The sequence below is a fragment of the Dasypus novemcinctus genome, chromosome 21, assembly GCF_030445035.2.
Source record: "Dasypus novemcinctus isolate mDasNov1 chromosome 21, mDasNov1.1.hap2, whole genome shotgun sequence".
In the NCBI taxonomy this organism is placed as follows: domain Eukaryota; kingdom Metazoa; phylum Chordata; class Mammalia; order Cingulata; family Dasypodidae; genus Dasypus; species Dasypus novemcinctus.
The window spans coordinates 62,519,755-62,661,721 of NC_080693.1; the positions used below are offsets into that span (position 1 = coordinate 62,519,755).

Sequence of the window (141,967 nt, forward strand, 5' to 3'; positions counted from 1 at the left end):
TATGATATAGCCCTGGTCAAGGAGTATAAGTAGAAGGTTGGGGGTGGATTTCAGTAAGTAAATGGGTGAGGAGAAGCTGCCTTTTATGACTTTAGACAACAGTATTTGAGGATATTATGCCTGAAGCTGCAACATCAACCTCGTGAGCCTGAGGAGAAGTTGAGCAGAATCAACTCAGTGATGCTGATCTGGACCTTCCATGTAACCAATGAATGAATCAATCCTGGACCGGCCCTGCCATTCTCATTTTTAAATGGGCACAATGGGAGCTATTAACCCTCTCCCATTACTTCAGTTACCGCCTCTCTGCTGATGCCTCACAAGTCTGTATGTTTCATGTAGACCTCTTCCCCACAGCATCACAGACAGCTTCACCTGGAAATCTTTCAAACTCAACATCTAAAACAAAACCCCATCTGCATATCCTCTTTTTCTCGGACAAAGTCAGTTTGCCTTCTGTCATCCTGCTGTACTTTGTTCATTCCTCTGCTACAGTACTCGCCCTTTGTGTTTGTTTAACTGTCTTTTCCTCTAGAATTTAAACTCCTGGAGGGCTGGGACCATATCCACCTTTAAATCCTTTGTGTCAAATAGGAACTCATTAACTATCATGATTGTATGAATGCTCAGAATTTCCAGATGTGTTCAGCTGCAAGTAATACAATACCTAAAGAAAAGTCACTTAAATTGTAAAAGCATTTAATTATCTCACAAAACAAGAATTCTGGTGGTAGGTGGGTACTGGATTGCTGAAGCAGTTTAGCAAGATCAGGGCAGTGAGTCAGAATCTCTGACATTCTCTTGGCCTTGTCCTCATGGCTGCAAGGTAACTGCCACAGCTCCAACATCACATGCTCACACAAAGACCTTCCAAACAGGATACAAGGGGGTGGAGTCTTGGTGGCAGCAAAATGGCTTCTGCTTCATGCACTTCTCATTTTTGAGCAAGGCACATTCTGCCAGAAACACCTGTCAGCTTTGTTAGCTAGAACTATGTTATGTGCCCCCTTGGACCAATCTCTGGCAAAGGAAATGGCAATAACCAAGATAGGCTTAGACCAATCCTGTTATCCCTGACACTGAATCAGAGCAGGGTTTTGAATCAAGGCAAAAAAGGGATCATCTATAGAATATACATATAATCAGTGATGCCTGACATTGATGTGCTCTGTCCTAGGTCCCAGTTCTTTCAGAATTCTTGTTGCTCTCTTGGACTTCCAGATATATGTAGCTCTGTGATACGCTTTGACCCTTGCCTCATGCATGGGTCATAGTGACATGCCCCTGTTCAGGAACAATCTCTAAATGCTCCACATTTAGTGATCCTTCATTAGAACTGATTATGTGCAGTCCCCAAACTTGGGTACTTATTGCTAACTTGCCCTCCAGCAGGTCTGCTGTGCACAGTGTAAAGGTTGTTGACTGCACCTGGGAGCCAGTCAACGGGAGCAAAATGGGGCTGAAATCCAGCTTCTACTCTGCTTGCCAAGCCATGCACTGTGGCATGGGGCTGTGTCCACTTAGAGGAAGGAACAGCTCGTTCTACTTTGTACAAAGACACCCTAAGGGCTGGGCCTGGCCTGCCTTCCTGAAGGGCGGGACCAATTTATTCACTCACCAGCAGAACATGAGAATGTCGTTCTCTTTCCTCTTACTCGGGTTATTCTCATTTTAGGAAATCTTGAATAATCTCTCATCTGGCTCACTGGCTCTAGCCTTTCTCCATGTACTTACTATTATCTCCCAGATTTAATCTTCCCCCAAATGTTAAATCAGCCACTTGCTCAAAATCTTCCATGACTCACCATTAGTGTGAATTAGACCCCTTACTTGGCATTCTGGGCCCCTCAAGACCTGGCCACCCTCTCTGTTCCCAGCCTTATTTCTCGTTATGAATCTGTTCTCTAAGCCAAATGTTTGCTTCTGTTGTTCTCTACCCTCAAATGCTTTTCTCCTTGTCTGGTCGTTCTTGAAGACATGGCTCAGATCCCATCTCCTGCAGAAATATATTCCTTGGCTGCTCTTGCCTACCCTCCACTCACCTCCAGATTCCTTCAGGTCAGTGATTCTCAGCTTTGGCTGCATGTGGGAATCGCCCAGGGAGCTTTAGAAAATACCAATGCCTGGGTCCACCCACAGATGTGCTGATTTCATCCGTCTGGGTGCCAGATCGGCACTGGGATTTTAAAAGGCTCTCCAGGTGGTTCTCATGTGCAGCCAAAACTTATTTTATATTTTCTTAAAGGGAGGAAGAACTGGGGATTGAACTCAGGACCTGGTACATGCGAAACAGGCACTCAATCACTGATTTATTTAACTTATTTGAACTTATTGCCTTGTCCGTTAGCCATCTTTGTAAATGATGGGGCTTTCTCTTTAATGATTGCATATTTCTTGCAGTACCACATGGGAGATTTTCAACTGGGAGAATCACCTGGGGAGCTTTAAAAGTATGGATTCCAGGGCTGCACTCTAGAAGGTTTTGACATCTCTATATTTTCAAACCTCGCTCGGTGATTCTGACCTGCATCTTGACTGAGGGACATCTATGCTTTTTTTTCCTTTCTACACTTTCCATAGTGCCATGCACAGAGTAGGTGCTTAATAATGTCTAATTTTTAAAAACATATTGACTAAGAAATGGAACAACATAAGTGTGTAAAAGAGATTGACAACTGTGAGAGTATGAGATTATTATTATTTTAATTTTCCAAGCTTGTCCTTGCCATTTTTGAGGCCCCAGGAAGCAGAAGCTGGGTCGAGGGCACCTCAGCACATCCAGAGGGTAGAGTTGTGGTCAGTGGCAGGGAGCGCTTGGGAACAGTTTGTTGAATGGGTGCAGGAACGGGGTCCTTTACACTACTGCCTGCTGGGTGGTACTTAGGTTCTCAAACTTGGCACAGGGGACTTGTTCACCTGTGTCCTAGACTGTGGCAACAGAATTCTTGGTCTGGGGAACAGGCTAGTGCTTACCTTCGTTAGTATCATCTTTTTTAGGCAAAATCAGTAAAGATGCTTCCTCTACCCCCTACCAGGTACAAATGCTGATGTGGCCCCTGCCCAAAATAAAAGCGCTCTTCCTTTTCCTCTTTAGAGCAGGGATTTTGAAAAGGGAGGGCAAGGTTGGGACTAGGGCCAAGCTGGGAGGGCTGAGATTGGGGGGAAGGAGGGGAAGGTGGAAAACAGCAGGAGGCCTGCACTGAAGCCAGACCCATGCATAATACTGCTCCCAACTTCTCTTTGATTTTATCTCCCCCCTTGCCAGTTATAGAAGCAATACATGGTCAGAGCAGACAACAGAGGAAAAGAAGTCTGTCAGAAACATACATGTGCACCTGGCCATCCATAATTCCACCACCCAGAGAAAACCACTGTTATTTGAATTTCTGTCAGTCTTATTTCCATGCATAACAAAAAGGGTATTATGCAGTGGCCTGTTTTTTCTTTTTTCTTACGGCATAAATATTTGCCTTTGTCAGTAAATATTCTTCTATAGCAGGGGTCAGCAGCTTTTTCTATAAAGGGCCAGATAGTTTTTAGGCTTGGCAGCACCCAGGGTTGTTTGCAACTACTCAGCTCTGCCATCGTAGCATGAAAAGAGCCAAAGACAAGACACAAACACTGAGCATGGCCACGTTCCGATAAAACTTGATGTACAAAAATAGGTGGAGGGAAGCGGACGTAACTCAAGTGATAGAGCGTCCATCTACCATATGGAGGGTCCAGGGTTCGATCCTCAGGGCCTCCTGACCTGTGTGGTGAGCTGGTCCACGTGCAGTGTTGCTGCACTCAAGGAGTACCATGCCATGCAGGGGTGCCCCCGTGTAGGGGTGCCCCACATGCAAAGAGTGTGCCCTGCAAGGAGGGCCACCCCACATGAAAAAAAAAGTGCAGCCCGCCCAGGAGTGGCGCCACACACACGGAGAGCTGACGCAGCAAGATGACGGAACAAAAAAGAGACACAGTTTCCCAGTGCCGCCGGATAATGCCAGCGGATGCTGAAGAACACACAGCGAATGGACACAGAGAGCAGACAATGGCGGGGGGGAGGGGAAAGGGGAGAGAAATAAATAAAATAAATCTTTAATAAAATAAAGTTATATAAAAAAAAATAGGTGGAGGGGCAATTGGGCCTGGGTCGTGGTTGGCCGACCCATACTCTGTAGTATTACTTTTAATAGTTCATTAGGATCCCATTGTGGGTCTAGTCTACATTATTTACTCTCCTTTTGATCATTTCGATTTTTTCCATTTAAAAATATATATAATAAACTTTATTTTCAAAAAGGTTTTAGATTACAGAAAAGTTACATTGAAAGTATAAGTGATTCCCACATACCCCCCTCCTTCTCCCACGTCTTCCTCTATTAATAACATCTTACAATTGTGTGGTACATTTGCTATGTTTCCATATTAAAAATATCATGAGTGCATCTCATCCTATAGCATGCCTGCACCCATGTCTGGGGGTGTGTACTTTTTTCTTTTCTTGTTTCTTAATAAACTCTTTACTTCTTTGCCTGAAAAAAAGAATATTACAAATATTACTGCAAGTAATATCCTTATCTGATGCACCTTTGATCACCCCCATTCCCTTGGATAAATTCCTAGAAGTGGAATTGCTGGATCCAGGGGTTTTCATAATTTTTAGGACTTTTGACACATATTGCTCAATTGTCCTCCAGGAAACACAGCAGAAGAAAGGGCTGCCCAGTTCTTATATCTTTGTCAATACTAGGCATTATAATTCCTTTCATTTAATAGATTTTTTAAAAAAGATTTATTTATTTATTTATTTCTCTCCCATTCCCTGCCCCACCCCGGTTGTCTGTTCTCTGTGTCTATTTGTTCCGTCTTCTTTGTCCACTTCTGTTGTCGTCAGCGGCACAGGAATCTGTGTTTCTTTTTGTTGCGTCATCTTGTGTCAGCTCTCCGTGCGTGCAGCGCCATTCCTGGGCAGGCTGAACTTTCTTTTGCGCTGGGCGGCTCTCCTTATGGGGCCCACTCCTTGCGCGGGGCTCCCCTACATGGGGACACCCCTGCATGGCAGGGCACTCCTTGTGTTCATCAGCACTGCGCATGGCCAGCTGTACACGGGTCAAGGAGGCCCGGGGTTTGACCCGCCGATCTCCCATGTGGTAGATGGACGCCCTAACCATTGGGCCAAGTCCGCCTCCTCATTTAATAGATTTTTTTAAAAAAGATCTCTTACTATGATTTTAATCCCATGGTGGCTTTATTGAATGTTTTTGGAATGTCAAAACCAGTGTTTTGAGGTCATGACATAGAGATTATTGAGATTTTACTGAGTCCTTTGTCCCCAAGGCTGTCGACTTTTCATGTGCTGTGAACCTGCAGTAAGGACAGCTAGAAAAATAAACGACTTGGTTCAGTGCAAACCTTGTCTTCTCGGGCCCAGTCACCCAAGTAATCAGATCTGGCCGGAGACCCCAGTGTGCTGCTCACAGTTAGGTGTGCGGTAAGGTCAGAGAACTGTTGTAAGGCAGAAGTTAAATGCTCTCTTCTCCACCACCAACAAAGGGGGAAATGTTTTGGAACTTACATAAACACATCTTTGTGATTGTGACCTAGCAAACAAACCTGACTCCTCCTTTTTCAAGCCAGGGGTGGAGGTACACCCCCCGTGGCACATGTCCTGTCACACAGGAAGTGCTGCCTTTGAGTGGGTCCCAGGCTTGGCTGGCTCTTTGAGTTTGATTTGGGAAGGGGGTGAAAAAAAAGCGGCTTAAGTTGCTGCCATCAATTCTGGGGATGAATGGCTAAGTGATGATGCTGATGAACAATTTGCATCTAAGAGGCGGTTTGGGGGTTTGTGAATAGCCCATGATTGCAGATAAACACCACCTGCCATGTGGCTGTCCACCGCAGCCCCCCTTCTGCTTGGGAGGGAGAGTTTTCTCCAGAGCAGAAAAGCTGTTCGTTTTTTCCTTCACTCTCCAATGCTTTTATGCTAATGAAGTGGAGCTGGATGAGAAAACTGGATTTACAGGAAGTCTAGCTGGTTCCTTTGGGAAGAAGGAAGAGCCATTTTCAGTTGAGGCTTGTCTACAGTTTGATTAAATTGGAAAAGTGGTACTAGACCTATGGTAGGCCAGGAATCTGCTTTTTTGACAAGTATCACTAGGTGATCTTATAAACCTAGCTGAGCTCCTAATTACCTGGAGGGTGTTGAAAGCTATAGTTCCTCAGGCCCAGCGCCTGGAGATTCTGATTCAGGAGGCCAGGATCTGTGTGTGGGAAGGGTTCTCCCTAAGGATTTGGGGAAGAAGCCAGGTCTGGGAACCAATCACTCCCCTAAGGAAATACTGGAGGGGACATACTCGGGGACTCTGTTCTACAGATCTGGAGCAGAAGAGGTGGGGAAGGAGAGGACGGGCAGTGCCAGGATCCCCTCTGGGGCTTGTGTTCCTCTTTGGGCCTGGGCCGAGCGCACGGAGCCAGGCGCAGTGGTTCTAACTGCACAACTCAGAACCACTTTGAACCAGCCCTTCATTCGCTCCTGGGTGGGAACTGCATCCTGGAAGCTGATTTCAGAGCTGAGCAGGTCTGAGCTTGGGGAGCCCACAGGGTGGGGTGGAAAAAGTCCTGGACTAAGCAGATTGAAATTTAGATGTGGTCAGCTCTGTGAACTTGGGCTACTTTGGAGCAGCAGGGTTTTAATGTGTAAAACAAAGATAAACATTATATATAATTGCATAAAATCACAAAGATGGAAATTTAAGCCAACTTGAAATACCATTTCATATATATGAAGGGATTCTTTTTTGCAATGAGAGCACTCAATGCTGGTGAAGTTGTGGTGAAATCAGTATATTCACAGACTGTCAGGAAACATTTTCAATTGGCACATACCTCTTCGTTGGTGATATGCTACTACGTGCTTGGATCCAGAAAGAGGTCCACACCCATTGACTAATAATTCCATTTCCGGGAATTATCTGAATAATTAAAACAGAAGCAGAGTTATATGCATTAAAGTATGTATTGCAGCATTACTTATAGAATGAAAAACCAATCCAAAATCAAAAGAAAAAACAAAAAACAACTGGAAATAAACTAAACATGAGTAGATCTGTGATGGAACTCTATGCAGACATTACAATGATCATTCATTGTGAAGATGATGTAGCAACATGGAAAACATTTATAAGTGTTAAGTGAAAATGGCAGAACCCCAGATGGTATGCTCTTTGGCCATAGCTCTGCACACTTTGAGTGCAAGTGTAGACAGAATGAAAGCCTATATGCAAGAGTGAAAGAATTCGTGCAGGGGATAAGATTATAGGTATTTTTCTCTTTTCCAAAAATTTCTTTAATTTTACTGTTGCACCCTTCTTTCATAATGAAAATCACTATTTCCTGCCCTTTTTACCACACCAGCTTGTTAGCAGGAATGAGAACCTGAAAATTGCTGCATATTTTGTGAAGGATTGTTGGAAGTGCATCCACTGTGCACGACTCCTATTTTCAACCCCATTATCTCAGGTGGATAAGACTAGACGCCCCCTTCAGCCAAGGCCCAGCCACGTCCTGGGGAAAGGAACACCTGAGTGGGAACTCTGGGCACCTTCAGGCTCTAGGGACAGTGCGCTCGCAGCCTTGCGGGGTGAGTTCACAGTTCCCTGAGCCAACCGCTCTGGGAGGAGGAAAAGAGGGCATGTGGATATTATCTTTCAAGGGGCTAAAAAATAGAGATGTAGACTCCTTTTGGGGGTATCTATTTTGGTTCTCAGTTGAAAATGGTACTCTTTCCCAGGGGCACTTCAATTGTCACAATGAGTGGGATTTAGTAGATGGGGGTTGGGATAGTGCTGCACAACATACTATCTGGTCCAAAATGCCCTTTGTGCCCCTGTTGAGAAAAACTGATCTAGTCAACCTTCCACGTCAGGGCCGCCATTATGGATGTGCAGGTTGCTTACTGTATAACTCTTGGGGGCACAATTCACATTATGGTTAAGAGTGTGGACTCTGAAATAGGACTTCCTGAGTTCAAATGCCAATGGGGAGATCTTGGGCATGTTGCTTATCTTCTGTGTATCTCAATTTCCTCCTTTGTGCAATGGAAATGGTAATAAAAAGATACCTCATATTAGTAACATAGGAACAACTTCATATTATTATTCTAAGGATTAAAGAATTAATATCTGTAGAGTTTAGAACAGCCCCTGGCTCATAGTAAGTGTTCAATTAACTTTAGATGTTTATCGTTCTCTGAGCTCTGACCCTTCCACCCACTGATTGATGCTCAATTTCTATTCCATGATTCTCACCATAATGCCCAGACTCCTGCTCTCCCTGGGATTTAACTTGTCCTGGGCCCACCTGTTATCTTCCCTTTTTGCTTATGCTTGCTTGAGTCTGTTTTTATAAACCGCAACCAAAAGTCTTAACTAAGGCAGGGAAAAAAGACTCACCTGCATGAAACAACAGTGGATGACACAAAAGGGGTTTCAATTAAGAGTGAGATTGCTATTGCTTGGCATAAAAAGACCATAAATGCCCCAGACAATACCTAATCATAACGGAATGAACTTTCAGTTCAAACAACAGTTGTTAAGTAAATGGAATGCTGCTAGCTAGGTTCTCTGTTCTCTGTTCTAAGAAAACAGTCAAATAACCAGAGCCAGTCCAGGCATGTGCTGGGAAGCCAAGGGAAGGAGACCCTCTCCCTGAAAATCTTTCAGACTAGCCCCTGAAATTCTGTCATTAGCGACTCAGGCTTTTGAATAGTAGGCAGTCCTCACTGAAAATATGAACGTTCCTGAAAAGGGACACACGGAAGTGTTGCTGCACTCTACTGGGATTTGCAAAAGGGTATTTTGGTCCAGATGATATGTTTATAAAGTGGCTTCCTCACTTCTTCCCCATTTCCCTAACTCCAGCTGCAAATGGTGGCAGTGCAAGAGCCCGGGCGAGGATGGAGGAGGCAGAAGGTTGCAGAGTGGATCTTCCTTCAAAATTGCTCATGGTCTCATCAACCATATGTTTAAGGAGAGAGCAGCAGCCCTTAAGAACTGGAGGGGCTCTGATTTGTTTCCATCTGGCATGGCCAACAGTTGGAATGACTGTAGTTTTTTTCTTTGCCAAAAACTAATCTAATCTGATTGCTCTGAGGTGAAAGTGAGGGGATGGGGTGGCGTTTATCTCCCAGGAATGGTTGTTCATGGACAATTTGCTAAGCCAATGGTTCCTAAATTTTGCTGCACATTAAAAAAACCCAGTACCTAGATTGGACCCCAGGCCATCACATTGTCAGTCTGGTTTCCAGGCATCAGAATTTTTTAAGATCCCCAGGTGGTTTCAATGTGTAGCCTACTTTGGGAACCACTACCCTAAGCATTTAGTGCATCAAGCACCTTATATGATTTATAACAGGTGAGGACCTGGTTCCTGCCCTCCAGACACCATATATTTTTAAAGTTTTTATTTTTAAAATTATCTACAATAAAATGGATTTTTTCTTTTGATGTACAGCTCTATGAATGTATTATATTGATGAGGCAGGTTAAAATAGGAAAAGAGGGAAGACGGAGCCACAACTAGGACCTGGTGGAGAATCTGGCTGTGAGACGCTGCCCAGAAACCCCCTGAGGGAAGGCTGCTACTAAGAACAAAGCCAGGGAAACGGACTTGGCCCAGTGGTTAGGGCGTCTGTCTACTACATGGGAGACCCACGGTTCAAACCCCAGGCCTCCTTGACCCGTGTGGAGCTGGCCCACGCGCAGTGCTGATGCGCTCAAGGAGTGCCATGACACGCAGGGGTGTCCCCGCGTAGGGGAGCCCCACGTGCAAGAAGTGCGCCCCGTAAGGAGAGCTGCCCAGCGTGAAAGGAAGTGCAGCCTGCCCAGGAATGGTGCTGCACACACAGAGAGATGACACAGCAAGATGATGCAACAAAAAGAAACACAGATTCCAGGACCGCTGACAACAACAGAAGCAGACAAAGAAGACACAGCAAATAGACACAGAGCAGACAACGGGGGGCGGGGAGGGGGGCGATAAATAAAAATAAAATAAATCTTAAAAAAAAAAAGAAGAAAGCCAGGGAGGCGGACTTGGCCCAATGGATAGGGCGTCCGTCTACCACATGGAAGGTCCATGGTTCAAACCCCGGGCCTCTTTGACCCGTGTGGAGCTGGCCCATGCGCAGTGCTGATGCGTGCCACGCAGGGGTGTCCCCCGCATAGGGGAGCCCCACACGCAAGGAGTGCGCCCCGTAAGGAGAGCCGCCCAGCGCGAAAGAAAGTGCAGCCTGCCCAGGAATGGTGCTGCACACACGGAGAGCTGACACAAGATGACGCAACAAAAAGAAACACAGATTCCTGGTGCCGCTGATAAGGATAGAAGCGTTCACAGAAGAACACACAGCGAATGGACACAGAGAGCAGACAACTGCAGTGGGGCGGGGAGGTAGAAATAAATAAAAAATAAATCTTTAAATAAAAAAAGAACAAAGCCAGAAAGACCCATGGAGACTCTGGGCTCAAGAGGAGGCCCTGGATAACTCCAGCAGGCCTTCCTATTGGTCCTGGATAACTCCAAACTAAAGACTTCCTCATTGGTCCCCTGAGAGCTAACAGGTGGGGAGTGTAAGGCAACCAATCAGAATAGGCAACAGCTGGGGCCCTTCCCCAAAATTAGGAAAGGGGAGGAGGAAAGGTCTTAAAAAGGCCTAACCCAGGGCTCCATGCCTGCATCTCACCCTGTAGCAACATCTGTACCCGTGTCTGGGGTTGTGTACTATCTCTCTTTTTTTTTAAAAGATTTGTTTATTTATTTATTTCTCTCCCCTTTCCCCCCCGCCCCCCGGTTGTCTGTTCTCTGTGTCTATTTGCTGCGTCTTCTTTGTCCACTTCTGTTCCTGTCAGCGGCAGGGGAATCTGTGTCTCTTCTAGTTGCGTCATCTTGCGCGTCAGTTCTCCGTGTGTGTGGTGCCATTCCTGGGCAGGCTGTAACTTCTTTCACGCTGGGCAGCTCTCCTTATGGGGTGCACTCCTTGCACATGGGGCTTCCCTACATGGGGGACACCCCTGTATGGCTGGGCACTCCTTGCGCACATCAGCACTGCGCATGGGCCAGCTCCACACGGGTCAAGGAGGCCCGGGGTTTGAACCGTGGATCTCCCATGTGGTAGACGGACACCCTAACCACTGGGCCAAGTCCACTACCTGTACTATCTCTTTTCTTGTTGTTTATTAGTAAACTCTTTACTCCCTTGCCTACCCTATGGCGTGTCCTTAAGTTCCTTTATGTGACATACCCAAGAACCTAGATGCCCAGAACCCAGAGCATCCTGTTAACAGTGAGATATAAATCATGTACCATAAAATTCACCCTTTTAAAGTGTATGATTCTGTGGGTTTTAGTATATTTACCGAGTTGTGTAACCATCACCACTAATTCCAGAACATTGTCAGCACTCCAAAAAGAAATCCCACACACATTAGCAGTTACTCCCCATTGTCCCCTTCCCTTCTCTCTGCCACAATGGGTGGCCACTAATTTACTTTCTGTCTTTCTGGATTTGTCTATTCTGGACATTTCATATAAAATGGAATAATCATACAATATGTGGCCTTTTGTGTCTGGCTTCTTTCACTTAGCATAATGTTTTCAAGGTTCATCCAAGATATAGCATTTATCAGTCCTTCATTCCTATTTTTTTTTAAGATTTATTTTTTATTTATTTCTCTCCCCTTCACACACCCCCTCCTGTTGTCTGCTCTCTGTGTTCATTTGCTGTGTGTTCTTCTGTGTCTGCTTGCATTTTTGTCAGCAGCACCGGGAATCTGTGTCTTTTTTTTTGTTGCATCATCTTGCTGCGTCAGCTTTCCATGTGTGTGGTGCCATTCCTGGGCAGGCCGCACTTTTTTCACACGGGGCAGCTTTCCTTACGGGGCACACTCCTTGCGTGTGGGGCTCCCCTACGCGGGGGACACACCTGCGTGGCAGGGCACTCCTTGCATTCATCAGCACTGCACGTAGGCCAGCTCACCACATGGGTCAGGAGGCCCTAGGTTTGAACCCTGGACCTCCCATGTGGTAGATAGATGCTCTATTGATTGAGCCAAATCTGCTTCCCCTGCAATCCTTTTTGTGACTGAATAATACTCTGTTATATGGATATACCACATTTTGTTACATTCATCGGTTGATAGACATTTGAGTTGTTTACATTTTTTGGCTGTTGTGAATAATGCTGCTATGAACATCCATGTACAAGTTTTTGTGAAGACATATTTTTTCCTTTCTCTTGGGTCCATATCTGAGAGTGGAATTACTGGGGATTGGGTAACTCTATGCTTAACTTTTTGAGGAACTGCCAAGCTATTTTCCAGAGTGGTATATCATTTTGCATTCTCATCCACAATGTATGAGAGTTCCAGTTGCTCCACATCGTTGCCAGACTTGGTTTTGTCAGTATTTTTAAATTTAGTATTCTAATAATTTGCATTTCCCTAATTACTAAGGATGTTGAACATCTTTCCATGCTCTTATTTGCCATCCTCATATCTTCTTTGGTGAAGTACTTATTCATGTCATTTGCTCATTAAAAAATTTGTTTTTTATTATCAAGTTTTGAGAGTCATTATATAGTCTGGATACAAATCCTTTGTTGGGTTGATGACTTGCAAATATTTTCTCCCAATCTGTATAGCTTAGGCTCAATACTCTTGGTATATGTGTGATGAGAAAGGAATGGAATTAATACTTAGTGAGCACCTACTATGTGCTGGACATCGTGATGGATTGCTTGGGAACAAGGGATATGAGTAAGACAGAGTCCCTGTCCTGAAGGGAACTTGTCTGGGGATGGGGTGGGAGGTGGAACTTGGACACCACTCTCCATACAACAAGCAGAAATGTCGGAGACACTTGGGGGTACAGAGTGAGGCAGAAGAGGGAAATGATAGAGCTGAGTGGTTAAAAATGAGGGCTCTGGAGTCAGACTACTGGATCCCAGCTGTACCATTTTCCCCCTGTGTGACCTTGGGTAGGTTATAAACGTCTCTGTACTTCTGTTTCTTTGTTCACAAAATTGGGGCAATAATAATGCCTACCTCAAAGGGTGGGGGGTATTAAATGAGATGATGCAGGTGGCCTTTGAGCTGAGCCTTGAGGCTGGGCAGAACTTCCAGAAGCTGAGTTGGGGTGGTAAAGAGGTTGGAGTAGCTCTTTGAACCATATACTTCACCTCATGCTTGTGATTCTGCTCTCTTACTTGTTCCTTCTCCTTCCTTCTTCATCCTGCATTCTCTTCTCACCCAGACTCTTTCTTTCCTTTTCCTGCCTCTCCCCTTTTTCCTTCCAATCTACCAGAGGCCTCTGTGGGCTCCTCTGTTGCCCTTGGCCTAATGGGGTCGGTGACCGCTGGGTTATGGGCCGCTGCTCTGAGGCTGTGGGGCTGCCTTTGGCTCCTGGCTGGGGACTTTGCACCTTGCTCGAAAGGAAGCAGGACGTCCTCTCAGGGATTCTTCCCCTGAAGCCTGGTGCAACTGCTCAGCAAGAGATCAATTTAGCTCCGGGTCACATCCAGTCCAAATTATCGAGGAGTTTTATGTGTGGACGTCAAGCCGATGTTGTGACACCAGTTCTACCAGCTGGAGCCTGTTCGGTTAATAATTTACTGACAGGGAAATGGGAGTTAAATGAGCCAGGAGACATATTTTGAGTGAACTTTGGGGTACCTCTGATAACAGTTTGTGTAATTTGTCCAGGCGGGCACTAAAGCTGTCTGAGTTCTAATGTCCTGCCTGCCATACTGACCTTTTAGATTCATTTTATTAACATGGCTGACTTTGATTTACGTTCATTTTATTGCTTTAGTTTTTCCTCTGAGCTCACAACCAGAACAGTGGAAATTGGCTCTGTGAGGGATTACGTAGCTCTGCTGCTACTCTTTTGAAATTCTTAATAATTTATGAACAAGGGGACAGACATTTTGTACCAAGCCCTGAAAATTCACTGTTATGTCCACAGTTCTTAGTGTTGACCTCAGGTGAATTTTCAAGGTCATTCTGTTCTTTCCCCTGCCTCTGGGACCATCCTGCCATCCTGACTGTTGAAGACCCTCAGGGAGGCTGATTGCCCACCCTCTATGGCAGTCCTGTCCAAAAGTCTTGCAGTCATGCCAGCGAGGATATCTTAAAGAGCAAACATAATTTATTTAAAAATAAGTAATATATGGATATGGTAAAAAATTCAAAAGTACAGAGGGGTGTACAGTAGGGTACCCTTGTTATCCCTCAATCCTCTTGTTCCCCTTCTGCAGAGACAACTATCATTACCCATCTCCATGCTACTTCCAGATTAAGTCTATGCTTCAGTGAACATATATATATATATACATCTCCATAACTGAATTTCTTTACAAGATGGAGGTATAGTCTGTACGCTGTTTTGAACCTTTCTCTTTTCACCTAACTATATATTTTGGACATAATTCCAGATCATCATATAGATTTACCTCATTATTTTTTTGGAAATGATTTTCCATTGTTTCAATGTACCACAGTTTACTTAATAAATTCCACATTGATGGACACTTAGGTTGTTTCCAAACTCTTGCTCCTAAAAGCAATGCTTTTAGGAAAATGTATTTGACAAAATATCAAGAAACATCCTTTCTTGATAAAAACACTCCAAAAGATAGGAATAGAAGGAAACTTTCTCAATATGATAAAGTACATATATGAAAAACCCACAGCTAACATTGTACTCAATAGTGAAAGATTGAAAGCTTTCCTGTTGAGATCAGGTACAAGACAAGGATTCCCACTGTCTCCATTGTTATTCAATGTTGTGCTAGAAGTTCTAGCTAGTGCAATTAGGCAAGAAAAAGAAATAAAAGGCACCCAAATAGGAAAGGAAGAAGTAAAACTTTTGCTATTTGCTGATGATATGATCCTATACTTTAAAAACCCTGGAAAATCCACAACACACTACTAGAACTAATGGATAAGTTCAGCAAAGTGGTGGGATAGAAGATTAATATGCAAAAATCAATGGCGTTTCTATACATTACTGATGAACAAACTGAGGAGATAGTAAAAAAAAAATTCCATTGGGAAGCAGATTTGGCTCAACTGATAGAGCGTCCACCTACCATATGGGAAGTCCAGGGTTCAAACCCAGGGCCTCCTGACTCGTGAGGTGAGTTGGCCCACACACAGTGCGCAAGGAGCACCGTGCCATGCAGGGGTGTCCCCCGTGTAGGGGAGTCCCACACGCAAGGAGTGCACCCTGTAAGGAGAGCCACCCAGCATGAAAAAAGTGCAGCCTGCCCAGGAGTAGCGCCACACACATGGAGAGCTGATGCAGCAAGATGATGCAACAAAAAGAGACACAGATTCCTGGTGTCACTGACAAGAATGCAAGAAGACACAGAAGAACACACAGCAAAGGTACACAGAGAGCAGACAACTGGAGGGGGGAGCAGGGAAGGGGAGAGAAATAAATAAAAAATAAATCTTAAAAAAAATTCCATTTATAATAGCAACTAAAAGAATCAAATATTTAGGAATAAACTTAACCTAGGATATAAAGGACTTATATTCAGAAAACTACTAAACATTGCTAAAAGAAACCAAAGAAGACCTACATAAATGGAAAGACATTCTCTGTTCATGGGTTGGAAGACTAAATATTAAGATGTCAATTCTACCCTAACCGATCTACAGATTTTAACACAATCCCAATAAAAATTCTAACAGCCTTCTTCGTAGAATTGGAAAAGTCAATTATCAAATTTTATCTGGAAGGCGCCTGAGTAGCCAAAACTATTTTTTAAAAGAAGAATGAAGTTGGTGGAACTCTCGTTTCCTGACTTTAAAGCATATTATTTAGCTACAGTGGTAAAAACAACATGGTGCCTCTCATGCTGGGGGTGGAGTAAAAATGGTAGCTATCAGCCTCTTTCTGACTTGGGCAAGTTCAAACTTTGGCTGTTTTTAGGATTATGCTTTGGCCAGCTGAGTTTACTAATCAGGTGGCTGAAATTGGTACCCAACCATCTCCTCCTCCCCTGTTTTTGGGAAGTGGAGCTTCCAGTTCCAGCCATGGAGTGGCGCCATTGGTGGAGGATGGGCACCAGCCTCTGTGGTATGGAGTCCTCTGCTCACGAATCTTGTCTGCAGATGGGCAGTCTCCTCCCATTCTTTCAAGGATGTCGCAGGATGCTATTCTGATCTCCTGGAGCCCCCAAACAGGTGCTTTAGATAGCTCTGGGTGATTACTGACTGCCCTGTAGCATGAGTTAACTCTAGAAGCTCCTTGCTCTGCTGCCATCTTGCTGATTGTCACACACTATAATTTTTAAAATTTCTTCCAGGTGAACATATCTCTTTGGTTCTGGTTACCGGACTTTTCCAACAGCATGACCCCCAAGCACCAGTCTTCACTCCTGCCTCAAAGGAAGAAAGCAAAGCTGCTTCCTGCCCATAGCCCAGAGGAGACATCAGTCACTCTGGCCTTGCCAAAAAGAGAAAAAGAACAGCAGGAAGCAAATGAACATATTGATGAAGTATAAAATGAAATGGACAGAGTTAATGAACCAGGCAGTGAGGAAGTTTTGAAAGTAGAACAGAAAAATCATAAACTTCACCAATCATCCTTTCAGAAGAGGTCAGAATTGATTATCAAAATCCCAAATTTGGGGGTAAAAACAGTTGTCAACCATTCACAAATGTCTTCACCACTTGGGGAGGAGGATGAAGAGGTGCTGCATTATTGGACCAGAGTTGACATGATGGAATTTGAGGATATAAAGTCAGGTTACAGAATAGATTTTCCTTTTGATGAAAATCCTTACTTTGAAAATAAAGTTCTCTCCAAAGAATTTAATCCAAAAGAGATTGACTGAAATCAGATGGAAATCTGGAAAGGACTTGACAAAACATTCAAGTCAAACACAATGAAACCAGCAGGAAGAGTCAGCATGAAGAGCCAGAGGGCTTCTCTACTTGGTGTACTGACCACTCCAGGGCAGATGCAGATGAGTTAGGAGAGGTAATTAAAGATGATATTTGGCCAAATCCACTGCAGTACTATTTGGTTCCTGATAAGGATGATGAGCGGACTTGGCCCAGCAGTTAGGGCGTCCGTCTACAACATGGGAGGTCCGTGGTTCAAACCCCGGGCCTCCTTGACCCTTGTGGAGCTGGCCCATGCACAGTGCTGATGCACACAAGGAGTCCCCTGCCACGCAGGGGTGTCCCCCGTGTAGGGGAGCCCCACGTGCAAGAAGTGCACCCTGTAAGGAGAGCCGCCAGCGCCAAAGAAAGTGTAGCCTGCCTAAGAATGGTGCCGCCCACACGGAGAAATGACACAAGATGACGCAGCAAAAAGAAACACAGATTCCCATGCTCCTGACAACAATAGAAGCAGACAAAGAAGGCTCAGCAAATAGAGAGAACAGACAACTGGGGGGGGGGGGGGAAGGGGAGAGAAATAAATAAATAAATAAATCTTAAAAAAAAAAAAGAAGAAGGAAGAGAATTGGAAGAGACTGATGAAGAAGGGACAAGAATGAAGGAGAAGAAGATAAAGATGGTGATGATGAGAGAGAGAAAGGAGAGAAGGATGAAGGAGAAGATGACTAATAGAACACTGATGGATTCCAACCTCCCCTTTTAAATTTTCTCCAGTCCCTGAAAGCAAGTTGCAGTATTTTTTTCCCCTATTGTGCTCAGTCACCCTGTTCTTGAGGTCTCTTTTCTCTTCTTTACACCATGGTTCTCAACTTATTTTGGGGAAAATACCTGGAGCAGAATACATTGGGGAAAAAACTATACCCTTTTCTGTTCCAAATTAATTTTTATCCCTTCCTGTCTCAACAAAAAATTTTATGGAATCAACACAAAACCATGTTCTGGAGGAAAAAAGTAAAACTTTCTGCTTCCTTCACTTTGGGGGAAGTTGGAAAGTGCTAGGCCCCTGTGCAGTAGTGCATAGAATTCTAGCTTCTTTCTTCCTTTGTCTGTACTTGGGTTTAGCGATTACACTGTGGCTCTATGTGAACATGGACAGTTAGCATTTACCAATATGTATCTGTCTACTTTCTTTTGTTTAAAAAAAGAAAATTATTTAAAAATGGGGTAATGGAAGGTCAGCAAAGGGTGGGTTTGAGAGGTTAAGTGGGCATTTTGACAACATGCCTTCTCCTTTGGCATGTTTAATTGTGATGTTTAATGGACATCCTTCCAGTTTAAGATGATACTTTAAAAATAAAATGATGCCTTAAGACCTTCCACTTGGCAGGAGAATCAGCAGAACCTGTAGGATCTTATTTGGAATTGACATTCTCTATTGTAATTTTGTTCCTGTTTATTTTTAAATTTTCTTTTTAGTTTACTGGAAAGGAAAGGTGATGCTCAGTTTTAAAACTTGAAAGTATACAAGTTGCTTTTTTTTTACAATAAAACTAAATGTGTATGTATAAAAACACAGAGGGACATGGATTTGGCTCAATGGATAGTGCGTCTGCCTACCACATGGGAGGTCCAGGGATCAAACCCAGGGCCTCCTGACCTGCGACGAGCTGGCCCACGTGCAGTGCTGATGTGCGCAAAGAGTGCTGTGCCACGCAGGGGTGTCCCCCACGTAGGGGAGCCCCACGTGCAAGGAGTACGCCCCATAAGGAGAGCTGCCCTGTGTGGAAAAAAGCGCGGCCTGCCCAGGAGTGGCGCCACACACACACAGAGCTGATGCAGCAAAATGACACAGCAAAAAGAGACACAGATTCCCGGTACCACTGACAAGAATGCAAGTGGACACAGAAGAACACACAGCTAATGGACACAGAGAGCAGACAACTGAGGGGAGGGCAGGGAAGGGGAGAGAAATAAATTAAAAAATAAAAAAAATAAAAAAAAATAAAAACAAACAAGCAACAACAACAACAACAAAAACATGGAACTGGCATAAAGATAGATTGACCAATGGAATTGAAATGAGAGTTTGGAAATAGACCCTCAAGCGGTTTTTGAGGAGGCTGTCAAACCCACCCAGCTGGGTCAGAATAACCTATTCAACAAATGGTGCTGGGAAAACTGGATATCCATATTTAAAAGAAAGAAAGAGGACCCTTTTCTCATGCCTTATACAAAAATTAACTCAAAATGGATCAAGGACTTAAACATAAAATCTTATCCACAAGATTCTTAAAAGAAAATGGAAAGAAGGTCTTGTGGTAGATGGTGATTTGTTGGACTTTATATGCAAAGCAAAAACAATGAAAGAAAAAATAGATAAATGGGACTTCCTCAAAATTAAACACTGTTGTGTTTCAAAAGATTTTGTAAAGGTGAAAAAGCAGTCTACTCAATGGGAGAAAATCTTTGGAAACCACATATCTGACAAGGGTTTGATTTCCATGTCACATAAAGAGATCACACAACTCAACAACAAAAGGACAAGGAACCTTATTAAAAATTGGTCAAAGACTTCAGAAGATATTTTTCCAAAGAGGAAATACAAATGGCCAAAAAGCACATGGAAGATGCTCAACATCACTGGCTATTAGGGAAATGGTGTAGCCTCTGTGAAGATGGTTTGGTGGTTCCTCAGAAAGTTAAATATAGAACTGCTGTATGATTCAGCAATCCTTCTATTAGGAATATATTCAGAAGAACTGAAAGCGAGGGTGTGAACAGATATTTGTACACCAATGTTCATAGCGTCATTCACAATTGCTAAAAGATGGAAACAACCTAAGTGCCCGTCATCCAATAGATGGATAAACAAAATGTGGCATATACATACGATAGACTACTATTCAGCTGTAAGAACTGGGGAAGCGCATGAAAACATGGATGAACCTTGAGGATATTATGTTGAGTGAAATAAGCCAGACACAAAAGGATGTATATTGTTAAACCATAGAGTATGTTTGTAAGAGACAGAATGTGGGTAGAGGAGGGGAAGTTGATACTGAATGTATATAGAATGTTTAATAAGGTCAATTGTAAATATGTGGTAATGATGTAGAGTTGATGGTAGCACATTATAATGAATATAACAAATACTACTGACTTATAAATGTGATCGTGGCTGAAAGGGGTAGTCTAAGGAGGTTAATGCTGATTGAAAGACAACTAGAGAATAATCTAGGGACTGTTATAAAAGTAATTTTCGTGGTAGATGAGGATTGTGGTTAATAATATAGATACAAGAATGTTCTACAACAAGGTGTTAAGAATACGGTGATATATGGGAAAAATACAGCTAATGTAACTTATAGACTATAGTTAACAGGAATATTGTAATATTTTCATAGCAAAGGCAAAGAAGGCACTAGAGAAATGCTAAAGGTTAAAAAAAGAATTTGGAGCTTAGTTTATGAGATATGAATATGATTAAGCATTTCTTCTTTTCTCCATTAACAAGGAGACTTTGGTCATGTCATTTAACCAATCTGTGCTCTTTTATGTATTTTTCTGAACACCAGAGAAACAACTGAGTTTGTTTTCAGGATTAAATAAGATAAATGTGGGAAGTGGACTTGGCCCAATGGATAGGGCTTCTGCCTACTACATGGGAGGTCCGTGGTTCAAACCCTGGGTCTCCTTGACCCGTATGGAGCTGGCCCATGCACAGTGCTGATGCACACAAGGAGTGCCATGCCACGCAGGGGTGTCCCCCGCATAGGAGAGTCCCACACACAAGGAGTGTGCCCCATAAGGAGAGCCGCCCAGCGCGAAAGAAAATGCAGCCTGCCCAAGAATGGCACCGCACACACAGAGAGCTGACGCAACAAGATGACGCAACAAAAAGAAAAACAGATTCTTGGTGCTGCTGAAAAGGATAGAAGTGATCACAGAGGAACACACAATGAATGGACACAGAGAGCAGAACCTGGGGAGGGGAAGGGGAGAGAATAAATAAAAAATAAATCTTAAAAAAAAAAAGATAAATGTGCCTGGACAGAATTTTTTTAGAGTAATGCTTCCATAATTTGTTAAGCTGCCTTTTGTCAGTTATTTTATTTTTTGAAGTTGAAATAAAGTTTACTTAAAAAATAAATACATAAAATCAATGCTCTTAGAATAAGTTTGCCAGCTTTAGCAAATTAAAATACAATAGTTTTTAGTATAAGCATGTCTAAAATGTCCTGCTCTCCCTCCCTTGAGACATAAGAATGGGACATATATGAAAAAATTATCCCTTGTTTATCTAAAATTCAAACTTAATTGGGCCTCCTGTATTTTATCTGGCAATCTTATCTTAGAGCAATGCCTGGCACATAGTAGGAGCTGAGTAAAGATGTATTGAAAATGTTCCTTTTCTAGAATAAAAGCTCACGAGGTACTTTGTCACATCCCCTGCTTGATCTTCAGTGCCCCAAACTATCTGGCACATAGTAAATGCTTAATAGATATTTGTTCAACATGGACAAATGCCTCAGTGAATGTCTTTGTGAATGCTTCATTTGGCTCATGAGAGAATATATTTGTAGGATAAATTCATTTGTTTAAAAGTCTAATAGATTCTGCCAAATTGTTGTCTAATTGTATTTCTGCTCATCACCTAAAGTCATTTCACCTCTGGGAAGCTTCCCCTAGAGACTTCCCTAAATGGCAATCAGGAAGGAATTGAAAGTTGCCAACCCCATTAGGGCACTCCTTTATGCCATGTCCATTAATCCATGCCAGGAGATGAGGAATTTTAGATGCAAATGGAGGTAGATACCATCTGGCTCATCAAGACCTTGACTGAATTGTCCCAGGAGGCCCTGGAGGATTCCAGGAGGAGACCAGTGGCCCTGCCAGGTTCCCCATGATGGATGGCTCATGTTGGCTGAACTGTCCCAGAGGCACTCTTGAGTTCATCGTCCACCTGCCTTCCAATCTTCCGATCTGTCACCAGCACAGGATGATTTAATCATCATAATGAGGCTGTCACAGAAAGCATGCTCTGCCACCGCTGGTGGGAAAACCAGTTCCCAGTCTTCCCCTGGTGAGCCTAAGCACATGCAGGCACTGTTGGTCAACCACGGAAATCTGGATGGAGGACGGATGGCAGGAGCAGTTACACGAAGCAGAGGGGACACAAGGTTAAGCTTTTTAGCCTCAGATATGAGTCCCTATTTCACCTTTTCCAGTACTAACTGGGTGACTTTGAACAAATGAAACTCTCTTTGCATCAGTTTCCTCTGTAGTAAAGTGAGACTAATAACCCTGAACTATTAACTCACAGGTTTATCAAGAAATTAAAATAACATATGGGAAAGGGTTGGGTAAATTTGTGAAGAGTTCTATAAATGTGTTTATTTTAAAGCTGAGAGTGTGAATGGCAGAGGGCCTCAATTTTTTTTAAGGCTTATTTTTATTTATTCCCCCTCACCTTGTTTGTACTTACTGTGTCCATTTGCCGTGTGCTCATCTTCTTTTTAGGAGGCACTGGGAACTGAATCTGGGACCTCCATTTGGGAGAGAGGCAGTCAATCGCTTGAGCCACCTCCACTCCCTGCTTTGTGGCATCTCTCATTGTGTTTCCTCTTTGTGTCTACTTGCTGCGTCATCTTATTGCATCAGCTTGCCATGCCAGCCCGTCTCACCAGCTGTCTTGCTTATCTTCTCCAGGAGGACCTGGGAACTGAACCCAGGACCTTCCATGTGGTAGGTGAGAGTTCAATTGCTTGAGCCACATCTGCTTCCCTCAAATGTTTTTTAAGCTTTTTGTTTTGTTTTGTTTTGTACCAGCATGGCCTCAAAATTTCTACCCAGGAGGGCTTAAAGGGCAACAACATGGACATACCCTTTTAAGGAGGTTGAAAAGCTGTCAATATTAATCATTAGTCCCCATCGAAGCCTGGGGCAGGACTGGATGAGTACAGGTGTGGGCTGAATCCCTTAAGCCACGACTGGTGCCCCCACCGTCTCATCCCAAGACTGGGAACTGGGGTCCCTGATCTTCCATTTCTCCACGTAGAAGCCTCTCACCACGCTGCCCATGAGGACAGACAGTGCTGACTCTACTGGCTCCTAGAAACCCGCCATGTCCACGGAGCTGGCTGTGAGTCTAATTTAAAATCAGGCTTCTCTTAAGTTCTCACCTTGGCATCTGGTGATCTCTGGCGGATGGGAGCTCTTGCAATATAAGAAATAAAGCCAACATTCTCTGCTGTCTTTGGGAAGGAGAGCCTTCCCAGAAGTGTCCCAGAAGTAGAGGAAGTGCTCAGCCCTGGGGCCAGAGAGGCTGGCTCAGTCTTACACCATGGTGAGTGTCAAAGGGAAGGTCCCACCCACCCTGCTCCTGCCGGCCAGCTCTGGGTGTGTGGCTCTGAACAGCTCTTTCTCCCTCAGGCGTAAAGGAAAAGTGGCAAATCACTGTGTGTGTGTGTGTGTTTGTGTGTGTGTGAGAGAGAGGAGGTACATTCCAGGCCTGGCCCAGAAGGCTCCATTCTGTGAGGACCTGTGAGTTTTGTCTTTGTGTGAAGTGAAACGCCAATGAACTGCAAATTAAGAATAACCCTCAACCTCTCCTTCCAGGGTAAACTACCTGGGAGTTTGGGATTAGAAAACTGGGGTGTCCTTTTCAGGATTCTGTCCCAGGTATAGGAAATGGGGAGTAGAAGGAGGGGGTGATCACTTTGCCCACCTCCACCCCCTTCCCAACTACAGTTCAGAAGTCTGGGAGCCTGTGGATTTTTCCATCAAGAATCTATGTCAATTCTCTGAGAACAGGGTCCTTCCTGCTCTGCTTCAGCTACCCTGACCTCTTTTCTGATCTGGCAAGCTGCCTTCCAGCCTCAGGACCTTTGCTTCTGCTCTTCTCCCTGCCAGGCTCAGCTCAAAAGTTCCTTTCTCAAAGAACATCTCCTGATCACTACCTCTAAAACAGAGGCCCCAGCCCCGCACCCTCTATCACCTCTGGGTGCTGCAATGAAAGGTCCAGTGGGCAGAGAGCTGATGTTTTGTTCACTGATGTAAACCCAGACCTCGCACAGGGTCCAGCTCGTCATAGGTGTCCACTACACCTGGTCTGAGTGAACATTGAATGCGTGACCCACCTGCTTTTTATTCCTGTGGGCCTTATCTCTATCAAGCATCATTCTGCTTACAAGTTTATCCATTTGCTTGTTTATTGTGTGTCTCCCCAAACAAACGAAAGTTCCACAAGGGCAGAGGCATTTCTTTCTGGTTCTCCAATGTCTATCACCAATGTCTCAAGAGTGCCTGACACATAAGATTCCCAAAAGGCTTTGTTGAATGTATAGGAGACTGTGTTCTTCACAGACAGAGCTCCAAAGAGGACAATTCTGATGTACAGATAGATTGGGGTTGTGTGTGACTTTTCCCACTAATTCAGAATCAATTCCTGGATGGAAGAATGGATTACAGGATTTCTTTGAAACATTTTTTTTTTTTAAACTTAGCTTAAATATCCATCGGCACCTCTTGTGCACCAAACACTGCATTAGGAACAGAAATTTTCACATATGTTGTGCCTCATTAGGGAAGTTCTATCCAACAGATAAATAGCACTTAAAATTTTGCTTCTTTCTTTAAAAAAAGGAAAGTGCAGAAACAAACAAAAATATTAAGCCTCCATTTTATTGAGGGCTCAGGGTAGTTGGGTTCTGGTTTACTGGTACGTTGCTTGGCATTCAGTGCCCTGGAGCATCTCCTCCCGACTTACCTTTCCAAGCATCTGACCCATCACTTCCCCTCGGGGACACCATGCCCCAGCAAATTCAAACTGCTCACCGTCCTCACATTTTCCATCCTGTCTCATGCACCTGCCTGCTCTGTTCCAGCTCCTGGATTGTCCTTTCCCTCTTCTCCACAGGTCTTACTTATCATTTAAGGTTCTCCTTCTCCAGGAAGCCTTTCCTGATACTGTCTTGGGATTTATGGTAGGACATGACTTATCTTTCCTCCTGGGGGAGGCAGCTCCATATTTGGCTCCTCTTGGTGAGCCCCCACCCGTTCCTTCTCTTCCCCTTGAAGTGCTCAGTGCATGCGAGTCTGCACATTATAGGTAGGCACTAAAAGCCTTTATTCACTCTCTCTTACCTTTGTGGTGTGGATCCACTAGGACTGGATTCTCCAGTATAGTAACACCTTGATAAACTGAAGTATTTGGGATTAGAGGGTGTTTTGAATAATGGAGTTTTTGATTAAAGAAAGGTAAATAAGAAACCTCTTTAGTTGAATGCTTTTTGAAACTCTTTCTATATTGCTCCAGTTTGTGATTCTAGAATAATATGGTGCAGGTGATGGGATGTTTCTTGTTCTAGGAACAAGGTGCTTGCTTGGGAGGTTATGGGTGGTGCCAGCAATGTGTACATGAGAGCGTAGGTGATTTGAGCTAAAACCATGGCAATCACCCTAGGACTAAACCCAAACTTGACATTTGGGGGAAACAAAATATTGACTGGTTCTCCGGCTTTTTATCCCTTTCAGTTAAAAGGGAAGAACTGAAACAAACAAAATTCAGTGAAAGATAAAAGTTAGATGAGTGTTTGGTCAACAACTTTGGCAAAAATCCGAATCAGTAATAGTTTATGATATATATCATGTATCTACGATGTTCCAGGCACTCTCCTGGGCCATTTCTACTTATTCACTCATTTAATCCCAAAACATAGGGCCTTTTATCAACTCCATCTTACAGATGGGAGTAAGAGAGGTTGGGGCTTGCCCAAGGTTGCACAGGAAGTCAGAATTTGACTCCAGGCCCAGGGTGACCAACTTGTCCGGTTTGCTCAGGACGCTCCTGGTTTAGCACTCAATGTACCATGTCCTGGGAACCCCCTCAGTTCAGGCAAACCCAGATGAATGGTCACTTTACTTCTGCCTCTTATAAACAGTTTTTCAAGGCCGGTTATTTTGTAAATAAAGCCATACTTGCCTCTGGTCTACGTGATATCCAGTTTGCTGATCACTAGCAAGAGCTGGGGTGCTGTGAAAAGGCCCTTGCCAGGCAATTGCTATTGAAGTAAACTAGATTATACCTGGAGAAAATCTGTGGAGAGAACAAAAACAGGAGCCAAGGAAAATATTTCCAAATCAACATGAAGTAATGCCAGAGAGAGAATGGGATTGGCAATGAGCTGGCTCTGACAGAGGCAGGGACACAGTTGGGAAATACCTGAACTAATGAGGGTGATGGTGGTGGTGGGGTCACCAATGCTGGGTGAGGGCCATGTGGCAGACTCTGGTCTAAGCAGTTTACTGCATTAACTCATACAATCCTCATGATAACCATGTGAGGCGGGCACTGCTATTAGCCCCCCTTCACAGGTGAGGACTCTGAGGCTCAGAGAAGTTAAGTTAGGAGAATCCTTGTGGCAGCAAAGGAAACAACCTGCCTCAGGAGAGAATTACTTGAACAAGTCCTGGAAAAGTGATGTGACTGTATTAGTCAGGGTTCTCCAGGGAAACTGAACACATTTATTGAGATTATTATAGGAACTGGCTCACCCCACTGTGGGAACCGGCAAATCCGAACTCTGCAGGGCATGCTGCAAGCTGGGAACTCTGATGGTTTCAATGAATCCCCAGGAGAACTGGCTGGCTGAAGTAGAGATGGAAATTCTTCCTTCTGACTGCTGGACTCATCAGTTCTTCCTTTAAAGCCTGCAACTGATCAACTGATCCGATGAGACTTCTCTCATTGCTGAAGGCGATCTTCCTTGTTGATTGCAGAAGTAATCAGCTGCAGATGCAATCAACTTCCTAATGATTTAAATCCACAAAGTAGCCTCACAGTAACAATCAGGCTAGTGCTTGCTTGACCAAACAACTGGACACGATAACCTAGCCAAGTTGACACATGAACTTCATTCACCAGCACACGGACCTAGGTCTATTCTTAACTCAAAAGATTTTTCAAAATGTTTACTTCTGGCCATTTTTCCAGAGTCACTGAGAACAGAAGCATTTTTTCTAGGTCTGAAATCCTCCCAGATTTGAAGTGTCAATCTGTCTCCTTCAGGCACCAGACATTATTTCCCTGCATTCAGTGACTTTCATGTATGTGCAGAACTCACCACAGTTTCCAGGTTTTTCAGGCATCATCTGTGACTGGCCAGACAATTAGATGTTAATGTGTAACTGGTGAGAAAACATGGAAACCATTGGTCCAGGTAGCTGTCCTGGTGCTGCAGGAAGAGTCACCTGAATATCTGGGCGGGGCCCTCCAGGGCTGCTATTTCATGTTATGTATCTTGGTGCATTACCCATCTGTCACCTCCAAAGGCTTGCGACTAATTTTCATTTCTCCTGGTCCTTTACAAGAGGATTACCAATGGCTCCCTTTCTGGTGTGTAAAAATCTTTCCTTTTGGAAAGTGGACTTGGCCCAACGGATAGGGTGTCCGCCTACCACATGGGAGGTCCAACATTCAAACCCTGGGCCTCTTTGACCCTTGTGGAGCTGGCCCATGCGCAGTGCTGATGCACATGAGTGCCGTGCCACGCAGGGGTGTTCCTGCATGAAGGGAGCCCCACACTCAAGGAGTGCGCCCTGTAAGGAGGGCCGCCCAGCACAAAAAAGTGCAGCAAAGTTCAGCCTGCCTAAGAGTGGCGTTGCACACATGGAGAGCTGACACAACAAGATGACGCAAGAAAAAGGGACGCAGATTCCCAGTGCCCCTGATAGGGATAGAAGTGGTCACAGAGGAACGAACGACGAATGGACGCAGAGAGCAGACAACTGGGGTGGGGGGGGAGGTGCGGGGGAAGGGGAGAGAAATAAAAAAATAATCTTTAAAACAAACAAAAAAAAACCCTTTCCTTTTAAAATAATGTTCTGCAATAGGTAGAAAAGAGAACTGAGAAAATTTATGAAGCTATGAAGGATTTTTGTTCTGTTCTGAGGAGGGAGTCAGCCTGATCTGCCAAAATCCCAAAGGCTGTCCTTAATTCTGCTTTCAGATAGAACGCTTTAAAAAGAAGAGGGGTGGTTTAGCCAAATGTTCGTAGCAGCACTATTCACAACTGCCAGAAGGTGAAAACAACCCCAAATGTCCATCAATGGAGGGATGGATAAACAAATTGTGGTAAATACATACAATGGAATATTCATTCATAAAAAAGGAATGAAGCGCTGATACATGCTAAAAGGTGGTGAATCTTTACAAAAGTATGCTAAGTAAAAGGAGTAAGACACAAAATGTCACATATTTGTATGATTTCATTTACATGAAATAGCTACAGTAGGTAAATCCATAGAGACAGACCACAGATTGGTGGTTGCTAGGGGCTGTGGGGGAGGATGGAATGAGGAACAACTGCTTTATGGGTAGGGAGTTTTATTTCGGGGTGAGGAAAATGTTTTGGAACTAGATAGAGCAGGTGGTTGCACAACATTGTGAACGTACTAAATGCCATAAATTATTCACTTTAAAATGATTAACTTGATGTTATGTGAATTTCACCTCAATTTTAAAAAAGAGGAATATATATATTTTTAGATTTTTAAAAAAAATTTCTCTCCCCTTCCCCGCCCCACCAGTTGTCTGCTGTGTCCACTTGCTGTGTGTTCTTCTGTGACCACTTCTATCCTTATCAGCAGCGCTGGGAATCTGTGTTTCTTTTCGTTTCGTCATCTTGTTTTATCAGCTCTCTGTGTGTGTGGCGCCGTTCCTGGGCAGGCTGCACTTTCTTTTGTGTTGGGCAGCTCTCCTTATGGGGTGCACTCCTTGTGCGTGGGGCTTCCCTACGCGGGGACACCATTGCATGGCACGGCACTCCTTGCGCGCATCAGCACTGCGCATGGGCCAGCTGCACACGGGTCAAGGCGGCCTGGGGTTTGAACTGCAGACCTCCCATGTGGTAGGCAGATGCCCTAACCACTGGGCCAAGTCCACTTCCTGGAATATTTTTATTTATTTTTATTTTTTATTTATTTAAAGATTTATTTTTTATTTATTTCTTTCCCCTTCCCTGCACTGCAACCCCACCCCCCCAAGGTGTCTGCTCTCTGTGTCCATTCACTGTGTGTTCTTTTGTGCCCGCTTGTATTTTTGTCAGTGGCACCCGGAATCTCTGTGTCGTTGCATCATCTTGCTGTGTCAGCTCTCCATGTGTGCTGTGACATCCTGGGCAGGCTGCACTTTTTTTGCGCTGGGCGGCTCTCCTTACGGGGCACACTCCTTGCGCGTGGGGCTCCCCTACGTGGGGGACACCCCTGCATGGCACGGTACTTCTTGTGCGCATCAGCGCTGTGGGTGGGCCAGCACATCACATGGGTCAGGAGGCTCTGGGTTGAACCTTAGACCTCTCATGTAGTAGGCGGACACCCTATCTGTTGGGCCAAATCCGCTTCCCTATTTTGTTTTATTTTGTTGTTACCCTTTGCTTTTTTTTTTTTTCATAGTATGTTTCAGGATGGTCAGAAAGAGCATTAAAAATGCGGATGGCTCCTTCAATGACCCAGCTTTCTGCTCATCACTGTTTCTAGGAAGAATGATTTCACACTCACATGAATCATCTGTCTAAAACAGTCAAATGATTGACCCTTCTCCTTTTACAACTGTGAGCAGAAAAGTAGTCTTGGGCGCTCAATTCTCTGAGGGCTCTCAAGTTCCCCAGCAAGACCACTGGGTAATTAATGGTCCAGAGAATAGTCAGGTGGGACAGATACAGGGCTGGTATCAATCTGAAGAAAGCCTGGAGGGCAGAATTTTTCAAAAATCATTTTAAAAATATTTTAAGATAATAGATGCTCCATTATAAAAATTTAAAGCTTCATATAGGGGGGTAGAAAAAGTAAGATCCCTCCTTCACCCCCTCTCACCAGTTGCTCGTGCTCCCTTTCAGATGTATATGTAGAAAAGCATCTGTTTCTAAGTAGGTTTATATCCATTAGTATCCATCTAGCCTTTAAAATGCAGTAACAATAAAATCTTACCATCCATATCACTCTGTCCCTTCCTGGCTACTTATCTTCAGTATACGATTGTACCATGATTCATTTAAAACATTTCCTTGGTGATAGATGTTTGGGTTATTTCTAGTTTTTCCCTATTACAAGCAACGCAGCAATGAACATCTTTGTGCATGTGTGCATTTAGTTTTGCACACTTGTGTGCCTATATCTATAGGATAAAGTCCTAAAAATAATTCTGGGCCCTGGAACCACACATACACACACACACACAAGCCTATAAGCTGAAGAGATCCCCACCCAAGAAAGTCAGTTAGGGCCACCCAATTGAGGAAAACACTGTGTGTTCCTGGCACCTGGGTCATTTCAGACTGGAATACAAACTGGAGGGAAGGTTTGCCCTCATTTTAAATGGTCACCTTGGCCTTCTGATTTCTAAGTCAGCCTATTAATGAATTTGGCAAGCTTCAGTACATTTTCCAGAGACGTATCACCAATTTAGGTGGGAATGATAAAATTTACAGTCTAATTTCTTCACTTGAGGTTTGAGGTACTCCACCAAAGATTAGCATCCTAAGAGGCCCTGCTTGAAAGAACTTCCCGTAACTTTCCCCTCTTTCCCTGTACCTGTGCTTGTTGGGTGTTTTAAAAATATCTGTTGATGAAAGCAGATTTTGCCCAACGGATAGGGTGTCCGCCTACCACTTGGGAGATCCGCCGTTCAAACCCCAGGCCTCCTTGACCCGTGTGGAGCTGGCCCACGTGCAGTGCTGATGCGCGCAAGGAGTGCTGTGCCATGCAGGGGTGTCCCCCACGTAGGGGAGCCCCATGCGCAAGGAGTGCGCCGCGTAAGGAGAGCTGCCCAGCGCGAAAGAAGCTCAGCCTGCCCAAGAATGGCACCGCACACATGGAGAGCTGACGCAGCAAGATGACGCAACAAAATGAGACACAGATTCCTGGTGCTGCTGACAAGAATAGAAGCAGACACAGGAGAACACACAGCGAATGAACACAGAGAGCAGAAAACTGGGGGTGGGGGGTGGGGAAGGGAATAAATTTTTAAAAAATCTTTTAAAAATATATCTGTTAAATGAATTAATAACTGTAATATGATTTACCTCCCCTATGGAGTTTAGCCACTCCCTCCCGCCCCCACGGTGCTTAGCACATACTGGGTGCTTGATTGCTTGCTTGAATGACCAGATGCCTGGAGCCCCCGAGATCCAGCGTAAAATTGAGTTTTCATTTTTCCCAAAGCCCAGAGGGTTCCCAGGTTGGTCTTGGCTGAGCTGGAGGGGTCTGCCAAAGAAGCAAATTATCTTGCCATGGGGGTTTTCCTATTTATTTCCTCAGGATTGGGTCTGGTTGGAATCTAGCTAGAAACTTAGATTGTCCAAGACAGTTTCAAGCTAGAGATCCGTATCCGGCTTATTCTGCCTGCCCAGGGAACCGAAGCATCTGTCAGGTGCTGGGGAATCAGTGACAGATGCCTCCCAGAGGGTCTGGGAAGAGTGTTTGCAATTTTAGCTGGGGGAGATTCCCCAAGTGACAGCAACGCCTCTGCTTCCATTTTCATTTTGATCTAATTTCTGCATGTGATTTCTTAAATAATATTCTTCTGGTGACAAGGGGATAAAGCAGTGACAGGCCTGAATCATCTTCACGTGCTCAGCAGGAGAAATCACGTTTCCTTCTCCTGCACTGCCTACTAATAGAAAGGCAGAGTTCTCACCTCCCTGAGATTCAGGCAATGGAATGTTCTGTTGTCTCCTCGAATTAGCTTTAGATGCCATTTAGGGTAGCAAGAGGAGACTGCAGCTGTGGGTCTGGTTCATAAATCATTTGTTAGCTCCTGGAGTACTCATTCTTTTTCTCTTGAGCACTTTTGTACTTGGGTCATAGGTTTCTCAAACAGCTTGCTTTGGAAGCAAGACCTTTCAATGCTGGAAGATATAATGATTTCTGGGGCCAGCAAGCATTTATTTGGAGAACTTTCTGAAGGGCTGGCAGGCAGGAGAAGTGCCTCTGTCAGGCATCTAGCAATTTGAACTCAGAATACATGAATCCATGAAGGAGCCACAAACGTTCAGTTTGGGATGGAGCAAGGTGTAGTGTAGTGTAGAGTGAGAGTGAGTGCCTTTTTTTTGCTTCTTATTAGCTGTGTCACATGGGACAAGTTATTTCAATCCTCTGAATCACATTTATTCATTCATCAAATGGCTACTGTTTGATAGCAAATGCAATGAATTTGGTAGCGAATGCAATGAATGATTGAGTTTATTGAACAACTACTATGTCCCTGGCACCGTGGTGGGTGTCTTTTCATCATTTTTCTCACTATAAAATGTTGGTAATACTGTACTTGCTCTCTCTCCTTCCAGGGTTGCTTTGGGACTTAAAATAAGATAATAAATGGGAAAGTACTTTGGAAACGGCAAAGCATAGAACCATGTAGAGGCCTGTTGCCCCTTCCTTTTATTCAGATTTCCCACATCCCCTGCTTTCTCCTCCCACCCTTCTAAGTCTGTGCAAGTTCGCCTGGGTGTGGCTTCTTGGGACTGATTATTCACCATGCCACCCAAGTCCGCTGTAGACACATAGCTGAGAGTGTAGCATTTCTTTCTGAACCTATGCCCCTAGGTGCACGTGTCATCTTGACATGTACAACATCTCTGGGAACTCCAGCTTCCCACATGATATAGGAGAGTGAGGCTGAATGTGTATATGACTCACGTGAAGTTTGAAGGTCTGGGTTGGTAACTTTGTGCTGTTCATTCCCACATTGCCAGAGACAAGATCTTAGTGACCAGATGAGCTCTGTCTCCTGCAGTGAAAATAGCAGGGGCTCAGGAGTCAGATTCTCCAATCCAGGGATCTCTGCTTTGCCAGTTACTAGTTACGTAGAGATGACTTTACCCAGCTGAGGCAAAAAGAGGGATCAGCAGACTATCCCTGTCTACATGTAATAACATGACTTTAAAATGCTGTTTGACCTAATGTAAGGGGGAAATGGAAAGGACAAATGAGTTTATATGGCTATGAGTCTCTAAAAAAGAGTCTGGAGGTTGTCAGAAGGATTGCCCTTATACACACCTGAGCAGAGTCTCAGAGACAGATAAAGTAGATACAACCCCAGGTATTGGTTCTTTTAAGGGATAAAGAGACCCACGGGTTCTATGGTCATGGCAGATGGGGTTCGCTGCCATGTCAGATGGCCCTTCTTTGGAGCTGGTGTTTCTGCGTGATGGACCTGGACTCCGATGGGATTTCTTTTCACAAGACTTTCATGCTACTTTACTGGAATTGTAGTTGGTGTTGGGGTTTAAGATATATTTAGGGGATTTGAATCTCTGGACTGACAATATGATAGCCAGGCCCTGAGCCTCAACAGACTTCAGCTCCTACACTCTGATTTATTGGACTTACCCCACTCAGCTAACATGGAGTTGAAGAAGGTCAACCACCACACCATGGAGCCTAGAGTGCCTACAACTGAAAGCAGGAGGATTGCATCCAGTATCCATGTGGAATCTAAGCCCCCACTTGACATAGATGTGCAATGGACACAACCAATCCAATGTCCACAGAGAAGATGTGGCATTGGTGTGGGAAGGGTGGCCATGGTGGCTGCTGGGTGCGGGGAATGGGAGGAAGAGATGAGATGTGGAGGCGTTTTCGGGACTTGGAGTTGTCCTGGGTGGTGCTTCACGGACAGCTACGGGACATTGTAGATCCCCCCAGGGCCCACTGGATGGAACGTGGGAGAGTGTGGGCTATGATGTGGACCATTGACTATGGGGTGCAGCGATGCCCAGAGATGTACTTACCAGGTGCAATGGATGTGTCATGATGATGGGAGAGAGTGTTGCTGTGGGGGGAGAGGGGGGTGGGGGTGGTGGGGTTGAATGGGACTTCATATTTTTTTAATGTAATATTTTTTAAAAAAATGAATAAAAATAAAATAAAAAATTAAAAAATTAAAAAAAAATAGATCTTACAGTGATGAAAGGCACAATGTAAAAAAAAAAAGAGGGATCTAGTGGAAGGATACTTAGGCATCTAGAATTGGGGATAACTGGAATCAGGGACTTAAATGACACTAAGACATACTCTCCTCTCTGTTCCTCCTTCCACCCACCCCCCATGTGTTGGCTTTATTCTTTCAGTTCAATCTTTCTCCCCAGAGAGGAGAGTGTGGCTTCTGGTAACTCCTGTATCTCATGGATCATAGCTTTACCATCAGAGAAGGCCTGGGTCTCTTCCCTTAATTCCAATTTCAAAAATCCTGGAGAAGAACTCTGATTGGCTTGGCTTGGATCAGGTGCCTAGTCCTAGACCAATGAACTGTGGCAAGGTGGGGGTATAGTTATGTGGTGGAGATGGAACTGTGGGGTACCATTCCTGAGAGGGGGAAAAATAACCATAAGCCTGACTGGCAGTTAACCCACATACACAATTACTTCTCTCTGAGCCTCTGTTTTCTCATATGTAAAATGGGTCTAATAATACCATCCAGTGCCACAATGAGGTACCCAGCTCTCACATTCTGACATCTTCAACTTGGGTTTGTTATTACTGGGGAGTGAAATTTAATGAGGTAAATCAGGAAAACTTTCATTTATTAATAAAAAGAGGGGAGCTGGGGAGCAGTGTAGCTCAAGTCACTGAGCCCCCGCTTCCCATGTTTGAGGTCCTGGGTTCAATCCCTGGTACTGCCTTAAAAAAAAAAAAAAAAGGGAAGGGGGTATAGCTCAGTTGTTGAGCGCCTGCTTACTATATACAACATACGGGGTTCAATCCCCGGTACCGCCTTAAAAAGAAAAGAAAAAAAATTTGATTTGGTAACCTGCAACATTTACTTTCACTTTCATACCAGAAGTGTGCCAGGCAGTTACTTGTAAACCTAAATTATTTCCTAGGCAAGACCTAAATTCTGGAATTCAGTGTCTAATTTTATTAGTTTCCTGCCTGCTAAAACAAATACCATATAATGGGTTAGTTTAAGTAAGGGACATTTATTAGCTCACGATTTCAGAGTCTAGAAGGCTTGCTTTCTCCCAGGGTATCTCCTGGCTGGCCAGTAATCTTTCAGTTCCTGGCTTTTCTGTCACGTGACTGTGTCTTCTCCTTTCACTTTGGGGTTCCACTGACTGTCAGTTTCTGGCTGCTCCCAGTGACTTCTTCCATGTCCAATTTTCTTTGTTTATAAGGACTTCAGCCATAATGGATTTAGATCACCCTCATTCCATTTTGGAACAATTTAACTAATAACATCTTCAAAGGTCCTATTTACAAACAGATTCATACCCAAAGGACAGAGTTTGGGATCTGAACATGGCTTTTGCAGTGGAGATGATTCAATCCTCAACACCAATTAAATAATATGTCTAAACCTGGCAAATGAAATAGGGTAAATATTAAAAAATGCAAACTGATCTAAAAAGTATTATTACAGACCTGACATAAAGACAAAAGATATAAAGGAACATAACTGAGCATGAAATCTTTCTGTTTTATGTAAACTTGTTCTGAAACTAATAAAGGGAAAAGTAAAATGTAGAAAACGTAAAGGGATAGTTTTTTATTTTTATTTTTTTGTTTATTTTATTTTATTTTATTTTAAAGATTTATTTATTTATTTCTCTCCCCTTCCCGCCCCTCCACCCTGGTTGTCTGTTCTGTGTGTCTATTTGCTGCGTCTTCTTTGTCTGCTTCTGTTGTTGTCAACGGCACCGCAATCTGTGTTTCTTTTTGTTGCGTCACCTTGTTGTGTCAGCTCTCCGTGTGTGCGGCACCATTCCTGGGCAGGCTGCACTTTCTTTCATTCTGGGCGGCTCTCCTTACGGGGCGCAATCCTTGTGCGTGGGGCTCCCCTATGCAGGGACACCCCTGCGTGGCACAGCACTCCTTGCGCGCATCAGCACTGCGCATGGGCCAGCTCCACACGGGTCAAGGAGGCCCGGGGCTTGAACCGCGGACCTCCCATGTGGTAGACGATGCCCTAACTACTAGGCCAAGTCCGCCACCCCAAGTTTTTTTTAAATAAACTACAAATGAAGAAATCTAAAGCTATAATAAAAATACATTTACAATAGCATGTACAATTAATCTTTCTTTTACATTTACAGAAATAGCTGGATGACACTCAAAGTGCATGTTTCCCTGCACTCTGGGAGAAGAAAGGTCTCTTTGGTATCAGGAGTGGTAAGAACCTGAGCACAGTCTCCTATGTGGCCAAGAGTAAATTTCTTGATCACAAACACAGTTCACATTCATAGGTAGCTGTGAATGACCAGCTCAGGACTTGACAATGGGTGGCAATCTGGCTTTTAGAAAGAGTTGGAAGTTATAGCTCAAGGTTAAAACAACCCTGCTCAAATTTGCCTCTGTAAAGCAGTCAAAATCAGAGGCCCCATCATTTGAAGTCTGGCCCAATGGCCCTGCTGCCTGTCTCCCCACCTTCCTGTATCTTCTTGTTGTTCCTACCTACCTCTTAGGATTGCAGTGATAATGGCTAAAGTACCTAGGCATGTGCCTAAGTAGGTGCTCAAAAACCAATAATGCTCTTTCTTTTTCCTGTGATTCAAAATCTCAAAAAATATTATGGACACACACAAAGTTGGCTATAGACATTCACTTGTAAAAGCATACCACATGGCTCAAAAATTGCCCATGATGCCCTCCGATTTGTTTAAAATTGGCCCCAAGGATCCCACAGTGATTCTCAATTTGGCCTGAGCAAGCTCTATTTGAAAAATTTCTCAGTGTTCTAAATGCTTTCCTGGCCCATAAGGAATCAGGAAGGCTAGAGCATGTTTGGATGAAGATTAACATCTAGCCCATGAAAATATATAAAAGGCTTATTTTAGTTATCTTATATTACACAGACACACAAATATAATTATAGTATATGGCATGTCAAAGGTTCAAAATAGCAGAATAGCTATTTAGATTATAGTTTAGAATTTCTCAAATCACTACCTTTTCCTAAGAAGTCCATACCCTCATGAAATTGTTAGCTTAAAAAAAAACCAGGAAATCTAGATTGTCCTCTGAATGTACAGTCTTCACCATATAGCAGAACATCTGTAATAGCCATGTGAGTTTGGACAAACCACTGAATCTCTTCAGTTTACATTGTGTGCCTACAACGTACAAGGCTTAGGGATGAATTTCTGTGGGATGACTAAGACATGCCTTTAAGGAGAATGGCATGTTGGGTAGGGACTTTCAGTAGAAGTACAGAATCTGCAATAGTTCTGGAAACATACAGCATATAGAGAAGTGGGAACTAGTAAATGGTCTGATTTGGTTAAAGTGTACAGAACATGTAGAGGAGATGGGGGAGTTCAGGTTTTGGGGTTGCTAGTTACTGGATGTAAAGGTCATAAAGGAGGGACAGACACATCATAGAATTGGCACCTGGGTGCCTTTTAAGCAACATTAAGGAAGATATCAGGAAGAGCTGGTATGGATAAAAGGATGATGGTTTTGGTTTTAAATATGCTGTTTGAGATCCTAGTTGGACACCTAGCTGGAGCTTCCAACAGGTAGCTGGAAATGTGGGACTGGAGCTTGGGAGGGTTGCTGAAACTGGAGATAAAGATCTGAGAGTTGCCAGAAACGATAGTTAAGATTGACTGGGTCTGAACTGAGGATATAGTTTCAACTGATATAATAGTGATACCCAAATAATGGTAGCTTAACCCAGACAGAAGTGTATTTCTTTCTTTCTCACACAATAATTCAAGAGGAAGTAGTTAGGGTTGGTTGGTATGGTGGTATTGGGAGTTCAGAGACTCAGACTCCACCTATTCTTTGCTCTACCAACCCTAAGGTCATGCTTTTATTCACATGACTTAATACTACCACATCTGTACTTCTAGCCACAGGAAAGGGGAAAGTGGGAAAAGGGTATGACCTGGAAGTACAATAGAATTAGAACCCTGATCTTTAGCTAGACACATGACCGCCCATAATAAAGATTACATTTCTAGTCTGTATTGTGGCAAAGGACGTGAGCAATTTCCAGATCCATTCTACTAATATGTTTTATTTTTTTAAAGATTTATTTATTTATTTATTTCTCCCCCCTCCTCCCCCACCCTGGTTGTCAGTTCTCTGTGTCTATTTGCTGCGTCTTGTTTCTTTGTCCGCTTCTGTTGTCAGCGGATGGGAATCTGTGTCTCTTTTTGTTGCGTCAGCTCTCCGTGTGTGCGGTGCCGTTCTTGGGCAGGCTGCACTTTCTTTCCTGCTGGGCAACTCTCCTTACGGCGCTCACTCCTTGCGCATGGGTCTCCCCAATGCAGGGGACACCCCTGTGTGGCAGGGCACTCCTTGCGCGCATCAGCACTGCGCATGGGCCAGCTCTACACGGGTCAAGGAGGCCCAGGGTTTGAATCGCAGACCTCCCATGTGGTAGACAGACGCCCTAACCACTGGGCCAAGTCTGTTTCCCCTAATATGTTTTAAATATCTATATGTCCTACATATTGAGTCAGGGAGTGTAGTGTTGTGAAAGCCAAATAAAAGGAGAGCCTTCAGAAAGAGGCATTCCAAATGCTACAGGCAAGTCAAGGAAGATGAGACTTGAAGACATTAGGGCAATGATTCTCAACTGGAAGCCGTTCTGCCCTTTCCTCAGACATTTGGAAATGTCCAGAGACATTTTTAAATGGTTTCCATAACTGGGGCTGGGAGAGGGGCTGGGCTTCTGGCATCTAGTGGGTACAGTCCAAGGATGCTGCTAAACATCCTGCAATGCACAAAACAGCCCCACATAACAAAAATTATCCAGCACAAAATGTCAATAGTGACGAGGTTGAGAAACTGCATTAGGGCATTAGGACAGTGGTTCCAAAGCTTTGCTGCACATTAGAATCATCTGGAGTGCTTTTAAAAATCCAGATGCCCAGGTCCCACCCAGACCAATTAGCTCAGACCATCTCAGTGTGGGACCCAGGCATTAATAATTTTTTAAAGATCCCAGGTGATTCCAATGTGCAGTGAAGTTTGAGAACCACTGGATTAGTAGGTAACTGGTAAACTCTGAGAGGGGAGCTTCAACAATTACTGGCACCTAGTGGGTTCTCAGTAAATATCTGTTGAATGAATGAATTAAAAAATGAATAACATCCTGAGGGTGCAAGCTAATGGTCAGGGGTTGAGGGGATAAGTATGAAATGGGGAAGGGGCACTGAGTATAGACTATACTTCTAGAACTCTGTTGTATCAGGCAATAGAGAATGGGTAGTAAGTTGAAGGAGAAGCAGCTAGAGAAAATATTTCCTATTTTTAGATTAGGGAGACTTGAGTATGTCTGTAGGAATAGGGAAAGGAGTAAGGAGAGAGAAAAAGGGTAAGTGTATTAGTGAAAGGGGTGATGATGCAAAACCAGAAATCTGTTGGCTTTTATAAAGGGTGTTTATTTGGGGTAGAAGCTTATAATTACCAGGCCATAAAGCATAAGTTTCCCTCACCAAAGTTTGTTACCATATGTTGGAGCAAGATGGCTGCAGATGTGTGCAAGGGTTTAGGCTTCCTTCCTCTTAGGGCTCCGTGGTCCCAGCTTTTTCTAGTATCAGCTGTAGGCTGGGATAAGTCTCATCTCTCTCCCAGGGCTTGTTTCTCTTTGGGCTCAGCTGCTCTGCTCTCTCCACAAGGCCAGGTGTTAACTATCAGGTGAACAGCTCATCTCTCTTCCCTGGGCATCTGCCATGTCTAATGGAGCCTTCTCTGTTGGAAACTGAGGCACAGTGGCCTCACAAGAAAAGACATGCTGTCTCCATGCCAGTGCTGTATCCATGGCTATGCTTGCAACCTAAGGAATGCGGTAATTAAGAGTTCCCGACAAATGGGATGAAACTGTTAAAGACTGAAAGAAAAGATGAGCACATACCTTTTGTAGTGAATAGAACACTTAGACTTTGTACCTTGAGATAAGATTTTTAAAAAATTCCTTAGACTATGGGTAATGCTGCTTGATGTCACATAGGCTACGTGTTCCTGCTTATTGTCATGTAGGCTACGTGTTCCCGCTTGTTGTCACGGACACTGGGGTATATAGAGATTCCCTTGTAAACAATAAAGTTGTCTGAGGAGTTATTACTCACAGACCCCCTGATCCCAGCTCTCTCACTCGTTCCTTCCCCCTTTTCACTTTCTTTCATTCCCGATACCCTTCGGGTCCAAATCTCCAACACTTCTCTTTCCTCACATATCTGCTTCTCTGTGTATTTATTTCCTGGGGCTCCAGCATTAAAACTCTATTACTGGGAAGTGGATTTTGCCCAATAGATAGGGCGTCCACCTACCACATTGGAGGTCCAAGGGTCAAATCCAGGGCCTCCTGACCCGTGAGATGAGCTGGCCCATGCGCGGTGCTGATGTGCTCAACGACTGCGGTACCATGCAGGGGTGTCCCCCACGTAGGGGAACCCCGTGCACAAGAAGTGCGCCCCATAAGGAGAGCTGCCCAGTGTGAAAAAAGTGCAGCCTGCCCAGGAATGGCGCCACACACAAGGAGAGCTGATGCAGCAAGATGCTGCTGCAAGATGACACAACAAAACGAGACACAGATTCCGAGTGCCATTGACAAGAATACAAAGCAGACACAGAAGAATACACAGTGAATGGACATAAAGAGTAGACAGTGAGGTGGGAGGGGGAGAAATAAATAAAAAATAAATCTTAAAAAAAACACAAAACACAAAAACAAACAAAAAATTCTATTACTGTCTCCTCTGCCATGTCATTTTCTCAGTGAGTCCCTTCCCCCTTGGGGCTACTGATGTGGCCCAATCAAAGCCCTAATCATATCTTAATCAAGTAAAAGTGAAACCTCTGAATCCAATACAATCAATATGCCCAGAGAAACAGACTAGTTCACAAACATAATCCAATATCTTTTTTGGGAATTCATAAACAATATCAAATTGCTACAGTAAGGATGCAAGAGATAAGACGAGTCATCAATAGAGCAGATGAGATGAAAAGCAATGGTGAGGCATGGACTCTGAGGAGGAGAACGGATAGGTTCCTAGAAACAGAAGGGGAAATCAGGCGATGATGTGCACTAATTCTGAGATGGAGGTGAGGGTAGAGGGGTGACATCTTTGATGACCTCCATCTCTGCTAGATGTAGGAAATGTCATCTTCTAAGAAAGAGTGTGGCAGGGTGGGTTTTGGATTTGAGGAGAGTTGAGAAACCTTGGGTAAGACTGTAGGAAAAGGAACTGTTAAGAAAAATTAAGTAAAAAGATCTTGGAGCCCAAGTAGGGTTTGGATGAAGTTTGGCATTGTGAATGAGTAGTGAATTGAACCACCATGACCCTGGGAATTTCTCCAGCAATACCCAGCAGTGTGGAAGAGCTGAAGATCTATTTGGGGCTGGCACGGAAAGGGCAGTGGAAGACCAATGGAGGGAGGGATTCCTTAGCATTGGTGAGCAAATTTCAAAATGGCTAAACATGAGGACTAGGCCAGGAGGGAATGCTGGTCAAATTAAAAGAGGGCTGATTAGAAGAGAGGAAGGGAGATGAAAGAATTGATGATACCATGAAAATTAAGAGGCAGTTCAGTGGGAGGGAGATAGAAGAAACAATTGGTAAGAATCTAATGCATGGGTCTGATTATATTTTTAAAAAATCTTTTAATTTTAGAATAATTTCAAAGGTATAGGAAAGTTGCAAAAATAATACAAAATAATACATATAACTCCAATGTACCCCCATCCACATATTATCTTATAAATCCCTTCAACTCTAAAATTTTATGAGAAATACAATTGATCAAATACTGAGTTTAAATTAAAAATTCCAAGTAACTGATAGTGTGATCCCAATTAATCCCTGTGATGTGTGAAGTCCCGTGAGGCCCAAGTCCGTGGGGATAGAAGGGAACGGGGATTTCTGCATGTGCTCAATGGTGAGGACAATTAATCAATAGTGGACTGCAAGTCTTTAAAGAAATGTACAAATTAGGGAGTTAGGGAAGATCAAAGTCTCTCCAGGTTGTGTAAAAGTAAATATATGACTAAGAAGAAAAATATTTTTGCCTCACATATATTCATGTGATATGAGTTTATCTTCATTTCCCCCTCTCCCTGCCTCAGCCAATTTGCAATAAAAGTGGTGTTGTTGTGGAACAAATTGTTTTGTTGGAAAAGCTAAACTACAGGTTGGTGTTTACAGGAGGGCTCAGACTCTGCACCCTACTGTGAAGCAAAAGGAATGCTTGTTTGGGACTCACAATAATTACTGGACAGGCAGAGGACCCGAGCCCCTGAACGCTGCCTGTGTCAGCTGTGCTCTGAAAGCAGGAGTCGTGCTCCCTAATTGCCCCATATGCTGGTATTATTTGGTGGCTCAGCTGGGTGGAGTGAACTCTGGGAAGAGATGCATTCAGTTTTAGTTACCTCACCAGATTGCTAATTTTCACTCTGGGGGCATAAATCACCATAATTACTGTAATCCCAAGACCAAGAGAGGCAGCTCTTCTGGCACAAGGGCAGAAGCCATTGCTCGCACCAAAGCTTTTCTTCCTGAGGTTCAGGACATGAAGCGCTGGGGAAGGAGTCCCACGAGGCTCACTCCGCCGGGATTTGGGGTGCCGGGAACTCATTCTCCTTTACTCAGGGAAGGAATGCAGTCCCTGGAGAAGCAGTTATATCTGTGTCAGTGGCAAAGGCCTGCGGTTTAAGGCAGACCTTTGGTCCCTGGCTATCTGGATAGCGGTTTACATCCTTGGCTTGCACGTAGGACGCCGGCCCCTCTTTTTTCTTACTTCTTTCCATCAACATGCTGCTTGGCTTTTGCATCTCTCCTGAAGAAGGTCCCAGATGCACATAAAGAATTACCTAAACAAAAACCAGAGTCTACAAAAATACACAGTCCCCAGAAGTAGGGGCTAAAGGACACTAAAGAGAGGGGGAAAAAGCCCCAACTTGTCACTTTATAATATTAATTTTTTTTTCCTTAAGAAAAGCAACCTAAACTAAGTCTAAGAAATATCAACTAGATCCTGAAACAGGACCACTTAAAGGATAAGTAACTCATAATTACATGAAAATCCCTTACCATTAGCACAGAAGGCGAGGAGTGAGACGGGGGAATATTTTCTTAACAAGTCATGTCATAAGAGTGTCTAGGTGCCTGAAATTTCTGAGACATTTTAAGACAGCCCTGAAATGAGATAAAATGAAGAAACTCGATTGTGGCAGAAAAAGAAAAAGCATGTTGCAGAGGGATGGTTTTTTTTCTATTAATATAAAGCCCGGGAGGATTTAGGCCCAGAGTGTTCATTATTACTGATGGCAGGTTGATGGCCCAGGAAGATAGAGAATTTTAGGTCAGGGGCATTTTGTGCAAAATCAAGGCTGTGCTTGGGCATTAGATGATAAGGCAGACAAATAATGGATTGCTGTAGGGTGGACGAACTGCCCCCTGAGATAGGCCCTGGCCTGGGTCTGGCTCCTCCCCTCCCCCCAGCTACCCTCAGATGACAGGGAGCAGATCTGCTTTGTTTTTTGTCTTCCAATCACCTGCCCTTATGTTTAGGCAGCAGAGAGACCAGAGTTATAAACACAGCACCGCCGCGAGCTCCCTCAGCCGCGTGTGGTATTTAGAGTATTCTAGTTCTTCCTTGATGTTTTTCACTACCTTTCAGACCCTTAATAATGATCCTTTCCAGAACCTACTGCAATACCTGGGCACAAAACGGACATTCAATACATGTTTGCTGACTTGATTCAAACTGGGAGAAGAATTTATGGAAAAGTCAGAGTGAAAAATGAGGGGCCTTTCACTGCTTCCCTTTCTCTGGGGCCCTGCCCCTAGCAGCCTGCAGATGAAAGGGATCAGGCCATTCCACCAGCATCTGGTTGGGTCAGGGCTGTAGTGGAGCTGTGAGGAGGGGTCTGTTGTTTCTGAAGTCTCCCTGTGTTAGTAATTAGGACAGTTGGGTGGCAATCACACCCCTAGAACCAAATCATTCTGATCTTGCCTTCTCAAGCATAGGTGTTTTCCCTAAGATCATAACTTTACCTCAACAGAAAAGCGGAAGATGTCTTGATTGCAGTAACATCATTTTGTTTTGGTGACAGCAAGTCCTGGGATTTTTCTCACCAACTTCCTGGAAAATGCCTCCTTTCAGCTACAAACATTTAGATTATTTCTACCCTACAGGCTCGGCCTAGGTTCAACACTTTCTTCTGCACCCGCAAGTTCTTATTCAAATGTCAGCAGCTGGGACCAGTCTTTTGGGCAGAGCCAGGATAATGTGGGGATTAGGGGTAGAGTTGAGCACATAGGTCAGTCTAGGAACAAACATAAAAGCAATGACTTTGTTCCTACAAGGGTGATGGTGGGAAATCATTCTTATTCATAACGGGTGGTGGTGTGGAGGCAGTGGTGAGCAAAGCACATTTGTTTTAAAATTTTTTTTCATGGAGGTAAATTATTTACTGGGAACTACCAAAGGCTGTGTTAAAAATGGACACGGGGAGGCTGTCCAAGAAAAGCTATGCAATAATATATATAATATATATAATAATATAGTTTCTATCCAAAGAACAGTACCAAAGCATTCACTTTTTTTTTTTTGAAGCAATTACTCCCCTTCCCTCCCAGCGCCTTTTGCTTGCTGTCTGCTCTCTGTGTCCATTTGCTGCTCGCTCTTATGCATTTTTGCTTGTCTCCCTTTTTGTTGCATCACCTTGCTGAGTCAGGGCTGGCGGCTCTCCACAGCGTGCAGGCAAGCCTGCCTTCACAAGGAAGCCCTGGGACACAAACCCAGGGCCTCCCTTCTGGTAGATGGGAGCCTAACTGATTGAGCCACAGCTGCTTCCCCCAAAGCATTCACTTTTGAACTGCATTTGGTTCAGCATCTCTTATAAAGAGAGACTGTAGAAGGAGTCTATGTGCAAATGTTTGGACTGTCAATTTATCTGTATTTACATATCTGTTGTGGTTTTTTAGTGGCTTAAAAAAATTCCTTGGGTGTTACAGGAAATGTGTATTGCATTAAAAAAAACACTTACTTCTGAAAATATGCTGTTAATGGCATATGTAAATAAAATTTCATAAGTTTTGCTGTTAATATATACTATTGAGATGTAAGCTCAAAAATTCCCAACCAGGGAAGCAGATGTGGCTCAACTGATAAGAGTGTCTGCTTATCATATAGGAGGTCCAGGGTTTGATATCCAGGGCCTCCTAGCCGATGTGGTGAGCTGGCCCAGGTGCGGTGCTGCCACATGCAAGGAGTGCTGTGCCATGCAGGGGTGTCCCCCGTGTAGGGGTGCCCCATGCACAAGGAGTGTGCCCCACAAGGAAAGCAGCCCCACGCAAAGAAAGCACAGCCCACCCAGGAGTGGTACCACACACACAGAGAGCTGACACAGCAAGATGATGCAAGAAAAAAGAGACACAGATTCCCCATGCCACCTGACAAGTATACAAGCAGACACAGCAGAACACACAGCAAATGGACACAGAGAGCAAGAGAGCAGACAAGGGGCAGGGGGCGCGGGATGGGAAGAAAAATAAAAAATAAATCTTAGAAAAAAAATTCCCAACTAGTTAAAAAAGCTGTTACAGTATTTATTACCACAATATTATATTATGATTCTATGGCCTCTTTTCTCACAGAATGTTTAAAACAAAACAAACCCCATGGCTCTTCCCCTTTCCAGTTAAATATTGGAGAGAAGCAGTATATAAATAGGAGTTTTTAAAAGGCAAAAAAAGCACAGAGAAAGTCAAGAGGACGAAGCCCCTAAAATCCTAACTTCGGATCTTAAGCCGGCAAATTGAGGACGTTAAGTGCAGGATTTTCCGTTTCATTCTTGGGGAGAAGGAGGAAGACAAAGGAGAGAAATGAGAGGAGCTCAGAAGGCACTACACTGATTCCTTAGGTACCTGGAAACATGGAGCCTCGGGAGGTGAAGAAATGCTCAGGTTTTTATCTGACATCCATTTTTAGTGCATGGTGAGATATTGCAGGAAAAGAGTCCAAATGTGCACCAGGGGAAAGCAGCTCCCTTTTGACTGACTGGGGCGCCACTCACTTTGCTGTCTTGTCTGCGCCTCTGTTTTTTATGGGTCACAGAGTAGCTGGTAAGGGGAAAATCTCCACTTCATCATAGGATGTCACGAGGAAAAGGGGAACCCCTGAAGTAGAAGTTGGGAGACCTGAACTCCGTTGCTATCTCTTATGACCTTGGGTTCTGATTAGAGCTGAGACGGGGGGAACAAGTTCTGAAAGGACCGAGGGTATTGGCATGGGGAAAATTGGGATTTGAGAAGTGGTTTTCACAAAGGAGGAGATGGACGGTCCTCTAGGATGGTGGGAAATAGTAATGTGCCCACTATGTGTCAGGCTCCTTGAATAGCACTAAATAGTCCAGTTACAGCAACATCATCCCAGTTTACAGATGAGGAAACGACCCAGAAATGAACTAAATTGTCCAAGGTTGGTAGTGGAAGTGACGCTTTCCTCATTTGTAAAATGACAGGAGTTAACGCTAGAATTAGAATCCATCGCCTGCTCGTTTGTTGTAGAATCGCTTGAGAGCGTACATAATGAACCTGAAGGGACACGGTCTCAGATACATATGGAGCTACTTGCAAACTAATTTTACCTTTTCCCAATTCTGGCGAACGGGTTCTTTGCCTAGGCTTCTAAAGCAGAGGCGCGGGCGGCTCTCGGCTTTTTTCCGCGCTCCCTCCGCACCGCCCCCGCCACGCCCTCCGGGGTGCCTTGCGCAGGCCACGGTCGCCCTCTGCTGACGCAGGGCGGGAATGAACGTTTCCGGACGTGAGCGCGGGCGAAGAAGTTCGTTCACCAATAGAGGGCGCGCGCCTGCAGGAGCGTAACCAACTCCTGCCGGCCCTTCCTTAAGCACTTCCCATCTGATTTCTATGATCCATCCGGTTGCATCATTAGACGTTCCAAAAGTTTTCGCTACACAGTAAACAAAAGGGATGTGCGCCGACCCGGAAGTGAAGGCCGAACCTCTTCAGGAGTAGCTCCCAGGACCAGCAGTGTGGAGGCAAAGAGGGCGTTGTAATCATGGCTCTGGCCTTGGCGATGATGGGGGCCGTAACCGGGGCGGAAATAGGCCCCGCGGAAGAACTCGCTAAACTCGAGTATCTGTCTTTGGTGTCGAAAGTTTGCACTGAACTGGACAATCATTTAGGGATCAACGACAAGGATCTGGGTAAGCCCGGAGAGAGTTCTGCGGCCGGTGGGCGGAGGGAAGCGGAAGGAGAAAGGTGGTTGATGGGCCAAATGTGTGTGTCGTTGTGTCTGTCCCTTTTTATGTGAGAGAGAGAAATCTGGGCCAGGCAATCTGCATCCGGGCCTCTTCTTGAGAACCAGCTAGACCTTAGCTGTTAGAAACTCATTTCCCAGAGCTGTCACTGAAACCCTGGGCAGCCATCACTGATTTGCTTTTTGTTCAGCCCCAAATAGTTAAAACAGTGATAACAACAATAGCAGCGATATTCACGATGAAGTTAATGGTGATGATGATAATGGCTGACATTTATTGGGTGCTCATTATGTGCCAGACATTATTATGCTCAGTGTTTTATTTGCATTATCTTACTTTATCTTCAGGCCACCCTGTGAGGTAGACAGTATTATCTCTGTTTGTAGATTAAGTAAGCAAGGATCTGAGTAGTTAAGGCTCGAAGGAGCCTCATTTGGAATCCATGTCTTTTTCAAGCCAGTGTTTGTGCTTTAAACGTGCTTTTGACTATTTGTGCTATACTGCCTCCCAAATACCAGTCATTAGAGGTCTGGGGGAAAACTGTACACCCGGGAACCAAAACTGAGGAATCAGAAAAGGCCAGGGTCCTAGAGCAAAGCCATGGGACAGGTGAAGTCCTTATGAAGGTGAGAGATGATGGACAGGATTTACTTTGATTGGTACAGGGATGCTTCATCCATTGTAACGGGATAAAGGACAGAGAATATATGGTTCCAGATGCAGATGGGTTTAGAGATTGGTGATGGGAAGAAAGGAGTTCCATCTGACTTGTTTTCTAAATGTGACAAGGTGAAGTCATCAGTCGGAGGGAAGGGAAGGAAAGGAAAGGGCCTGTGACAAGAGGGGTCAGGGGGGTTAGATGTGTGACCTTAGTTTTTCTGAGGCTGTTTCTTTCATCTGTAAAATGGAGACAATATCATCTTTACTGGTTTGATATGTAGCACCTAGGAAAATGCCTTGCAGCTATTAAATTTTAATTCACTTTTCTCTTCCTTGTCAAGATGTGCCTTTCTTGTGTCATTTTCTCTCAGTCTCCTCTTCTTCAAGATGCCACAGAGATGATAATTTTGTCACTTTGCTCTCTGGGTAATGTTCCAAATATTTATTGCTTAGGGGTCTTAGAATATAGCAGAGAACAAGACAGATTTCTCCTGTCTTTTCTTTTTGTTTTGCCTACTAATTCCTTGGTCCCTTTTAAATGAAACAAAAGGTTACTGAGACCTTCCAGTGTTAATTTGAATTGTGTTGATATTAACCTAATTATGCATGAAAATAAAGCTAGGTATAAACTCCACGTTCTTTTATTTTATTTTATTTATTCATTTTTTAAAAAATACTACATTCAAAAAATATGAGGTCCCCATTCACCCCCACCGCCCCCACCCCACCACTCCCCCCACATCATGACACATCCATTGCATCTGGTGAGTACATCTCTGGGCATCACTGCACCCCACTCCACACCATAGCCCACACTCTCCCACGTTCCATCCAGTGGGCCATGGGAGGACATACAATGTTTGGCAGTTGTCCCTGCAGCACCACCCCGGACAACTCCAAGTCCCGAAAATGCCTTGACATCTCATCTCTTCCTCCCATTCCCTGCACCCAGCAGCCACCATGGCCACTTTTTCCACACCAATGCCACATTTTCTCGATTATTAACCACAATAGTTCATGAATAGAATATCATTAAGTCCACTCTAATTCTTACTGTATTCCTCCTTCCTGTGGACCTTGGCTTGGTTGTGTCCATTCCACATCTATGTCAAGTGGGGGCTTAGATTCCACATGGATACTGGATGCAATCCTCCCGCTTTCAGTTGTAGGCGCTCTAGGCTCCATGGTGTGGTGGTTGACCTTCTTCAACTCCATGTTAGCTGAGTGGGGTAAGTCCAATAAATCAGAGTGTAGGAGCTGAAGTCTGTTGAGGCTCAGGGCCTGGCTATCATATTGTCAGTCTAGAGACTCAAATCCCCTAGATCTATCTTAAACCCCAGCACCAACTACAATTCCAGTAAAGTAGCATGAAAGTCTAGTGAAAAGAGATCACATCTGAGTCCAGCTCCATCACGCAGAAACACCAGCTCTAAAGAAGGGCCAACTGACATGGACAACTCCATCTGCCATGACCATAGAACCTGTGGATCTCTTTAGCCCTCATAAGAACCAATACCTGGGGTTGTATCTACTTTATCTGTCTCTGAGACTCTGCTCAGGTGTGCATAAGGGCAATCCTTCTGACAACCTCCAGACTCTTTTTTAGAGACTTGTAGCCATATAAACTCATTTGTCCTTTCCATTTCCCCCTTATTTTAGGTCCAACAGCATTTTAAAGTCATGTTATTATATGTAGACAGGGATATTCTGCTGGTCCACGTTGAACCTTTAATTCAAGGTCATTTTCTAGTTACGTCATCAGCTGGTACTTGGTAGTGATCCCTCGGTGCCAGGGAGGCTCATCCCCAGGTGCCATGTCCCACGCTGGGGGGAAGGCATTGCATTTACATGTTGAGTTTGGCTTTGAGACTGGCCACATTTGAGTAACACGGAGGCTGTCAGGAGGGAACTCTTAGGCACAGTGCTGCTCTAGGTCTTGTTCTTATTTCAGGTGTATAGGCTCACAAGCATAGTCATTAGTATCAGGGGGTCACTGTTGGACCCTCATTCCTTCCTGGTCCTTGCCGTTGCACCTGGGGACTGCCGCTGCTCCCCTAGGGACCACGACAGAGCCCCCCCCCCCCCGGCCATGAACCCAGTACCCCCCCAGCTGTTGTTTTTAATTGTTTCCACTATGAGTATATCCAAACATTTCCATGCACCCTGGACACATGCCCTGTATAACTCTCTGTCAACCATATGTCCCCTGTCAATGACATCCCATACCAGTATTCCTCTGCTGCCATTGTTGAACCACTCTGTGATCCAAAACTTCCTGAAAAGTGAAGCCCAGTATAATGTCAGGTTCCCTTAATAGTAAAATGGAATATAGCGATGAGTTTAAAGGTTAGATATAGAATACATATTGATTTGGAAAAATTCTACATCCTATCTTTTTCTTTTCTTTTTTCCCTAATTATTGAGCTTCTCCTCACAAGAGCCTTAGATCACAGTAATTCATATATACAATATACAGTACTCCCACATATCCATTATAAAACCTTTTCCCTTCCACAGCGATAATCTTTTAACTTATTCATATCATATTTACCGAAACTGATGTACAGATATTGAGACAATAGCTTTCAAACAAGGTAACATTTGTATTTACATTGTGGCTTATACTTTAGGCTGTACAATTTTCTAAATTTTTTAGTTATCCTATGTTTTACATTATGGCTTACATTATTAGTCTGTCGTCCCCTATATTTTTTGGTGTAATATTACATGTTTTATATTCCACGTTCTTATAGTTTTTATATAACTAAAAAGCCCAAACCAATTTGCAGGGAAACTACAAATATGCCTTTTTATTGTTTAATGTGACAGTGTTGTTTCGTTAAAAGTAAATTGTCAGGCAAGCAGATTTGGCTCAACGATAGAGCATCTGTCTACCACATAGAAGGTCCAGGGTTCACACCCAGGGCCTCCTGGCCTGTGTGGTGAGCTGGCCCATGCATAGTGCTGATGCACACAAAGAGTGCCGTGCCATGCAGGGGTGTTCCCTGTGTAGGGGAGCCCCACGTGCAAAGAGTGTGCCCCTCAAGGAGAGCTGCCCTGCCCAAAAAATGTGCAGCCTGCCCAGGAGTGGTGCTGCACACATGGAAAGCTGACGCAGCAAGATGACGCAACAAAAAGAGACACAGATTCCTGGTGCTGCTGACAAGAATGCAGGTGGGGCAGTGGACTTGGCCCAGTGGTTAGGGCGTACGTCTACCACGTGGGAGGTCCGCGGTTCAAACCCCGGGCCTCCTTTACCCGTGTGGAGCTGGCCCATGCGCAGTGCTGATGTGCGCAAGAAGTGCCATGCCACGCAGGGCTGTCTCCTGCGTAGGGGAGCCCCACGTGCAAGGAGAGCCGCCCAGCACGAAAGAAAATGCAGCCTGCCCAGGAATGATGTCACACACACAGAGAGCTGACACAACAAGATGATGCAACAAAAAGAAACATAGATTCCCGTGCCACTTCCAACAGAAGTGGACAAAGAAGACGCAGCAAATAAACACAGAGAACAGACAACCGGGGTGGGGGGGGAAGGGGAGAGAAATAATTAAATCTTAAAAAAAAAAAAAAAGGAATGCAGGTGGGCACAGAAGAACTTGCATGAATGGACACAGAGCAGACAACAGGGGAAGGGGAGAGAAATAAATAAATAATAAAGCTTTTTAAAAAAGAGAAAAGTAAATTGTCAAGTTGGATTAAATAAAATGATATATATTTTCTTCTTTTATATTTTGTTGACTAGATTATTTTGATTTTGACCATTGAAAACAGGGAAAATAATGGATTGCCATTTAAATTCATGTCTTTATTTTCCCTGTTTTCAATCATGAACTTATTTTTCCCTACTAATCCTATTTCAGTAGCACAATTTATTTAATGTTGCCTTCATATAGTTCAGAAACTTTAAAAATTAATACTGATCAGTGACTACTGGCTCTGTGAATATGCCGTTGACTGCTTTGAGCTTAACACTTTTAAGCATGGCATGCCAAGTACCATGTGACTCATTTTCCCTCCTCTTTTCTTGGAAGTCAGATTGCCTGGGTTGCATTCCTGGCTTCACAATTATTACTGGGTAAGTCAGCTTCTCAAACTCTTGGCCTCCTTGTCTATAAAACAGGGACTGCAATGGTACCTATCTATGGGGGTTATGAGGACCATGGGAATAATCCACGTAAAGCATTTAGCTTTAAAGATTACCATCCAGGGAAGCAGATGTGCCTCAAGCAGTTGAGCACCTGCTTCACACATGGGAGGTCCTGGGTTCGGTTCCCAGTGCCTCCTCAAAAAACAAAACAACAAGCAAAACAAACGAAAACCCAACTCAGGGAAGCCATTGTGGCTCAGTGGTTGAATGCTGGCTTCCCACTTATGAGGTCCCAGATTCAATCCCCGGCCCCCACTACCTAAAAAAAAAGATTACAATCCAAATGAAATCATGAAATTAAGAAAAATTCTTGTGAAACTCACAGTGTGAAGATTATTGTCTCAGAAACTGTCTTCTGAAATAACTCTAATGGGTTTAGACATTTCAAGAATGAGACAGGTTTGTGGAGGAGAACTTGGGGGGCAGATGAGTCTTTCTTCACCTTGCAGGTTGTACTACTTAGCAGCTGCCTTGCTTCATATATAGATTGGGTGTGATCATTCTACTGTGTGTGTCTTTGTGTGTGTGTGTGTGTGTGTATGCTTGTGCTCGTGCTTTTGGACACTGTTAACTCTAATAGTTTTGTGACAAGAGGGTAAGGTGATCTGGGGCAAATAGCAGATCCTACCAGTTTAAATGCACCCAAAGACTTGGCAAGCAATTTTGTAGTAATATCTTCTATATTAGTCAGCCAAAGGGGTGCTGATGCAAAATACCAGAGATGGTTGGTTTTTATAAAGGGTATTTCTTTGGGGTAGGAGCTTACAGATATCAGGCCATAAAGCATAAGTTACTTCCCTCACCAAAGTCTATTTCCACGTGTTGGAGCAAGATGGCTGCCAACGTCTATGAGGATTCAGGCTTCCAGGATTCTTTCCTTCCTCAGGTTTCTTTTTCCTGGGCTCAGGGTTTCTTTCTTCCTGGGGCTTGCTTCTGTTTCCTCTGTGAGCTTACTTCCTGGGGCTCCAGCTTAAGGCTTCAGCATCAAACTCCAACATCAAAACCCCTCCAACTCTGTCCTTTGCCATGCCTTTTACCTGTGAGTCCCCACCCACTGAGGGTGGGGGCTCAATATCCTACTGGCACAAGAGGTTTATGTAATTACTTAATCAACTAAACCTCTGAATCCAATATAATCTAATGTGCCCAGAGGAAAAGATCAGTTTACAAACATAATCCAATATTTCTTTTTGGAATTCATCAGTGATATCAAACTGCTACATCTTCTGTTCATTTATAAAAACTTACTAGAGGGAAGCAGATGTGGCTCAAGTAATTGGGTTTCCATCTACCATATGGGAGGACCCAGGTTTGATCCAAGGGGGCCTCCTGGTAAAGGTGTGCGCGTGTGGCAAAGCCAGTGCCCATTCAGTGAGTCACATGGCAAGATGATGAAGCAACAAAAAGAGAGATGAAGGGGAGAGTCGATGTGAGATGCAACAGAAACCAGGAACTAAGGTGGTGCAAGTGTCAGGGAACCTCTCTCCACATTGGAAGTCCCCAGGATTGAATCCCCATGAATCCTAGAGGAGAAAATGAGAAGAGAAGACAAAAAGAGAAATAGACACAGAAGATCACACAGCAAATGGACAGAGATAGCAAAAACCAGCAGGGTGTGGTGGAGGGGGGAGAAAAAAAAACTTACTAGAACATACATGGAAAAATCTCGGCAGTCTATAATCTCTTTTTCCTTATTGGATGGTGCTCTTTGGTTTTTATGGCTGTTGGGATTAGCCTAATTAGTTGCTTTTTACCATGCTTGAACCCAGTTTCTTGCTTGAGTCACTATTTCTTTCTTGTTTTTTTGTTTGCAGCCGAATTTGTGATCAGTCTTGCTGAGAAAAATACCACCTTTGATACTTTTAAGGCTTCTCTAGTGAAAAATGGTGCAGAATTCACAGTATGTATATCTGGAGACTCCTGTTTTGTTTTATTGTCACTACTGAGTTTAAATATAGGGTTTTGTTGTAGGAAGGAGTTAAGAATTTGTACATAGCAGTCAAATAAGCCAGTAAGTATGTAAAGTTTTTATGCCATTAAGCAGTGGGGAATGTAACTGGATTTCCTGTACACCATTCTAATGGGGCAGGATTTTTGTTGTTAAGTCATTGTGGATATTTACATCCTTGTACTGTGAATGCAGGAAGTCAGAAACAAGAGTCCAGGTTTTGGATGTTGTTCTAAATCATAGAAAATAAAATGGTTATATTAAAGACAAAAGGGATTTGCCTAATGTAAATGCCTAATTTTCCCCTAAAGAGTTCTAAATATCAGCTTTCTCTGAAGTACTGTTAGTTATGTCCATGCTACATCAGGTTGACACTCTATACTTCATTTGTTCCAGTTAGTTAAGTCAAGGTGCATAGCCAATGTTTTCCAAAGGATATTCTTTGCCTTTTCCTTTTTCTAAGCATATGTAAGCACCGATCCAGGGGCTGACAATTTTTGTTCTTTGTTTCTTTCCAAAGGATTCTCTTATTAGTAACCTGCTGCGTCTCATACAAACCATGCGGCCTCCAGCAAAGCCTTCTACTAGCAAAGGTAAGCAGAGCTTCCAGCTAAACTTAGCTTCCAGAATGGTTTAGATAGTGAACGTCTGTAAATTGTATTTGTCTTCCCCTCAGCAGCTGCTGCGCAAACAAATGTTCTAGCAAAAGTTTTCAGTTACTTGCAACACAATTGAAATGATAAGATATAACCAAATGAGCACTGCTGTGCCTTACTTCTCACTATGTGCCTAGTACTCAGTCTGTCGAGGGCGTTGGGGTCAATGTCTTTAGAAGATTGAGTTATGTTTATAGAATGTGTATGTTTAATGTGTAGGAAAATACCATATTCTGCTTTAGTTTGATGCCAGTCTAATGTTTAGGTTGTTTGTTAACCATTAAGAAAACTGAATATATCTTTTTTTTTTTTTTAACCCCATCATGTTCTTTTATGAAAAAAGATCCAGTTGTTAAACCCAAAACAGAAAAAGAAAAGCTGAAGGAACTTTTTCCAGTCCTTTGCCAACCAGACAACCCTTCTGTTCGGGTACTGATAACCATTTTCAGAACATTACTATAACTGCGTGTTTCTTGCCCCTGCTCTTCTGTCTTGTTATTTATTAGTTTAAAATTTGTCTGTCATTATATTTTGCCTTTCAAAGTAGAATCATTTGGTATCCAGATCACTCCCAGAGTACCTACAATGTACAGGAAGTTAATGGTTCCAAAAATGTGATTTTCAGGGGAAGTGAGATTGGAAACTATGGGAAATGGTGATTAGGGATATGGATTGGTATCAAATAGGCTCTGGAATAGATGCCTAATGTGTGAAATTAGGTTTTTTACTCCGTTACATGGTAGAATGCCTAATTTTTGAAGTGTTTTTATTTTTAAATTTCATTTTAGCAATTATTGAGTGCCTGCTATATTGCAAGCCCTGGTCTGAGAGCCAGGAATGCAGGAATGAACAAAACAGACAAGAGTTTCTGCCATTTTGGAGAATATATCCTACCATTAGGGTGGAGTCAGGTAGGGAGGGCAGAAAATAAACATATAAAGAGTTTAGTGAGGAGCAGACAGGCAATAAACAAGTAAATAAGCAAGTATATGACATAGCTGACAATGATAAGGACCGTGAAACAAAATAAAGTAGGGTAAAGAGAGAAATGGAATGCAAAGGGAGGGTTGTTTTTAAAAAATTTTAACATTTGTGTCCTTTATGTAGTCATCACTTGCATGCTTTTTTGGGAGGGGTGGTAGATATCTAATTGCCTTCTGTAGGGTTATATTAAAGACAAAGGGGATTTGCCTAATGTAAAGTGACTTCTAAGAGCCTTTGCTCATTCCTTCTGCCTCTTTCTTAAATTGTGTTGGAAGTATCTCCACCTCTCTTCGGTTTTCTTCATGTAAGTGCTCTGTGATTTGGGCGCTGTCAATTCGTAGCTGCACTTGAAGTACAGATTATTGAATGATTTTTTTCCCCCTCTCCTGTTAACTTTGCTGACCTCTGCCCCTGTAGACCATGCTGGACGAGGATGATGTGAAAGTTGCTGTGGATGTCTTGAAGGAACTGGAAGCCTTAATGCCTAGCGCAGCAGGCCAAGAAAAGCAGAGAGATGCTGAGCACCGGTTTGTCCTTAAGATACTTTGGAAATTTAAGATACTGTGATTGTTGAATTTTGTAGACCAGCCAAGCAAAATTTGGGGCAAATTTATAGAATCTGGGTATGTACCATATTCTTGGATCTATTTTCATCGCTCCCTGCTAAGACTGTGTGCAGCATATGCTAAGATGTACAGAAGATAGAAATCTGAATATATTTGTGGTCTGGTCCTCTACTGGCCTGCAGGGTTGTCATAGTTATTGAAATTCAACTCAGTTCAGTTCAGTACTTAGCAAGCACCTACCCTCTGCATGGCACTGTGCTGACTGCTTGGGGATGCAAAGATGAAATAGGGCTGGTTTCTTTTTTCAAACAGGTGCTTCTTGATTTGTTAGGGACAGGACAAAGAAGAAGAGGAGGAGCCGAGAGCGAGACAGAGACCGAGACCGAGACCGAGACCGAGACCGAGACCGAGACCGAGACCACAAACGGAGACACCGGTCCCGCTCTCGATCACATTCCAGGACCCGGGAGAGGAATAAAGGGAAGTCTAGATATCGGTCAAGGAGCAGAAGTCAGAGTCCCCTCAAAGATCGGAAGGACAGGGACAAGTATGGGGAGAGGAATCTGGACAGATGGCGGGATAAGCATGTGGACCGCCCTCCCCCGGAAGAGCCCGCCATTGGGGACATTTACAATGGCAAAGTTACCAGCATCATGCAGTTTGGGTGCTTTGTGCAGCTGGAGGGATTAAGGTAATGGCTGGTGTTTTCTTTCACTGGTCAGAATTTCTTTCATCACTGGGGGTTTTTATATTCTAAAGAGTTACTATGATTAATGATATTTAAATCAAAATAGCCATACCAGGTTCTTTTGAAATTGACTTTTTATTTGAATTGTCACGGAACCATTTGCTCTTTCCTCTTCTTTCAGGAGATGTGCCCTTTTGCCATTTGAGGCAGGTGAAAATTTGTCCCCCACCCCATCCCAAAGTCTTTTCTTTGGGAGGGTAGAAAATGCTATTTTTTTGTTTGACCACCTCCTTGGTACTTTCCTCTTGAGTTTGAGAATGTTTACTTGTGTTCAGTTCCAACAAATGTGGAAATAGGTTGGGGAAAATTATTTTTAAGCATGCTGCATATGTGTCATCTGGAACTCTGTCCCTCAGGAAGCGGTGGGAAGGCCTGGTGCACATCTCTGAGCTCCGGCGAGAAGGCCGTGTGGCCAATGTGGCTGATGTGGTGAGCAAAGGCCAGAGGGTCAAGGTCAAAGTGCTGTCTTTCACTGGGACCAAGACCAGCCTGAGTATGAAGGTAGGTAAGCTGTGCAGCCTTTTCCCACATTTGATGGCCACATCTGAGAGCAAGTGAGCAGCTATAGATTCTTTGTTTTCATGCCTTAGGATGTGGATCAAGAGACTGGAGAAGATCTGAACCCAAATCGACGGCGAAATCTAGTTGGAGAGACCAATGAGGAGACTTCGATGCGGAATCCTGACAGACCCACTCACCTGTCCCTTGTCAGTGCCCCTGAAGTGGAAGATGACTCACTAGAGCGCAAGCGCCTCACCCGGATCTCTGACCCAGAGAAATGGGAGATCAAACAGGTTGGGACTATTAGCTTTTATGGCCACATAGTCATTCAGCATGTAGCAGGGTTGTTAGGAGTGTGGGCCCTGGAATGCGACAGCCTGGGGTGACTGATCCTGAGCCAAGTTACTCTACCTCTTTGTGCTTCAGTGTCTTCATCTGTAAAACAGGGATAATTTTGTGGGGGTGAAATGAGCTGATAGAAGTGGAGCGCCTAGGTCAGTGCCTGGTATGTGGTAAATGCTCTGTAATTGTTCCTTCTTGTCTGAAAACCATGGTGTGCCTGCACTGCACTGTAGCTAGAGCTACAAAGATGAATGTATTGTGCTTCCCACCCTTGAGGAACTCAAAGCCCAGTGGAGGAGATAGATCTAAACTAATAAGTGCGAGGGCTTCCATAATAAGAAATGTGCAGAGTGCTATGGAAACAAGGGAAGGAGCAGATAACTCTTCCTGGCACCATGTTGCAGCGCTCACCAATGATGGGATATGTGATGTTTGACATATCCTCTTGGATATGATCAGAGGAGAAAAACCTATGTGAAAGATCTGTTTAAACACTTCTGCAAAAGATGAGGTTTAACCCTAGGAGGTTACAAATGCCGCTTTCTATCTTTCGGCTAGATGATTGCTGCCAATGTCCTTTCCAAAGAAGAGTTTCCAGACTTTGATGAAGAGACTGGTATTCTCCCTAAAGTGGATGATGAAGAAGGTAACTAGCCCCTTGGATCGGGCAGGATAATGAATCTGGAGGATAATTGGCAATTAAGCCATTGAACTGGTCGGTTTATTTGTAGCTTGACCTAGTACTTAGTAATCATTTGTTTCTTTTTTTTTTTAAGATTTATTTTATTTAGTAATCATTTGTTTCTTGGATCTCACCAGTCATTTCTAAAAGAACAAGAGTCCTTCCATGATGGAAGCATGATGGAAAAGGTTCATTTTCCCCACAAACATTAATACATTTACAGGAATCCTATTGTAGTTATTGTTTATAATAAAATTCAAGGATATAAAGAGCCATATTTGTATCTTGGGGAGTAAATTGGATCTCATATGCCAAGTAATTGTTCTAAAATCCTGGATCCATTTAGATTACCATTGAGTTATCCTGGAAAAAACTTTTTATTTAGCCCATTAACAATTTTTTAAACAACAATAATAAATGAGCACCTATATACCCGCTTCCTAGCTTAAGTATTAGAACTTTACCAGTACCTTTGAAGTCCCTACATGCCCCTCTCTGATGAGCTCTTCCTCTCTCCTTGGGGTAACCACCATCCTAAATTTTCTGTTAATGACTGGCTTGCTTTCTTTAGAATTTGTCCATCAGTGTATTCATCTTTAAACATTATGTTGTTTAGTTGGTGTACTAGTTAGCCAAAGGGGTGCTAATGCAAAGTACCAGAAATCTGTTGACTTTTATAAAGGGTATTTATTTGAGGTGGAAGCTTATAGTCACAAGGCCTTAAAGAGTCCACCTCAAGGTACCATAAGAGGTACTTTCTCACCAGAGTCATTTGCCACGTTTTGAAGCAAGATGACGGGCGATGTCTGCGAGGGTTCAACCTTCTTCCTTTTAAGGCTCTTTGGTCCCAGCTGCTTCTGCTCTCAGCTGTAGGCTGACATAATGCTTGTCTCTCTCCCTGGGGCTCCTTTCTTTCCAGGCTTAGCTGCTCTGTTGTCTTCACAAGATCAGCTGTAGACTATCAGGCTCATCTCTCTTCCTGGGGCCTCTGTTGTGTCTAGTGAGCTGTCTCTTTTCCTCTGTTCTTCTCTGTGTCTACTTCCATGTGAGAATCCATTTTATCAGCCCACCAAGGGGACTGGGACTCAACACTGAGTTGCACTGTAATGATGTGGTTGAGTCAAAGCCCTAATCTTAATGTAATTTAATTACATGTCTCAGCTGAATCTAATATAATTAAAGGGTTATCATGCCCAGAGGATGTTTACAAACATAATTTCTCTTTTTGGAATTCATAAATATTCTCAAACTGCCACACTTGGTCTGTTTTTGAACTTCAGATAAATCAATCATATGTATTCTTTGTGGGGTTTTTTGACTTATCATTATGCTTTTGATATTTATCCACGTTGATTCTTTTAGCTGTGTTTCTTTCATTTTACTGATGTAAAGTGTTTTAGTATATAAACTCATCATTTTTCCATTTTCTTTTTTTTGAGGTACCAGGGGTCAGGGATTGAACCTGGGACCTCGCATGTGGGAAGCCAGCACCCAACTGCTTAGCCACATTGGCTCCCCTGAGTTGGTTCCCATGTTTGTTTTTGCTTGTTGATTGTTTCCATCTTCTACAGGAGGCACTGGGACCAGAACCTGGTACCTCCCATGTGGGAAGCAGGCACTCAACTGCTTGAGCCACATCTGTTCCCCTTTCCATTTTCTTTTGATAGATAGGGGTTGTTCCTGTTCTTTGAGGTTTTGTTTTTTAACTTTTTGTATGATATTATTATGAAGTTCTTTTATTTATTTCTTAGTGCTTATATGTAAGACCTTTTCTTTCTCCTAAACATTTAGAAAAAGAATTACCATGTAGTAGGAAATGTGCATGTTCACCTTTACCAGGCAGTTCCAAATTGTTTTTCCAAAATTCTTTTGTGCCAATTTGCATTTCTCCCAGAAGGGTAAGAGAGTTGCTGCTGTTGTTTTGCCAGCCTGATATCTTTGCCAGCACTTGAATTTGTCCAACTTATTTTTTTGCCTAATGTATTGTGGGTTAAGAATTATTCCATAATGAAGGTGGGTGACAAATGCTTTAGTACCACCTGGAATGTCAAAATAGCCTTTTCCACAGGGTCTGGTCAGTTCTTGGGCCTTAGAAGTGGGGAGGAGAACAGTCATCTGGATTAGAGTACTATGTTTGTTACTGTTCTTTTGACATTGGGAGCTATCTTGGGTAAAGATTACTGGTATCCATGGATATTAATTGTTCTGGTGAAAATGCTTGGTCATTTTCCCTTTTGCTTTAGTTAATTCTTCTTTGGGGGTGTTTTTAGATGAGGACCTTGAAATTGAACTGGTTGAAGAAGAACCTCCATTCCTGAGAGGGCACACCAAGCAGAGCATGGACATGAGCCCCATTAAAATCGTGAAGGTGAGAAATGCTGAAACTCTAACCGGGAAATGTCAAGGAGCCTTCTTTTCTTAAGGTAACAGGTCAGGTTTTCAGAACAGATAATTACAGATCTGTGTAAGCAGAACTTAGGTCACAGGAGGTAACACTGGCGCTTAGCCAGAGTCTGAATGTTTTTGTTTTAAAGGAAGGTTAGAGTTGACTTTGTTGCTTTTTCATTTTTAATTCTTTTATCCTCATCTTAGTGGTGTTTTGGAAGGAAGCCGGGATAAATCCATCTTCTGTTTTATCATTACTTTTGCCCAGGTTCCTTAGGGCTTGAATCATTACTTTGTAGACTCAAAGACAATTTTGAAGGCTTCACTTGACTGACTAGGCCTGGTCGAAATAGGAAGCTATCGTGTTGGGTGGTTGAGGCAGAGCTGGGAGGAGAATTCAACCAAGAATTCACAGAATTGTTATGATAAAATTTTACGTCTAGAGAAGGGTACCTTTTTTTTTTAAGATTTATTTATTTATTTATTTATTTATTTATCTCCCCTTCTCCACCCCCACCCCAGTTGTCTGTTCTCTGTGTCCGTTTGCTGCGTCTTCTTTGTCCACTTCTGTTGTCGTCAGCAACATGGGAATCTGTGTTTCTTTTCGTTGCGTCATCTTGTTGTGTCAGCTCTCCGTGTGCACGGTGCCATTCCTGGGCAGGCCGCACCTTCCTTCGCGCTGGGCAGCTCTCCCCACGGGGCGCACTCCTTGTGCGTGGGGCTCCCCTACGCGGGGGACACCCCTGCGTGGCAGGGCACTCCTTGTGTGCATCAGCACTGCGCATGGGCCAGCTCCACATGTGTCAAGGAGGCCCTGGGTTTGAACCGCGGACGTCCCATGTGGTAGACGGATGCCCTAACCACTGGGCCAAGTCCGCCGCCGAGAAGGGTACCTTAATGGTCTCCCAGCCCAGCCACTTGGTAATGCTGCGTCCTTCTGCAGTGTTCCTCCCATGTGGTCATCTCACAACTGCTGGACATTGTTAGTGAAGGGATTCACATCCCTTAGGAGATGTAACCCCTCTTTATTTTATTTTATTTTTTTTAAAGATTTATTTATTTATTTAATTCCTTCCCCCCCCCCCGTTTGTCTGTTCTTGGTGTCTGTTTGCTGCGTCTTGTTTCTTTGTCCGCTTCTGTTGTCGTCAGCGGCACGGGAAGTGTGGGCGGCGCCATTCCTGGGCAGGCTGCTCTTTCTTTTCGCGCTGGGCGGCTCTCCTCACGGGCGCACTCCTTGCGCGTGGGGCTCCCCCACGCGGGGGACACCCTTGTGTGGCAAGGCACTCCTTGCTCGCATCAGCACTGCGCATGGCCAGCTCCACACGGGTCAAGGAGGCCGGGGTTTGAACCGCCGACCTCCCATATGGTAGACGGACGCCCTAACCACTGGGCCAAAGTCCGTTTCCCTGTAACCCCTCTTTAAATGATCTAATCATTAGTTCTTCTTTAGGTGGAGCTGAAATCTGTCTTACTGAGGTGTCCACATTGCTCTTGATTTTATTTCTCAGGTCCATACAGAATTTTTATCCTTTCCTTAACATGTCCTTCATAAATTTAATGATAACATCATTCATCTCCCTTCTGGGACCTTCAAACTAAAGATATCCAGTTCCCTCAGTGATTGATCGTTGTCCTCATTCATTTTGTCTGAATATACCATTGTTTATCCATTTCTTTGATGTCATTTAGTCCTTTGATATGAACTTTCCTTCAGGCGTGTTCTCATTTTTTCAGATTAGAGTGGCTTGACATATTTATTTTATTTACTAGACATTTAATGCCTGCTAAGATCCTATTCTAATGTTTTTTCCTCTGTTGCCCTAGAACCCAGATGGCTCCCTTTCCCAAGCAGCTATGATGCAGAGTGCCTTGGCCAAAGAAAGGCGGGAACTCAAGCAGGCCCAGCGGGAAGCAGAGATGGATTCTATTCCCATGGGACTCAATAAACACTGGGTTGATCCTCTGCCTGATGGTAGGACCCTGAGAAGGAAGCGTGTACTTTAAAAAAAACTTGACCCTTCAGGTTCACAGGGAGGGAGGCACTGCTAGCACATGCTGAAAATTTAGCCTTGGTTTTGGTGTTTTGTTTTTTTCCTTCAGTTAATGCAAGCTGTTTTTTGTTTGTTTCTTTTTATTTTTTTTAATTTATAATTAAAACCAAAAATGTTTTAGTAACCCTGGCCAAATCATCATACGCTGGCTGAATTTTCTTCTAGATAACTTAAAATTTTCACTTCAAGATAATAAAGCTATGAAACTTCCCTTTTCCTAAAACTCTTTGGGGGAGGGGAAAATGGTATTAATCAGATACTTCCCCCTTTAATGGAAGGCTTCCGTGATCCTCCTTTAGCCTCTGCCAAGACTCACTCACTTGGTCCCTAGGCTTAAGTATTTTTCTTAGCTGGCTTTTGCTATCAAATTTGTAAAAGATTTGCATGTCCTAAAGAACGTTAAAATTTTGGTCATTCTTTTGCTCTTTATTCACAGCCTTAAATCCCAAGGTTAACTTGAAAACACTCTGCTAAGTAGAAGCCAGGCACACAGGGCCACATACTGTATGATGCTCTTATATGAAATGGTTAGAATAGGCAAATCCATAAAGCAGAAAGTTGATTAGTGTTTGCTCAGGGATGGAGGGAGGAGAGAATGGGGAGTGATTGCTAATGGGTAGGGGATTTCCTTGGAGGGGGATGAAAATGTTCTAAAATTAGATAGTGATGATGGTTGTACAACTCTGAATATATTAAAAGTCACTGAATTGTACACTTTAAAATGGTTAAAATGGTGAATTTTATGTTAATCCCTGGGTTTTCATGATGTCACATGAGTAGGTCTTCACTTCCCTCAGAAGCTGGCCTTTTTTCTGTCTGGAGATATGCATATGGAACACCACTTGTCACGGCCTTTCCTTCCCTTTCTCCCTATTCTTGCTTTCATAGTCTTTGCTTCAGGTTAATTTGTTCCTTTGGGTACTGCAGGGCAGGGCTTAGACTTAACTGAGCTTATACGTGTGCTACCCTCTTGCCTTCATTCTGGGGTTTTCCCCTGTTGCAACTTGAAGTGACGTAAGGAGAAGACTAAGTTGTCTGTTTTCCTTCCCAGCGGAAGGTAGGCAGATTGCTGCCAACATGAGAGGCATTGGGATGATGCCCAACGACATTCCTGAGTGGAAGAAACATGCCTTTGGAGGCAACAAAGCCTCTTATGGAAAAAAGACCCAGATGTCAATCATTGAGCAGAGGGAGAGCCTACCCATCTACAAACTGAAGGAGCAGCTGGTCCAGGTGAGAAGCCCTTTTATGATGCATTGGTGGTGGTGGTGGTGATGGGAGGGGGGTGGTTTCTAAAAGAGGGGATGACATTTTAAAATTGAAATTAGCTGGACGGTTGTGTGTGTATTTGAAGTGGCTTTTCTAAAAGGGTTCAAGAAAAAAAAAAGAAAAAAGTTTCCAAGTGTTTTTTTTAGTCTGAATATTTTTCTTTTCTAAAAGGGGATAGATCTCTTTGAACCAGGGATTGTGGCACAGTTTCAATGGGCAGAATATTGTGTTGAATGGACCATCAGCTCTTGTCAGTAAGAAAGAATGGGGATACTGAGCCAACAAATCCATATAAAAACTTGATTCATATACTTATTTTCATATTACAGAGATCCAGTTTTAAAAAATTTTTCATTTAAATTTTTTTTTTTTTACATTAAAAGGCTTTATTTGCAAGGGAGCAGAGTTATTTTTTGTTTGTTTTTTAATACATAAGAGATCCACTTTTAAGATCACCAGCCTTTCCCTGAGGTAACCTAGTTTTCTAGGTTTTAGATATTTTATATGTATATATAAGCAAGTACAAATATATACATCCATATATATGCAGACCTGTATACATTATATGTTTTTTTTTTTTTTTTAGGAGGTGCTAGGGATTGAACCCAGGATCTTGTACATGCAAAGCACGTGCTCAACCACTGAGCTACACCCACTCCTTTTAAAAAAATTTTTTTATTATTATATATTTTATACATACTGCGTATATTTTTAAATGGTAGCATATTATATACACTGTCTGCATCTTGCTCTTTCCATTTAATGATGTATATCAGAGATCATTCCACATCCTTATTTTTCATGTGCCTTTTAAATGCTTCTTTGTGTGAATGTGCTCTAGTTTAACAAGACCCATATTAGTGGACACACAAGTTGATATCAATCCTTTGCTGTTATAAACAATACCAGCATAAATTTGGAAATAAGGAATAGGTGACCTTTGAAAGGGAGGTACTGGGGACTTGGGAGTGGTGGTGGGGAGGAACACTTTTTATTTGATTTTTGAATTTACTGTTGAATTCTTTAACCATATGTATGCAATAACTTAAAAAATACTGTATTATCAGGGATATCTGGGTGGTGGTTTATGCTTTAGCATCTTCTTCATATTTATGATTTAAGTAAACTGACAAATGTTCTTGAAAAATATAAAATTGAGTCCTTAAAAAAAGAATACCAATGAAGTTTAAAGCTTTAAACTTAAACACAAAGAAAATAAGAAAGTGGAAAATTATATAAAGTCCTGTTGCTCATAGAAAATCACCATTAACATTAATTTTTCCTAAGATTTTTTTTTTGCATATCATAAAAATATTTTTAAAATTAGTTGTAATCTTACCATATGTTCCATGACTCTTTTTTCTCACTTAGTGCTAAAACATAAGCATTATTTTTTCTTTTTTTTTTTAAGATTTATTTTTATTTATTTATTTCTCCCCATCCCTTCGTTTTTTGCATTTGCTGTGTCTGTCTGTTGTGTGCTGGTCTTCTTTTTAGGAAGTACTGGGAACCAAACCTGGGACCTCCGATGTGGGAGGGAGGCGCCCAATCACTTGAGTCACCTTCACTCCCTGCTTTGTTGCGTGTCTCATGTTTTCCTCACGTCTCTTGTTGCGTCAGTTCGCTGCACCTGCCCTTCACATCAGCTCACTGTCTTGCTCGTCTTCTTTAGGAGGTATCAGGAACTGAACCCAGGACCTCCCGTGTAGTAGGCAGGAACTCAGTCGCTTGGGTCACATCCGCTTCCCAGCATTATTTCTTTTACTTCAGAATAATGTATAGCAGATTTTAATGATTGTACTTATATTCTCTTGCTTTCAGGCTGTCCATGACAATCAGATCCTGATTGTTATTGGAGAGACAGGATCTGGGAAGACAACGCAGATCACCCAGTACCTGGCGGAGGCGGGCTACACTTCCAGGGGCAAGATTGGATGTACCCAGCCCAGGAGGGTGGCAGCCATGTCAGTGGCCAAAAGAGTGTCGGAGGAGTTTGGTTGTTGCTTGGGCCAAGAGGTGAGTGGGTAGTGAAGTTGCTGTGGAAATGCCTAGAGAAAAGTATCAAGGCCCAGATCTCTTTATCTATAAAGTGGGACTCAGGTTTCTTCTTAGGCAGACAAGTGACCCATGATGATGTCATTATCATCATCAGTCTGTTCAAGGTCAAGTCCAAGGCAGACTTTACTATGAGGAAGTTACTGCACATCTTGGACAGATTCGTATCTATTAAGATTTTGGGCAACAGTGTGACTGGACAGAACTCTTTCCTGGTGACCCCTGGTGACTGCGGAAAGAAGAGGTTTGTATTTGAGGTTTTCACCTGCTTTGCTTTAGGTGGGCTACACCATTCGATTTGAAGACTGCACCAGCCCTGAAACAGTAATCAAGTATATGACAGACGGGATGTTGCTCAGAGAATGCCTCATTGACCCTGACCTCACTCAGTACGCAATCATCATGTTAGACGAGGCGCACGAGAGAACAATTCACACTGACGTGCTTTTTGGATTGTTGAAAAAGGTAGCTAGATGCTCTTTAGTGTCCCTTTACTGGAACTTAATTCTGGGAATTGGATTTTGAGTACCAGTGCCTCTGTGGCTAGTCCTTTTTTATAAACCACATGACATTTCCCTTCAGACGGTTCAGAAACGGCAGGATATGAAGCTGATTGTCACCTCAGCCACCTTAGATGCAGTGAAGTTTTCCCAGTACTTCTATGAAGCTCCCATCTTCACCATCCCAGGTCGTACGTATCCAGTAGAAATACTGTACACGAAGGAACCCGAGACAGATTATCTGGATGCCAGCTTGATCACTGTGATGCAGATCCATCTAACAGAACCACCAGGTGAGAGGAAAGAGCATTTTTTTCTTTTAAGCCAAAGTCTTAGTGTGGGTGTCTTGCTTGCTAATCTTTTAAAAAAATGTTTTTGAATATTGGCTGGTCTCCAACTTGCATGTTTGAAGTGGTGGTGGTGAAAATTTGAGTAATTGTTGCAGGGTTTAAATACACCTACTTAAGCATGGATAGATGAAAACCTTTTGGAAATGTGAGTATGTGCTTTCTATTATTTGGAGCTTGTTAATTTCACCATAGAGTTTGTTAGTTTCACTGGAGCCTTTGTATAGACACACATACACAGTTAGAAAGTGAATTGATGCCTCTTCTCTGTAGGTGATATCCTGGTCTTCCTGACGGGTCAGGAAGAGATTGACACTGCTTGTGAGATCCTGTATGAACGAATGAAATCCCTGGGACCTGATGTCCCAGAGTTGATTATTCTCCCTGTGTACTCTGCTCTTCCCAGTGAGATGCAGACCCGAATCTTTGACCCAGCTCCACCTGGCAGCAGAAAGGTAATATTGGGCAGGGAGGAGGCCCCATCATGCTTTGAAACCATGGCCATAATGAGAATTGCTAAAGGTGTCAGCAGGTCTTGTTTGTTATGTTTTAGAAAATAGTCCAGTCAGTTTCTTGAGGAATGAAAGTGGCCCCTGCTTCACTTCCTCTCTTTCCCTCCATCATCCGTTCTTTTTGGAACATCTCCTGGGCTTTGACCAGGCCCTGGGGTTGCAGCACGAAGACAGGCGTCTGTCAGCTGTGGGGTGTCCACCCGTGGCGGCAGGACTTAACAGAGAGAGAGGGAGCGCTGCTGGTGCCATGGATGCCCAGAGGCAGAGCAGCTAACCCTGTCTTCTTAGAGGAAGAAGGAATCTAACTGATCTTGTCCCAAGAACAAACAGATGTCCATCTAGGCCAGAAGGGCAGGAGGATATGCATTCTTTTTTTTTTTTTTTTTTTTTTCCCTCCTTTATTTTTTTTATTATTCCCTCCCCCCCCAAACACCCCCATTGTCTGCTCTCTCCATTCGCTGTGTGTTCTTCTGTTTCTCTTTGTATTCTCACTAGGTGGCTCTGGGAACCGATCCTGGGACCTTCCAGAGTGGAAGAGAGGCAATTACTCTCTTGTGCCACCTCAACTCCCTGTTCTGCTACTACTTATTTTCTCTCCTTTGTGTCTCTTGTTGCATCATGCTGTTCCAACTGTCTGCGTCAGCTGGCACTCCTGCTTGGGGTGGCTTTCCTGCACTGGGTGGCATTCCCACACAGGGCAGCACTCCTGTGTGTGCTGGCTCGCTGTGCGGGCCAGCTTGCCCTCACCAGGAGGCCCTGGGTATCGAACCCTGGACCCTCCATATGGTAGGTGGATGCTCTATCAGTTAAGCCACATCCGTTTCCCCCTTCCTCTCATTTTAAGGCAGAGCCGGAATTAAGTGTCACCTTTTATTTGCCTAGAGAGGGGGATAGCTGCACACTCTTGGGAAGGTGTCCCCTTTCACACCCCGGGGCTGGGCCCTCTCGCCTGCAGGTTGTGATTGCTACCAACATCGCAGAGACGTCACTCACTATTGACGGCATTTACTATGTGGTGGACCCGGGATTCGTGAAACAGAAAGTTTACAATTCCAAGACTGGGATTGACCAGCTTGTGGTAACGCCTATTTCTCAGGTATGGTGGATTCTGCCAGCAGCTTTCCTAAAAATCCTGGTTAGGGTCTTTCTGAAAATTTGGGGGTCCTGTTTTTGTTTTTAATTTTTTGTTAGAGAAGTTGTGGGTTACAAAACTATCCTGCATAAAATACAGGATTCCCATATACCCCCCTATTATTAACATTTTACATTGGTGTGGAACATTTGTTACAACTGATGAAAGCATTATTTTTATAATTGTACTTTAAACTCTAGCCCATGGTTTAACTTAGGGTTCAATGTTCGTGTTGTGCAGGTCCATGGATTTTTTTTTTTTAACTTTTATTCTAGTACCATACTGATGGCCTAAAATTTCCCCTTTTAACCACATCAAATATATGATTCAGTGCTGTTATTTATATTCACAGTGTTGTGCTATTGTCACCACTGCCCATTACCAGAACTTTTCCATTGTCCCAAAGAGAAACTGTACGTTTTAAGCCTTAACTCTCTATTCCCTACCTCTGTCCTCTGGCAACCTATATTTTAGATTCTGATGCTATGTTTTGCTTATTCTAATTATTTCATATCAGTGAGATCATGTAATATGTGTCTTTTTGTGTCTGGCTTATTTCACTCAATGTGTATTTTATGGCTGAATAATATTCCATTGCATCTGTATACCAAATTTTGTTTATGTATTCATTGGTTAATGGACACGTGGGTCACTGCTATCTTTTGACAGTTTTGCATTTTGAATCTTATGGGTTTCAAAGGGGAACTTTTAAGATAGTGGGTGCTTCAGTGATGTAATGGAAGGTTTGGGGTTGTTTGTTTTTAATCTTTAGAAGAGTGTTTTAACATTAAAATGCCCCATAAAACTTGAACTCTAAAAAAAAAAATGTTTGAATCCCTAGAACCTCAGATTATCCAATTTAGGTGGTAAGAGCATATTTTTTAATCTTAGCCACAGATGTCTGAGATAATAATTCATGAGTTGGTTATCTATTTCTTTGGTAATTATGGAATAGTTTCCTGTCTAAATTATGATAAAAATTAACTGATCATTTTTTTTTTGAGGGCAGTTTGGCAATAGTATATCAAAAATTTAAAATTTCATACTTTTTTTTTCTTGTGGTAGGCAGTAGTTTGTTTTTTTTTTTTTTGTCAAAAGTTCATACTTTTTAATCTATATTCCCTAACTTATGGTAATATATCTGAAACTTAGAAATAATTGTAATGGAAAAGGATGTTCATTGAAGGATTGTTGTTATTAGGGAAAAACTGGAGAAATTCTAAATGAGCTCCAAAAGGGAAGTAGTTTAATAAAATATGGTATACCCATGCCATGGAATGTGGCCATTTGTGGTGGTGTATATCTATATTTAATGACATAAGCATATAACTGTGATATATTATTTGAAAAAAAAGGGAGGTACAAAACAGCATGAATGATATAATCCAGTTTTTGTTTAAAAATAGGTTGTGTGTGCCTGTGCCCAGTGTATGTGGAGACGTGTTCACAAAGCTGAAAAGATGGCGTTCAGATGTTAGCCAAGGTTATTTCTGGGTGACTGTGCTGGTGGCTGTGGTACTAGGGCATGTGGATTTTTTCTTTCTACTTTGACATATTGTTTTAATTTTTTATAACAGGGATGCATTACTTTCATAATCTGAAATAAGAGTAAGGCTATTTTCATTTTGGAAGACTTAACAACAGCTAATATTTACAGGGAGCTTGCTGAGTGCCAGGCACTTTCCTAGAGACTTTGACATGCTTTAACTCATTATAGTCTCACATCGACCCTGTGTGATAGATATTATTCTTTTCATCCTCATGTCACAGATTAGGATTCTGAGACAGAGAGGGGTTCAGTGAGTTGCCTAAAGTCATGCAGCTGGTAGAGCCAGGATTTGAACCAGGGCAGCCTGGCTCCAGCCCGTGTGCTCTGTGCCACTTCTGGCCCAGAGTGCAGTGACCGAGAAATTAGTTACACGTGCCTTCCCTGATTTGGAGCCGGGAATTGGGCCACAGTATGTGATTGCTGCCTGGATTTGTGTGGTTAGCTGTCCTTGTATACTCCATCCTTTGGGTTGGAGTTGGCATAGCAATATGTGAATCCTGTTACTATTTGTAAGACCGACTGTTCTGTCAGAAAATAAAAAATACCCCAATTACAGATGGCTCTTTGTGCTTCCTAGGAACTTATGGCTAAACTATGTGGTTTTTTATTTGTCTGTGTGCTTTGTTTTGTTTTTTCACTTAAAAAATTCCCATCACCCTCTTCCCTGAATTACAGAAGAAATACTAGTTTACTTTTGGGAAAAAAAATTTAATTAGTCCTACTGGTAACCATTGTAACCATTGTCATCAGTTTGGTGTTTTCCCCCAGTCTTTTTTCCATGTTTGTTTTTCACATGGTTGCAATTCTAGTGTTCTAGTAAGTTTGCAGTTTTGTATGCTTTTTAAGTATTTAATGTTCCTGATTATTAAAATAATATCTGTTCAATATAAAATATTTGGTAAAATATAAAGAAAATGAAACTCATCTGCACTATCAGAATTAACCACTGTTAACATTTTAGGGTGTTTTTTCCCCTAGTCATTTCCTTCTGGTATTTTATGTATGTATATACATAAAAAGTTTTATAAAATTAGTGTTATTGTTTCATAACTTGCTTTTTTCACTTAATATAAGTGAGCATTTCCTTTTGTCAACAAATGGTCTCATACTGATTTTTTAAATTGCTACATTGTCATCCTTTATAAGATTAATGTAATTTTAGTTCACTTATGTTTTTGGTCATAACTGTGGGGATGGTGTTTTGAAGGTATATTTCTGTGTGTCTTTACTATATTTCTCCCATTCACCCTGCTTATATGTGCCTCACTTGAACAAACTTTCCTATACTACTGAGTATTTTAGAGGGGCGGGTAAGAGCACTGGTAGTCTTGGAAATGATTCTAAAGGAAGTGAAATAAACCAGCCCCCATTTCCTATTTTGCCAGTAGCTAAGTGCCCCTTTTTCACAGATTTCCTGGATAAAGCTGTTAAGCAGATGTTTAACCAGATATGTTCCTTTTATATGCCCAACCCTCTAGGCTCAGGCAAAGCAACGAGCTGGCAGAGCAGGGAGAACAGGCCCAGGGAAGTGTTATAGGCTGTACACAGAACGTGCCTACCGAGATGAAATGCTGACTACCAATGTGCCAGAGATCCAGAGAACCAACTTAGCCAGCACGGTGCTCTCTCTCAAGGTAGAAATCATTGTCTTGTTACTTGGGTTGGTGGACTAGGCCAACCCTGTGGCCTTAGTAAGTAAATCTCAGTTTTACAAACCTTATTAAATACTTAATAACCTCATGGAAGCAGTCCCTTTGAGTGAAATTCAAATGGCTATGATGACCGCCTCACCACTGGCGGGCCTGGTGCTAAACTGACTTGTCTGCTGTAAGCACATAGTTTTTCTTGCAGTAATAACCAGGAGGCTATTTGGTTATAAAGGTTTTAGTTAAGAGCATTTTTTAAAAGGAAGTTAGAAATATATAACCAGTGCCAAATTATAGATAAACTCAGTTCCCTCAACCTCTTCAGCTTTCAGCTCCCATTCTGTTCTGTTAGAACTAGAGAAAATCTCCCTATCCCAAAACTTTGCAAAGGAGCTCTCAGTATAGATTTCAGACTGGCCCGGGGGGCTTGGTTTTCATTCTGAATCATTGCTCTTCCTCTCTCAGTGCCTCGTGAGGACCTTCACTCTCTTTTGGCAGGGGGAGCCGCACGAGTAATTTCCCAAATGATGGCATTTCCCCCCAACACTAATGTTGCTGTGGAGTTGCTGGCACTTTACTGGTGCCGAGTGTTTTGCCATAATTTATTATTCATTCCCTGTGTGAGAGACTAAACAGAGCTTCAGAAAAAACCCACTTCAGCCCCAGGAGGGGGAGCAGGGAGGCAGGCACGCATCTGATGGCTCAAACTTCTGCTCCGCCTAGGCAAGTTTTATCTACTCTCTTTGACCTCTGCTCTTTGTTCTCATCCCAAAAAGGGAACTGTTAATAGTATCAGTTATGAAGATAAACGAGTGAATGCAGGTAAAGGCACTTAGCACAGCACTTAATGATTGCAAACATAATTCTTCCTGGTTATTATTCATACAGTAAGCATTTATTGAACACCTGCTGTGTTTATGGCCATGATCACTTTATGGGAAAGAAATAGAAAGCATGGGTCCTACCACATCACCCTTTATGCACACTTGAATAGTGCATCAAATTTGTTTCTTGTATTCATCAAATTAGCTATCAAACATTAAATGCTTACTTTGTGCCAGTGGCATAGATGACACCGTGTTATTATGATTTCGTGATACGGTTCTTACCCAGTGCAAACTGTTTGAGAGCAGGGACCATATCTTAGTCATCCTTATGTCCCTACTACCTAACATGGTACAGAGCACTTAACTGTTGCACAGGAGAAATGATGTATGAGAGACAGGAGAGGCCAGGGTGCTGTCATTTTGAGGGAGTGTTTTTTAGAGTTTTCTGAGAAAGTATATCTTTCCAATAATCTGAGTTTTGTGTGACCCTGGCCTTGGGGTTACTACAATCTCCTAGAGGGCTTCCTAATTGCAATTAAAGAAACAGGAGAGAATGTGGTGAGTAGCTTGCCTCCATGTTAACACCTGGTGCCCAGGCTGACCTTCCCACCGCGGCTTTCTTCTTCCTTTACTAGGCCATGGGCATCAATGACCTGCTGTCCTTTGACTTCATGGATGCTCCGCCGATGGAAACCTTGATCACAGCCATGGAGCAGCTGTACACACTGGGGGCCCTGGACGACGAGGGCCTGCTTACTCGTCTGGGCCGCAGGGTAGGGGACTGACTTGGCAGCCTTCCATAGTCTTTGGACTATTCTGAATTAAGCTCTGAGATCCTGGGAACGTTTAGAGTAGAATTCGAATTTCCTCTTTTTATTTCCATTATTACTTTAAATTATTTCTTCTTTGTAGAAAAAGGAATTCTATCTACAGTCAGTCAGTTTTACCCTAGTATACATTACAGAGCATAGTATTCATTTTAAAAGATGTCTGCAAAATTCCTATCTACCCCAAAAGTAGTTATGATTTTGGTCACATATGTTCCATCAGGGTTTATTTGATAGAGAAAAAAAGATTCCACAACATTCTTCTCATAGAGATAGGCATCCCACATTGTTTTGAAAGGTGTGTTTTGGGGGAATTCCTTATGATTCGTTACCCACAGACCATTGCCTCACACTGCCCAGGCCAGATGTGTCTTCCACAGACAAGGAACTGTAGTGTCGTCTTCTCCCTCTAGATGGCAGAGTTCCCTCTGGAGCCGATGCTGTGCAAAATGCTGATCATGTCTGTGCATCTGGGATGCAGTGAGGAAATGCTGACCATTGTGTCCATGCTGTCTGTGCAGAATGTCTTCTACAGGCCAAAGGTAGGAGTTCAGACCCACATTTGGGTCGGGGTGAGTGAGGTTGGGTGCCATCAGCCTGTTGCCACTGTGATACTTTGACGTGGACATTTCTGGCAGGGCCATGTAGGGCTTCCTGGAACGGCTGGATGTTCGGGTAGTAGCTAGTAACTACTGGGTGGAAAATGGTCCTATGTCCCCTGTTTGTCAGGATAAACAAGCCCTCGCAGATCAGAAGAAGGCCAAATTCCACCAGACCGAAGGGGACCACCTCACCCTGCTGGCTGTGTACAATTCCTGGAAGAACAACAAGTTCTCCAACCCATGGTGCTATGAGAACTTTATCCAAGCCCGTTCGCTGCGCCGGGCCCAGGACATTCGCAAACAGATGTTAGGCATAATGGACAGGTGAGCTGGCGGCAGCAGGGGCCCTCCGTCAGTTTGGGTCGAACCGTCTGGTGTCTTGGCTGTTTGTCTCTGTATACCTCTGCCTAGAAAGCTGTAGGCACCTGTACTCTTGTGCCTCACATTTCTCTTTTCCTCCAGCTTCTCCATCTTTATTTTATTCCCTCTTCCCAGGCAAGGGTGTGGCTGAGAATCACTTCAGAAAGTTTCTAAGAGGAAAATGATTTATTAGTTGTTGAAATGTTTTCATTGTATGTAAGCGTCTGGAATACCAATGGCCTGGAATACTCACCTAAGCTCTTATGCCCCCAATCTGCCTGCTATGTAGAATTGCCTTTGTATGCACTTAAAGCTGAAAGGGGGATCCTGGTGGCTTCTCTGGGGACCCCAAGATAGGGCATAGGGCCTCATCATTCTGGAAGATAGAAACTCTGAAAACAGACTAATCTCACATCTTTGTCCTCTCGCCCTCTCTCGATTTATTCTCATAATAGACACAAGCTGGATGTGGTCTCCTGTGGCAAGTCTACAGTTCGAGTGCAGAAAGCCATCTGCAGTGGATTCTTCCGTAATGCTGCCAAAAAAGACCCACAGGAGGGTTACCGGACCCTGATTGACCAGCAGGTGGTCTACATCCATCCTTCCAGCGCACTCTTCAACAGACAGCCTGAATGGTAGGTGGGCAGGTCCCGGGTCTGGGGGCTCTTGTGGGTAGAGAGAACCTGATGGCGACCCAGGCCATGGGCCAGCTTTCTTCAGGAAGTCCCAGTTACTGCAGGTGTCCATAGCTAATCTCATGAGGCTGCAGGTCCTTCGAAGCCTCTTATTTTTAAATCTATTGGCACTTTGTATCTTTGTCTTCACCCACCCCCAGCACTTCCTATTCTGACATTACTTTTATTTCTAGAGCATCAGAAGCCAGAATTAGGAACAATATCAGGCTCTTTTGACAGAAATAAAATCATAGGAGTTAGAACTAAGAAGGACCTTAGGAATTATCTAGTGAGGTGATCTTACAAGTATTTTTTTAGGTAGCCTTTTTCCCCCCCATGATTTAGAGAATATTCTATTAGTTTCTGTAATCAAACATGTAGATAAGACCTTAAATATTTCAGAGTGTTAACCCTGTACAAATGGGAAAAAAATTAAGTTCAATGTTTCTAGACCAATATGACTGTTAATTAAGTAGCATTAAAAACAGAACAAAACAAAAAAACTGGAATCTTACCTAAAACCCTAATTTAAAACCACCTTGTTACCATGGTGGATGAAGGGATGGAGTTATATAGAACCTTGCCTGCTAGGCATTCCCTATCCCTTGTGGCAACCTCTGAGGCCCCTCTTCAGGGCTCTAGAGTAATATGGAGACAGTTTGAAAAACTACCTCCCATTTTATGGAGCAGGAAGCAGAGGTCCGGAGAAGGGTCACATTTGGTTCTATGCCACTTAACTAGTTAGAGGCAGAGCCAGTAGAACATCCTATTTTAACAGCTTTCTAATAGTTAGAGGTATGTGGGGGCCTTAGTATTGGGTGTGGCTGTCATAAACAGACTGCAGTCTTTTGAAGAGTCAGGCAGGAAGGTAAGAGTGAAATGAAATGCAGGCTCAGTTGAGACCTGCTGGGGACCAGATTGGCTGTGGGGTGGGCCTGCACAGAGGCTTGAGCCCTGTCTGTCTCCTCTCAGGGTGGTATACCACGAGCTGGTGCTGACCACTAAGGAGTACATGCGGGAGGTCACCACTATCGATCCCCGGTGGCTTGTGGAGTTTGCCCCAGCCTTCTTCAAGGTCTCTGACCCTACCAAGCTAAGCAAGCAGAAGAAACAGCAGCGTCTTGAACCCTTATACAACCGCTATGAGGAACCCAACGCCTGGAGAATATCCCGGGCCTTCCGGCGGCGCTGAAAGGCAGGACTTGTTAGTTTGCCTCTCCTGCAGCAGTGGCCTAGGGTTTCAGTTTACCCTTACTGATAAAAAGCAGGCCCTGAGGATTCAGCTGCCGTAATTGAACATCATACTGGGCATTTTCTAAACTTGACTCTCACTTCTTCCCTGGAGGTAATAGAAACAGGGTTAAGAGCCTGGCCTTGGCCAGAGCCTCCAGCACCCAACCACCCCAAGTCACTGGGGCCTGTTGGGACTCACAGCCAACATGGGGAGATGTTGTTTCATCTCCAAAAAAGGTGCAACTTCTGCAGCCCTGAGATGGGAAAAAGGAGTCATCAAGCATCTGACACAGGGTCACAGTGAAGGCCATGACATACCAGCTGGTGTTCCCTGGAAACGGGAACCACGAAGTTCATCTGAAGTGTTGGCCCTGGTTCCTGTCCGTCTGGAAATATTTATTTTCTTAAGGAAACAAAAATGATTTTCTATGGCTGTTTCTTCTAGCTGAAAAGTTGGGATACTGGCAGGGCTTGCGTTGAGGGAGATTTAGTGGCTGTCTCTCAGGTGCACCTGGTGGAGAAGTCCCTGAAACCAGAGCCCCGGTCTCTCTGGGCTTGGACAGGACGCACGCCCAGGCCTCCAGTCTTATCTTTCAGCACCGGGGAGAGCCCAGCTCAACGTGGCTCACCCCATGATTAACCACATCCACTCTACAGAGCTCTGCAGTCTGGGTGCTTGAGTGGTTACAGATGTTGCATATTGAACACAGAATGTTCTCCCATGTTTCCCTCTCCCTCCCACCAACTCACAATGTGCAGTGTGTCCTGTTTCCTTTTGAAACATACTAAGTGACAGCACAGCCTTAATTTTGTTTTAATATTTTTTTCTCTGAGGTTCTAGATGGATTTTAGCAAAGGGTTTTTATGGTCCTGGCTCTCCTCCCACTCCTCCCCCACCCCAACACAAAACCGACATGACACCTCTCAGAGCTGGTTTGTGCTGCCCACATCTGTGTTTGCCATGTCCTTTGTGTTTTTTCCCTCACATTTGGTTCTCCCTGAACCTGGAGCCACTGGGGAGTGGCTGCCTCCTGGTGCTCCTCTCATAGCTCCTCTCAAAGGAGGCTCTTTACTTGGGAGAACTTCAGACAGGTACTAATAGATTGAGAAGCTTCTAGAAAGAAGAGAAGTTCCTGGGGGGTTTGGGTACATCCTACCTCTATTATGGTGAGGCCTACATGTGCTTCACCTCCCCCAAATAGTAAGTTCTGAAATTATGTTAATGTAGAACCATGTAGAATGGTATGCCAGACACAGGAAGAACCTGTACGATGTTCTGGGATATAAAGGAATGAAGGCTGTCACTGGGCAGCAAATAAACCACCGGAAAGACAATTCAGAGAGAAGCCAACAGAGAGGAATATAGGCCAGGGAGCTTGCTACCTGCATATCCCTGCCCCTTCATTAAGTGTGCACCTTCCAATTCTTACCAACTCCAGCCAGCAGTCAAGGGGCAGGGATCGTTGTGTGTTAATCTTTAAGACAGTGCACTCATACTGGCCCCTCCGAGATCCTTACCCCCAGGTGGGAGGGTTTGGGGTTTTAGCCAAGGTCGAGAAGGTGACATTTCAACGGGACAAAGGTGAGGGATGGTGCCGCTGATCATCTTGGGTTAGGAGTGCAGAAGGACCCCGACTCTGGGTATTCCTTGGACTTCTCTCCCCAAGAACTAGGGTCACTGTTCTGCTGTGACAACATGGCTGGGGTCTGAACTTTTTTCTGTTCCTCAGGAAACCAGTGTAGACAGCTGAGCTGTCTGCTAAGGGGAAGAACTGTCTGCTAACGGGAAGAAAGGGGCTCTGGCCACATTCTCAAGAACTCACCTGCTGCTCTCACACAGTGGGGTCCTTGTTGTTCTTCCTTGAACCAGTATTTCCAGGGATTGACAGCCCAGGGGAAGATGTGGCTCTTGTGTGGGAAACTGGAATCTTCTTGGCTATTAAAGTATATTGTTCACCCCAACCCAACAGGAGCCCGAGCGCAGGAGTTTCCTGCCCCTGCACTTGTGCTGAGTCTGTGTTGGGTTCGTGCATGGGGTGGGGGACTGGTCACCGTGGCCGGGTGGGCTTTGGGGTCCAGGGTTTAACATCATCCGCCTGGAGCAGGATTTTGTTTTAGCCCTGCCTTCCATAACCCAGAGAATTGCCTCCCTCGTGCGCTGCTGGAGCCCATTACTGTCTCATTAGGTATAGAACCTCTCCAAGTTTGAGGATTTGAACAAAGAGCAGTGAGGGTGGCTTGTTAATGAGCAGTTCCAAGGGCAGTGAATTTTACTTCACTAAAGTCTCAGCCTGTGGAGACTTCTCCCTTGTGCTGCTTCTCATCTAAATCCCAGTCTCCTTGTGCGCATACGCGGGACCTCAGGGTTTCCACCTGAGTTTTAGGCCTTCCTCCCACCTTGATAGCCTGGCTTTAATGTGGAATTAAATTATATATTTTTAAAAAACTTGTAATTCAAAAGTGACTTTATGATGCTGCTTAATCAGTCGATACATTGATGTTTTGTGTTTTTAGGAAAAAAATCGTGGCTTTTCATTTGTGGGTAATCCTCAAGAGATAGCCCTCACCTGAGGCAGCAGCCAGAGCCACCGGTGCGATTCTGGCTGGCCGGGTCTCAGCACAGCTGTGGTTCTGACTTGGTCTCCTTTCAGGAAGCTGTTTACAGAGGAGCTGGGTCTAGAACCGCCTCTTCTGCCCTCCTACCTCCTCAGCTATCCCGCTGACATATCTGCTTAGGCTCCCCTTCCAGGTATCACCATCTTCCAGCCCTGCCCTCTCCCACCCATGTCAAAGAAAACTCAGCCCCGGGGCTCTGGTCTCTCCCAAATTTGGGCAAGGAGAATCTCTGCTGACTTCTACTCACCCTTTCCCTGAAGATAGTCTCCTTTTCCTTCACTTGCCAGAACCCAGGGCCTGTTCTAGGCTCTCCATCTTGCCCGGGTACCTTTGTCCTATAGCCCATTCTTGTCCATATCATTAAGAGCAATCCTTTCATGCCAACATTTATCCCCAGCTTGAACAAAAACAGTAATCTGAAGCTGGGGCAGGAAGGGGGTACACAGTTTGGAGTCCACGTGGGCAGCACAGCCAGGGAGCAACTATGATCATAGAAATCGCAGGCCAGGACCCTGCCTGAGGGAGTCCCAGCTGCCCACTCTTGCTCAGGGCAGGGAGACTGCTGCAGGGACCCTCCTTGATATTTCCGGGTCCCCCCTAGGAGGAGGAAGAGTAAGGATCACTGAGTCCATTTTTCAGAGGTGGACTGCCTTTTTCCCAAGCCATCCAGAAGGGTCAGGGCCAGGTCTCAAACTCAGGCATCTGCCCCAGGCCAAGTCTACCCCCAGGTCCCTCTCCCATGGCAGGAAAGAGGACACAGGAGAATCAAGAGAAGCAGGGGCCTTTATTGGGGTCTGGCAGATGGGAAGGTGGAGGCTGAATCACAGGCCTGCGCCCAGGCAAAGGCCGGGGAGAGGCAAAGGCCCCCTTGGAGGCCCACCCCTCCCTGCCTCCACGTGGTTCTAATCCTACTCACCTCCACCCCCAGGTTCCTTCTCCAGCTTCCCCCTGCCTCTGGGAACACAGCACCAAGAACCCACAGCAGGGGCCCTAACCCCTCCAGGGCCACTGCTGGCACGCTGGGTGGCCAGTGCCTCCACTTGGTTCTGAAAGCCCCTCACTGATTTAAGGGGAGCAGGGCCAGGATGGGGCTTGAGGTGGAGTGCAAGGCCCAGGCTTGTCTCCCTACTGGGAGATCTGGGGAGCTCAACACAGCCCACACACATACCAGGATATAGTGGGGAAGCTTCTCGGTCTCCCAGAACAGGGCAAGCTCTTGTTCTCTGGGAGAAAGGGAATGGGAGCAGGGCTTGGGTCTTTAAGCAGGACCCATGAAGAGGCAGCTGAGCTCCCCTGGGGAAGAGGTGAAACCCCCTGGGGAGTTAAGAGACTCCCACCTTTGGACTTGCCATTTCTCCACAGCTGGTGAGCAGCTGAGTCTGGGCCAAGGTGACTGATGGGACAGGGGATCTGTCCCAGAGACACCCCCCACGCCATATTCAGCTCTATGTACACAGGGCAGAGCCCACCGCGGCAGGGGGTGGCTGTAGGGGGCTAGTAAGAGTAGCCACCCTTGGGGCCAAAAGGCTGGGCTGGGCCAGCCAGCTCTGGGAGGTAGGCAGGACTCTCATCCAAGTGGGACAAGGGGACTGTGTCCTCCTCACTGACCGGCCGGTCAAACTCTGCCTTGAGAGCTGGACGCTGATTGTCCGGGAAGGCCAGAGAGAAGAGGGCCTCGGGCTCACACACAAACTTGTACACGTAACGCTCACCAGCCACCTAGGAGAAGAGGGCACGGGTCAGCTTGGCCACCCCCATCTCAGTGTGGGGGAGGGTGCAGCCCTCCCCCCAGTCCAGGCAAATGGGCACATTTTCCCCCACGCTTGGTTCTCTTAAGAAGGGAGTTGTGGTTCAACTCCAATCTCCTTCTACCTATGTTTTAGTCCTTTCATTTGCTATTCAGCACTTTTTGGGAGAGGGGAACCTTAGGACTGTCCACTGTCCATAAGTTCTCATCCCCTACAGTTGGTTCACCATCTGCTCCTGCAAACTTGCTGAGGAATCTTCTTCCCCTCCAGCCTACCCCACTCCATCATCTTCCCAGATCCACTGCCCACCTGCCCACCCCCTTGTCCCAGGGCCCTTAGCCCCTGACCTTCTGCATGATGCCTTTCTCATAATAGTATCGGAGTGAGCGGCTCAGCTTGTCATAATTCATGGCCGGTCGGTTCTTCTGGATGCCCCAGAGCCTGGCGACCTAGAGACAGAAGAGATGGTATTTTAGGGTAGAGATACTAGCTCAGCAGAGGGAAAATGGGGAGCAGGTGAGAAAAGAACCTGAGATTTTTGGTGCAGAATGTTAACCTAGTGCTGCAACTAAGCATCAGCCCACAGACCCAGTCTTGACAAGAATTCAGGTTAGGTAAAGCAACCGATGGGAAAGGCATGTGGCACTACTTCCGGGTTCTGTTATCTCCAGACCCCAAAGCTGTTGGCAGGGACATCTGAGAGGCCCACCTCCTCAGGCTCAATTAGTTTGAACTCCATCCCCCGGCCTGTCCAGGCAATGAAGTGGGCATTTGTTGGGTCATCCAGCAAGGCCACCAGAAACTGCCACAGTTGCAACGCGCCCCGGCGCTGGTAAGGTGGCCCGTCTCGGAATGCTCCAGGCCCTTCCTGCTTGATGTCTCCTGGGAACACAAGAAATAGGTATGAGGATTGCTCCTTCTGGTCCCCTAATAACTCCTCTCCCCAGGGGTCTCTCCAGGTCCTTTCCCATAGGTCCCTCCCTCTCCTAACAATGAAATGTAACGTGATTCCTGGGGGGTGGGGGTGGGGTACAGTCAGAAGGCATGAATAAGACCCTGACCCTCCCATGATCAGTCACTTTTCTGACCTTCAAATTTCTCAGGGACGACGCAGACATCATCTGGGAATGGTCGCAGAGGTTTTTCATAGCCATAGCCTTGTGGAGGAAGTTGGGGGGTCACTCAGGTCTGGGTGATTCATTGATCTGAGCCCCAGATGTCCAGAGGGACAACTGGCCAGGGAGACCCTCCCCCATGACAGAGCCCCTCCCCCATTTTGGAGGGCTTGGAGGGAGAAAGTGAGAGCTGCCTTACCCATGGCCCCATCACCTGGAGCTGGCGAGGGCCCAGAAAAACCCTCTGTGTGAAGGTACATCGAGGTACACCCAGGGACATCTGTGGGGGGAGAAAGGGTGATGGTAGAAGTGGCCGGGGCAGCAGGCTGGGGCAGGGCTTGGCCCCCATCCTATTCACAAAGTCCTTGCCAGCCTGCATTCCAGTGACTATTCTTTCCCCGCTGCCTGCGCAGCACCAGAAGTTCACCCAGAGGGAGGGTGAGATTCGAGCCCCTCAGCTTGAGGCCTTGGGCAGAGGGCATGGATGGCAGCAGCTGGGGCTGGGCGAACTGTTCTCCAAGCCCCAAGATTCCAGGGAGCAGCTGTTTCCTGTGAGTTTAGAGGCAGGGGGAAAGGGGGAGGGCTGAACCTCCGGGGAAAGGGTCTGGTGTCCATGCCTGAGACTCGCAAACGTCCGGCCAGCAGGTCAGGTTCCTGGCCGTGTTTATGTGTGTGTGTGTGTGGGGGGGGGCGCCTGCATGCATCTGGGGAAGCAGTACCGGGCGCAGGGCGGCGTTTTTCAGGTCTGACAGCAGAGTACATTCCACAGGACTGAAACCTTCCCACTCCACCTCAGAGTCAGTTGTGCGAAGCCACCCATTCATGCTCCAACCCCTTCCCGCCCTCCCCCCCTCCACGCCCACCTATGAATGAGATGCTGAAACCCGACACCTTCAGGGAGGAGGCGGGAGGGTGGGCTCAGTCAGGCCTCCATTTTGTGAATGGAATTCCTGACTCCATTCAGAGGAAGCCCACGGGGGAGGAACTGGAGTTCAAGGGCATGTAACCGGATCCCCTCCGGTCTACAGCCTTTGAAGGTCAGAGGCAAGAACGTCTGCCTCTCCTTCCCTCCATCTCTGCCTGGCACTTCAGGCTCTGCCCCCCGGGTGGAGGGGAGGAGTCCCCTTCGGCTCTGGCTGGGGCAGCCGAGGGGTTTATCGAGCGTGCCCCTTCCCCTGAAAGCCCGTGGGCGCCAGGAGGAGGGGGAGTGTGAAGGTCGAGCCAGCTCGGAGCTAACTCTAATCTCTGAAGTTATTTTTCTATGGCAGGTTTGCAGACAAATTCAGGTTTGGGGCTGGTAAGAATGAAACAGAAGCCAGGCAGAAAGAAGACGGGTTTTACGGGCTCTTCCTAAATGAGAATGGTCCTCCGTTCTTGACACTTTGAACTGCAGCGTCAGCTTATTTGTGTACAAACAGGGCTGGGTGCATCTCCCTCCCATCAGTGCCCATGGGGAACCAGAATTTAAAGCAGGGCCTCCATCCAGCCCGACTTCCCGCGCCCAGGTGTGGCCAGGAGGTGGGTCATCCATCAACAGGGAGGCTGGGACAGGATGTGAACCCACATATTAACCCTGCATTCCTATTGGGAACCTTAAGCCTGGCCAGTTTCATGTTCATGTTTCTCTTTAAGCTTCTATAGGGACAGGGACTAATGACACACCCCGTTCATCTCTGCATCCCCCAACTCCTGCACACCCATCTTCCTGGCACAATACTTTGCTCTTAGCAGGTAGTTAAACCCCCAAACACCTACTAAATAGAAATAACTGCCTTAAGTTTCCTGTTAAGGCATAAGCTACCTTCGGGCAAAGATCTACATCCCACTCATCTTTTTATCTGAATAAAAGTTTGCTAATGGAAAATGATTTACTTTTGAATCTATTGGCGAAATATGTGAATGAGTGGGTAGGTAGGTTGGCTGAATGAACCAGTAAACAGATGGCTGGGAAGGTAAAAATTTGTGGGGACACATTCTGGGTTTAATGGAACTGTTCACTGGATCATATACCACCCCGCATCCGGCAGTCCCTCAAAACCACCCCTGGCCCCTCCCCAGGAGAGTCTCTCTTACCTGAGTCATAGGCGAAGTCTGTCTGCTCCTGTTTGATCACCACCCCTGACCCTGGGTACCTGTGCCCACTGATGCCACCTTGACCCACGGCTGGCTGGGCAGCCTGCTCGTACAGGGGGTCATGGTATTCCTGCTTGAAGCTCTGCTGGGGGTAAGGCAGGCAGGACTCCGACAGCTGGTGTTGGTAGGGGTTTGGGAGGGGTTCCCGGCCCCCTCCCTGAGAGGACGTGAAGGAGTGGCATATGTCCGGGGGCTGCTGGAAGACGGAGCTTTGAAGGAGAGGGAAGAGAAGAGAATCTTAAATTAACCCCTCCTCATTCCTGCTACAGCCAGAGCTGGCAGAATGGGCTCTGGTGGGGAGGGGAAGACAAATAAGACACAGTAGCCCTTCCTCCCGCTCCCTCTCCGCCCCCCCCCCCAGGTCCCCGAGAGCAGGGCACTCAGGGATGGAGGAACAAGTGGTGGAACACCTGGGCCCACAGGTGCAGTAGGTCTCCCGGTCTCCTTACCTGTGCTCCCCGAGGTACCCATGGCCAGGGTGGGGCTGGGAGGTGCCAGAGGATCTCAGGAAGCTCCGTTGTTCTGCCCGGGGAAAGGGCTGCAGGGGCGACTGTCCAGGGGCACCAGGGGCAGGGGACTTGATGGCGATTTGTCTGGGGGGGTCATAGGCACTGGAGTTGGGGGAGGGGGGGAGGCAAGGGGGAGGGGACAGAGAAGCCAGGCGAGCACCTTTGAGCTCTCCATCCTCAGGGGAAGTGAGGACACAGGGATTGTGAGAGCAGGAAATATAGAGGGGGCTGCGAAAGGGGCGGCCTGAGCCAGAGGCCCCACCCTAAAACTGAACCTGAAACTGGGTCTTGTCTTGAGAGCCGCTGGGTGGGGGGGCGACAGCAGGCCTCTGGTGGAGACAGACTCTCCGGGTCTTAACACACATCCCTTCAGTCCCGTTTGCCATTCTGACCCCTCAGAAGAACCCCTTAGCTGCACTGCTCCCTCTAATGGGAGCTGGGGATTCCTTTCAACTGCTGTCGCTGCTCACGGGGGGGGGGGGGGGGCCCTTGCCTCCCACACCCCCGCCCCAGTCACAGGGCCTCCCTCCCCCTGACACTCGCCGGGGCCAGGCCGGGGCTCACCTGGAATAAAGGCACTGCTCGCCATGGTGGTAGGGGGGAGGCGGCTTCCTGCTGCAGGACAGGGCCGGGTCTGAGCAGGGACTCTGGGGCTCCTTCTTGATCCTGGTGGTGGGGCTGTGGAAGGCTACTGTGGGGGGGCGGGTGCAGAACAAGGCCAGAGAGTGTCACCGAGGAGGCAGGCAGGGCTTCCCGGCAGCTGCTGCACTTGGAAGTGCGGCTGGGTGGCCCGTCCAGCCTTGTCCCCTCTCTGGGTCTGTTTTCTGAGGTCCGTAGCCAGGCACTTTGAGAACAGTTTGACTATTTACATCCTGTCTAGCTTTACACACCAGACCAATGTAAAATATTACCCAAAGGGACTAAAGTTCAACCTTTAATACAACCCCCAGCCCCCCCAGAAAACACCGTCGTACGAGTGAGCACCTCCAGCCTGAGGCCTGTGGTCTCCTGAGCGCTCTGGAAAACTCCAAGGGAGGGAAATGTGTTCTTATTTGGCGCTATAGAGAATCTTTCTTTTTCTGGTTAAGGATGGCTATTAGCCCACTTGAATGTCAGCTGAGTAACAAGAGACACATGCTCCTAATTATCTGTGAAGAACACTGCCCTTTCCTGTGGCCCCTGCTGGCTCCTCGGACTCTAGCCATCAGGCTGAACGGCAAAGGGTCGGCTCCAAGATGGGTAAGTGCGGGTAAGACTCGGTCTTGCTGCAAGCTGACCCAAATGCCGTGTCATCGACCGTTCTGCGGCGTTCGATTATTTGTGCCGTGTTTCATTTCATTGGTAAAGACAGCTGAGGGTGAAGTATCTTATTTTAAAGCAGGGTTTCTCGACAGTGGCACTATTGACATTTGGAGCGGATCGTTTGTTTGGGGGGCTGTACTGAACATAATAGGATGATTTTAGTAGCACCCCTGGCCTCTACCCACTAGATGCCAATAGTACCCCCACCCTGTGTTGTGACAACCAAAAGTGTCTATGGTCATTGTCAAATGTCTCCCAGGGGCCCAAATCATCCCCTTTTGCAGGAAAGCAACTTAGAACATTGGAGCCGGACCCTGCTGAACTGGCCCAAGCCCCTCAGTGCAGAGATAAGGAAACGGAGGATCAGAGGACACAAGGACAGACAGCCCTGGATTTGAGCCAAGTTCTTCATCTTCCAGTTATTACCTTGGCCTTTGAGTTCAAACCCAAGAATGGGGAACCCTGCCCTTCACCCTTTTCTTTAAGAGGGATGTTTGATCTCTTGTGAGTCTCTATCCCTATGACTCATTTCCTGTCCCCTCCCCGCCACATTCCCTCTATCCAGGACCCTCTACTCACAGTTTTCTGAATGGAAATCCGGAACAAACTGCTCATCACTGTCTGGCACCTGAGCTGCAGAGAGAGGACAGAGGTGAGTCTGGGGTGGGCACCCTGGATGGCAGCCGCCGGAGGCACCTTATTGCGGCCCTGCAGGTTGGCACTAGCCCTGGACGGGACATCAGTCCGCCTCCGACGGAAGGCAGTGAGGTCCTACCCCAGGCAATCGCAGGTCCTGGTTCCCTCCATCTCTGGGCCCCACTCAGACCCTGAGGAAAGGCACACAGAGCCTGCGTGTTCCCAGAACCTGTCCGAGCAGATTCCAGAGGCTGCCTAGAAGCTTTGTCTCCGTTATTCCCTCCATGTTTCTGAAGTGAAGCCAGCCCCGCCCCTCGGAGCTTACAAGCTCCCTCGCACTGCAGAGCAGAACACATCTGGGACAGGCAGGGATGACGAGGCGTGAGGTCCTACGGACTTCAAATCACAAGGTCTAGGTGGGCCCCAGAATCTGCCTTTGAACCAATCTCCCCAGGTGATCTGGAGATGCACAAGCGTGCCAGGGCCTGGAGGAGATGGAAGAGGGGAGAGAGGAAGGGAGGTGGAAAGAAGATGACAACAGAAGAGGAAGATGGGAACTGGGGAGCCCTGAAGGTCACAAGGCCTCATCCCTGGGGGAAAGATGGGGAGGGCTAGGCAAGGTGAAGTGTGATTAGTATTCCCAGGGTGCCAGAATGGGTAGAGCTGCATTTGCAGATTAGGCAGGAGACTATAATAGAACAGAGCAAGTCGGACAACCCAGCTCTGACTTCTGATTCTTATCTGATTCTTATCCTGGTCTCCCAAGAGGAAGGCTTCTCAAGTGGGTATCTGGCCGGGTACTTCCCCTGATCCCAGTAGCCTTGCTCACTTTTGCCCCCCTCTCAAGAATGGATTGCAGGGAAGCGGATGTGGCTCAACTGATAGAGCATCCGTCTACCATATGGTGGTCCAGGGTTCGATCCCCAGGGCCTCCTGACCCCTGTGGTGAGCTGGCCCATGTGCAGTGCTGCCGCGTGCAACGAGTGCCCTGCCATGCAGGGGCATCCCCGCATAGGCGTGCCCCAAGTGCAAGGAGTGCGCCCCGTAAGGAGAGCCACCCCGCGTGAAAAAAGGGCAGCCCGCCCAGGAGTGATGCTGCACACATGGAGAGCTGACGCAGCACAATGACCCAACAAAAAAGAGATGGAGTTTCCCAGTGCTGCCCGATAGTGCGAGCAGATGCAGAAGAACACACAGCAAATGGACATAGAGAGCAGACAACAGGGGGGACGGGGGGAGAAATAAATAAAATAAATCTTTTTTAAAAAGTAAAAAATAGATTGCAGGGAGTGTATGTGGCTCAAGAAGTTGAACGCCTACCAAATGCAATGGATGTGTCATGATGATGGGAATGAGTGTTGCTGGGGGGGCAGTGGTGGGGTGGGGGTGGTGGGGTTGAGTGGGACCTCATATATATTTTTTAATGTAATATTTTTACAAAATAAAAAAAAAAAAAAAGAAGTTGAATGCCTGCTTCCACATGGGAGGTCCCGGTTTCAGTTCCTGGTGCTTCCTAAAAACAAACAAAAAAGCCAAACAACAAGCAAAGAAATGAAAAAAAAAAACCAATCAGGGGAGCCATTGTGGCTCAGTGGTTGAGTGCCGGCTTCCCACGAGATCCGGATTTAATCCCTGGCCCCGGTACCTAATTAATTTTTTGGAAAAATAAAAAGAATAGATTGCAGCAGGGAGGGGAAGGTAGACACCAAGAAGAACTTCCTGATGATAGACCAAGATGAGAGTGCAAATCGGATATCCCAACTCTGGCCTCTAAAGTGAGGCAACAGAACCCGTAACCCAAGGAGACTGGGGGTGCATTCCCAGGAGACTGCTTTCAGATTGGACAGTGGGGGAAACTGAAGGGTAAAACGACCAGCGTTCAGGATGGCTGGTGAGGGTGAGGAGGACGAGTAGCTGGCTGGGGACCACCTCCACACCCCCCAGCCTATAGACATACCCACCCCTCTACTGCTTCCACCCGAGGCCAAGCCAGCAGACTTGGATTTCAGCCACAGCTTCCTGCAGAAACTCCCTCCTTCAGCCTCACCTGCTCCAGTCCCTTCTCCACGTAGCTGTCAAAGTGATATCTTTAAAAGAGAAATCCAGTCACTTCTCTTCCTCTAAAGCCCTCCAATGGCCACCGTCTACATCTAGAATGAAACCCAAACTCTTTGCCCGGGCCTTGTGCACGTGGCCCCGCTTCCCTCTCTGTCCTCCTGGCCGGTCACTCTGCAGCCGCCCAGTCTCCTTTCCATTCCTCGGCCATCCGCCTTCCCCCACTCTTGTCTGCCTGCCTTTTTCCGGCCATGGAGGTCTTAGCTCCTGGAGGGCCTGGGAGCAAGCACAGGGGGCTCTGGACCGACCCAGCCCCTCCCTCCTTCTGGTGGCTCCCCGTTCCCACGCATGAGAGGCAAATCCTCTCTCAGGAGAGCACCTCTCCTTACAACGACACCTACTTCAGGCTGTGCTAAGTGCCTGGCGGGAGGGTTCTTCACCAACTTGCTTTAAATACCAGATGCTTTTAATATAGGTTTATAAAAGTTGACTTCTTGACAGAGCAATTGGGGTGAGGGGGTTTAAGAATCAGGAGCCACCAGCAGCGAAAGAGCTCATGAAAAGTCAGCATAATACGATTCTAAAATGATCTAATAAATCAGAAGGATGGAAACCCTCCAGGCAAAAACAGAAAACACACAGCCGGCACTCATCTTTTGGGGACACTCTGGTACAAAGGCAACAGTTCCCAAGCTGGCCTGATTAAAGATAACCTGGGCATGGCTAAAAGTACAGATTCTCAGGTCCCTCCCCTGAAGAGTCCCATTCCACAGGCCTGGGGTGGGGCCCAGGCACCTGTATTTTTAACAAGACCAGTGGCCCTGAAGAATAGGCAGAGGTCAGGAAACACTGGTAAAGGGAGGGCGGCTGGGCTCAGGCTCGTGGCTGCTGCTCTGCCTCCTCAGACAGGCGGCACCTGCTGTGACACCACCAAGGGTGGTAGGGATGGGGGTGGCGGCGGAAGCGGAAGCAGGGTAAACGACACTTCCTCCCTGCTACCTAGGCCAGGAGAGTCCCAAGGGCAGAGGAGGTGCAGAACTGGGGGTGGGGGGAAGCGGGCTGACGCACTCTGGGCCCCCTCCTGGGGCCTCATTAACTGCCGTTTCCACTGAGGTAATGGGCTGGGGGTGGCTCCTGCTGGCGTCACTGGCCAGTTCACCTGACGCCCCAAACCGAGAACAGAGAGTCCCAGGGGTCACCTGACGTCTCTTCCCACCTCAGGCCTGGAGTCTTGACCAGAACCCCCTACCCGCTCCAGGAAGTCCCCAGAGGAGGCCACCCCAGCACAGAGATGACACCCCAGAGAGGAAGTGGCACCATCTTCCCAGAGAGAAATCGGCTGAGGCAGACAAGGCCCGAGCCGTGAACCCCAGTCCCTCCCCAAAACACTGGCCCTCCCTGGGGGCAGGCCCGGGCCCTCCCTCACCCAGAGACTGTCGACAAGGACAGAAATAGGAACAGTAGCACCAAGCCTCGCGTTCCTGGAGAGCAGGGAATTTTTAATTACCATGTTTGGTCTTGAGTGTATACCATTCTATTTATTTGTTGACTTGGCTGAGTTCTGGCTGCTCAGCCAGTGCCAGGGGTCTGCCCCCAATTCCATCCTGGCACGGAGGTGGTGTTCAGCTGCCTGGGGAGATGGAGGATGATTAATGAGGGGCTGGAAAAAGTGCCAAGCTAGCATGATGCCCAGAGAGAGAGAGAGTTTTAGGGAACATCCGTCAAGCAGGGCTGGGGGTGGGGGTCGGTAGAAGAGGAAGGGCTCAGGGGCTCCCAAGTTGGGCTCCAGAAGTGGGAGGGGAAAAGAGACAAGCAGCTAAGCCCACCGAGGCTTAGCCAACTCTACAACACATGCCCCAGTGCTTCCCGCTTCCTAAGGTCCAACTGCAGGATGAAGGAGCTTCTCAAGGAGTCCCTGGGGGTGGGGGTGGGGGAGGGGAGCTCCTGCTCCATTGTGTCACTGCCTGCCTTGTCTCTCACCCTTACCCCCACCCCACCCCCACCCTGGCAGACTCTACTGGAAGGAGCCAGTTCTCTATCTATGGAGGGAGACATCTGTTCCCAGGAGCCTTCTGGAAAGGGAGGAGACCAGGATGTAGAAGGAGGCACTGTACCTCAGAAAGACTGGGGCAGGGGGTTAACCCCCTCTCTCTCCACAGGCGGCTGGGGCACACGGATCCACACGCAGAGTCACACGCTGCAAGACGCGCACCTAATTCCTTTCACTCCACACTTGCGGCAACACCACAGCCCACAGGTGAACCGCATCCTCCAGGCACGCCCTTCTCACACAGTGTCTCTTTTTAGACCCACAAATATGACGAAGGTGGAAAGCCAGAGGGCAAGGGGCTGGAACCCTTGGGGGAGGGTTTGGGTGCAGTGTTTCCTACTCTTTGTGGGAGGACAGACTCGTCTTTGAGAATCTGATAAAAGCTATGGATCCTTTTCTTTTTAGAAAAATGCATATACCTTGGTGCATGCTGCACCCCCAACAATTTTACACAAATATAGAGGGCTCAAGGACCCCTACCCACAGAGCCTCTGGGAATCCACAGACCCGCCTTAGGGACCCCATGAAGGACCCGAGTGTTTCAGAGTCAATGTTCCTTACTACCAAATAGACCACAAAGTCATCACGCCCCAGGGCTCCCAGGGGCTTCCGAGATGCCTAGAAAAGAACCTGTGGCCAGAAGCAGCGCATCTGTACCCACAACCAGAAGCATATTGGGCTCAGCCTGCTGGAACCCGGGCTTCCCCGCCGCAGCCTGATTCTGTGTCCAGCATCCCGACAGATCCCAGGTACCCCGCCATCCACGCCCTCCTAGCCTCACTTCCTCTCCCTCTGCTAGAAACAACCCCATAGAGGTCGGAGCTGCCTCTCTAGTGCCCCACTCACACTCACCCCCAACGACTGGACTCTGAACCCACAACTGCACCCGCATCGCTACGCCAGCACCGGTTCCAGCCTGAGCATCCCCCGAATTCTTCACAGCACCACCCATGCAGCAAGGACTCCGGGCTCCCCTACAGATGGGGGGGCAAACCAGCTTCGCAGGGCGTTGGGAAGAAACGAAGCTGAGGGAGGGAGGCTGGGCCCCCAGCCCGCCTGACCTGCTCCCCTACTGGCAAGTTGCCAAAGGACCTAGTCCCTCCTTGCCGCCCCGAAGCTCCCCTGGGCTATGGGGGTCACTGACCTGGTGGGAAGAGGCAGGAGAGGAGGCTGGGGTGGTGCTGGGACGGTGCAGGGGGACAGGGCCCCGGCAGCTGCATCTGTCTCCGCAGAGAGAGTGGGGAGGAGCGAGCGGCCTCGCCATCCCCCCCTCAGGCCTGGCCACCCATCGCCAGCTGGGAACCTGAGCCGCTCCCTCAGAAGGAAGGAGAGGGAACCGAGGAGATCCCAGCCCCCTCGCCACCACCACCTCCTCTGCCTGGCGGTTCCCACCCCCACCTCCCCACCCACTGGATTTAAATGTACAGGGACTTCCAGGGCAGCGGCATGTCACACACACACGCACACACACATGCGTGCGCTGCCATAAGGACATGCTGCCAGACAGACACACGGATGCTCTCTAGACCCTAACAGCCAAAGGGTGGGGCTTCCAAGGTTGAGAGGAGATGAGAACATTTTCCTCCCCCTCCCAAACCAAATCCAGGCACAAATGGACCTGCCGCTACCAAAAAGCCAGCCTCGGAGCACACCCCCAGCTCTGCTCCGGGAGCTGCCCACTGTGGGGAGCGCAGGAACCTCAGCTGGCAGCAGTCGGGCGTCGGGAAAGGAAGTCTTTGAGAGAACATGGAAACTGACACCTCTGCCATCTTCAGCTCCAGCCTAGCTCCAGAACCCCAGCAGGCGGCTGGGCGGAGGGGGCACGGCTGCCTGTAGCTGGGAGCCGGGCCCACAGGGTTGGCACAGTTGGGGAAGAGCCACACAATGCCCCCAGTCCCTCCTGCACTCGCCCAGCCGTTCAGCCATTAATGCTACAAAATGTCCAGTACTTCCCCATGGTCAAAAGGCATTCTTTCAACATATATCTGTTGGGGTAACACAGTACCCCAAGACAGACCTATTCTCACCCCATGGATCTAGTCTAGGGTCTTTCCTTCTTCCCTAAACCGATAGAGGGTGTGAGAAGTTGGGTTTGAGCTTTTAAAAAAAAAGTCACCAAAGGAAAATACCCGGGTGGAAGGGATGGGGAGAGCCTAAGGAAGAGAAAGTCTCCAAAGATGGGGCGCCTAGGGTCGGGTTTCTTGGTTTTCAGAATGTTGAAATAAGGGAGCCTAAGACGGGAGTATTAAACCTTCTCTCTCAGAGAGGGTCTGAACTGCTGTTGTGCCTCCCACCTGCAGTCCCACCAGTGACACCACCAAACACACCAGCAGATCCCACCAGGAGACCCCCAGAACGCACTTGCCCACCCAGACAAAGCCCAGCCCACTAACCGCACCCCAACCAGCTCAGAGCTAAGCCCCCAGCACACAGGAAGGGGGGATTTGCCTGGGGGTGGGAGGTATTCAGGAGGGATGGAGGAGGGAGGACAGTTGCCATCAGAATTACAATCAAGGCTGTTTGGGGAAGGAGTCTTGAGCCCTTTTTGCCAAAGTACAGCAGAAAAGAATTATTTAAACTTTTGTTGTTCTTTTGGCTCAGACAGTAAATTGTTTGGCACTGGGGGTTGGGGAGAAGGGAAACCAAGGGGGTAAGAATCAATGTTTTGGCAACTCCTGAAGATGAGCAACAAACGAATTGCTCCTTCTCCCCATCCTCCCGTCCCTCCCCCTCCTCCCAGCACCTCAGCACCCCAACGTACATCTCTGCCTGCCTGGTAGCTGTGGCCAAACAGACTTTGCAAATGAAAATTTCAACCAGGAAAGCGGGCCTGGGGCCAAGTTCCATTCAAATAAGCAAATACCCCACACAATGGTCTGATTCATCCCCAGGCCTAGTTACACAAGCCTGGCTCGGGGCAGAGAAAATAAATATCAATATACGCGTCCCCTCTGGGCCCTGGGGAGAGCTGAAGGCAGGGACCCGGGAGAGGGCCTTTGGGAGCCCCTTGAGACTAGAAGGGGAGAGAGGAAGTGGCCTAGGCAGGAGCAAGAGGGGCCAGGGAGCTCCCCACACCCAAATATAGAAAAGGTCACAAAACTACTCACCTTCAGCCAGCCAGGTCTCCTGGAAGTGACTTAGATCCTGGAAGAGATCTGAGGGGCGAATAATGGGATTGGAGAAGGTGAGGTGGAGGGGATGGTTGAAGAGGAGCCCAACAGAGCCTGGTGACCCCCCGCGGGGGTAGGGGGTGAGCAGAATAACCAGGATCCCTGGGAGGGCGAGTCTCTTTGGGGAAATGGGCTGAGGCTCCAGGATCGGCCTCCGGAGTGAGTGCACCGGCGCGGGTCGTGGGTCGGCTCGCTGGCTCTTTACCTTCGGAGTCGGGGGGCGGCAGGGAGCCGGGGTCCATGAGCTTCCCCTGCGGGACCATCAGCGAATCGCGCAGGCTCCCATTTCCGGGCGATTTCTGCGGGAAGGGGGAGAATGCCCCCGAGTCACCCCGGTCGAACTCGAGGGTGGAGGCCACTCGGTCTGGGGGACGGGGCTGGGGTCCCGGGGTGACCCAGGGGCCGGCAGCCCAGGACCCCGCTGGGGCGGCGGGGAGGGGGCAGTGGGCAGGCAGGGGCGGGGCGGGGGCGGCGCGGCGCTCACGCTGCAGAAGGTGTAGGGCACTTGCTGGTCCAAGTATCCGCCTTTCATCCTCCGCTCCATCCGGCCGCTCCCTCCGGCGGCCAGGCCGGGGCCCCGCGCGGGGGCCGAGACCTGGGTGGGGGAGGGGGCTGCGTTCGCACACCGTGCGGGGAGGGCGGCGGGGGGGGGGGGGGGAGCCGGGACGGCGGGGCGGGGAGGGGGCAGTCCCGGGGCTCCGGGTCCGACTGCGAAACTTCTCCGACGCACTCCGGCCAAGGCGAGGTTCCCGCCCGCCCCGCCGGGCGCCGCCACCACTCCCCTCCCGCCAAAGACGGTCCCACCTGCTCCTGGGAGCCGGGCTCCCCGTCTCTGCTGCTCTCTGCAGCCCTGCTCTGCCCCGGCTCGGTTACATAAGACGTGTGCGTGTGTGTGTGTGTGTGTGTGTGTGTGTGCGCGCGCGCGCGGAGGAGCGGGCGAGGCGCGCACCCTTCGCACGCGCACAACTCCGGCGCCCCCTCCAACCCCGAATCCCAGCGCCTCCCACCTCCCGCCCTGGAACCTGCGGAGGCGGGTGGATGGGGAGAGTGGAGTGTGTTGAGGGCGAGGCGGGGACTCAGGCACTGCCCTCCTTCCCCTCGGCAGCCTCACCTGAGGCAGGGGTGTCGGTGCTGGAGCGGCGGGAGGGGCCCGAGCATGCCCCCAGGCCGGCCGCGAGGGCCGCGGGGTCAGGCCGGAGAGACGCGGCCCGGGCCCCCGGTCCGCCGCGCACCGGCTGGTTTTCCGGGCGCCGAGGACAGTTGTGAGCCCGGGGGAGCAGCCAATTGGTGCATTTCCTTCGCCTCGGGCCCCCCCTCCCCCGTTCCCTTTGTTTCATTGACTTTTGTGAATGAAACCCCAGGGCCGGGCACGCTCGCCAATCAGGGGCCTCGCCCGGCCAAATCGGGGGGCGGAGTTTCCCAGCCCAAGGGCCAATCGGAACGCAGGGGCTGGCTCTTGGCTTCATTCACCGCTCGGGCTCCCATTCATGAAAAAATAAACTCGCGGCCGGAGTTCATTCATGAAGAGCTGCGAGGAGGAAGAGAGGGAAGCCGAGACCCCACCGAGAAGCTCGGCGGCGTCCCCCGGGTCTACCGTGCGGCGAGCGCCTCCGACTGTGTCTGCACACGTCCCTGGGCATCCGCGTGTACTTGGGAGTGTGAACATGTCTCTGGATGCTCCCTAGGGGGAGGCGTGCGGGCTTGTTTGCACAGAGGAACAATAATAACTAGCATTTATGGTGCGCTCGGCTTCCACGTGTTCATTTCGATCCCATAACAGGGCGAAGTGGGTCTTTTGTTTGAAGATTGAAAATGAAGGCTCAGGGAGGTGCGGTGACTGACTGAGGTCACTCAACCAGTCACCACAGCTGGGATTTACGGCCCCAAGCCCCCCCACGCTCTCCGCCTGGACTTTAAAGCTCCTCTGCGGCCACGATTAAATGAATTAAGCCATGTTGCAACACTTGGTACACAATACGCAGTCAATACATGTAAGCTGGCACGAAATCCAGGCTTTTTCTCAAGGGTCTGCGCTGTGCAGCACTGTTTTGTGACCCACTTTCTGTTGATTGCAGCAGCAACCAGAGGCCCCAGAAGGGGAGATTTCTGCAAGTGAAGCTCTCAACTGTTTTTCCTTACCCTGAGAGCAAGCATGGGGTATCCATGAGCAAAATCCCAACGGGTCTGATGACCAGTGTCAGGAATGGGCTCGGTTTGGGCCAAGAATCTGGTCACAGCCTCTGTCATCTCATTCATTCACCACTTCATTCAAAAAAACATGTATTGTGCCAGACATAGTGTTGGATGGCAGGCAAACAGCTGCGACCAATACAGGTGTCTGATAGGGCTGAGCTGCTCACCGTGGGGGACACACAGGACACGAGGACCTCAGGCCTTTTATCTGAGAAAGCTCCCTGGGTCTGTGGTCTTTGAGGTGAGCCTTATTTTACTTCCTGGCAAGGTGATAAACATGGAAGACGGGCAGCCCAACCCCAGGCCAGCAGAGGCTGCTTTCAAAACTATTCTAATGTAACACCCCCACTTTACAGGTGAGGCAGTGGAGCGGCAGAGAGGAAATGAGCCGGGCAAGGTCTTTCCGCTGGTCGGGGTCAGAACTGGGGCTAGAGCATCAAAGCCCTAGCGTCTCTCAGGGCATGTTCTTGAACACCAGGTCATCTTGAACAAATGAGAATAAACTTCTCTCTTTGCGAAAACATTCTTTAAGGCTCATGTCTACTGTCTTTCTCCTCCAGGAAGCTGTACAGGACATCCTGAATCTGTTCTTTAAGGCCGTCACAGCATCCTTGCCTATATCTCTGCCAAAAATATCTTTCATTCTGTCTCATCAGACAGTCATCCCTACATGCGGAGAGCTCTCCAGGGCCCCAGGGTGGTCTCATTCATCAGTTCACCTCCGTAAGTTCTCCCCCAGCCTGCTTCCTGCACACGAGGGTCCCATGAAATGCTGTTCAGTGAATAGATACAATAAGGGCCCAAGGAACCCCACCCAAGGAAGGAGAGACAAGTCCAAGCAAATGCCAGCTTTGGACTGGGTAGAACCAGTTTAGGAGGAGCTGTGTTCTGGGGCTGAGAGAGATGGAGGGGGAAGATAGAGGGTTCTTCCACAAACAGCACTGATGTTGTCTCGAGGCCAATGAAGCAATGAAGATTCATCCGGTGTGTCCTTGAGCAAGCCCCCTGCTGGGTCCGGGGCACTCCAGCCTACTCTTCTGGCTAGGAGTGGTTTGATTTCCCCCAGGGCCCCTGGCTCTCTGGAGAGTAAGCGCTTCTCCCCGTTCCCCATCCCTCCCCAGGCTTGCTTGGGCTCAGCACGCTGACCCCTGCTGAGTGGTAAAAAATGCTGCTGCTGCTGCTGCCCTTACTATCGTCACTTTGCTCCTGATTCCACACCCAGGCTTGGAACAGTGACATCTCCAAGGGGAAACATTCAACTCTCTTCCAGGGGGAGTCGGGGACGGAAGGAATGAGAGAGGCTGGAGATTTCTGCTGGGAATCACTTCAGGATAACCAGCATTTACATAGTGCACGCTGCATGCCACACCCAGGTGTAAAAGCTCAATCCGAATCAACTCTTGCGACATTCACAGCAATCCTGTGAGGTAAGTGCTGAGATGAAGATGGTCATCCTTATTTTAGAGTTGAGGAGAAGACGGTCTCACAAATGCACATTTACTCCAAGGATCCATGCAACAGACTGAGGACACATGAAATGACCTCAGCAGACCCTTTGAGTGAACACACAACAGGCCAGGTGGAGGACATGCCTGAGCCAGAGTGTACACACCAGATTCAGGATGCTGACAGCCCCCTCCTGGACACATGGCTTGGTGGAGGACACACACAGCATACTTCCTGCCACCCTCCATCACATCTGGGGTAGGTGGTGCACAGGTAGGGAGGAAATGCTTCCTTTCTGCTGGAATATTGGGGGCTGGTCTCTGACTAGTTTCCCAGGAGTCTAAGTTATAAAATGTAAATGTGTCTGTTAGATATGTAAATGTTCACACAAAGGCAGCCTGTGGCTTGCTCTGAGAGCTGGAAGATCACCCAGGGATTAGAAGGAAGAGGAAGGGTTTTTTTTTTAAAGATTTATTTTATTTATTTCTCTCCTCTTCCCCACCCCATGGTCTGCTCTCCATGTCCATTCGCTGTGTGTTCTTCTGCATTTGCTTGCATTGTCAGGTGTGTCTCTTTTTTGTTGCATCATCTTGCTATGTCAGCTCTCTGTGTGCGGCACCACTCCTGGGCGGGCTGCGCTTTTTTCACATGGGGTGGCTCTCCTTGCGGGGCACACTCCTTGTGCGTGGGGCGCCCCTGCACAGGGGCGCCCCTGCATGGCATGGCACTCCTTGCGCACAGCAGCACTGTGCATGGGCCAGTTGACCACACGGGTCAGGAGGCCCTGGGTATCGAACCCGGGACCCTCCATATGGTAGGTGGACCCTCTATCAGTTGAGCCACGTCCGCTTCCCGAAGGTTTTTGAGGTGCCTGGATCAGTCAACAGGTAGCTCTGGAGAGACGGGAAAGAGCAGGCTCTCCCCAAAACAGATTTCAGTGTATATAGTGGCAGAGGGTTGGATTTGGAAATTCTGTGGGTGACCTGTCCTGCCTCACTGCAAGGAAGGGACAGAAATGTCCCCAAAGACTTGGTTGCCTTTGGAAGAGCTGAAAGTCTCAGAGTGTGAGCCCAGAAGGCGACCCTAAGAGATAGCTCCTAAGTCCTGATTGATGGTGTCAAGAGGATCAAGTGGTGCCCTGTGTCCCTGCTGTGTCTCCCAGGCTGGAGCTGTCACTGGAGGGAATGAACCAGAGAGCAGGGTCAGGTGGTAGGTGAGGGAGACCAGGATCTTCACCATGGGCTACTGGGTCAGGACTACCCCAAACAGGAGCTGCTCTTGGACTTCCTTCTGTCCTCGTCACCAACCTCCTTGGAACTGCAGGGGTCATGATACTTGGATCCATGGACGTGAACCCCCTGGAACCAAGTGCCTGTGCCTGCACGTAGATGTGTGTGCATTTTTCTGAGGAGAGGGTCCATAGCTTTCATCAGGGTCCTTCTAGAGCAGGTGTGTGACCTGCCTCCACCCCAGTCCAAGCTAAAGAGCCACTATCCTAATGTCTTTTTTTTTTTTTAATAAGCTTTATTTTTCAAAGCAGTTTTAGGTATACAGAAAAATTGGGCAGGAAGTACAGAGAGTTCACACATATCTCTCCCCATTCCCTACCCCCATGACCCCTATTATTAACATCTGGCATTAGTGTGGTGCAATCTATGAACCAATATTGGTACCTTATTGTTAATTGGTACATTATAATTAATTTATTATTAAATTATTATTAACTAAGCTTCATAGCTTACTTTCTATTGTACAGCTCTAAGGGTTTGGACAATTGCATAAGGTCATGTATCCACCATTACTGTTTCATCCAGAAAAGTTTCCCTGCCCTAAACATCCTCTGTGTGCCACTTCTTCAGCCCTCATCCCTCCCTCCTCTCCTCCTCCCCCTGGTGACCACTGATCTTTCTCCTGTCTCTGTAGTTCTGCCTTTTCCAGAATGTCCTATTATTGGGGAATGGAATCAGGCCTGTGCCATCTCCTTCTTGCCTGCCCCTTAAGGTTAAGAACCACCGCCCTAAAGTCTTTTATCATAGATTTCTTTACAAACATCTTGAAGATGGTTAGAATGATACCACTTTTGGAGAATGTGCTTGGGAGGGGCATGGGGTCACAGTTTCCCTGGTTCTTCTCCACCTTCCGCTTTGCCTGAGACCTCTCCTGAGACCTCTTTAGGGCCCAACCAATCCCAGGAAAGGGTTGATTTTAGGATCCCTCTTGGAGGGCACCTTTTGGAGCCATGTAATAGAAACTTGTCATAAACCCAATAAGGAATATCTTAATATTTTTAAACAAAACTGAATAAATGTGTCCTCCTTTTTTCCTGGAATGTTCTCCTGGAAGGAAAGACTGAGCCTAATGCTGGGAAAGGATCTGGGAGGCCAAAGAGAGACCAAGTGTGCCTCGAGGAAAGCAATTTTTATTTTTAGAATATGCTGGTGACTTCAGCTTTTCCTCCTGGCTGACCCCCCAAAAGGCTGACTCCTTGTCCTGTTCAGTCTCTTCCCCTATTAGTTTAGATTTCAGTCCCCTCTGCTTTAGACAAAGCTCCCCAGCTCAAGGACAGGCCCTTTTTGAAAGCTGCACAATGTAAGATTTTTTTCCCTTTTGCATTTTTTCCCTTTCTGTCGAAGAGAGACAAACGGACAAATGTCAGCAGGCTGAAGGATTAGAATGGAATTGGTCCAGTTGGGCAGAGTCCAAGATGCTCCCCTTTTTAATTAAGTGCAGACTTGAGTTATGAGGGGGCCCCAGCTCCCTCTGGGTGGGGCTCTGAGAGGGAAGGCAATTCCTCTCTTTAAAGATTAAATGCCGTTTATTCCACTTAGTCTCCCACCGGCTCTCAGGCAGTGTCTATATTTGCTCTTGTCGTGAATAACGGGCAACCGAGTGGACGTCCCAGCTCTGCGGGCAGAGGCTGGGAACCCCAAAGCTGCCAGAGGCCTGGGGGCTTCACTTCGCTTGGACCCTTTCTTTGGGGAATGGCGTTAGGGGTTGTGAGATTCCTGGCTTTATTTCTGAGTCTTCTGTTTCCCCCTAACAGAATCACTCTCCCTTGACCACCCTCTTTTGCCACCCCCAGTCCCTGCCTGCCCCCAACTCTCTAGGGCGTCCCTAGAGGGAAGTCGGAGAGCTGCTGCTGGAGAGTTAGTTCTCCTGCTGCGTCTCTTCTCTCCTGCTGGCTGGTGACCCCAGCCCAGATTTGTCTGGTAATTTATAGCCACGGTTGTTAATTTATGATCTGGGGCCACAGAGCCCAGAGCCCAGGAAAGGATGCTCCCCCTGAGCGAGGGGCTGCTCTTTCTGCGCACTCCGTGGCTACCAAGAATGAAAGAAAGGAAGAGCAGGGGCGGGGGGTGGGCTGAGAGGCTAGAATGCCTGACCAGATGGTGCCCAGACATTCTTGATTGTCCAGGAAAGCTGATTTCTCTCTTGTCAGACCACATATCTCAGTTTGTGTTTCCAAAACGCAGTGCCTGCGCTTATGCATTATCCTTGAATGGTTTTCTGAACCTTTTCAGATAGGTTATCTATTACATATCTGCATTCCACAAGGTGAGCATTTTTGGTTCCATTTTACAGTTGAGCACTCTAAGGATAGAGAGCAATTGGCCCACGCCACATCACACAGGGGCGAGCAGGGGAGAGGGCACCAAATTCCCATTTCCTGACTCCCTATCCATGACTCCACCCAGCTCCAAGGGTAGGGGCTTTTGAGAGCTGAGTAGGGACAAAAGCAAGTTGTTCTAATAAAATGGAAACAAAAACAAAAAACCAAGGGGGGAAAATGAAGAGATTCTTTTAAAAAAAGCAAGTTCTTAAGCCTGATCTCCATCCTTTCTCTTGACCCCACCTGGCCTTCCCTTCCCTGACATTTCCTTGTTAAGTTCTTTTTTTTAGCTTCCCTACAAATCTTACTTTTCTCTTAAGAAATACCTGTTAGGGTCTTGTTGATTGTGCATCTTCTTAGGGGGTGGTTTGCATTTATTAAATTGCCCATCAGACATGGATGTCTCCCACAAAGGGAAAACTGAAGGGGGTGGGGGGGAGAAGAGCATTTTGTTCCCTAGAAATTGAGAATGTAAAGTATATTTAATTAAAATGATAAATCTGATTTTCAGTTCTGTTTTTACTACTGCTAATACGAATCTATTTTATGCACTTTTGCAGAAGGTTGCAGCCATCGGATCGAGAATACGAGAGCTGTGAGGCACCTTGGCGCTCTTTCTGGGCCAAATCCTTCATTTTATAGACTAAGAAACTGAGTCTCAGGGAGGGGAAGGGACTCCTGGAAGTTCCAGGGATGTGTGAGTGCCTGAGGCAGAGGGACATGGCGCAGGTGCCTGTTCATCTCTACCTTCTCTCCCCCACTTCAACTTACTGGTGTATCACAGCGGGAGGAACCACCGGGCCCTGCTCCTGCCCCTTTAAATGCACCTCCCTCTCCTGCAAACACCTGCTGGCAGTCGCTTGGCCTCAGGGGCCCCTTCCTCTTTGCCTGCCCACCCCCTTGCCCGTCCCTCTGGCCTTCCTTGCTTCTCTGACTCTGCGTAACTTCCCCTCTCCAGGCTCGATCCTTATTTGGCGTCATCATTTGGCGAAACTTTAAACTATATTTGGTCCTCTGTATTTTTCTCACTGCCCTATTTCCAAGGTAGTAACCAGCCCTTTGTGTTTCCTGGCTCCAGCTGTGTCTGCAGAGTTGAACACAGAAGCTGTTGAATTCACATTTTTTTTGTTGCTTTTGCTTAAAACAAGGTTCGCCTACACAGTGGGGTGCTGTAGTACTTGTAAAACATTTATTTATTCGGCTAGGTAAGAAGTGCACAAAATTCAAAAGGCATATAAGACTCCAGTGAAATTTTATAATCCTTCCCACCCTCCCCTAGCAATCCATTTTCCCCTTCCTACAGGCAGTCAAGATTTTCTGTCTCTTGTACATCCTTCCTAAGACAGTTCATGCCTACACACGCAAGTATAGACCTCGCACACACGTGTATGAATCCCCTTGCCTTTGCTTACACCGGTGGTGGCACACTGCCCACACTGTGGCAAGCACATATTAAGAGCCAAAGAAACTTCATGCAAAAGCCTAGAGGCCTGACAGAGAACGAGTAGTGCAAGAAGAAGCAATTTACATGGCTGGATTCGAATCTTTAGATGTTCCATGTAGTGTTAAGATTTCCGTGCCCTCCCTCACCGCCGCCCCCCCCCCATAAAATTAAAAATATAAACTATAGAGTATATGTGAGGAAGTCCTGACAAGATTTAATTTTCCCCATCATAACAACCTTGATGATTTTATTAAATTCTAAATTATTTCAAAGAAAAAAATTTTGGTATCTCTGTGTGGCTGAAACCCTAAACGTAATAGTCTGACTCTTGGATAACCTGGCACGAGTTTTGGAGACATACAGACTCAGTTTCAAATCCTGGTTGTGCCTCTGACTGGCTTTGAGACCTGGGTGAGTCAGGGAATCTCTCTGAGCCTCAGTTTCCTCATCTGTACAATGGGGATAATAATATCTACCTTGTAGAGGTGGGGAGATTAGTAACACTGTGGAGTAAAAGCCAGGCCAGGCTCTCTCTGTATCTATGTGCGCACGGGCAAGTATGCAAGGTCTCTGCAGCAGCCCTGCCTTCTTCCCCTGGCACCTTTTGCCCCTGCACCCGGGTGGAGGCTGATGTCTGGGCAGGGCGTCAGGTCTTCTGGGCAGTGCTGGGCTGTCTGCTGGGTCAAAGGCGCTCACTCCTGTTCACAAGTGGGGTTGCTGATGGAAGGGCTGGGGTGGACTTGAGGCTGGGCCCCAGGAACCTGAGAACTCCTAGGGAGATCAGCCAGGCTTGCCTGGCAGAGTGAGAGGAATGTAGGAGAAAGCAGGCAGCTGGGGGGTGGGATGGGGAAAGGAAGGTGTCTTTCTCCCCTCCCCCACTCCTGCTTGCTGCTGTCTTGGGGGAGGATCAACAACTGCCTAGTTGAGACCCAGGACCCAGGCTGCTGAAGCCATTGTCATGCCCAAGATTATGGGGCCAATGGGTCCCACCTTCCTAAGCAGAGAAGTGGAGGCTCCAGCTGAGAAGCAGAAGATGGCTGTCTGAGGATTGTGGGTCCTTGTGTGTGTGTGTGTGTCTGCACACAGGTTCACTTCTTCACTTCTCATTTTCAGGAAGTCAGAAGGCTGTGCTAATTCCTCCGGAATGAGGAGCCCCTAGAGGTGCTCTAAGGTTGTGTTCGAGACAAGGCACATTTCTCAGAAGATGTTGGCGTCTGGGGAACTGGACAGAATGGGGGGAAGAACTCAACTTATATGGCCCAATTTCTATCTGCAGTCTTCTTTGAAATCCTCTCCCCCAACCCCAACTTTGATTCAGTCCCAGCAAGCACTTACTGAAATATATTTTGTGCAAAAAACATGTGCTCAAGTCTCAGAGGTCCAGAAATGAGTGAAACCCCTGCCCCCGAAGAGCCCACAATCTGGGGATAGCTATGTGGGTGTGTAGGTGTAGATATAAATCTTTGATGTTTTTATCCAAAAACTCGAGAACTCTCTTCCGTTGGAGGAAGAAGGGCAAGGGTAAAAACTTCCATCCTGGAGTTGCTAATCCTTCAAGTCCCTTCTCTAATGCCATTTCCTCTGTGCAGTCTTTCCTGGAGCATGCACTCTTCCAGGGAGTGAGCCGTTCTCTTTTTATTTCTCAATGCAAGTTGTAAAGAAATTTTTTATTCATCAGATTTGGTGAAGGTCCCTCTCATGACACTGATCTTTCATAGCATTGCATTGTAGTCAGCCGTGGACCCGTCTTGGATTCTACCCCTCCACACCAGTGGATTAGAACCTCCTCCTCGAGAGCAGGCTGGGTTCCTCACTCCTTTGTGTAACCCCACTGTGGCACCCAGCCCAGCCAGCCGTGCAACAAGCCAAGGTTTGGCTTTGCAAACTGCCCGCTGAGACCGAATTGAAGGCGGTTGCTTTGTGCAGCCTCTGGAACAGTTTGTGGCCATGGCATGCTATCTGGGGGGGACAAGGAAGGACTGGTGCCTCCAAAGCAGGGCTCAGCAAACTTTGGCCCATAGGCTGGATCTGGCCTAAGGCCTGTTTTTGTATGGCCTGCCAGCTAAGACTGGTTTTTATGTTTTCAAATGGTTAGGAAAAATCAAAAGAAGAAGAATATTTTATGGCATGTATAAGTGACAAGAAATTCAAATTCTGTTTGCAAAGAGATTTCTTGGAACCCAGCCATGCTCATCTGTTTACCTACTGTCTATGGCTGCTTTCGTGCTTCAGCTGCAGAGCTGGGTAGTTCTAAGAGAGGTGAGAGAGAAAGAGGGTAGCCTGCAAAACCTAAAATGTTTACTCTCTGGTCCTTTACAGAAAATGTTTGTGGAGAGCCCTACCCTAACGTGTAGGCAGAAGAGCCTAATTCACAGGTACTGAGAGTCCATTTGAAGACTTGGCAAAGAGCCAGGTATCTGGGCACAACAGAGTGCAAGAACAGCCCCCATCTATCTTCCAAGCAGGAACCCCACCTAGGTGGCCAAAGACCTTTGAAGGCTGTATCTTCTCCAGGGCCAGGGAGAAGGGGGTGGGGTCGGAAGTTACAGGGGAAGAAGAGGCAGGGCCTGTAGGGTTTAGTCCATGCTGTGTGGTCATCTGGCTCCAGGCTGTGCTGCTTCCCAGAGCCCTCTGGGGGATGGGAGTTAGCACAAGAACCTGCGCAGGGGAGGAAGGGACTCTGAATGCACAAGGTTCTTTTCTTCTTGAAGTCTCCCACTTGAAGTTTCAGAATGAGATGGAGAAGCAGATTTGAGAATCCCCAGGGAAGAATCCTTCCCAGCATCACAGCTGCTGGATCCTAAGGCCACGGGGTGAGAAGCAGAAGCTCCCCCCAGGTCAGGGCTCAGGATGGGGTCAGCTCCCTCCTGCCCTCTGCCACCTATGAAGAAGGTGTCCGAACAGTGTGCATGCCTCCCTCCCCCTCCTTCCTGTACCTACGTGGAGGAGGCCAGGAAGGGGGAGACACTGGGAAACTTTCCTTGAAGAAGAACCAAGAGTTAGAGAGATGAATTGAAGAACGGGGGCCTGGGTGGAATCTCCCCAGGGCCAAGTGGGGAAGGTCATGGTCAGGGTCAACCCTAGGAGACCATCTTGAGCAGCACCAGCAGCAACTCTTCTGAAAGCTTACACCTGCAGCACTGGCCTTGTCCCACGTCACTTGTTCATTCATTCATTCAACAAGCATTCATGGAGTTTCTTCTATGGGTTTATCTGCTGGGAAGATCTACTAAGGGGAGAATATTAAAAGGAAATAGAGGGAAGCGGATTTGGCTCACCTGATAGAGCATCCATCCGCCTACCATATGGGAGGTCCAGGGTTCAGACCTAGGGCCTCCTGACCCGTGTGGAGCTGGCCCACGCACAGTGCTGATGCGCGTGAGGAGTGCCCTGTCACTCAGGAGTGCCCCCCGCGTAGGGGAGCCCCACATGCAAGGAGTGCACCCCGCAAGGAGAGCTGCCTAGCGCGAAAGAAAGTGCAGCCTGCCCAGGAATGGCACCGCACACACGGAGAGCTGACACACAAGATGACACAATAAAAAGAGACACAGATGCTGACAAGAATACAAGCAGACACAGAAGAACATACAGCAAATGGACACAGAGAGCAGACAACTGGGGGGATGGGGGAAAGGGGAGAGAAATAAATAAAATAAATCTTTAAAAAAATGTCATATTCTCACATTAAATAATTTCCTTTAAAAAAATAAATAAATAAAAGGAAATAGAACTTACATAGGTGCCAGGCACTATTCTAAAACCTTGATGTGTATTATAACTTATTTTATCCTCTCAAAAAAAACCACATTACTAAGAGGGAGAGACAGTCACTATCTTCTAATTATGGATGGCAAAACACAGGCTCATTGAGGAGAGGGAACTTGCTTGAGGCCACTCTGTAGGAAGGGGTAGAGCCAGCTTATAAACCCAGGCTTGTCTGAGTTCAGAGGTCAAAGCCCTAGCCTCAGCCGCAGAGGAGGCCGGGTCGGGAAGTTCACAGGTGAGCAAGAGCCTCCTCACCTGGAGGGCCCAAGAAGACTTCTTGGAAGAGGTGGACTGGAAATGGCATTAAGGCGGGTAGGATTTGGGGACGCAGTTTCGGGGCAGGGAATTCCAGGCTTAGAGAACAGGAGGACCAAAGGGGCAGTCTGGGAAGCACAAGGTTAGAGTTTGAAGACGGTGACCCTACAGAACTAGCCTCAGGCCTCCGACCTGGGTCCCTGACAACTACAACAGTGCCTGGCATACAGTAAGTGCTCAATAAGTATGTGTGACTGGAGGACTAAATGAGTGGGTGCTGGGAAGGGTTTGTCCACACACCCTTGTCCACAGGCCTCAACCTGCCGGATGCCTCCCGCCCAGTCGGGGAGGTGGTGGGGGGCAGCAGCGTGACGTAATAATATTTTTCATCACTCACAAGCCTGAGGCGCAGAAGAACACCTGGAGGCGGCCCATGTCGACACGAGAGGGAGGGGAGCCTCTTCTGGAGGAAGGGGTCTCTGCGGGCTGGGTTCTCACTGCAGCCCCAAGGAGCCTCTGAGTTCCCTCTGCTTGGCAGTGGCTGTTCCTGGAGGGCCTTCCACCCGGGCCCCTCACAGCCGCAGCTTCGGGGTGCCGGTGCTCACGGGGGCTCCTCCGCTGTCTGCCAAGGATGGAGACTGTCCTGGGTTCAACACATCCCTCAAAAACCCATGTCTACTTGGAATCAGTGAATGGGCCCTTATCTGGAAATAGGGTCTTTCCAGATGTCATCAGATTAAACGAGGTCACACTGGATTAGGGCGGGGCCTAAGTCCAGTGGCTGGGTCCTTACAAAGAGAGATTTGGAGGCGTGCAGAGACACAAGGGAAGAGGTCCACGTGCAGGTGGAGGCAGAGACTGGAGGGATGCTTCTACATGCCGGGGATTGCCGGGAGCCACCAGAAGCTGGAAGAGGAGGAAGCGCGGCTCTGCCTGCCCATGCAGACTTCTGACCTGCGGATCTGCAAGAGAAGCAATCTGTCGAGTCACTCTGTGGCCATTTGTTACCGCAGCCCTAGGAAACGAGAGAGGCTTCAGAGGCTTGGCCTTGGGCAGGGGCCCCACCCAGGATGTGTTCAGCTCCGGAAGGCTCTTCTTGGGGTGGGAGGAGGGGGCTTTGGTGACTGGGCCGTCGGGCACTGCCATGCTCACTTTCTCTGCTCAGGCAGTGCTGGGGGAGCTAGTTCTGCTTTTGGCCAAAACTTAGCGTCACCAACTGTGTGTGAAGGGGAAGCACAGTCGCCTCCGAGCTGTACTTTCTGTGCTTTGCCCCACTGGTCCCCCCTGGTTGAGGGTGGTCTGTCCTTGCCCTCTAAGCCATGCAGCCCTCTTCCCTGGTCCCCTCAGGATCCCAAATGCTGGCAACCCCAAGTCTAAGACCCCACCCTGCTCTTCCTCCTGGGACAGACAGGCAGCCGTCGCAGGGAAGGGAGCCCATCAGAAGAGTCTCTGGCTTTCCGTCGCCGTCTCACCTGTGCCTCTGCATTGTCGCACTGCAACCCGAGGGCTTACAAAGCTCGAGTGACTTGCCCAAGGTCCAGCCAGGAAGGGAAGTTGGAACCCAAACCCTTCTGACATTCTGTTCAGTGTGCTTTTCATTGTACCAGTGGACTGAAAACAGGAGATCTGGGGGCTGGCCCAGATCCTCCCCTGTCCAGAAGAGGCAGGGCGACAGGGCAGGGGGCAGCAAATCCCAACTGAGGGTGCTAGAGATGGTAAGTGGAGCCCGAGAAAGGAAAGCAAAAAGGCAAGGGAACCGCAGTGGCGAGGCTCTGGGCTCTCCATGCCTGGAGGCTGGGCATCCTGGGCAAGTTCTACATCTGGGGGCTGCTGGCTCAGGGCGCTGCTGCTGCCTGCTCCCTGGGAGGGTGGGGACGGGGATATTCATTTATGAGGAGCCTTTGGGACCCTGCGTCCCAGAGGAAATGCTAGGCTAATGGAAATAGCACATGGATGCAGCACCTGGGTCCCAACCTGGACAAACAGCGGTATTCCTCAAGTGGGGGTGGGGAGAGGAGGTAGGAGATCATTAATTGAAGAGTTATCTGTTTTCTCTTTAAAGATTATTTATTTATGTTCCCCCCTCCCTCCATTGTCTGCTCTCTGTGTCCATTCACTGTGTGTTCTTCTATGTCTGCTTGTATTCTCACTAGGCGGCTCCAGGAACTGATCCTGGGACCTTCTGGAGTGGGAGAGAGACGATCATTCTCTTGCACCACCTCAGCTCCCTGGTCTGCTAAGTTTCTTACTGTCTCTCCTCTGTGTCTCTTTTTGTTGCGTTATCTTGCTGCGTCAGCTCTCCGCGTTGGCCGGCACTCCTGCGTGGGCCGGCACTCCTGCGTGGGCCGGCACTCCTGCGTTGGCTGGCACTCCTGCGTGGGCCGGCACTCCTGCGTGGGCCGGCACTCCTGCGTGGGCCGGCACTCCTGCGTTGGCCGGCACTCCTGCATGGGCTGGCACTCCTGTGTGGGCTGGCACTCTGCATGGGGCAGCTTGCCTTCACCAGGGTATCGAACCCTGGACCTCCTGTATGGTAGACAGGAGCCCAATTGCTTGGGCCATATCTGCTTCCCTGAGTTAGCTATTTAATCCCTTTTATTCCTTAATGGAGTAGCTGCTACTTGCCAGGCACTGTTAGGTGGTGGGAATACATGACCAATGAGAGCCACGAATAACAGCAAATCTTTCTTTGAGTGCTCACCAGGTGCCAGACTAAAGGTTTTACATGTTAACTCGTTTATTGCTCATCATACCCATGTGGGGTTCAGAGAAGTTAAATAACTTTCCAAAGTCACAGAGCTGGTGAGGAGCAAGGGGAGAGGATGCGTGAGCTCACCACAACAGCCCCAAAGTCCAGGTCTCCCAGGGACACATGCTCTGCTCTGAGCGTCCAGGAGCCGTGGGGTGGGAGGGGGCTCGGCTTGGAGGAGTGGGAAGAGGCATGCGAGTGGGCCCTGTAGGGTGAGGGAGACTGCATTCATTGGAGAAGGAAAGGTGTCCCAGGTTTAAAGAAGCCATGTGTGCAAGGGGGCGGAAGCCCAAAAGGAGATCTGTCCAGGAGTGGTGATGAGTTTGGGGCCAGGGAGTGTGAGCATTTGGGAGACGGTGTTTAGGAGCTCGGATTGTGACCCACGGGCAGGGGGAGTCACTGGGAGACTTAAAGTCGGTCTGACCCAATCAGACCTTGGACGGGAGGGAGGGTGCTGCCTTGGACCCTTCCAGGGTAGCCTGTCCCTGCTTCTGTCCCCTGAGGCCTTTGTCTCCTCTTTTACCACGTAAGACATGCTGCCATCTTTCGACCCAGACAGATGGAGCTGGCATTGCTGCCCTGCAGCTAAAAGCACAGGCTCTGGAGGCCGGCTCCCTGGACTTAAATTCTTTCTCTGCCACATGCAACAAGCTATGGGGACTTGAGCAAGTGAACCTCTCTTTGCCTTAGTTTCCTCATCTGCAAAGTAGTGCTAGTAATAGGACCTACCCCAGAGTGTTGGGTGTGAAGCTACAGTGAGAGGCTGTAGGGGAGCACAGGGGCTGAGGAAGGTGTCAGTAAAGGCTAGTTCTTATGATCAGACGCCCCCTCAGAGCCGGACTGCCAGGAGCATGCCCCGGGGCTGTTCTAAATCCCTCCTGCAGCAGCGGAGCTCAGCTTCCCCAACAGCCTTCCAGGTGGGGATGCTCCGCGCGCAGTGCTCCCCGGCCCACCCTGTCTCTAATCTCAGTTCCTTCCCCTTCTCCCTTCCCCTGTGATTACCCAGTGGGGCCCCATGCCCCTTTGAAGTCCCAAGCCAGGTTGCCAGCCCCACACACTGACTTCTGAGAAAGCTGCTTCCCATCAAATCCTGCCGCCCGAAAGGCTCCCCTCTTAGGTATTCCTGCCAACTCCGTTTTATAATCTCCGTGCTGGGGAGGGAGGACAGTGCAGGCACTTTGTCTGCAGGAAGGAAGCAATTAAATTATTAGCACTTTGAGAAATTAAACGACATAACTTATGGCGGAATAAGTTTAGCAAAAAAAAAAAACCTTGTAATGTGAGAAAACAATTAAAAAGAATTATATAAGGTTGGGCTCGCTCCTTTATTGCAATAGAGTTAGCAGTTCATTGATTCTCGTCTTGTTATAATGCGGCAGGATGGCGCGGGCTGCCACGGAGGCAGAAACGTTCAGGAAGCGCTTAGCTGGGTCCTGGGAGAGGACAAGGAGGAGGAGCTGGAAGGTTTTCTTAGAGGGGGAAGGGGGAAGGGAGACGGGGCTCAGGGGAGAATGGCCCGAGAAACTCTTCTTTCCTCCGGCTTTGGTAGAGGTGGAAAAGTTTGTCGGTTTCAGTTGACCCCTTCCGCACGCCTCGGCAATTCCACTCTTGGGAATTCATCCCAGCAAAATGTCCCCTCAGGTCCATAAGGGGCCACGGATGAGGATGGTCCCTGCAGCATCCCTGGAGATACCTGGGGATCCTCGCTGGAGAGGCCAATGGGAGAAAGCTCCCGGGAGCACCAGGCAGCAGTGAGAAGGGGCAGGAGGATGGATGCGGGGCAATCTGCAGAGCTCTTTTTGTTTGTTTTTAAATTTGTTTTGTGGTAACATATATACAACATACCATTTCCCATTTTAACCACTTTGAAGTCTCCAATTCGGTGGTGTGAATTACGCAATTACGTTCACAATGTTGTGCTACCATCACCACCATGACACGGGCAGATCTTAAATTGTAGTGCTACACAGCAGTTAAAACACACACACAAACCAAATTGCTGCGACCCTCAACTACAAGGGCGAAGCTTCCAGACATATTGAGCAAAAGAAACAAGACCCAAAAGATAGATGGCGACAGAAGCTGGAACCGGGGTTCCCTCTGTCAGGGCAGGGGAGGCGGTTCATTGACTGGGAAGGGCAGGAGGGATCTTTTTTGTTGTTGTTGAGGTATCAGGGCTGGGAATTGAACTTGGCACCTTGTTTGTGGGAAGCTGGCACTCAACCAATGAGCCACATCAGCTCCCCTGAGTTGGTTTTTTCATTTGTTTGTTGTTTGTTTTATTGTTGGGAGATTGAACCCAGGATCTTGTACGTGGGAGACAGGTGCTCAACCACTTGAGCTACTTCCACTCCCAGGAAGGATCCTTTCTGAGGGCCCTGGGTGTGTTCTGTCTCTTGTCTAACAAGTTCTTGAGTTGGACACTCAGGCCAATGCACATTATACACTTTGTGATGTGCCCGTTATGCCTTGGAGAGAGGGTAAAGAGTAATGGCATGTTGCCGAGGGGAAAGAAAAGTTGGAAACAAGGAGATAGAAGACATCATACCATTTATGTCAATAAAAAACACAGGCCTACGAACCAACATGACCCATTCTACAAGAACTCAGGAGATTGAAAGACATATGGTAATGGGCCTTGAGTGGAGAGTGTGAGGAACTCAGCCCTCTGCTTCTCAGGTGGAGGTTTCTGGAAAGTCACTCATCAGTCCATCTTTGGAGTAGGCGTGGCGTGTGTGGGTGTTGGGGTATTTTGATCTGAGGGTTAAGTGTAGACTCAGTCCCTGAGGTGAGGGAGGCACCCCTCTCACATTTATAATCTTCTCTGCAGTTGGCAAAGCGATGCCGTGCCCACTGTCTTAGAAAGCCTGCACAGAGAGCGGGCAGATCTGATCTGAGTGGTCAGACAGAGCCGGTCCACTTGCACTTGAAGCTCAGACAAACTGCTCTCCACTGAGATCCCTGGCAGGTTAGTGAATGGGGCCCGTGGCAGGTTACTGAGCCTCCCGGCCGCTCACCTTCCTTATCTGATACGTGGGGATGACAAAAAGAGGGAAGTCCGTGAGTGTGGGTTCGCAAACTTTTTCTGTAAAGTACATGAGAGTGAATATGTTAGGCTTTGCGGGCCATGAGATCTTTGTCCCAGCTACTGGGGAAGCATCTATAATCAATACGTAAGTGAATGGACGTGGCTGTGTTCCAATAAAACTGTATTTATGGCCACTAGAATTTGAATTCATGTAATTTTTCATGTGTCACAAAATATTATTCTTTTGGTTTTTGATTTTTTTCCAAACCATTTTAAAAAAAGTAACACTGATTAGTGGCCTGCAGGCCATACACTACCAGGTAGTGGCCCGATTTGGTCCTGGACCCATTCGTTTACCAATCTCTTGGTCTAGAGAGTTAAATAGGTTGGAGTAGTGTCTGGCAAACGGCAAATGTTCAAGAAAGCTTAGCTAGTATTACTCTCACCCCCGCTGTATAGCTGAGAAAGCAGAGGTTCAACAGGAGGTGTCATGACTTAGCCAGGATCACCAGGGAGTTAGTGGCAGGGCTGGGACACTGACACGGACCCCCCTAGGCTGGGTTCAGTGTGGTGGTTTAGGCCCACTTTGAACAAAAATGCTTAAGATGCGAAGAGTCTGCTTGTACATTGTGTCCCTTTCTCTAGGGCCCACGCCTTGTAGCAAGAAGTCTGACTTCACACTGGGCCTCAAGTTTCGCCTGACAGATCAGAGATCTCCTTGCATCAGTAGAGTGAATTTTTACTCTTCAAAGCCCTTTCTCATCCTTTGTCTTTATAGAATGACACACATCCTGTTTCCTAGTTCGTTTGTATTTTTGTCCCATGGCATCAGTGTGATGAGTTTCTGGTTGTGAATGTCATTACAGGGAGTCGAAAGTGAGCTTCTGATTCTACATATATGAAGTTCAAGACTAGGCAAAGCTAATTTGTGCTGTTAGACATCAGGAGAATGCTCACCCTTGGAAGCAGGCACATGGGGGCTTCTGGAATTCAGGAAATGTTCTGCTTCTTGATCTGAGTGGGATCCCTGTGAACAGTCCCTGAGCTGTACACTTAGGTTTTGGGCACATGTCTGTGTGTCTGTGTGGATGTTATACGTCAATGAACTTGGCATAAAAAATAGCTCCAAAGCCCTCTTGGGAAAAATATTGAACTTCTGGTTAGTCTGGTTGTAGAAACAGTGCTGATATCACCCAAGCCCTATTACTCTGCTGAGAAGCAAAGGGCACCCCCGAAAGAAGCCTTGCAGGTAAGACCAAAAGTTTGCTAGCCCACATACACCTTTCACCTTACCGTGGAAGGGGCTAGCTTTGCTTTCCTGGAGCACAGAAAATATGTGAGTATATTATGTGTGGGGGGGTATATGTGTGGTGTGTGTACATGAATAGTTGTGATTGTACTCGTGAGCATTGTTTGGGTCTATGTGTGAGTGTATGTGTGGGTGCGTGTGATTGTGTTTGTGTGTATGCATGTGAGCATTTGTGTGACATGTGAGATGTGTATGTGTGCATATGAGTGTATGTGAGTATATTTGTGAGCACGTGTGAGGTATCACGAGCGAGTGTGTCTGTCAGTTGGGTGTGTGTGAGTGCGTGTGCCTCACCTTAAAACAGGCCCCAGGAGCTTGCCTCTCCCTTTGGGGTTTGGGCTTGGGGCCTCGTGGGCCTGTGTGCACACACGTGTGCAGCCTGTGCCAGGGGTGGCGGCCCTGGGATTCGCCTGTCTGCCATGAGAGCCTGGCAGGCACTCGCTGCTGCTCCTCCGAAGAATTGGCTCTGTGTGTTTTTGTACTGCATGTCCCTTGATTGCTGCAGTTTTATTCAGAGAAAATGGGTCCTGGTAACTGGCGGACCCTTTTAGCCACTGCTCCTTTGGGTGGCTCCCAGCCCCTCTGTTTCTGGAGGGTTTGCTGGAACTCTCTCTGAAATGTGCCAAGCTTCCTGCCTAGGAGAAGACATTTATTTAAGTTACTTAATTCAGATGATTGACATCTCTCATCCAGAGGGAGCAAAAGACAGAATTTGCATTGTAGGGGGTCTAAAGGTGAGAGAGGGATGATGAGGGTGGAAAATAGGGTGATTTCAGCTAGAGCTGGGAGAGAGCTTCTCTCCACCGGCACAAATTTCACACTTGGGCCTCAAATTATGGTGGCTGAAAGGGAAGGACCTGTCTTTGGGGACTTTCTGTGAAAAGAGTTGGTCTTGTTGGCCAAACTTGAGAAAGAACATTCCTCCCCTCCGACCCGTCCGAGCCAGCCTGGACCCACTGCTGCCTGTGCTTCCCCCATCCAGCCTTCAGCAGCAGACCAGGCTCCTGCCTGCCTCTGTGGGCTCCTCTCTCTTCCTCCCTTGAACTTGACAGTTCTGGTTCCAAGAACACATCATGCCTCTACATGTTTCTCTCTGCTGCCTGGAACATCCCCCCTCACACTTGGCCCTCTAGCTGGACTTTTAATTGTCCAAAATTCAGCGCAGACATCGTATTTTATGAGATGCTTTCCCTGCCCCCTCTCCCTTGTAAGTGTCTCGACCGTGGCACTCACCACGCTCACCACACTGGCCTGTCGTTCTTTGCATGTGTGTTTTTCTCCGCCTTTAACCACAAGTGTCTCTTGGTGAGGGGCTGAGTGGTGTTTATCTCTGCATCACCAGGGCTCGGAGCTATGCTTGTTGTAGAGGAGAGCCTGGGTGAATGAGGACGGAAGTGGCAGATAGGACAGCATCAGCTCCACAGACTTCAATGCAGACACGCCGACACACGTGGTCCCTCGCAATCCCACCCCTCACGCTCTAAAGTCATTGCACAAATATTCCCCCACGCAGATGCACGCTCTCCACTCCCAGCTCACGGCCGCTGACCTGAGCGCCATCAATTGGTTCTTGTTCTGTCCACCTGGCACTTGGCTTTCAGAAGGGCTCTGGGGAGTGGCAGCTGCATTTTTAGACAAGGTCTCCCTGTACCCAAGACAGCACCAGATGAGTGTGAAAGGTGGGCCTGGAGAGGTGGGCATGCCAACGTGAGATGAAGACTGGGGGGGGGGGGCGGGGAACGACTTGGTGCTTTGGGGTCCCGGCCTGAGAGCTGCTGCCCTGCATATGGTAAGGGCTGGGGCAGGGGGGCTCTCGAGAACAAGGGTTAAGGATTAGATCTAGAATAGAGAAGGATCAAAGTGGCCCAGAATAAAGAAGGATCAAAGGCTGCCTGGACAGATGCTATCTCTATAGGGATGAAATTACCACAGGGGCCAGCTATTCCTCTGCACTCAGTACTGGTTTGCAAAGTATGTTAGTGAGAACACGCCCTGCTAGTGAGTACCTGACACATAGGAGGGCCTCATACATTCATAAGGGGATGAGTGTGCAAATGAAGGTGCAAATGATGTGTGACCAGGGCACTTGATTTTACATGCCTGCGCCTTGCTCTTTCTCACCTGTGAAGTGAGGTAGGGGTTGGCTTCGGCGCCTCCCGGGCTCTTTCCCGTCCGGCTCCTCTCCAGCTCCATCAGTGGCTCACGCACTGCACACGCATCGACAGTCATATACTTACGTTAAACCTCAACTTGGCCTTGTACCTCTTGGTAACCTCTTGGGCTCTCAGCATAGGAAGATAGAGACTCTGGAGTCAGAAAAACCGAGGTTTAAGGTTTTGAGTTTGTCTCTTGCTAAAGGTGTGATCTGAGGCAGCTTTCTTTTAGCTTCCCTTCCCTCATCTGTGACGAGGGGGACAGTAATTGTCCTACTTGTTGCTCAGGATTATGAGCATCGAGGGAGAGGATTCTTTCAAAAGAGTTTTTCACCCTGTCAGTGGTTGCCAAGGTGTTACTTATGATGATCCCACCTGGGAGGAGCCCAGTAAATGCTTACTAAATGAATGGTGACTTTTTGGTTTTGCTACGTTTACTACCTTTACTTAAATTCTGTTACCGTCACTTTCTGTGGATTTTTAAAAAAATGGCCTTTACCCTTAATGCTGCGGAGAGCTTGAAGCAAAGAAGCCAGAAGTTCCCCATCCCTCCACAAAGCCCACCACCGAACAACTCCACCTCCGTCCCTCCCTTCAGTCAACAGAGTGGGAGGGGGCTGGAAGGGGGAGACAAAGGAGCTGTTAGCAGGCAGGAGCAAGCCTGCCCGTCCCAGTCCAAGTCACCACCAATAAAACCCAATCAATGCAGCCCCTTTTAAGTTGGTTGGATCAGTGACCCAGAAAATAGCTCCCCTGCAGAAAAGGAAATGATAGTCAATAAACCGAGCCGTCAATGGGAAAAATCTATTAAAGAGAGTGAGATATCAGGAGACCTCGGGTGTTAACGGAGACCCTTTGGAACGCAGCCATGGAGCCGAGAGTGGGCTTTTAACCCTCTCGAGGCCTGGAGTTGCCTCTGCCCCAACGCAGACAGCTGCGGAGCCCGCACGTTCCGCAGCGTCGCTGGGTCCCTGGGTCTCCCCAAATGGTGCTGAGGAACACACGCCGCCGTGTTGGTTTCTTTGTGCTGCCTGGCTCTTTGGAGTACTAGATGGCGCGGGTTAGAGATGACACCACACCGGCCCACTGGGAAAGGAACTGGTGTCGCTGCTCGCTGTGCTGTAAAAGCTGCCCCAGTTTGGGTGCTGGGTGCCATGGGGCAATGCCTCGGAAAGTCCCCTCGGCCAGGCCTGCTGGCGCCACCTCGGCAGGGACTTGGTCTTTCAGATTGTACGAGGAAACGGGCACTGCTCCCAGCAAACTGCTGGATGAAAAGGTAAAGAGTGAGTGTTGACGTGGCCTGCTCGTTGCTCTGGAGGTTCTTCAAGCTCTGGAGGCTCCTTCACGTGGGATTTCTTGTCACAGTGATCCCGTGGGGAGGGGGCGAGGGATGCTGTGGTGGCCTGGCTGCTTGGAGGGTAAGGTCATGCTGAACCAAGGAAATGTTGATGCTCACGGGCCAGAGGGTAGCTCTCACAATGCGTGCTAGTTCCAGGAAGCTTCCTGCCCTGCCCGCCCTCAGCCCCTTGCACCGTCACACCCCCGCTTCCAGCCGCACGTCTGTCGTTGTGTGTGGAGCTGCTGAGCATGCCTGGGAGCTGAAGCCTGCCTTCAAAGGACATCATCATCTTGTCCTGCTCAACGGACAGTGCCAGCCTCTTAAACAAAGACCTTTTGGACTTGCTGATGCATTGTGAATACGTGTGAAAGCGTGGGGCTAGGCTTATAAGGGGGCATATTTATCTAGAACTCTGGGTGACCTACCCAGGAACCAGCTTGGGGACAGAGGGTTGCAGGCAGCAAGACCTTGGCTGGGCTCACCCTCCTTCCACTTGCCTGTAGATGGACTCTTTTGCTGGTTAATCCCTTGTCCAGTGACTGCCTGCCTCCTTAATGTGTTATTGTTACTGCTATTGTTTAATCATTGAGTTTTATAGTCTCTTTTTGGCAGGGGTAGGTAGAGTCAGAGAGCCATAATATTTTTGCCATCCTGGCATTGGCTCGTTGTAGGGGAGATATCGGCAGTGTCCTAGGGCATCTGGGGACACCCGTGGGCAGGTGTTTATGCTCAAGAGGCCAAAAAGCCCACAAGAAGAGGATCAGATTACTTGGTGAGACAAGTAGGGACACATATCTCCAGACTGGGGGTAAAGGTCATCCTGTGGCTCTCTCCGTCCTCCTCTCCCTTTGTCTCCAGGTTGCCAGCTGTCGTGGTGGTGGCTAAGACTGGTGGCCATTGTGAAAGGTATTCTAATGTGTTGTGGAGGCAACCTATAGGCAACTTTTTGAAAACATATATTTTGGACCTGGGCTTGTCCTGTTCCCACGACACAGGACTGCACCAAGAGGATAATCACTTTTCCTGAGAGTATGAGAACCAGATGCGTCTCTGCCTTCATTTGCTTTCCCAGGTTGTTCGTGGCCTCTGCGAGGTGATGATGGCGGGTTCCTGCTAGTGGTAACAGAATAAGTGGACAAATATGCCATAGACATGAGTCGAGTTTCTGGTTTCTCTGAGTCATTGGTTTAGGGCTTCTTTGGGATCTGGAGGTTTCTCCTCAGCATTTCGGGGAAATGTTCAGAAAGTTTCTGGTTGCCCTAAGCCTGTCTGGTGAGGCCCAGAGCCTTGAGTGAGGTTCCACCCACTCCCACCCCAGGACCAGGGCAGGGGTGTTCCTTAAAGATCCCCCTTTCTCGTTCCCTTCTACTCAGTGACCCATCCCCACCCCCCAACTTAAAAGGCCTGTGCAGACTGAGTCTGAAATAGCTGAGAAAAATGAACCACTGATTCCTCGGGAGGCAGCCCAAGCTTGGGAGTCAGATGGTCTTCCTCTGAGTTCCAGGGTTATCTATTTTCTAGCTGTGTGACTTTGGGCAAGTTACTTCACCTCTCTGAGCCTGTTTCCTCAACTGTAAAATGAGTTAATAGGTTAATAATATCTCCCTGTCAGGGCTGTCCTCAGAATGAAATGAAACACTGTATGCATAACACATTTGTCAAGGTAACTGGCACATGGTAGGGACTAGAAAATGATAGGCAGTTCCTTTTCCCTTCCGAGCCTGGATCATATTTGCAAAAATGAGAATCAAACATCACAGGCTGTAAGAGTGGGATTTTCCGAAACAGAGCCATTCTATTCATAGGAATGTGCCTCCGTTATGGAATAGGGTTGGCGATGGGGGAATGAATGGATCCCGAGGGTCCTGGCTGCTTTGACCTTCCCCGGGATAACGCTGTGCAGTCCAGAGACCTCAGCCGGGAGTTGCACATTGTGACCACAAGGTGGCAGTGTTGGCAAACATACCACATCCCCTACAGCGGCAAGATCCCGGTGGAAAGAATTTTACCTCCCATTTAAATTAATTTTAGAATGGGAATACTCTTGGAGATCATCTGTTCTCATGATCCTGTACCTCAGGAAATGAAAGTCCAGAGAGGGGAAGAGCTTTGCCCGAGGTCAGAGAGCATCGTTGGCATTGCTGGGTCTGTGATCCTGACTCCATTTTTGTCATCGTGCCCTTTCCCGTCCCATCCAAGGCTGAGAGCCCCTGGTTGGGTCTTCGCATCTCCATTTTCAATGGAGCCAGCTGCAGTCCAGAAAGGTTTACATCATCACCGGAGGTCAATTGTGGGACCCTGTAGTCCCCAAGGTCTTAACGATATCCTGCACCTCACTTACCATTTATTAATATCCCGGTGACAGAGGCAATGAGAAAACCAGGATTTTCTCCCTGCCCACCTTCCCCCCAGCAATAGTCTGGTATTTCCTTAAATCCAGGTTGAATGGGTGGCGCTGGTTTACCTGCTCTTTCACAGGATTAAACGGACCCCTATCTGGCCAAATTTGTTAAGGGGGCTTGGACTACAGTTGACTTGGCTTCTGCTGCATGCTGGGCTCTAGGTAAATGCTAATTCTTGACCCTTGGTGTGCTGTTGGGTGATGATTGCACCCAACTCACAGCTGGAAGAGCTGAGGCTGAGAGAGGGGAAATAACTCACCCAGGTGCATCCGGGGTTTTCTGAGCCTGAGCTTCTGCTCTTTCTGGGCTGCCCCGAGATGGCTCACCTTTGTGATTTGTGTCCTCAGCCCAAGCTCTTTGTCACTAAAGTCTCCCTGAACAGAACGTTCTTTGCACAGACTTCTTCCCTCCCCCTCAGTTCGCCCCCTCCCCACGGCAGCTTCCCACGAGTTCCTTTCCAGAGCAGTCACTTGCGGAATAGGTTGCTAGTGGAAATGTGGTTTTCAAATTTGGGAAATCTCCATTAAGTCCTTTTATTTAAGAAGGATGTCATTATCGCGCCTCCCTGAGGACTATTAGGGCTCTATTAGGCAAGGCCGCAGACTTCCTAGGTACTGTCTGGGGTCTGATTCCTGGGCAGGAAAATGCGAGACAGGAAGAGGGGGGAGGAGAGAGAATGTGGGGAGGTGGGGGGGAAGGAGAAAGAAACCAGGAGAAAGAAGGGAAGAGATGCAGAAGGGAAAGAGGGAGAAGTGAGGAAGTGAGAGAGAGGCAGAGGGGGCACCCTTTGGCTCCCAGGGTGGGGGGTGGGGGTGAGAGGGTGCCTGCCTCTAGAGGGCTTAAGATTAAACTGGAGTTGAGATGCCCGGAACTGCCTTCCTTCTTTCATCCTTCCAAACAGACAGAGGCTCCAGGGGAGGGCGTGGTGCGGGCCTTCATGCCCCCAGCTGCCAGCCCCCGGTCAGGTTCAGGGGTGGCCCCTGTGAGGGCTGGGAGAGAGGAAGAGGATGCCTGGGAGGGCAGCTCTGGAAACGTCTGGGCTGAGGGTGTTGGCCTTCCTGACCTCTTCCAGTGAACATATCATTTCCCCATTCTCTGCTACCCCCTCTAGAAAGTTCCAGAAAAGCAGGACTTTCTCTTTGTTCTTTGCTATATCCCAGACACCTAGAACAGTGCCAGGCACGTAGTAGGTGTGCAGTAAATGTCTGTGGAGTGAGGAATAAACAATCCCACTGGCTCCCCAGCCTCTCCCTTGCCAGATTCAGAACCGAGTCTTCCAGTTCGAATGGATCTTCTCTCTATCGTCCACAAAGACCTGTGACCGTGATAACTTCAGAATATCCTCTTCCGATACACACACACATACAGCCACACAGGTCAGGAACCGCACGGCAAAGAGCTGCCAGTGGCTTGGCCGCATGAGAAAGAAAAAAACCTATACGCGAGCTCTCCGGGGACCTGCCTGATGGGGGGTTACCAGCAGCCAGTTTGAACCTCTGGGCAGGAAGGCTGCGCCCTGCGGACAAACATCCTGGCTGGGAAACCCCCTGGCCCCGTGCCCCACCGGGCCTGGGCAGCCGTCCTCGGTGCCATCCTGCTCTCATTGGCGTTACCCTCGGCTGCAGGGCCTGGGGCCAGGCCCTCTCTCCCCAGCCTGGGGATCCCGTGAGAGCCAGCCCGGTGCCCCCGGGACGCCCCCTCCCTTGGAGCTCCGGTGCTGAAGTGATTAATGAGGCGGGACCAGAACCTTTCTTCCTCAGCTGTGTCAACACTCCCTTGCCCGCCTTGAAGTGGTCCTGCTGGCTGCAGGTAGGGGGAAGCTGCCCCAGGCCGCGGGGCCAGTTGCGTCCTCCAAGCAGCTCTCCCCCTCCCCCGCCCTCCTGCTGGGCCATCAGGGACTGATGGTGAAGAGGATGATGATGATGATGATGATGATGATTTTATGATGCCTGCAGCACTTGATATTTGCAGAGTGTGGCCCTTCTGTTTTCTCGGCTCTTCCTTCCAGCAGCCTGAGCTGGGAGATGGAGTGTGTCTACCTTTGGGTCACAGGGAGCAACTGGGCTACGGGTGCTGGAGCTTACGTCGCCCCTTCGGTGAAGCCTTCCCCGATCACCCTGGCAGGCCTTCGGCGTTTCCTCGTTGCCCAGTCACTGCCGGGTATTGTCACTGTGTGGGGAGCACATCTGTTTCCCTCGCTGCTTCCTTAAGGGAGGAGACCGTGCGTCTTACTCATCACTGTGCCAGCGCCACCTTTCCCCCACCTTCCCATTCTCACAGCTCTGAGACTGGCACGTGCTATGATAAATACTCACCGAATGAATGGACGAGTGACCCGTAGATCTGGGGTGATCTGGAATTGCAGGGCTCTGCTCTGTGCTGTCAGTGGTCCTGAGGACAGATCACCTGGTGCTTGGGCTCCCTCGGCTCTGCCCTCCACCACACCCTGCGCCTCTGGTCCCAGCTCGCCCTTATGGGGCTGTCAGAGGTCACCACCCAAGGGACCCCTTTGGGGAGGAGCATGGACTTGTGCCCCTGAAGAGTGAGGTGGGGGGCCAGGAAGCCAGAAACAGCCCTGGGAAGCCCACCTGATTTCATTTTGGAATAATTTTAGATGTAGAGAAAAGTTGCCCAGATAGCAGAGTTGCCATGTACCCTTTACCCCGTGTTCCCTAATGTGAACATCTTACGTAACCACAGTCCGCAGATGCTGCTGTCCTTTGTCAAAACTGAGACAGCAACTGTGGTATTATTACTAGAATGAAACCCAGTCTTTATTTGGATTTCACGTTTTTTTTTTATTAATGTCTTTTTCTGTTCCAGGATCCACTTCAGGAGACCATAATGCATTTATCCCTTATGATTTTGAAGAGAGAGTTTTATTAAAAAATCCGTGAAAATACTGTTTTCTACTTCATAACCTAACCTGGTTGTTCTTATGTAAAATTAAAGGCTTTCCCTGCTCCCTATTCTGGTGAGTTTGTCTCACCAGGTTATTTCTTGTGGCTTCTCAGACCCTCTTGCATGCTGCCACCTGCCCAATGGTGGTGAAGGGGCACTGTCTTCAGAGGACAGTTTCCGGTCAGCTTCGGAAGCCATGACAATAACATCTGCTGACTGCAGGTCTTGTCTGAGCCAGAAACAGGGGCTGCTGAGCCAGCAGTGGGGCTGGCGGAGGGTAGGATGGATGTGAGTGTGTTTGAGGTAGACTGGGGGGAAGGTGTTCCCGGAGTAGTAATCTGAGGTTCCATGGGAAGCAGAGCAGAAGCAGAGGACAAGTCCACGTGAAGATGAGACAGAGACGGGGAGAGACGTCCATAAACCAAGGGCTGCCGAGGACCGCTGGGGCTGCCAGAAGCTGGGAGAGAGGCAGGGAATGGGTCCCCCTGCAGGGCCTCCAGAAGGAACCGAGCCAGTTCACCCCTTGATTTTGAACTTCTGGCTTTTTGGACTGTGAGCACATATACTTCTGTTGTTTGAGATCACCCCGTTTGTGATCACTTGTTATGGCAGCCCAAGGAAATTAATACAGATTTTGTTTGAGTGGTGAGTAGAATAAAGGTCCCCGCTTTCTCTGGTTCATTGACCCTCAGCCTTTGCCCCCCTCTCCTGCTTATCTGTCTTTTCACATGGGTGTCTATTTGCAGCATCACAGTTGGTCTTTGTTTTGCTTGCATTCCTGATAACCTGGAATAGCGTTAAACTCTCAATTAAAATGATCCCGGATGTTCTGCTAATTGCAGAGGCCAGCACTGCATCCCACTTTAAGTAAGACAGGATCTTCCTGTGGAGTTAAGTCTTTGGAGGCCAAAAGGGCTGGGAGGAGAAAGAAGCTGGGTGCAGGTGGGGCGATGGGTCAGCTCAGGTCCCTGCTCTTTGGCCCCCTCCACGGGCAGGCTTCCCTACCGGTGGGCAGGTCTCTGAATAATGTCCACTGATGTCATTTTCCTTCCTTGCTGGCTCTAACTCTCTTTGCTGCAAGAGGTGGGCAGGCTGGTGGAGCTATGGGGTGTGGGAGGGAAAACTCTTGGGATTTGGTTTTGGAATTCTTCCTACTTTTGAAAGGATGCCCAGGGACTTCTGGAAGAGTCCTCCGAGGACTGCCTGTTTTGGTGAGGGGCTGGGCGGTGGCGAGAGGAGAAGGAGGAGACGGAGGAGCCTACGTGACCTTCCCACCCTGCTGTGAACAGGACACGCTACTGGGTGAGCTCGAGGCCAGAGGTCTGGGACACACTTTCAGGCCCCCCCTCCCCCCAGGTCTCTCAAGGCCTTGTGCTTATGGGAGGGCAGAGGCCAGCAGGGTCATCACTTCCAGGGGGGTGTTGTGGGGACGGCCACTGCCATCTCCCTCAAAGTTCTCCACTACAGAGTCCCTTCCTGGGCTTTATGCCATAACGTTAAATGTCCAGAGTAGGTGGCCGCTGCCTTAGGAACCTTTGAATGGTGGGTGGGTTGATACCTTGGCGTTTCCCACTCCCAGTAATGCCCCCAGTTCAGATCATAGCATTGGGCAGATGGTTTAGAAAGGAGAGCAGGAGCTGTGTTTGGGGGTGCCTCCCTGTCCCAACGCCGCTCCACAGCCTCTGCAGGAAGGGTCAAGTTCAAATAGCCCCCTTGGGTCCCTGGGCCCCTACCCACTGCCAGCGATGATTGGAGCAGGGGTCCAGTCGTGACTAAAGTCAGCCACCTTCCCACCGGCTGGTGACTGAAGGCCCTGCCTGGGGAACTGGGAGCTGGGGCCCTGAATCTCAACTGGGAACCAGTGGCCGGCCTGATAGCAGCTGGGATAGCAGGTGAAGGGGATTCCTTGGGGTTGAGGATGAGAAGCCGAAGTGTCTATAGACTTACGTTACAAGGGAGCTGAAGAAACAGAGTGCAGGAAGCTGGCTGGCTGAGAGAGGAGAACAATGGAGTGGGCGCAAAGAGAGAAGCAAAGTGACAAGACAGCGCCAGACCCTGCCGCCCTTCCTGGTGGCCTCCCCACCGGCATTCCGGGTCTGGGCCCCCACCCACATGGATCCTTGCCACAAACTCCCCTTTCTTCGAGGTGACTCATGTGGGTCCCTGTTCCTTGCAGCTAATGACCCTGCCCACTCCTGGGAGCCCAGTTCCCTCCTCCCAGCTTCCTAAAGATGGCGAGAGTCTCCAGAGCTCGGAGTTGGAACCAGAAATGCTTTCCCAGGCCTAATTTGTATACTAGGCTCCTGGTGACTCTCAGAGAAATAGGTTTTGGGGGTCTGGTTAGGGAACCTAGCACCATGCGGGAAACTGAGTGTTGAATCTGAAACAACCAAGGGCCTTTGCAGCTTGGGTCTGGGAGCCTGTCACGCCTACGCAGCCCAGTCGGGATCTCTCTTCTTTCCTCTTGATCCTAAAACCCTTTTTAAAAAGTTTCTCTCGCCCTGGATGGCGCCTCGGGGGTAATCACCGGACATCGTGGATCCTCACTGGGCCCACTGGATGGAATGGAGGAGAGTATGGGCCATGATGTGGACCATTGTCTATGAGGTGCAGAGGTGCCCAAAGATGTACTTACCAAATCCAATGGATGTGTCATGATGATGGGAACGAGTGTTGTTGGGGGGGGAGAGGGGGGTGGGGGGGTGGCGTTGAATGGGACCTCACATATATATTTTTAATGTAATATTATTACAAAGTCAATAAAAATAAAAATAAAAAATAAAAAAATAAAAATAAAAAGTTTCTCTCATACTGTAAAACCGGCCACTCTCTCACTTCCTTTAGACCCTGCCTCTGCCATGTGCTGTCACTTCTCTCTCCTTCCCCAGAACTTCTTGAAGGGGACGCCCACACTCACTGCTGCACTGCCTCACCTCCCACACCCCATAGGAGCCACGTGGTAGCTTCCGGATTTAATGGAGAGGCGGATTTTGGTTGATGACCTCGGGGTCTTTAAACTAGGGTGTCACCCCTTCCTGCTGCACGGAACCCTTTCTCCTCCTTCAGTCCCTCATTCCCCTGGTTTCCTGGATTCCCTCTTGCCCGCGTGTGCTCCTCCCGGCCTCCCTCGCTGGCCCCTGGCCTCCCACATCTCTTCCCACCTTCCTCTGCGGGCCGCTCATCCCCAGCTCCCTCCTCACGCTGAGTCCTCCTTCTGGGACACCTCAGAGAGAACAAGACTGAAGTCGAGCACATCACCTGCTCCCCAAACGTGTCCCTCCTCCCACATTTCCCTATTTTGTTATGACCACCTGCAGAGTTGCCCAAGCCAGAAACCTGGAAATCTACTTCAACTGCCCCCTCACACTCCTATCTGCTCACTCACCAAGTTGTGCTTCTTATCCAGAATGTCTTTTTGCACCGTCCCCATCAGGACTGGCTTGCTTTTTGTCATTTCTCTATTGAATTATTGCAAACTCTCCCAACAGACTTTTCCACCTCCAGACACTTCCAGCTTCCATCCCTCCTCTCCATGACTGCCAGATTTCTCTTTCTAAAAACAGATTGAAACGTGCCCTTTTCTGCCTAAAAGCATCCAATGATTTCCCATTGCCAACAGAAGAAAGCCCAGGCCTTTTATTCCAGCATCCAGGGCCTTTTGCCCCCACCCCCCATTTTATTTCCAACCCCATCTGTCTCCATGGCTCCTTGCGCGTGTGCTGCCCAACGTGCCACCTCTCCCATCTCCACTCACACCTTTCACACTCTGCCCCTTTGTCCAAAAGGCTCTAGTCCATCTCCTACAATTCTGCTTATATTGGATTCAAGGCCTCGCTCTGCAAAACCACCCCTACTATCAGCTAAATTAGTTGTCCTCTCCAAATTTCTACTTTACTTTGCCTCTAATACATCACAGTGCCTTTTTAAATTATTACGTCCTTTTTTCTAAAATTTATTTTTTATTTATTTCTCTCTCCTCCCCACCGCTCCCCCCCCCAGTTTTCTGCTCTCTGTGTCCATTCACTGTGTGTTCTTCTGTGTCTGCTTGTATTCTTATCAGCAACATTGGGAATCTGTGTCTCTTTTTGTTGCATCATTTTGCTGCATCAGCTCTGTGTGTGTGTGGCGCCACTCCTGGGCAGGCTGCACTTTTTTCGTGCTGGGCGGCTCTCCTTCTGGGCACTGTCCTTGCCTGTGGGGCTTCCCTACGTGGGGGACACCCTTGCGTGGCATGGCACTCCTTGCACATCAGCACTGTGCGGGGGCCAGCTCACCACCATGGGTCAGGAGGCCCTGGATTTGAACCCTGGACCTCCCAGGTGGTAGGCAGATGCTCTATCCGTTGAGCCAAATCTGCTTCCCCATCACAATGTCTTGCAGTTAGCTTTCTTTTTTAGGAGGTGCTGGAGATTGAACCCGGGACCTTGTACATGGGAAGCAAGTATTCAACCACTGAACTACATCTGCTCCCCTCTGGTTAGTTTTTATGTCTGTCTCTCATGAGCCTGAGAATCACGTCTGATTCAACCAGTGCTGGGCAGTGCCTGCCATATAAAAAGTATTCAGTAGATGCTGATTCTTGAATGAATAAATGAATGAAGAGACAAATAAATGAATAATTTTGGTCTCTGTTTGGGCTTCACTCTTCCTCCTCTGTGGGTGTAAGCCTGGTGGGTATACAGTGGTGAGTAGGGGTTGGGACTACCTTTCTCACTCATACTTATCGCAGTGACCCCTGGCCATGCCCGGCATGCAGTATGGACTTAGTCTGTGGGCTGAATGAACAAAAGTTCCCGGGTGTGGACCGACTCAGATTTTTTTGGAATGAAAAGCATGAAATCAACATTCCTCTCTCCATTTTATAGATGTGGCAACTGAACTTAGTTGATTCCGACGAGCATCAGCTCTTCCACGCCACCGGGTGCCAGGTTCTGCGAGTGTTCTTCTGGGTTACGGACCAGCACGCGCCTCCAGCACACGTGGAATCACCAGCTCAAGCTGAGCGCCATGGGCACGTTGCTCTCAGCGGCTGTAGGGGTCCTCATTTCAGAAGGGGGCCCTCTTTGATAGGCCTAGTCTAGAGTGAGGCAAGTGAGGCACTCATCTCAGGCCCAAAATATAAAGGGGGCACCCAAAACCTCAGCAATCAGGAGAATTAATATTTTAATGCAATAATTTAAAAACCAGTAAATGACAGCCTTTGTTTGTTCTTATAAATCAAGTTCTATTAGAACCACAGCTGGGATTCCAGGGAGGGGGGTGTGGTGGGGTATTGAATACAGGGTTGGGTCTTGTCTTTATTTAAAATTTTGATATTTCGTTCATCATGAGTTTCTTGCACTAATTTTGATTTTTATAAAATATTGCATTTAAATGCCTATTGTGATGACTTAAGTGCTGTGCCTGAGGCAAAGGTCTCAGTGGCCTCTCCAGGCCTCCCCTCCATGGACCTGGAAACCCTGGGCCCCAAGCCGGGCAGCTGTAGGTCAGAGGCAGGCTGTGGGCTTGGGGCTGGGCACCTTCTGTCCTTTGGAGACTGTGCCTTGAGGTTTCGATTTGGATTCTTTAGGAAACTGGGTGTTCCCCTCGCCCCTTGGTGTTTAATGAATAGCTGCCATCAGCAGCCCCCTGGGGTAATGGAATTGGGGTTCTCGGTGCCTACTAAACCCTGCCTCTTTCCACCCCCTTTGCCCTAGCCTCATCCCTTCCCAGTCCATCTTCCACAGTGCTGCCAGGGTCACCTGCACAGGGGCACATGTGATCTCAGGGTTCCCAGATTAAATTCTCCAGCACTCTCAGCATTAAGTCCAAACGCCCTGCTCCAGGCACACCAGACGCCTCCTGGTATGGTGGGTGGCCACGTCCCCTTTCTTTGCTGTTTCTCTGTCTTTGCATGGAGGTCCCTGCCCTTGGATGCCTTTTCCTGCTCACCTGCCTCCTGCATGGCCCACGGGCCTTCTGCTCTGTGCCCGCGACGCCCCTCTGCTTACCTGCATGCTCTCACTCGCTCTTCTGTGCTGTAGTTGACAGGCCTGTGCCCCCGTCCCAACAGGGAGCTTCTTCAGGGCAGGCCATGCCCATTTTGTACCATCCCACCCCACTCCTGCACCCTCGGTACAGGGCCTGGCACACACAGGCACCGAGTGAATGCGAGGAGAATAATGGACGAATGGACCGGGCACCATCTGGTTTGCCCCTGTAGGATTTGCCAGGCAGCATGATTTTGAGCAGTGCCCTAATCTCTGGCTTCATTCTAAAGCTCAGAGCATCGGGTTTGGAAATGAGGGGGTCCTGGGGCCACAGTACCAGAGAGGAGGGGGTGAAAAGGCTGCCTTGGGAGGAAATTAAAATGAAATTGAATTAATTAGTTTTCATACTGAACCCTGCTTCTTGAGTGTGCTAAATGCTAAACATCTCTGTTATTAATACGAACAAAAAAGAATCACTTTACTATCTCTTTCTTTTTTTGGGGTAAGAGGAAGGAGAAAAAGCAAAGATGTTGATTTAAGATATGGTCTGGGGCTGGGGGGGCGGGGACCTGGGGAAGGCTCCTCGTTGTTTGGGGTCACAGGAGCAGCGGCTGCCTGGGGATCAAGCTCAAGGTTCTGGAGTGATGGAAAAACCTGGCCTGACGCTTTTCCTCAGCGGACCCTTAACTCGCTAACAGGAGCCAGCTGAGCGAACACAAACAGAGGCGCTGTGACCGGCACAGATCCCGGCTTCCTCTGAAATTTCCAGGCCTCTTTTTTCCTGTCGGATTCCAGACAGATGAAATTTTCCTGGCCCCGGCCCGTTCCTGGCAGCATCTCCCCTCTGAATCACCATAAATCAGGGCTGGGGGTGAGCAGTGGGATTTTCCTGATTGACAAGCCGCCCCCTGGTAAAATGGAGGCTGCGGTGCCTGGACTAAAAATAGCTCTGGGGCATTTGCTCTCACCCTGCCTGTCCTGGGGCCCTGCAGGTATCGGCTTTGTATTTTCAATATTCATATCTGCCTATTAATAATATATTATTACATGGAGAAGTGCAGTGGATGTGCAGATGGGAGCCTCTGGGGCATTGTTCGCGGTATCAGGTTGGGGACCTGTACATTCCTTAAAGCCTCCATCATCCGTGGAACCCCCAATTCATTTCAGTGCAAACACGGGTTTGGCCTCCCCCTCGTCTTTTCAGCCATAACGCATGAGGTCATTGGGTTCTGGTTATCCCGAGGAGTTGGGGGCGGTGGTGGTGCTAGGCCCCTGGGGTGCTGTAGCATCCGTTCTGCATGGCTCAGGGCCGGCTGTATACCACAGCGGGGTCCCCTGCACACCTGCGCTCTTTCTCACCATCCTTCTTCAGAAACTCTGGCATTTTCTTCCTTCTGTCTGTTTATTTTCCCAGCCTCTCTGTCCACTTGCCTGCCAACCCACCACCCCTACAGTTCTTTGGAGACACCCCAAAAGCCCTTTATGCTCTTGCATACAACCCACTTTGGATTTTTTTTTAAAGATTTTTTTATCTTTTTCCCTCCCCAGCCCCACTTCCACCCCCACCCTGCTGTTTTTGCTGTCTGTGTCCATTCACTTGTGATCTTCTGCATCTATTTCTCTTTTTTGGTCTTCTCACCTTTCTCCTCTAGGATTCAGAGGGATTCGATCCTGTGGACCTCTGATGTGGAGAGAGGTTCCCGGTCAATTGCGCCACCTCAGTTCCTGGTTTCTGCTGCACTTCACCTTGACTGTCCCCTTTGTCTCTCTTCTGTCGTGTCATCATCTTGCTGTGCGACTCACTTGCGTGGGCACTGGCTCACGGCACGGGGAGGTCCCAGGGATTGAACCTGGGTCCTCCCATATGTTAGGCAGAGGCCTTATCACTTGAATCACATCTGCTTCCCTGGATATTCTTTTTACTCCCTTCTTTGTATGGCTCCTTCTCCAAGATTCCCTGTGGGAGTTTCTTCCTCCGGGAAGCCTTCCCTGTTTGCTCCTCTTAGGGTTCTGTACTCTTGTCCCCTCTGTACTCCTATAATCCATCGGTTCTCAAATGTAAGCCTGCATGTAAACACCTGGAGGGTTTAGTAGAACACAGCTTGCTGGGCCCCACCCTCACTTTCTGAATCAGTGGGTTTGAGGTGGGGCCTGAATATCTGTGTTTTTACAAGCTCCCAAGAGATGCTAACGCTGCTCTATCCCCCAGGGACCACCTCTATTTACTCCCACTGGATTGTAAACTCTGGGAGAGCTGGGATTGTTCTTTTCATCAAGCAAGGTGCATGGCACAGTGAACTTGCCCATCGGAGCTTTGTTGATTGAATGAATTATGGATACAGACTTGCTGGCCGCAGAGCTCAGCTGAAGGAGAGCCTGCCCTTGAAGGAGCTGGCTGCTGGCTTCCAGAGAGGGGCTGCTCGGCAGGAGGGCTGCTTCTCCAGGCTCTAGAGAGGGTCCTGAGTGAGATTTACCCCATCACGGTGGAATGTAACACCTGTCCCTGCAGGTCTCCCAGAAAGCCTGCAACAGATGGCCAGAGGTGCCCGAGGGAGGAACGGGGAGTCAGGATTTCAACTTGACTTTCCCCCTCTGAGGTCTGGAAATGCCAGGTGATGAAAGGATACCAGGGTCCCTGCCCCTTCCCTTTAGATGGGTCTGAATCTGAGTCCCCTTCCCTGTCACCTTATGCTGCAGCCACATGGCCGAGCAAGGTCTCATCTCCTCCCCAAACTATGAACCCCTCAAGGACGTATCCCTGTCTCCATCTTTATAGCCCCCCTTCTTAGAACTGTGTTTTGCCTCGTTGCCTGAATGGAGTGTTTCTTTCTTCCCTCCACATTTGCCCCTGCTGTCTCCCCTTGCCCCATCTTTGCTTGTGGGCACCAGTTCACCCCTCCAAGGCCCAGCCTAAAGGTGGCCCCCTTTGTGCAGGTCGCAGAGCTCCATTTGTCCCCTCTGGGCTCCCGCCCGGTAGCAACATCATGGCCTGTCCTTTTAGCTGCAGATGGGTTTGGTGCCTGCCCCAGATGGGACGACTCATTCATTCCTTGACCTGTGTTCTCTAGCCCGGTTCCCAGCGGGTGGGTGTTTTGAACTGGGACACACCTGCTCGTCTTTCTTGGACAACGTTTGGGAGGGGACCAGGTGGGGGCGTTAGCTGCCGGGGCTGTTTGGCTGGGCAAGGCTCTCCTCCCCCGGCTCCCCGTTCCAGGGGTGTCCCTGCCTAGCCGCACTCTCAGCTGAAGAGGCAACAGGCAGGGGCAGAGGAGAGCAGAGCTGGGCAGCTGGTGTGGCGCAGAGAGCGGGCACTCCAGAGTCCAGAGGGACAGGCTTCAAAGCCCAGTTCTGTTTCTTACCACCTGGGTCAACTTGAGCATGTTGTTTGTTGTCATGGAACCTCAGTTTCTTCTTCTGTAAAATGGGGGTGATACGCCTCATTTTGAAGGCTGTGGTAAGGAATTAAGAAGATACCGTGTGCCAGGCTTTGGGCACAGGCCTTGGCAAAGGCTGCCTTCCCCTCCACCAGAGCCTGAGTCTCAAATGCTTCGGAAGAGGGATTTTTGCACTTCTTTTTTGTAAATCCTAGGAAGGGTCAGCGCTCCACAGATTCCCCCTTTGATTTCCTTACAGTGACATAGGACAGTGGTCTGAGAGGGGTGACCCTCAGGGCTGGAAGCAATCTGTTCCACCCAGGCCGATTTCAGCTGGAAAGCCAGGCCTCAGACAGGAGGGAGGAAAAATTATTAAAGGATTAAATCCCGAATAATCCTATAAGCCCCAAGAGGCTCAGAAAGCAATAAGCCACAGACTTAAAATCTGATCTGTGAAGTCACGGGGGCGGAATCCGCCGCAGAAGGCAGGGAGTAGGTTTCCAGTGTACGAGGTGGTCAGATCTTTCCTGAAGAAAGGTCTCTGTTGGCTGCTTGGACAGCTTTGTTTTGTTCCCCTCGTCTTGTCATGGTTTTTAATAACAATGAGCAAGTTGTAGGAGTGGGGGACATTTTGCTAAAATTCCATAAAAGTCAAAATTTAATTAAAATACACAAGTTGTGAAATTCCATCCTTGTAAAGTGAGCCATCTTGGGACTCCACCCGGAGCCGAGCTCGCCCCCGGGGGCCCTGGGCTCCGCAGCCTCCTCCGGGTCCTGCCTGGCCCGCCGAGCCAGGGGGTCTGCTGGCTACTCTCCTCCGCCACAGCTCCACTGGGAGGGGTGCGTGGGTGGGCTGGGGCGGGACCGAGCGCCCCTGTGCTGCGGGGGACGAAAGCGCGGGTTTCACATTTCCCCCGGCAGAGGGGACAGGACTGGCCTGGCCCCGGAGGCTTGGAGTCTTGCATTCGAATCCTGCAGACGGCACACCCGAATGGGCAAAGCGCCTCCTGGTGGGCCTCAGTTTCCTCACCTGTGAAATGAGTTGCTTGAGCTACATCTGGGATTTCCCCAAGCACACAATGAAGAGTCTGAAGGATTTGACAAAGCCCTGCTCAGGGCCTCCCTGGGGTCTCCAGGGCCAAAGTTTCCCCTCCCCCTGGAGTATTCCACCCGAGTGGCCCCCTTTTGTCTGTTTCACAGATTGGGCTTTCCTGGAAGATTTTTGTTTGAACAAAGGGTGCTGAGGCTGGAAATGTTTGAAAACCTCTGAGAACTCTTGCGGCTGGAACAGTCTGTGACCTGCCCCTCAGCGTGATTCCAGCCCCATCTGCAGCGAGCTGTCTCCCTGGGCGTTGCACGTCCTCTCCTCCCCGCTCTCCCCAGAATGGATTTTTTTTTCTATCCTGTTTTCTGAGTCATGGAACTCTGAGAATCTGTGCCTACTGCGGTGACTCTGGATGGGTGGGGGTCCTATATATGGTGGCACTTCCAGAAACATGGAATTGGAGAGAAGTAGTTCTCTCTTTTCAGCAGAAGGTGAAAGAGATGCTGGGCAGATAACAAATACACACACACACAACAACAAATGAATGTGCACCTTGCTGGCCTTTGAACCTTTGGTCAAGTCTGCAACACACCTGTGTATGGGTCATTTATATTTTATGTTTTACTTTTGTTGGTGTGTTCTGAGGTCGTAGAGAGGAGCTGATTTCCACGTCTGGGTCAACTCAAAGCAGAGCAAGGGGAAGGCTGGCAGGGTGGTGAGATGACCTCCTCACTGAACTATTTTGGGGCACAATGAGGCCAGTAATGACCAAGAACAGCATTAGCGAGAGCCCAGAAGTCCTGGAGGGGCCACCAGGGGTGCACGTGGCATGGGGTGGGCATCACTCAAAGGGCCGGGTATCTTAGCAGACATCTGGATCAGACAAGTTTTACATTAAATTCTGGTGGCTCGGTGTCCCCTGAAACGCACGCCGGGCTGCCGTGGAAGACCCTGCCTCTTTCCTCTCAGGCCTTACCGCCTCGCTCCACACTCACTCACGGACTCCCCACGTGGCAGCTGATTCCAGGATTGGGACCCCACCCCTTTTAGGCCCTCTCATTCCACTCTGAGATGGGATATGCATTCCCATGGGAATTTGCTGGACGGGTCTCAAAGATAACTAGGCAAGCTTGGCATTCTGCTCCGCCCCCCACGATGAGACAGCAATCCCAAGAGACTGAAAACATCTCCTGCTCTACCCCCGTCCCCACTGCTGAGGACCTGTCCTTTCTGACGATGTCGTCACTGGCACACAGGCCTCAGCTAGAATGAGCGGCTGCGGGTCACCCGCTGCCAGTGGCTCCTCACAGGGGAGCCGTCACCACATGGTCCAGGCTCTCAGTTCCTGCAAGATTTATGGCTGCCTGCTTTTCTGGGATCTGAAACTGCAGAAAGGATTGGAGAAAGGATTTTGAATTTGTCCCGAGGAATTAATTCAAAAGAAGAAAAGCACAATAGACAAGGTGCCTATTGCTATGGCAGTAACAGTAATCAGTGACCATCTTAAAGTCCAGTAAGGAGAATAACCAGCATTTGCCCTGTACTGCACATGGCTGCATCTGCCCCTCACAATGACCTCGTGAGCTAGGTAGGTGTATCACCTATACAACGAGTGAGGTAGGTGCATCACCTATACAATGAGCAAGAGGTAGACTGGACTTGAGGCCTGAGTCTTTCAACTACACCACCGTGACTTCACTGCTCTCTGATTTTGCCACTTGCCTCCCATCAGGTAAGTTAGCTAACAGCCACTTCTCTTGATTGCTGGCCTACTGTGTGGCAGAGACTGCTCTCCTCAAATCTTCCCCTAAATCCCGAGAGTGGATATTGTTTTATTTTGTTTTTTTACTTTTTATTTTTTTGGATATTACTTTAAAGAAGACGAAAGTGGAGGGTCAGAGTGGGTAAAATATTTACTTAGGGACACAGTTGTACTTTTAGGCTATACAGTGGGTTGAATCATGGCCCCCAAAAAGACAGGTCCACATTCTAAGGCCCAGAATTCCTGAAGATGACCTTATTCGCTGAAACGGTCTTTGCAGTTAAGACAAGAAGAGATCATTCTGGATTAGCCAGGTGGGCCCTAAATCCAATGACAGGTGTCTTAAAAGAGACCTGCAGAGGAGGGCCACACAGAGGAGACGGCCACCTGAAGCCAGAGGCAGAGATGGGAGTGCTGCGACCACAAGCCCAGGCACACCGCCCCAGGGAAGCTGGAAGTGACAAGGAGCAGGTGCTTCTCTAGAGCCCCTGGAGGGAGTGCAACCCGGCTGCTATCTCGATTTTGGAATTTTAGCCTCCAGAACTGTGGGAGAACAAATTTCTATTGTTTTAATTGTGGTAATTGTTACAGCAGCCCTAGGAAAGGAATGCAGGTTGTTTCCAATTATTACAACTGCCTGTAGCAATGAACTGCTTCCTGATTATAGCTCTGCCTTTTAAATACTATTTCTTAAATTAAAAAAACTAAAATTATTTGCCCTCTCTGAGCCTCTCTTTTCATCGGCAAATGCAGCAGATACCTCGTGGGGGTGTGCTGAGTATGAGATGAGATCACGTGTAATGGGACCTGGCAAAGCGACTGGCATCTAATCGGTCCCACAAATGTGGGTTTCCTGCCTTCCTTCCTCAGACCCTTGGCAGCACCTCCTGTATTTGTTCATCAGTTTAGTCAACAAGATGGGTTGGGTCTGGGTGGATGCTCGGCCACAGAGGAGGGCAGCACAGAGTCAGGCGGTGCACGACTCTAGCGACTGCAAAATTGAGTCCAAGGGGCCTGATTGGCTGAGACAGAAGGGATGTGTCTGTACTAGAGCTATCATTAAGTCCTACATTTGGCTTTTAAAAATCAATTGCGGGAATGGATGTAGCTCAAGTGGCTGAGCTCCTGCTTTCCCTGTATGAGGTTCTGGGTTCGATCTCCAGAACCTCCTGAAAAAAAAATCAGTTGCAGGAATACACAATGGTGGGTGACCTGGCTTTCCTGGCATGCCTGGACCATAGATCTAGGGTTTTCATCAGTCGTCATGTGAAAACGTATCATCTGTGAGACGTGCCCATTAATACGCTAATGGCGTCATAGGGCAGCAGTGATATCAGAGTGTCCATCACCGGGGAAATGATTCTGTCACATGACCACGTCGAGACGGTAAGTGCTCCATTCTAGGCACCATATTTCAGGAGGGACATTAATATATCAGAAGGTGTGCAGAGAAAGGATGGAGAAAGGTCTGGAGGCAGTGGGATGCCAAGCGATGGATGTTAGCTATTGCTGTGTGACCAATTACCCCAAACCTTGACTTAAAAAAAAAAAACATCTCACAGTTTCTGGGTCTCAGAAGTCTGGGCATGGCTTAGTCTTATGCTCAGGGTCTCAAAAGACTGCAGTCATCTCAGGACTTGCTTAAGGAGGAGAATTTGCAGGCCTCGGGCCCTCCCTGGCAGTTGGCTGGAGAGAGCAGTTCCTTGCTCTGTGGGACTCTCCGTAGGGCTCCTCACCACGTGGCAGCTGGCGTCCCCCCGAGTGAGGTCTCTGAGAATGAGCAGGAGAGCGTGAGTCAGATGGAAGTCTCGATCTACTGGCCACCAAATCTTGGAAGCAACATCGCTTCACTTTTGTTTTTTCAATTGAGATAAAATTCACCAAATATACAATGAACCAGTTTAAAGGGTACCATTCATTGGCACTTGTGAGTTCACAATATTGTGTGACCACCACCTCGCTCAAGCCTCGGAACTATTTCATCATCCCATAAGAACACCCTGAGACATTACCCATGAAAGTAATCATTCCCTACTCCCCCCTTCCCCCCGCCCCTGGCAAACACCAATCATCTGCTTTCTGTTACTATGGATTTGCCTATCTTGGATATTTCATATAAAAGGAATTCAAACAATATGTGGCCTTTTGTGTCTGGCATATATCATTCAGCATAATGTTTTCAAGGTCCGTGCATGTTGTAGCTGGTGTCAGTACTTCCTTCCTTTTTATGGCTGGATAATAGTCCATTGCATGGGTAGACTACAATTTGTTTATCAGTTCATCTGTTGATGGACATTTGGGTTGTTTCTGGCTTTTGGCTATTGTGAATAATGCTGTTATGAGCACTGGTGTGCAAGAATCTGTGTGGACACACGTTTTCATTTCTCTTGGATATATACCTAAGGGTGGACTTGCCGGGTCATAGGCAATTTGCCCTATTATATTTGTTAGAATTGAGTCACCAGGTCCAGCTCGCACTCAAGGGGGCTGGGATTCAACCAGGGTGTGAGTACAGGATGGGGGGCTCATTGGGGGTCAACTTAGAGGCTGCCCACACAAGCAGGGAGAAGCAAACGTGGCATGGGAGGTGGGGAGGGCGGGTAGGCAGGGCACATGTGGAAAGTGAGCAGGTACAGAGAGCAGAGCTTGTGATGGAAAATGGCGGGGAGGCCCATTTCAGCTAAGGGAAGAAAGAACTTTTTGATTGCCCAATAATGGAAAGGACTGCCAGGGTAGCTGGTGAGCTCCCCATCACTGGTTGTATTTAAGCAGAGGCTGATACCCTGTCAGAAGTGTTGGTGACGTTTCTGCTCTCAGTGGCAGGTTGGACTAGGAGCCTTCTAGGGTGACTTCCAATACTAAGAGGCTTGGGTTTTCTGCCATCTGGACTCTCAGACACTGGGAATTAGCGACTGATTACTGACACAATCTTTACCCAGTCATAACAGAGCCTCTTTAAAAAGCTGACTCTCCAGTTTTTAAAAATAGGATTCAATTTACAAAGTGGGGAAAAGGGGTGGTGCTACTTCTTACTGAGCCCCTGTGATAGGCCAGGCACCATGTCATTTATTCCTGGCACTGACCCCACAAGGGAAGCAGTACAAGCCTCATTACAGAGGAAACTGTGGGTCAGGGAAGGTTCCCAAGGCCACACTGTTGGGAAGTGGGAGATGGCAAACTTGAACTCAGGTCTCTCTGACCCCAAAGCCCATGCTCTTCCCATTCTCCTGGATGCACTGCTTAAAACGAGGCTCACTGGGGAGTGGATGTAGCTCAGTGGCTGAGAGTCTACTTCCCATGTATGAGGTCCTGGGTTCAATCCCCAGTACCTCCTAAAAAAAGAGAGAGACTCATTTATGAAGCTGAGATGACCCTTAGGGGTTTTAGCTTTCCCAAGCCAGGAAGTGGCCAGGCATCTTGAAGAAGGCATTGGAAGAAAGAGAAAAGGGGTAAAGAGGGAGTTGGAGAAGAGTCAGTAGCTTCCAGACTGTGCCACAGATTCCTTTTTAGGGCACGTTGCTGGGGCAAGGCTGGAGGAATGAGAGAGAGGCCTAGCAGAGGTCAGGGTGGAGCTGGGCCCCTGAAATCAGTGTGATGGGAACCAGATCATGGGTCAGAATTACGGTGAGAAATCACAGAGTGCAAAGGAAAGACCAGAGGCTTTGGTGTCACCAGACCTTCAGGATCTCAGCTCACCACTTAAGCCAGGGCTTGCAAACTCAAGTGTCTGCAGGAGCCAGGCAAGTAATAGTGATGATAATAACCAAGCTGATAGTTGACACTTGGTGAGCGCTTACTAAATGCCAGGCGCTGTTCTCTCTGATGGAGAGTCCACCGTTAGCCCCATTTGGTAGTTAAGAAAGCAGAGGCACAGAAAAGACAAATAACTTGACCATGGTAACAGGACCAGGACGGGGCAAAGCTAGGATTTGAATCTAGGTGGAAGGATTCAGGGCCCAGATTAAGGAAGCAACACTGTGAACAAGAGAATGGTCTGGGAATAAGGCTTAAGCAGTGTGGACTGGGCTCTGCCATTGCTGAGAGAATGCACAGTCAGGCTGGACAGATCTTCCAGTTTTTAAAGAGAAGCTGGAAATCTCGGATTTGTGATAGCCTCCAACTTTTAAGGACTGGTGTATTAGTCAGCCAAAGAGGTGCTGATGCAAAATACCAGAAATTGGTTGGTTTTTATGAAGGGTATTTATTTGGAGTAGGAGCTTACAGATACCAGGCCACAAAGCATAAGTTACTTCCCTCACCAAAGTCTATTTCCAAGGGTTGGAGCAAGATGGCTGCCGACGTCTGCCAGGATTCAGGCTTCCTGGGTTACTCTGGGCTCAGCGCCTGTTTTCTCTACAAGGACAGCTGTAGACTATGAGGCTCTCTAGGCTTTGCCTCTCTCCACAAGGTCAGCTGTAGACTATAAGGTGAACGGCTCTGTCTCTTTCCCCGGGCCTCCAGCCTAAGACATCAGCATCAAATTCCAACATCAAAACTCCAACATTAAGAACCCCCAACTCTGTCCTTTGCCATGCCTTTTATCTGTGAGTCCCCACCCACCAAGGGATGGGGATTCAATGCCCTAATGACATGGCCTAATTAAAGCCCTAATCATAACTTAATCAGGCCCAGGTACACATCAGATTACAAACATAATCCAATATCTACTTATGGAATTCATAACCATATCAAACTGCTACAGTTGGCAATTAAGACATTTAAAAAGCAACACTGTGATGCTAGGATAGAACATATTTGTGGCCCAGGCTTGACCTGCCATAAAACTGTTGGCAACCTGTGTGCCCACACTGTGTGGTGTTAGGTCACTGTGGTTTAGATTGGGGTGGCATGCCCTAATGTGCAGTGTCATCATGAAGATAGAAGGAAATGAGTCAGTGGTTCTCAAAACCAAGTCCTGGGCCAGCAGCAGCAGCAGCACCCAGGAATTTGCCAGAAATGCAGATTCTCAGGCCCCACTCCATTCTACCTAGATCAGAAACTCTGCAGGTGGGGCTCAGCCATCTGTGTTTTATGGCCCTTTAGGTAATTCTGATGCATGCTCAAGTTTGAGAACCACAGAGATGCCAAATACTTTGCACAGTGCCTGGCATTGGTAGGGACCTGGACAATGAATGAATCTGCCTGGGATTCTCTAGCACAGAAAGGAAAAACCTGAGCTGAATCTGAACGCTCAAGATTCAGCTGGTGAGGATGGGAGTGGCTGGTAGTACTGCGAACTTGGAAACAAGATGCTTCTAAACTGCCTCTTCAAAGGTGACGCTGAGGAACTGCTATCTCCAAGGGAGGGCATAGCAAATAGGACTGATGTCCCGCAACTGCATAAATAAGCCGTCGTAGATTTTAGAGAAGCTCTGAAAGAGACTTAGAATCAAGCAGGTCATTAGCACATCTCATAGGTGAGGAAATCAAAGCTCGAGGCGGTAAAGTGATTTGCTCATGTCACAGAGCTGGTAAGGGCTGAACTGGAACTTACACCTGGTTAACTAGGTATTAAGAGGAACACACTTGGAGCAAGGCAGGTTCTTTGGGCCCCTACTGTGTGGGGCACTAGGGCCTGAATTTGGTGGTTCAGACACTTGAGTTTTAGAAGAGCAGGTGAGTAGCCAACTTTCGGGCCATGGATTTGTACGTGACTTTCAGCATCAGGCTGGCCCCTCAGGCTGGTGAGGGGCCCTCTGTTGGGTTCTGGCAACTTGGGCAGCATTGCTCACCCTGGACTGACCCCAAGGCTTGCCCATGATTCCTGGTAGATCATGGTAGCTCCTCTCCAGCAGGGACTGTACCTTGTTCTGTGGCCTCAGTTCTCAGCACATAGCAAGTGCTCCTACAATGTTGACTGGAGACAGGAGTGTATGTGTACAATACACTCCTCACCATGTAATGCTGTCATTTGCTGTGAAGAATTTGGCTGGTTTGAACTCATCTTCGGTTTGGCCTACTGCTCATCTTCCTTGGCTTTCTCACTTCCCACTATCCAGTAAGCCATAAAACTGGCTGTTGGCCTTATTCATTTCATTTTTGAATCCCATAATTTGCCTTTGACTGGATCAAAACCCCAGGGAAAATGAGTTGTGTGCCTGTCTCTCCCACTAACCTGAGCTCCGTGATAGCAGGGTGGCATTCTTGACATAGGTTCCCCATTATCCCCAAGCAGGGATGCAGACAAGATAACTTGCTCACCATCATAAAACTAGTTAGGGGCAAAGCTAGGATTTGAACCCAGGCAGATGGCTTGAGAACCCTTATTAAGGCAATAAGGTGAATAAGTGAAGGGCCAGCCAAGCAATAGGTGCCAAGAACAGTTTGTTGAATAAATAAATGAATTAATGGGTTTGCACCTTACCTGGTTCTTTCCACACATTATCTCCCCGGGCCTCAGGACACTGGGGGAGAGGGATCGTCAGTCCCCATATTGGTTAGAATGTAGGTTTGGCTGCCCTAACAGAGACCCCCAGAGTGGATCTTTCTTTCAAGTAACCACCCAAGAGTTAAGCTGGGATGAATATGGTGGCTCCAGAGTGATGGGGGCCCAGGCTCCTTCTCTCTTGTTGCTCAGCCATCCCTAGAGTGTTGCTTTACTCTGCATGGCCCACAATGGCTCATGATCACCTTGGTGCCCAACAGAGAGGTATAAATACCCTGACTGCTGACAGTTTTTAGTTCCACTCCTCTCTCTTCCCTTTCTGCCCCACATCTGGGCAAGCTGATAAGAAAACCTGGGCACTCCCTCCTTTGATGCCAGTAGGAAATTCAAATCCATACCCCAGTCCCAACTCCTAGCCGCCATAAAATCTCCACACCAGTCTTCTTTCTCTGCTTGTCCCAGAAAGTCTCCTTATGTGAGTAGTAAACCTTTTCATAACCTCTTAGTGTGTATGGCACCATCAGTCTGGACATCCAAACCAAATTTTGGGTAGGGTTCATCCTGCTTCTGCCGGAGGCCACAAAACAAAATGGGGCGATGCTCTTATGTCCCAGAGGATGCGCATGCATTTCTGCTTGCTTCCCACTGGCCACATCTCAGTCACATGGCCGCACCTAGCTGCAAGGGAGGCTGGAAATGTAATCTCTATTGGCAGCCATGTGCTCAGCTGACATTCTAGGATCTGTTACTAAAGGAAGAAGGGGAGAATGGATGTTTGGGGGCCATATCACCCTTTTACATCTGCAGGAAAGCTAAATAATTTACCCAAGGTGACAGAGCCAGAACTTCACCTCCATCAGCTCCTATGCCATTACAATGAGAAGGACCCCTTGTTTGCAGGATGCCATCCCCATGAGGCTCTGATCTCCTTGAGGGCAGGGGATGTACTTTCCTCTCAGGCACTGCTAGTAAGTGCTTAATAAGTATTGGTTATTATTGTGAAAGAACAGTAACTGTCTGTGATTTACAACTGGTTCCATAGCACTTCTGGAGCCTAGAACTCACTCAGGACCAGGCCTCAAGTTTCTGGATGGGTTAGAGGACTGTGGGTAGGGCTGGGAGCTAAAAGAAGCAGAGGAAAGCTTGTCTGGTTCTCCCATCTGCATAA

The 141,967-nt window shown here is 47.6% G+C and overlaps 2 protein-coding genes, 1 long non-coding RNA gene and 1 pseudogene across 7 annotated transcripts; 2 read left to right on the top strand and 2 right to left on the bottom strand.

Annotated features, from left to right (window-relative positions):
* Positions 1 to 4,259: 4,259 nt before the first annotated feature.
* LOC139437265 (uncharacterized) lies at positions 4,260 to 23,509 on the bottom strand. Its single transcript, XR_011647003.1, has 3 exons — positions 23,078 to 23,509; positions 6,874 to 6,959; positions 4,260 to 4,520 (listed from the first exon to the last, which is right to left on the bottom strand). It is a non-coding gene; the product is annotated as an uncharacterized lncRNA (long non-coding RNA).
* On the top strand, positions 16,400 to 17,624 carry LOC101447052 (protein SET-like; annotated as a pseudogene).
* A 23,190-nt stretch (positions 23,510 to 46,699) lies between the features above and the next one.
* Positions 46,700 to 78,782, top strand: DHX8 (DEAH-box helicase 8). 2 transcript variants are annotated; one of them, XM_058284316.2, is made up of 23 exons: positions 46,700 to 47,076; positions 53,755 to 53,840; positions 54,409 to 54,481; positions 54,888 to 54,973; positions 55,946 to 56,055; positions 56,426 to 56,785; positions 57,199 to 57,343; positions 57,433 to 57,636; positions 58,244 to 58,331; positions 60,638 to 60,735; positions 62,577 to 62,724; positions 63,855 to 64,036; positions 65,894 to 66,088; positions 66,407 to 66,592; positions 66,710 to 66,920; positions 67,248 to 67,429; positions 68,442 to 68,582; positions 71,646 to 71,801; positions 73,276 to 73,413; positions 73,881 to 74,009; positions 74,197 to 74,393; positions 74,885 to 75,064; positions 76,076 to 78,782. In XM_058284316.2, the coding sequence occupies exons 1-23, from the start codon at positions 46,929 to 46,931 to the stop codon at positions 76,293 to 76,295; spliced, it is 3,663 nt and encodes a 1,220-aa protein (XP_058140299.1). In that variant the 5' UTR covers positions 46,700 to 46,928; the 3' UTR covers positions 76,296 to 78,782. The 2 variants fall into 2 exon arrangements, with proteins under 2 accessions (XP_058140299.1, XP_058140300.1); XM_058284317.2 differs by having other exon boundaries at positions 46,801 to 47,076; positions 78,067 to 78,298.
* Positions 78,783 to 79,716: 934 nt separating this feature from the next.
* On the bottom strand, positions 79,717 to 94,806 carry ETV4 (ETS variant transcription factor 4). Of its 4 annotated transcripts, none has more exons than XM_058284320.2 (13): positions 94,782 to 94,806; positions 94,155 to 94,265; positions 93,876 to 93,969; positions 93,608 to 93,655; positions 86,339 to 86,392; positions 85,022 to 85,148; positions 84,398 to 84,559; positions 83,889 to 84,157; positions 82,015 to 82,095; positions 81,789 to 81,857; positions 81,410 to 81,582; positions 81,048 to 81,149; positions 79,717 to 80,671 (listed from the first exon to the last, which is right to left on the bottom strand). In XM_058284320.2, the coding sequence occupies exons 2-13, from the start codon at positions 94,212 to 94,214 to the stop codon at positions 80,447 to 80,449; spliced, it is 1,464 nt and encodes a 487-aa protein (XP_058140303.1). In that variant the 5' UTR covers positions 94,215 to 94,265; positions 94,782 to 94,806; the 3' UTR covers positions 79,717 to 80,446. The 4 variants fall into 4 exon arrangements, with proteins under 4 accessions (XP_058140303.1, XP_004468064.2, XP_004468063.2 ...); XM_004468007.5 differs by lacking the exon at positions 94,782 to 94,806 and adding an exon at positions 94,475 to 94,557 and having other exon boundaries at positions 84,398 to 84,541; XM_004468006.5 differs by lacking the exon at positions 94,782 to 94,806 and adding an exon at positions 94,475 to 94,557 and having other exon boundaries at positions 82,030 to 82,095.
* Between the last annotated feature and the right edge of the window lie 47,161 nt (positions 94,807 to 141,967).

Bases quoted from the DNA above. Each gene is read 5' to 3' on its own strand.
- DHX8 (XM_058284316.2), top strand. From the start codon at position 46,929: ATGGCTCTGGCCTTGGCGATGATGGGGGCCGTAACCGGGGCGGAAATA. The intron at 53,841-54,408 runs GTATGTATATCT...TTCTTTCCAAAG, and splicing joins AAAATGGTGCAGAATTCACA to GATTCTCTTATTAGTAACCT. The intron at 62,725-63,854 runs GTAGGACCCTGA...TTTCCTTCCCAG, and splicing joins GGTTGATCCTCTGCCTGATG to CGGAAGGTAGGCAGATTGCT.
- ETV4 (XM_058284320.2), bottom strand. From the start codon at position 94,214: ATGGAGCGGAGGATGAAAGGCGGATACTTGGACCAGCAAGTGCCCTAC. The intron at 84,158-84,397 runs GTAAGGAGACCG...TCTCCTTCAAAG, and splicing joins GGGTACCTCGGGGAGCACAG to CTCCGTCTTCCAGCAGCCCC. The intron at 80,672-81,047 runs GTCAGGGGCTAA...CTCTTCTCCTAG, and splicing joins AGAAAGGCATCATGCAGAAG to GTGGCTGGTGAGCGTTACGT.